At 32.2% G+C, this 113,012-nt stretch overlaps 9 protein-coding genes, 2 non-coding genes and 3 pseudogenes across 17 annotated transcripts; 5 read left to right on the forward strand and 9 right to left on the reverse strand.

The window, feature by feature from the left end:
• Positions 1–7,547: 7,547 nt before the first annotated feature.
• Positions 7,548–15,435, reverse strand: LOC114414606 (protein RCC2-like). The gene is made up of 16 exons (XM_028378917.1): positions 14,995–15,435; positions 14,814–14,875; positions 14,652–14,719; positions 14,081–14,202; positions 12,614–12,719; positions 12,427–12,478; positions 11,070–11,187; positions 10,957–10,987; positions 10,846–10,869; positions 10,587–10,711; positions 9,696–9,777; positions 9,438–9,560; positions 9,273–9,326; positions 8,919–8,988; positions 8,377–8,410; positions 7,548–8,168 (listed from the first exon to the last, which is right to left on the reverse strand). Exons 1-16 carry the CDS (start codon positions 15,194–15,196, stop codon positions 7,810–7,812), a joined length of 1,632 nt encoding a protein of 543 aa, XP_028234718.1. The 5' UTR covers positions 15,197–15,435; the 3' UTR covers positions 7,548–7,809.
• A 7,120-nt stretch (positions 15,436–22,555) lies between these two features.
• Positions 22,556–26,334, reverse strand: LOC114414607 (annotated as a pseudogene).
• Positions 26,335–29,059: 2,725 nt separating this feature from the next.
• LOC114417553 lies at positions 29,060–29,149 on the forward strand. The gene has a single exon (XR_003667815.1). It is a non-coding gene; the product is annotated as a small nucleolar RNA snoR20a (small nucleolar RNA).
• Positions 29,150–29,204: 55 nt separating this feature from the next.
• LOC114417534 lies at positions 29,205–29,286 on the forward strand. Its single transcript, XR_003667797.1, has one exon. It is a non-coding gene; the product is annotated as a small nucleolar RNA R38 (small nucleolar RNA).
• A 1,211-nt stretch (positions 29,287–30,497) lies between these two features.
• LOC114414608 (protein BASIC PENTACYSTEINE6-like) lies at positions 30,498–34,975 on the reverse strand. Of its 7 annotated transcripts, none has more exons than XR_003667233.1 (4): positions 34,821–34,975; positions 32,379–32,757; positions 30,871–32,228; positions 30,498–30,777 (listed from the first exon to the last, which is right to left on the reverse strand). XR_003667233.1 is itself a non-coding variant. In XM_028378922.1 (4 exons), exons 3-4 carry the CDS (start codon positions 32,448–32,450, stop codon positions 31,287–31,289), a joined length of 1,014 nt encoding a protein of 337 aa, XP_028234723.1. In that variant the 5' UTR covers positions 32,451–32,674; positions 33,437–33,523; positions 34,821–34,973; the 3' UTR covers positions 30,842–31,286. The 7 variants fall into 7 exon arrangements, 6 of the variants coding, with proteins under 6 accessions (XP_028234723.1, XP_028234721.1, XP_028234720.1 ...); XM_028378922.1 differs by lacking the exon at positions 30,498–30,777 and adding an exon at positions 33,437–33,523 and having other exon boundaries at positions 30,842–32,228; positions 32,379–32,674; positions 34,821–34,973; XM_028378920.1 differs by lacking the exon at positions 30,498–30,777 and adding an exon at positions 33,437–33,523 and having other exon boundaries at positions 30,842–32,228; positions 34,821–34,973.
• Positions 34,976–39,421: 4,446 nt separating this feature from the next.
• LOC114416558 (aldehyde oxidase GLOX1-like) lies at positions 39,422–40,957 on the reverse strand. The gene has a single exon (XM_028381463.1). It carries the CDS (start codon positions 40,940–40,942, stop codon positions 39,422–39,424), a length of 1,521 nt encoding a protein of 506 aa, XP_028237264.1. The 5' UTR covers positions 40,943–40,957.
• A 7,809-nt stretch (positions 40,958–48,766) lies between these two features.
• On the reverse strand, positions 48,767–50,966 carry LOC114414609 (aldehyde oxidase GLOX-like). The gene has a single exon (XM_028378925.1). The coding sequence runs from the start codon at positions 50,727–50,729 to the stop codon at positions 49,053–49,055; it is 1,677 nt and encodes a 558-aa protein (XP_028234726.1). The 5' UTR covers positions 50,730–50,966; the 3' UTR covers positions 48,767–49,052.
• A 7,761-nt stretch (positions 50,967–58,727) lies between these two features.
• LOC114414610 (protein DECREASED SIZE EXCLUSION LIMIT 1) lies at positions 58,728–65,762 on the reverse strand. The gene is made up of 14 exons (XM_028378927.1): positions 65,421–65,762; positions 64,541–64,844; positions 64,207–64,269; positions 64,037–64,108; positions 63,885–63,941; positions 63,534–63,736; positions 63,374–63,432; positions 63,184–63,271; positions 62,911–62,977; positions 61,036–61,118; positions 60,867–60,958; positions 59,916–60,022; positions 59,157–59,220; positions 58,728–59,059 (listed from the first exon to the last, which is right to left on the reverse strand). Exons 2-14 carry the CDS (start codon positions 64,642–64,644, stop codon positions 58,961–58,963), a joined length of 1,158 nt encoding a protein of 385 aa, XP_028234728.1. The 5' UTR covers positions 64,645–64,844; positions 65,421–65,762; the 3' UTR covers positions 58,728–58,960.
• Positions 65,763–66,143: 381 nt separating this feature from the next.
• Positions 66,144–70,235, forward strand: LOC114414090 (annotated as a pseudogene).
• A 4,640-nt stretch (positions 70,236–74,875) lies between these two features.
• LOC114414611 (probable LRR receptor-like serine/threonine-protein kinase At4g36180) lies at positions 74,876–78,552 on the reverse strand. Its single transcript, XM_028378928.1, has one exon. The coding sequence runs from the start codon at positions 78,375–78,377 to the stop codon at positions 74,976–74,978; it is 3,402 nt and encodes a 1,133-aa protein (XP_028234729.1). The 5' UTR covers positions 78,378–78,552; the 3' UTR covers positions 74,876–74,975.
• A 6,530-nt stretch (positions 78,553–85,082) lies between these two features.
• On the reverse strand, positions 85,083–90,864 carry LOC114414091 (annotated as a pseudogene).
• Positions 90,865–95,754: 4,890 nt separating this feature from the next.
• On the forward strand, positions 95,755–100,827 carry LOC114414106 (transmembrane and coiled-coil domain-containing protein 4-like). The gene is made up of 15 exons (XM_028378458.1): positions 95,755–95,933; positions 96,012–96,096; positions 96,225–96,650; positions 96,904–97,072; positions 97,171–97,320; positions 97,484–97,578; positions 97,803–97,894; positions 98,382–98,452; positions 98,543–98,678; positions 99,238–99,297; positions 99,391–99,476; positions 99,575–99,651; positions 99,736–99,806; positions 100,468–100,525; positions 100,617–100,827. Exons 1-15 carry the CDS (start codon positions 95,755–95,757, stop codon positions 100,752–100,754), a joined length of 1,893 nt encoding a protein of 630 aa, XP_028234259.1. The 3' UTR covers positions 100,755–100,827.
• Positions 100,828–103,607: 2,780 nt separating this feature from the next.
• LOC114414094 (glycine-rich RNA-binding protein 1-like) lies at positions 103,608–104,494 on the forward strand. Its single transcript, XM_028378445.1, has 2 exons — positions 103,608–104,073; positions 104,134–104,494. Exons 1-2 carry the CDS (start codon positions 103,608–103,610, stop codon positions 104,271–104,273), a joined length of 606 nt encoding a protein of 201 aa, XP_028234246.1. The 3' UTR covers positions 104,274–104,494.
• Positions 104,495–110,757: 6,263 nt separating this feature from the next.
• LOC114414612 (B-box zinc finger protein 21-like) lies at positions 110,758–112,142 on the reverse strand. Its single transcript, XM_028378929.1, has 2 exons — positions 111,382–112,142; positions 110,758–111,298 (listed from the first exon to the last, which is right to left on the reverse strand). Exons 1-2 carry the CDS (start codon positions 111,880–111,882, stop codon positions 111,062–111,064), a joined length of 738 nt encoding a protein of 245 aa, XP_028234730.1. The 5' UTR covers positions 111,883–112,142; the 3' UTR covers positions 110,758–111,061.
• Between the last annotated feature and the right edge of the window lie 870 nt (positions 112,143–113,012).

Here is a 113,012-nt window from a genome sequence, read left to right on the forward strand (position 1 = left end):
TTTTGAGTTATCTTGAAAGAAAATGATTTTTACAATGTATTTAAAAAATGAATAATTTTAGAATATTTATCAAATATTACAATATAAAGCTTGTTATACAAAAATTAAACTATATTCTTAATTTTAGAAACTTTTAATAAATAGTCTAACATTCACAATATAATTTTTTTTTACAATATGATATAATTACAAATCATCATAGTAAATTTATTGATTTTTATAGTAACTTTTTAAAAAGTCACGTAATATATAATAAGTTTTTTTTTACGATAACAACATATAAAATTAAACTATACAACTTTTAAAAATTATTATTTTTGTTTTATCCTTTGAATAATTGATGTATGTTTTGCCACATTTACTTTAAGAGGAATAAATGCTTCTCTTTAGTTTTTTTATAACTTTTTAAAAAAATAATAAAATAGATTGAATAAAATATGAACACTTGTGCTTTGTTTGATTGTTAAGAGAAAAATATAGTGAGTGGAAATAAAAGAGAGATAATTAGAGAAAAAGAATATAATGTTGAGTTGTTTGGCTTAAGAGAAAAATGTGAGATATAGAGTGGAAATAAAAAAAAAATTTATCTGGTCAAGAATGTTCCTTTTACCAGCCAAAAGTTCATGCATAAGTTGGAATGTATCTTTTACCCACCCAAGGACACAAAATGTAAGTGACACTTTTTTTCGTACAAGACAAAATTGTAGGATCCACTAACAGTAAAGTTAACTTCATAAAAAATTGGAGTAGTTTGGATAAAAATTGATAAAAAAATATTTAAATTAAAGTAAAATGGAAAATATGTGAATTTCATAAAAATATAAAATTTATCTTCAATATTATTTTTATCCATTCCACTAAATACACCATGAGTGTTATCAAACCTCCCTTTTTAGTCCACTCCCACTAAACAAAGCATTAGACTTTGGAGAGGAGGGGAACACAAACATTAACTGACTATACCCTTCAAATAGAGTCAGTCGTTCCAAAGATCTAAAAAAACAAACAAACAAATCATTCATATAAAACGTATTATATTTTAAATTTGGTTTAATCCTTTTGAAATTAGGTTTTGGTTGTATGTCTTTTTTTTTTAAAAAAAAATAATAAGTTGTTTTTATTTTCATCCAAATAGACCATAATCCATACTGTGTCAATTGAAATATTAACTCACTCTTGTCTTCTATATATCATCAGCATAAGTATATCATCATTCCTCTGTCTTCTATTCAAAAGTTTACATGCCTCTTCAAAAGCCCGAAGGTAGAATTAAAAAATCATATTTTGGCTTCTGAATATTAGCAAGTTTCAGCACTCAAATCTAATCAAAAGGTATGTAAACCATTCATTGTGCCAACGTGGGTCCATTGAGTCCTAATATGATTTTTTTCTCTTTCCAAAGATATTTAAAACTAGAGCTGATAAGGTGGGTTAGCTTATTCTATTTAGTTTCGGTTTATGTGGACTAGGGTTAATGTCTACATAGAAAAAGTTTATGGGTAAAAAATTTATGTGAATTAGGGTTAGACCGTGGGTTTTAAGTTTAAAAAACAACCTATTTTTTAATTATATAAGTTATTTTTTAAAATAAAGGACATATTAAAATACACATTCTAAGGTTAAATTTCTATAAAATTAAATATTTATAAATTACTAATACAATTTTTTTACGAAACGGTGTGAAATATATCACATGGTATTTTGATTTTTTTACCACGTGTATTTTTTATTGCATACAGTTTTGTTTGAGCCAAGCAAAATTATTACAACAACAAAATTTTGTTTTAAAATATTTAATATAACTATATATTTAAAATTTAAATTTAAAATTATTAATTAAATTAAAATAATCTAACATTAATTGATCCAAATGCTGTGATATAACATTTTGATTATATTTTTAATTTCTATCTATTGTCTATATAATAATAGTAGTATATTTTTTTAGAAAACTTGTGTAATATTGGGTAAAATTTACAAAATTACTATCTAAACTAATAAATACCACAAGAAAATAATAAAAATATCAACCTTTAATTGATTTTGTGAAACTTATAACAGAACAAGTAAAAACAAATTAAGTAATTAAAATACTTCTTTTAGTTAAAACAAAACTTAAAACAAGGGAACTTATTCATCTGGCACGAATTCACAATCCCATTGAATCTCGTCTTTAACTTAAAATAAAATAAAATAGTATAATACATGCAATATAAAGAAGCAACAAATCATTGATCGCTATTTTGTCCTTGCCTGCGACGTGGCTTGGACTTTTGAGATACGTAAGAGCACATGGGTGTTGTGCCATACATTTCTAACAAGCATATGCTATTCCAGCTTAACATAAATGCTAATATGCAATTAAAAGTTAGCAATACACTGTATTACAAGTTTTAATGTTTTATTGTAAAAAATCATGAATTTTTTAATTAAATCCACACAACTTGTATTTAATACTATACAAATATATTATATATTTTTAAAATAAAATATCAAAAGCATTTTAATAACTTTGCTATAACCAATATATGCGTGATAACTTATAGGCTTTGTCATTCGCATAACTTACATTCGGAATTTCGGATGACATGCACTTCTCTAACAATATTCTTTAACATTATAATTTTTTAATCATATTAATTTTATTTTAACTATGTAAGTTTGCTCCTTACATTTAAGTTTGTGATATGGAGTATATAATAGTAATGTTTTTCTGTGAGATGAGTGATGAATGAAAGGAAGAGAAAAAATGAAAGAAAAAAAAACATAAAAATAATAATAAATGATGCAATAAAAATATAAATAAACTAATAAAGTAAGAATAAAAAAAATGAAAATTCATCATCGTTACCGTATCTCAATAAAAGCTATTTTTACATGAAAAACAAAAACATTGGTCACATCATCCCATTAAAAACACCCTCTATATATAAAATTTAAGTCCTTATCATCGTAATAAGGACTAAGGAGTAAGGACATACAAACTTTACAGCATGGTCGTGTCGCTGATTCATGGAACTACTCTACTTTCTTTCCCCCATTGTTCCAACCGGAACCTACGCTAAGGCAAGGATGCAACGCTTTTGTTGGAAATTTTGGAGTTAACAAACATTATATTCGATTCATGGGCTTCGTATATTTGGGTCAGAGCTTTTGTTAATTTTTATACTTATTTGTATATTCTTTTGACGGTATAGCTTGTTTTATAAATTGATTTAAACAAACAACTTTTTTTATATATATTCTCTTCTCTTACACTGATCATTAGTTGATGAATAATAATTAAAAAGTATTTTTTCTCTCTCTTCAAAGTTAGAGTGTTTAACTTATGACACTTTCTAACTTCTAAGAAATAGACCCTTCATCTTCTAAAACAAAGTCTCCTCCACCTTATATTAGTTAGTTTTAACATATGTAATTTGTTTTAAGTTTACGTATAATCTTTTTCCGTTTCTTATGTTATGTGTGTGTGTATATATATATAAAATTCAAAATAATAATAAAAACGACTTTTTTGGAAAACAAAATAAAATGATATTTTATAGTTAAAAAAGTATTTTTGAAAAATAAACGCACATATAACGTATATTCTCTACACTCGCCATCTAAATGACATCTATTTAAGGAAATTTAAGTGGAAAGTTTTGATACGGACGTATATGGTTACGTATACTTTTCTAATCAATGAGATAAAAAAAAACATCTGACACAAAAGAATATCTTAAAAAAAATCGGTTTTCAATATTTTATAATAAATTAAATTTCAATATACTTAAATCCATTTTATTTTATTAAAATATGTCCCCGTCTTTCAGTCATTAGGAAGATTTATTCTAACTGGTATTCCAAAAAAAGTTAAAACTCTTAATGAAGGCTTACTCAACTAGTTGCGTCAACTGCTTATTTGCGTTATTTCTGATAAGTTATTGTAATCTTAAAAAAAATTAAAAATTTTTAATTTAAAAATAAAGTCAAATATGAAAACTATTTGTCCTTAAAAATAAATTAAATGAGACCAATCACTTCTAAAAAAATCTCTTAATATATGTCTGAGCAATGTTATTTTCAATAGTATCAGGCCAATTCTTTTAGCCCCTTTTTTTGAAAATAAAATCCATCTCATTAGTTTAGTTTTAAAAAATCAAGAATTTTGACTTTACTAAAAAAATGTTATAGTTTTTTTTTTAAAAAAAAACTTCATACTTTTTTTAACCACCGTAGTTGAGATCTTTGGTTTTCTAGAGGAATCCTGAGATATCTCAAAAACTTTGATCCTTTGGATTAATTAAGACTAATTCTTAATTTGAGATTTAGTTGTACTTAAAGTATGTTGTCACTTCCCAATAACAAGGATTGAATTCAAGTGTGTGTTATCAACTGACATTCATTAAATCCTTTAATCCTATTTTAGATGAATAAGAAGACCTTAAAATATATTAAGTACTTGTTTGATTTGACATTATATAATTGATTTTGAATACATATTCACATGCTTGATTTTACATTAAAAAATAATTTATAATTAATTATGGATTGAAGTAATATTGAATAACTTATATGTTAAATCTGAAATTTTTACGAAATTTTTTACTCTTAACTTAATTTTATAACAAGATATTCAAATATAAAACATATTACTTTAAAATTTAATTTTACAAAATCAATTCAAATCCCACATCCAAATGCACACTAAATCAAACACTACTAGCTTTACGAATGATTTCCTAAGGAACCATTCTCAAAACTATAATATATTTTACGGTTAACGTAATAAAGTATTTTTTTCACAAAAAAAAGAAAAAGCAAACAGAATGATATTTGTCCTTATTTTTTAATTTTCTGACCGATAAAAAAAAAAAAACAGCATGTATCGTGTCTGATCATTTGTGTGCGATATCAGGAATTTACTTGGGCGGCATTCAAAATTATCTTTGAAATATTAATAAACATATTGTTGACAAATGACACCAAAAGAAAAAACGACTAGTCTTTTATTTCTTAATCACTTTTCAAATCTTACTTTTTTTTACTTGACAAATCATAAATAGCTGATCACCGAATGCATAGACAAAGCTGTTTTAGTTTAATTAAGGATTTTGAATTCAAATGTTCAATTACAATTGCGTTGAAAATTGAAAGGTAGAGTCTTGGTTATTAATAATAACTTTATCTAACTTAACCTGAATTAGTTAAATATTTAATGTAGTATCATAACATCAGTAACCTTAAAACAAAAACACCATGATTATTCAATCATATTACTGATTAGTTATAAGTAAGTTGTGAGTCAAACTCCAAGAGAAATTTATATATCAAGGAAAAGTCTATTTAACCACTATCTGTAGTTTGAGAGTTGACGGTACGTACGTTGTCTCATGGCCATACTAGTGAGAATATCCGATCAAAGAGAAAACAAACATGATTAGTTATTCGATATTTGGTCCACAAGTTTTTACCACAAATAGTAGCCGTTATCTCATGTCGTGTATGTTTTGGTATAACCACACACTAATTTAATGGCTTAATTATATGATGACCCTTTTTGGTAGCTAGGAATATCATCATCTCAGTGGTGGAAGCAGAGAGTCCCAATCATCAGAGAGCCACGTAAGATTGCTTTCATTATTAGTAATGGGTTCCTTATTATTCCTACCAGCCGGATTGGAGGGAGAATGAATGAATGTGTGTACCAATACACACACTTGACACTTGAGGTCAACAACAATCAAATGACGTTTAGGTACAACAGCACATGACTAGCCAACTATATAGACCCAATAAATGGTGAGTGCGTAGGTCTGGTGGAGCCCAATGTCACATGGGATCCAACAAAGACAGCCACAACGTTGTTGTTTCGTCAAATATTTCGTCCAAGCAGAGAGCATCAACCGTGCCAAGTGAGTGAGTGAATGAAAATCATAAAACTAAAAGGTTGTGTTGCATGTGCATGGCCTCATCTCGTTTAAAGCTTATCCACCTGACATATTTCACATGCTATCTTTCCTCACTCCCAACTAATCATTAACCCTTCACTTCAGTAAACAAAACAGGTCACAGAATGCTTTTGGAATTTGGATCCCTTCTCATCCCTCACGCTTCCGTTCTGAATCGCTAGTGAGCTTTCACCACTCTGTGCAGTGTCACATGTGCATGTGTTAAGAACGATATACCCAACTACTATTAATAAAATAAAAGCCCAAAGACATGCTCCGACATAGGGCTTGTACATGGGCTAATAGCTTACAAAATGTTCTTGTTTAGCATGTGACTTTCAGACACTGTTGTCAAAATGGACCAGTGGATAAAATAAAGATCGTTGTTGTCAACAGAAATCACCCCCGGGCCTTTCGAAACATAGTTTTCAAATTTTATCATTATATAGTAATTGAACTTCGACTCAACAGGTATTTCTAATTTGTTTACTTAATTTCCAAATTAGCTATGTCACATCAACTTCTATTTAGAATTGTGTTGATTAAGGCCATCCTTGACACCACATTTCGGCTGGTTTTTAACATTTTTTTAGTGTTGATTAGGTTTTACAGCATTTTTTTTTTTATCAAAACAGTTGGATTACACGAAGTCATTGTGGACCGAAACTAGAAACTCAGGTCGCTTTCTCCAAAATGAACTAAATTAAGCTTAAGCACACAAATAAATTGTTAGTTATAGTAATTACTTAAATCATGGATTTCAATTAACTCTAGGAAACCTGAGGATCTTCATCATTTTAGACCCAAAGATTTTAGATATATATTAGCTACAAAAGGAAATACTCAGCAGTAAAAAAATTGTCCAGAAACAGTATTACTCCTGCAGAAGACCGATTATAACACCAATGTATTTATGATCAAGATTTATCATGGGACAAGAATAATAATTAAAAAAAGTTTGAAGTTATAATAATTAAAAAAATAAATGTTAAATTTATCAAGGTAATATTTTCTTTTAGAAAATATTCTCTGGTATTAATTTATATAATATCAATCGAGTGCTTTAAAATGTTTAATTTTTTTTTAGTTATGGATTTTTTTGGGCTTATTAGAAATTGCCTTTAAAATATTTTACACTTCGATCTTTGCTTTGCTTTGCTTTCACTTTCTTTTACAGGCAATCTCATTGTAAATAGTTGAATAAATTAAGATTTCCGAACTTTTAAAAGTGCAACAATGGCTCCACGTAATACTGGTTAGAACTAGAATAAAAAATTGTTTTCTAACAATTTTTTTTACAAAAAAGTAACATTTATATCTTTTAATGTGCTTTAGAGCCGTTTATAATTAATTACATGAGGCTCAACTGGGAAACCCAACTCACTTGAGATGCAACTCAAACGAAGAGGTGAAAGGGTAGATGCCCATATCCACAGCACTGCAATAGGCTCTTTTTAAGAATTGAACTTGTCTATCCGTCCAATGCGCCAAAGCTCACTTGAGCATAATACAAAAATGGATTAAAAGAATTAAAACGACATAATCCGCCTCAAACTTAATCAGCAAGCATCCCACCAAGTTAGCATAACAAAAGATTAAGGTAAAAATAAAAGATAGAGGGGGCAAATCCAGAGGCATTAGGAAAACTGAAGCCATAAAAGCATCCCCTTACAAAAAATTATAACAAGCGGGCAATTCTTGCCATGCGTCTTAAAACAGTCAGCAAATTTAACATGTTTCTAAAAAATTTGCATTAAATAGTTAGCGGGATCAAATTATAATAACACCGAAACACAAGGTATAATTACCGGCCAATGAATTACACGCTGGAATTCTCTAGGCATATAGAGAACAAAATTTCCAACAAAAAACTAAGTTATGACTTACGGGGTCTTCCTCTCTTACCAGTTTTCACCTGAGGAGATTTAGAACTGCTTTTATTTGCAGCAGTCCCACCCCGTCCACGGCCAGAACCTTTTTCCTTAGCGCCTTTTCCCTTGGCCCCCGCCTTTTTCGGAGCCTTACCTCGGCCTTTACCAGAACTACGAGGCCTTTTTGCCTCAACCTCACCATTAATTTCATCCTCACTATCCTCACTTTCTTCAGCATCCTCTTCCTCCTCTGACTCAGATGAATCTTTCAATTGTTTCCTCTTCTTCGAATTGTCAGCAGCTCCTTTTGCACCCTTTTTCGCAGCCTGCTTAGGCACTGGAGTTGTGTTTACGGCCTCATTACCTGCAGCCAGAGAACAATGAAATTAGCACCAGTTCAGACTCCTACCAGACTGTTAAAGCCTTTTGAACAGTCAACTGAAGATGGATCAGGATTCCACCCCACCCCACTCAAAACAGCCACAAAATGATACACACTTGTGCATTTTGCAATTTGTACAGATTGTACAGTATAGCCTAAAACTAATTTGAATTTATAATAAGTAGCATACCTTCACCAACAGCTTTCCCATCATATATATCAAGCTGCAGTTAAAGGAGACATTAGGTATTGCATACATCATATCATAAAATAAAATGCAATAGATAAAGTAAACTACATGGGACATGTGAAGTGAAGAGGACATACGAGTATGACAGATAACATTTTAGAGATACAAATAGGAGTGAAAAAAACAACCTATATATATATATATAGCAAAAAAATAACTAGATGTAAATTTACTACATGAAAATATCTACAAAACTAGACAAAACTCACAGCTTCTCTAAATCTATTCATAATATTCAACAGATAGATATAGAAATTGAGAACAAAAACGAAACCCTATTACAAAGAATCTACTGGTTCCTGTCATATTCAACACATAAATAGCTCAAGACAAAACCCATTGGAATTTGATGATTTTTGCTACAAGAAGCATAAATATAGCCAAAAATATAGCAGACCTTGTTAAATCCTTTTGAGAACTTGATACAATAAACATGAGCTAATGAATTCCTAGGATAATAGTAGGTAAAATTTAAGAGCTACCTGGTCAAGTCGATCAGCAACATTTGCTCTATCAACAATAACCATGGAATGACCCATACCACAAGCAACACTGTTAGAAAATAAGAAAATATTTAGATCATTTCTCATTTTGCTAATTCATATAGATAGCAATATAAAAAAGATATCACATCATTTCTAAAGAACTTTTGTTTATTAATAATATTCATGGCATCAAAGCATAACTTCTTAACCAATGCCAAATTTTGGCTACCAAAAACAAACTGAGACCAAAGAAACTACTTGACATTCAGGGTGGAAAATGGAATACATTGCAACATCCACAAAATGGCAGGCAAGATAAAATGGAAAAAAAGGGTGATGTTTGCTACCTACCTTATTACATGCATACCCTCAAGTAAATCCACCTTCTTGGGTACAGCTGAAGACCTAATGAGCAAGTGCAAACCGGATTAGAAAATAAGAAAATCAAGGCAACACAAATAATTAAAGATTACTCCCCAATCCTATTCACTCCAAAAAAGAGTTGCATACACCTACTTCTGTCCAGTAGGTCCATATCCCAGCTCTCCATTCTGAGCAAGTCCCCAACTTATGCAAGAGGAATCAGCCCCAACAAAATGGTGCATATTGCCTGAATCCATGCATCGTAGATTCCAACCACTATTTACCAAAGTAAACATGGAATACTTTGATCAACATCAAGTAAAAGAGTCGGAGGAAAATATAACTTATCAAGAAATTTTTTATAACCAAGAATTATCATTCAAACCATGGAATAAAGTACAAGTATACAACCTTAAATCCATTAGAGGCTTCGGATACATCCAGTCATCACCAGTGTTCTTTAATTTTCCCCACATATACAACTGCCCTCCACCTGAAATGAAAAAAGAACCAGCACTGAAACTGAAACCAAAATCCATTTTGTGGAAATAAGCAACCAAAATCATAATTTAAATAGGGATTGTTCAGATCAGAGATAAATTATAATATTTTAACTAGAAATACTAAGAAAGGTGTTGAATTGTTGTAACTTGTAAGTCATAAGTCATATAATGATCAATTGAGGCTTGAAAAGAGTGCAGAAATCTTGTACATGGGAAAAGCCAGCAAAGCTAATACTTAACATCATATCCTTGGTCAGTACAACCAGTAGCATAAATTGAATTAACTGTTCCTAAAGTTAATGGGACTTTTGATTCCCTTGTGTAAAGATAAAAAATACATCAATAAAAGGGAGAGCCTTAGCAACAGGTGCAAAGACTCCTGAGGTTGGACTCTTTTAACAAACCATGAACTAACCACTAAAGAAATACTAACAGAAGTTTTCATTTTCATATACATCCCCTTCAAATATTTTTCTTGATTCTTTTTAATATACAGGAAATTGGTAACGTAAGATGTATAGTAAAATACATGCTATCAACATTAGTAACTAACCCATGTTCACATTGCTTGTCCATTTTATTATGCATAAAAAAGGAAGCAATATTAGTAACGTAAGAGCATGGGTTTGACACTTGATAAAAGATCATGCTATCAATATCATCAGTTAATAACAGTATAACACGCATTACCAAAAAGGAAGCAAGCAACATAATAACAGCTATGAAGGAGGTACATAATGTCAGTGTGTAATTTATTTTACTAAAAGAAGGGGTCGGAGAACATGGGTGTGAGGCATACCTGCAGTACATGAAGAATTCACAGAACCAGCTGATATGACTGAATCAGGCGGCAAAACATTTCTATTTTGAAAAACTTCAACACGGCGTGGGACCCACTCATCCTTCTGCTCCCTATGTCCTAGCCTACAGAACCAATTTTGAACACAGGGAGTAGGGACCAGATATTAAAAACCAATTTGAATAAAAATTATCTGATATTTGCAGTCTATTGGGAGTTCACAAAGCATTGCCAACCCAATGTTGAATTAAGCACTGACCTTCCATAACCACCAAAACCCCACCTGCACACCCAACACCCAAGTAATCAACACTTATAACTTTACTCAGGGAAGTAAAACATTGAAGTAGGAGACTAGCGGATTACTCACGTGTAGACAAAGCCATTCTTATCCACAGCCACTAAAAATCCAAAAACAAAAACATTAAGGAAAAATAGTAAATAAGATCATATAACCAAGATCAAGCAAGGAATAACAACCACCTGTGTGATTTGTTCCACATGCCACTTTAACAATTGTTTCCCCAGCAAGAGCAGCAATTGCTCGAGGACGTGGCTGGGGTTCATAAACCAACCTCACAGAGCTGTCTTTGGAATTATACTGCAGGTACATGCAAAATTAGGTAAAGGTAAAGCTTTCTATTCTTCACGACCCCATGCATGTGAATGTATATTACAGCAAGTGGAATCAAATGTAATTGAAAAAAAAAAGTTTGAATTTTCAGGCAGACAAAGCATGGGTTAAAAATTAATAGCATATCCAAACCAAGGTCAATTTTGGAGAACAACTTTTTATTTAGTTATATTATCTGTGACAAAATTAACTTGTTCTTGAAGAAAAATAAAGACCTATTATTATTTCAATCGTTATATAATCCTCATAATTCATATTGGCATGGAGTTTCTTCTCTACAATGCATGAAACTTACTGAGATGATCGAGTAAAACTCCAGCCACAGATGGTAACTGGAGAACAAGTGGGACATGATTCACAAGACAAATAACATTAGTAAAAGTATAATACAGAACTTGATTAATTATTTTACAATTACTAATTAGTTTAAACCTTCATGTCCATTATTCTATAATTCTCATTTGATGTTTCTTAATCTGCAACTATAACAATTTTTAGGCATGCCTATAATCATTGGTAGTTTTTTTTTTCTTCAAAAAAAACAAATGTTAAATAAATTTCTATTCTGTTTTTTCAAAGAAGGAAAGAATATCCAGCACATAAAACAAATTTATTCACTGGTAAGAGATAAACAATTAAGAAAACCAAATCATTAGCAAGGGAGGAAGTAGATATTAAAGATTATTTACACTAGGAGTAAGACTAAGGAATCAAGGCCTTAAAATTCATAAAATCCAGACAACCAACAGCATGCATAAATATCTAGTCTGCTGAAAGTTAAAATATTGAATCCAATAATATTATTTTAAAACTTGCAAATATTTTCTTAAACTGAGTATACTGAAATAATTATTGAAGAAAACATAAGTGGTTAATTTGATGCACTGAAACCAAGGGAAAGATATCAGCACTAAAGAACACTATGTTAAAACATATGCCTGCCATAGCCACAGGCAAATATAAGTCAAAATTCAATCATCATAGTAATAGTAAGATTTGTTAAACCCTGGCAACCATTATGAGCTCAATGGTACCTAAATGGCCCCAAGCACACAGCTTCTGGTCAACTGGCCTTTAAATCTGAAGATAATAGATCATATACAACCACTAGAATACAGTATCCTGCATCCCATGAGTTTAAATTAAAATATGGACACTCACACATCTTGGGACAACAAAGACATGACACATCTTCCTTTAGCATACCTCATTATCTGTTCCATGCCCAAGCTGCCCATACTGTGGAAGCCCAGCAGTCCTGGAAATCAAAGCAAAAGAAAAACTTGAAATTCAGCAACCACAGCATGTCTGCATCCCAAGCAAGAACAAAATATTCATGCCCGTGGACCGAGAATCAAGAAAACTGAATGCAATCTTTATCCAGAAACCATACAGTATAGAAGCTCCTTCAACGGAAGATAACCAGACAGTGAAGTCACCGCCACAAGCAGTATGTTTTACATCAGACACAAGACAGCGAACAGGTGATGACTCAATTTCTGCACAAGACAAAGCATGGAAGAAAATCAAATTGTCATTCTCTATGAGATAAAGCAATCCTTATTGTTCATAAACAAAAGTACGAAATTAAGAGGAGAAACCAATTTATATTCTACAAAATTATATTTTTATCCCTTAATCCCTTTTTCAAGGGATAAAAAACCACGATTTTGATGAGCAAGAAAGAGAGCAAGTGGATGTAGAATGAAAGTGTTAGGCTTCTGTTTTTAAGCTCTACAAGTTCAAGATTTGGTACTGAAGCTTCAGCAGTGCACTCCATCCTTTCCCCCATGTTTCAGTGTGCAATTTGCTACTTTCTTCTAAGCACTTCAAAGTTTGCATTTGCAGTGCACAACTGCTTCCCAACTTGTGACGTGGGTATTTATTTGAAAAAAAGATATATCTATTTTTTGCTTTAGTGATTTCAAATCAGGGAAAATTGGAAGAATAAAATTGGTATATATTAAAAATTTTAATTTTATATGAAAATAACTACATAAAATATATTTGTTACATAAGTAATAATGATAAGCTTTGATGTTGTAGTTAATTTTTTAAAGCATCCATGCAAAATTATTTCATTATCAATTTACGTGACTCCTGTCCGACTATCCCCCGTTTCTATTGCAAATTCCAACTCCTTTATGCCTCCCATGTGACTCTCCTGCAGCACACAAAATTCAATATTTGTGCAAATTAACACACTGGACTGTGTGAAACCACCTTGGACAATGAGCCCAAAAGTCTGATTGGATGAGCTGCAAACTTGACCAGCATGAGTTGTCAAGCATGATTGGACGAGCAAGCATTGGACAACATGCAATTTATTGACAGTGTGAATATCTCAGTTGTTCCAATTCAATTCGGGTCACCGGTTTTAGCTCAGTTTTAACCATGTCAAGCGGGTGGATGCATTTTCAATTCCGAGGGGAGTCCAGACTGGACACATGTCCAGTTTCTGGTCAAACCGATTGGACCAGCCAATCCAGTCCAATATTAATAATGCTAACTGGAATTTCCAAATAGGGGAAGGGAAATGTTTCTCCATTCCATCATCGAATACCCGAATAACAACCAGCTTTACTCCATTTCATCATTGAATACCCGAATAACAACCAGCTTTACTCCATTTCAACTTTGCATACCCGAATAACGACAAGGTTTACTCTGTTCCATCATCAAATACCCGAATAACGACAAGCTTTACTCCATTCAATTCTATACATCTATTAAACTCATAAATATCCAAAAAAGGCCCAAGAAAAAACATGGATCACACTACCATTCAAGCAAACACTGTCATTAAAAATGCATTAGCAGAAATTGCCGATTTTTACAGATACACTGAAAACAAGCATACCATTTCTCACAGAACCAGAACCTAGCTGTCCATGTTTGTTCCATCCAAATGCTAGGGAATTTCCATCCTCCGTAACAACCACCGTATGGCTCCTCCCTGATCCAGCTTTGACAATTTTGTATCTTCAATTTAAATATCAAAGAAATTTAGCGTTACAAGGAACAATGACAGAACAGACTACAAATTCATACAAAATTAACCCTTAAGCTGAAAAAGTTAGAGAAAGACAAACGTCAAAATCAACATCCAATACAAAATCAAAGAGAAAAATTAAAGAGCAAATCTGTTTTATCCATTGGCAAATCACCAAACAGACAATCAACCAAAAGCAACAACTTTTACAATTGTTGCTTCTTCATAATAGACAAACACGCTAAGAACTTTTACAGACCATTGATAACCCCAGAAGCCAAACAGATACCATACACGATAAAAGACTGAGCATATACTCTTGCTGACACACACACACACAAAACACCAAACAAGGAAGCACAATGTTCATGGCCAACAAAGGCAAAAGAAGCTGGTGAAAACCGAAACAGCATACACCCACAACAAATCATTAACTCACTTAGAAAGTTCAGACACAACAGTTGGTCTGTCACGCTGAATGGTATCTCCATGACCCAGTTGCCCTTTCTGCACAACAAATCCCACGAATTAGAGTCAAAACTACAACAATTTAAAACTCAAAAAAATCAGTGTTAAGTGTGTATAAGCTTCACAGTTATACCTCATTTCGTCCCCATGTATAACAACGCCCTTCAACGTCCAATGCCACGCAATGACAAGACACTGCATTCACACCAACGATAACACACTTCAAAACACATAACCCATAACACAACAGAATAACTAAAAAAAAGAAGTGAATATAAAAAACAAATAAACAATTATTTTTTAAAAAAAGTTACCGCAGCCGGAGGCGACGTAGCGAATATCGACGCCGACGAGAGGACGTAGGCGCGAGGGAGAGACGAGGTTACCGTCGACGGCGCCTTTGCGACGACCAATGATATCCCAACACGTGGCACCGCAGAACAAGAGTTCTCCCCCTTTGACCTCTTGGTTCTTCTCTTCCTCCTCGACCTTCTTCTCCGCTTCGGACGCAGACATTTCCCGTTCACTCCGGCGAGAGCAACGGTAAAAAAAATAAAAATGGCAGATCCAACGGCTAGTATTCAAAATCAGGGTAAAGGAAGCGCGGGAAAAGATCAGGAGCAAGGGAGAGGGGGTAAGGGGAGAACTGGGTTTGCGCAGTGACAGTGGGGTGAAGAAGAAGAAAATGAAACCCTAATTCAATTTTACCGAGTGAGAAGAAGTGAGTGCTCCCTAATAAAGAGAGAGTAGCAACAACCCAACTTTTGATTATTCATCTAAATATTATTATTAATGGATATTGGATATTGAAATATTAAAAAGGGAAACAAATCATTATTATTATGTGGCGATTTAGATTTGCCTCTGCTCGCTCTGTCGTTGTCTGCAGATTTTCTTTTTCTTTTACCGTCAGAATTTGTCCCTCTCGCTTTACTCTTTATATTTTTTTTCACTTTTTTAAACTCTGATTGATTTCGAAGGTAGCGTAAATGTTAATTTTTTTCTATTTTATTTCAACTCATTATTAACTATTAATAGAAAAAAAAATCAAATCAAGTACTACTGTCTTGTAGCACGCGCAAAATTAATGCTTTGTTCATGTTAGCAGCCTAATAGATTGACGGAAAACAAGCACTACCTCAGTACCTCTAATCCTTTTTTCAGAAATTTGTTTCTTTTTATAAGATTTATTTTAAATTGTTTTATATTAGTTAATTTTTTTATCAGAATATTATTAATTATTCTATAATATTTTACTAAATAAATTAATAAGGTAATTCTCCTTCTCGTTTGTGAGTACTAAGAAAAATAACTGATGCATGTTAATTAATTGGATAAAAAATTACTAAAATAAATTAGTAATAAGATAAACTCTTTCTCTTTCTTGTGAAGATTAGGATAATTTAGTTATATATTAATTTATAAATAGATGAAAATAATTAGGTAAAATAAATGAGAAGATGAGTCTTAATAATTTTAAGAGTAATTTAGAAAATGTTAATTTAAATATATTGCAAACAAAATTAATTTTATTAACTAAATTGACTTTAAAAAAAAATACGACTCTCTTTATAAGATCTTTTCTATCCAATTCACAGCAAATAACAAATTAACTTTCTTATTTTTCATGAATTGGATAAAAAGAATATTATAAAGAGAGTGGACATTTTGTGTCATATTTAATTGGCTCAATAGGCCTAGTTAGACTCATAAAATTCATGTCCGAACAAAAAGAGAGGCTCGGTTGGTCTAACCCATTTTTTATTTATAAATTTATATATTTCTTTTAGAATTTTGTATGTTAAATATGTTTTATTTTTTTATTAGGACTGAATAGTCTCATCGGCCTACTTGACATAAGGATAATTGGGCCATCAAACTTGCAAATTTGGTGTAACCCAACTGTCTTGTTTCACACTCTAGCCCAACAAAACCAAGCCGAACAACCCAAATTATCAACTATAGTTATATACAGAAAATAGGATTTTGAAATAGGACAGACACTTCGACCTAGCCTAAATCATATCAAGTCAAGCCAGGCTTTTACAAAGACATATTTAATTTAAAAAGTCCAAGCTTTGATCATTCAAAAAGTTTTTTAAACATAATCGACCAACCTATTTAAATAAATATAAATAATATATTTTTGTACGTATTTCATTATATTAATCTTTTATGATTTACTAAAATTACATGTTTGTTTACTTTTAAATAATAAACATATAGACGTATATAAAGTTATGATAGTAAATTTATTGAATGATACATTAATGTCTTATTTTCAAGTTTTATTGTAAAATGAACTTTTAAATAAGTTAGCGTGATAGTCATGTCAAAGTTAATGAGACAGTAGCCCTCGCTAGAAGTAAAGTCCTGCCAAAAACAATGTTATAAATCCCCTAGGTAGATCAAGGAATCCTATGAGCCTGACACTCAACAGCATGTGAACCTAAAAGAAATTAGAGAATGACAAAGTAGACAAGAAGGAGGAATAGCCTCACAAGCTTTCGTCCAAACTAATAGTAGTATAACTCAATAACAACTTCATTAAATTAATGAAATTTAAAATAAATCAAATCATAAAATGAAGAACTATTTTTTTTAATTGCCCGTAATCATAAAAAAATATGTTGAAATCAAAGTTTATTTGAAAAAAAAATATAAAACTAGCCTAATCCCTTTCAAGAACTATCAAAAAAAGATTGCAGGTGGCTTTGAATACCATCCATGAAAAATAGGGGGTAGATTTATCTAGAGGAGTTAGGATTTTAAAAAATGCATAAAATTTATAAATTTTTAATTTTTCTATTACGTAACACTCATTGCTCAAAGTCCCAAAACACACGCCCATTTGGTGATAACAAAGATTGTTATGTGGGCGTAGGAGTATTAGATGATTGGACGCGTGAGTAAGAAAAATAAAAGAATGGAAACTCACCTCTAACTTTAGTTATCAACTTTACAGGGAGGTGGTGAGAAAATGAGGTAAAAATGAGAGAACGAGTAGTTGTTGAAAAGGAGGAGGAAAGGAAAAATTGATGAAGAGAAAGAGATCATAAACTCACTTATAGTGTTTGAATTCGTTAATATTTTGTTCTGATCGGGAAAAAAGGAAAGAAAAAGAAAAGAAAAAAAAAGAAGAAAAAATAGTAGAAAATGTGATGATTTTCAACTTACTTGATAAGTGAAAGAAAAAAATAGCATTAATTCAATATACGATAAAGGATAAACTTACACAAGTATAAATTATACTCACTTTTACACCATTAATAATTTTATATAAAAATATAATTTTTATCAATGTACCCTTAAATTATAATTAAATATTACTCAAATTATTCGTGCCAAATGTTATAAAAAATGAATAATAATAATAATAATAAATTGTATCGATGTGTAAGGTGGTCTCTTTCTATATCTATACATACACACAAGATGGTTACTATTCTTTAATCACTAATAAGCTTTGACTAAATATATAATTTGAAGTGCATTTTTTTAATAACACAAAAGTTTAACAAAAAGAAAAAAATGAACATGATTTGCTTTTCGTTTGGCTCTGAAAAATTAACAATCAAGTGTTACTCTGTTTATTTCCTATGTTCAATATATATATAAAATAGAAAATTTGAACTGTTTTGGCTATCTTTTAACCAATAAAGGTAGTTAGATAACATGCTTCTCTGAACCTCAAAATATATTAGGTCTCAAAATTTACATTATAGGTGTCCACTTTCCCTTGTACGCATCGTTAAAATCTTGAAATGAACACAAGTTTCGGATATATATTGAAATCAGCATTAATCGAAAACTCCATTTGAAATTATGTGAAATTGCTGGTCACATAATAAAAACTATAACACATATGGAGTTTCTAGGGGTAATCCAGGAGACGCAACATGTGGTGGTTTGATCATACAAAGGTTCTAGGATTGAGGGAGTTTGTTTAGCTGATCTGATTCGTAGTGATGTCGGTAAATATTTGTGTTTTAATTTAAAATTTATAAATATATATTAATTCCATCTTATAAAATAAAAATATTTATTTTAGATTTTCTTAAGATTTTGTTTTAATGAGTTAAACTATTTTATTAGATTTGTTTTGACAACTGTATGTTAGTTTCCAACGGTCATATTTTCAACGGTCATGCTTAAGGTGATCTGTGTCTATATATTATCTTTTCTCATTTCTAAAAACATGACAGAACAACAGTCTCATCTTTTTCTCCCAAATTTTTTTATATCTTCTCTTATAAAATAATTTATTTCTTGAGAATAAGAACATTGGTGTTCATAAGGTTCGAGGATCCTTTCGCTGCACAAGATCGGAACCAACGGGTTGTCGTATCTTGGGAGAGGAGCGCAATCAGAATTTCTTACCCGTGCAGTGAGGGCGTTTTCTCTCTAAGGATAGCGTTTACGCGCTTCAACCCAGGCTATTTAATTCTTTCCCTTGATTTAATTTTTTCTTTGTGCTCATTGTATGATATAATGCATTATTTATGTGATGAAAATTAAATTTATTTTGCTACTGTTATTTTGTTATTTAATTCAAGACTATGCATCTTTTTCGTATTTATTTTCTTTCATTTTTTATTTTATTTTCCAACAGTCTTAGAGAGAAAAGTGTTTTAGAGAGAAAAATGTTTTATACTTTCTTCTTACATAGTCTTTTCTGCAATAGCATGATGTTGTATCAAAATATCTATAATGGATATGATTAAGTTCCTTTCTAGTAAGCATGAAAAATTAATGGATGAAAACACAATGCATGATGTTCCATTAAAAATGTTTTTATTATATTATTTATTTCCTGAAATTTTACATTAGTACGTATGAGATTGTTGAAAAATATTTTCTTTGTCAATTGTATTTTTGGTTAAGATAAAATGCTTTTAGAATTAGTTTGTGTGAAAAAAAAAAAACTAAAAGCATCTCACTACTTTCATTCCTGCCTTAGGAAGTTATATTTTACTTAGTCAAATGATCCTGTGAACACAAGTATTTAAAATCAGGACATTTGTTGTTTGGTTTTTAATTTTTATTGTTTAACGTTATTATTACTACTGCAAGTATTTTGTTGTTACATGTTGACTGATTGTCTCTTTATTTATAACTCATTGATAAAAGATAAGCCTGTAAAAATATAACACACAAAAATAATAAAATAAACACTTTGGTGAAACTTTATATTTTGCATGTCGTATTTTTAAAAGAGTACCTTATAAACAAAACAAAAAAATCTTTATGAGCTATAGAGAAAAAGAGAACCAAATTTGAAATATCTTAAAGTGTGGGGGTGTCTAGTAAAGGTTAATATCCCTATTAATAAGAAAAGGAAAATTGAAAAAAAATATTAATTATATTTTGTTGGATATTTTTTACATAATACTACTTATAGATTCTTAGTTATTAATTCAGAAGTATCTGAAATTTCTAATGGTACTATTATGGAGTCTAGAGATGTGACTTTCTTTGAAAATATTTTTTCTTGAAAAATAAATTGTTAAATCTTTGTATGGTTTGAAACAAGCTCCAAAGCATTGACACAAAAGTTTGATTAAGTTATTCTTTTGTATGATTTTCAAATTAATGATAGTGATAAATGTGTGTATGTGAAACAATTTAATAATAATGAACGTGTCATTTTATGTTTGTATGTGGATGACATATTGATATTTGGTAGTAATATGCAATTCATAAATGATGTGGAGTCTTTCTTGTCTAGAAATTTTGATATGAAAAGCCTTGGTTGTGTAGATGTGATTTTGGGTATTAAGCTTATAGAGAAAAATGATGGTATGGTTTTTTTACCCAATCTTATTATGTTGAAAAGCTATATATTAAAGAATTTTAATTATTTTGATGCGAAACATGTTTTTACTCCTTATGACTCATCCATCAAGTTAAAGAAAAATTTGAGTAAAGGATTTTCTTCACATAAATATTCTCAAAGTATGGTTCTTGATTGCATTTGACAAACTTCTCTAGGCTTGTCTGATATTGCATATGCAATTGGTAGATTAGAAAGTAATTGAGGGATTTAGTGATACAAAATTGAAGTTCTGATCTTGATGAAATAAAATTGACGAGTGATTATGTCTTTGCTTTAGATGGTTGTGTAGTATCATGAAAATTTACTAGACAAATTATTATTTTACATGAAAGCAAAAATTATTGCTTTAAATACCGCTACTAGTGAGGCTGAATTTCTTAAAAATGTATTATGTTATTTGTCATTCTTAAATAAGCGTATACCTCCAATTCCAATTCATTGTGATAGTCAAATTGCTATATCTAAAGTGACAAGCAAAATTTTAATGAAAAAATAAGACACTTAAGAGTGAGACATAAGTCTATAAGAAATTTGATTTCTCATGATGTCGTTTCTCTTGACTTTGTCAGGTCAAAAAATAATATTGCGGATCCGCTTACAAAAAGGTTGACATGTCAACAAGTATTTGAGTTGTCGAGGGGAATGAGATTAAAGCCCATTATTTAGTTACAACAATGGACACCCGTCTCCGTGTGATTGGTGATCCCATGAATGGAGTTCAACGGGTAACAACGAAATTGTTTGTTGACTAAAGTACACCAAAATGAAATTTGACGGAGTTGTTCCGTTTCTCATTCCTATGACGAGGTGTATTATAAATTGTGTCAATATTAAGGTTGAGGTATTTATATATGTGTATTTTTGGTAAAAAAAAAAAACAAAATACCTCTTAATGAATCCGATGACAATTATTGTAGGGGTGAGGGTCACAACTCACTCTTTGAGGATTCACCTAGTGAGTGTGGTGGTGGGACCGCCATTGTGAGATATGGACTAATCTCTAAGGGACACTCACGAAACAAGATACAAGCGCAAGACCGTGTAACGCGCTACCACTGATTAGAACCTAATTGAACACCAATATTGTAGGGGTTGTGTACTAAAGTCCGGTTAAAGAATATGTAATTCAAGACAATCAAGTCACTACATTTTTCTCGGATGGAAGTTCATAAACACTAGGTATAAGGCTCAAACCCGGAAGGTTCCTTATACCGAAATACAATATCACATGCTCTTTCTCTTATGTTTTTATACAAATTATCTTTCAAAAAATATATTTTAAAATTTTAAATTATGTGGGGGAATGTTGGTAAATATTTGTGTTTTAGTTTAAAATTTACAAATATATATTAATTCCATCTTATAAAATAAAAATATTTATTTTAGATTTTCTTAAGATTTTGTTTTAATGAGTCAAACTAGTTTGTTAGATTTGTTTTGACAACTGTAGGTTAGTTTCCAACGGTCATATTTTGTTTGTTGCTTAAGGTGATCTGTGCCTATATATTATCTTTTCTCATTTCTAAAAACATGACAGAACAACAGTCTCATCTTTTTCTCCCAAAATTTTCTATATCTTCTCTTATAAAATAATTTATTTCTTGAGAGTAAGAGCATTAGTGTTCATAAGGTTCGGGGATCCTTTCGCTGCACACGATCGGAACCAACAAGTTGTCGTATCTTGGGAGAGGAGCGCAAGCAGTGGAGGCGTTTTCTCTCTAAGGATAGCGTTTACGCGCTTCAACCCAGACTATTTAATTCTTTCCCTTGATTTAATTTTTTCTTTGTGCTCATTGTATGATATAATGCATTATTTATGTGATGACAATTAAATTTATTTTGCTACTGTTATTTTGTTATTTAATTCAAGACTGTGCATCTTCTTCGTATTTATTTTCTTTCATTTTTTATTTTATTTTCCAACAATGATGTATGGCGTTGTTACACCCTTGTTATAGTTTCTCTTTAGTTTTCTTTTGTTTGGGCTTTAGCCCTATTTGTTCACCCATCAACAATAAGAAATAGAGTAACATAGATTATGCAACAACATGGACCCTCTCAATAGAGAAAGGTGGGTTGTATTCATGACAATAAGGTTTACTAACAAGAATAGAATAGTTCGAGTTTATATGCGGGTAAAACAGTCAAAATAACAAATTAAATAAAGATGATGAACAAATCTTATGAAACTACAAGCAAACTAATGCTAGATCACTGCTTATGTACGATTGATTATACTCATACCTCACCAGCTCCACGTCCAAAAGTATTTGATATTGGTTTGAAAAAAAAGGTATTCTGCTTCCACTATTTGGCACCATTAGTAGGCAATAATGCTATGCAATTTAAGGCTGGGGATGCAATGCATTGCGTTGAATCTGCTGTTACTGAATCTGTGCCTGGGGATGCAATTCATTGCCTTGAATCTGTTGTGACCAAGACTGTATCTCTTCCTGATTATGGTGATTTTGCAGTAGAAAATGTTTGTGCTGGCTGGGCTGTTGATGTTGTAACTGGAACATTTGTTGGTTAATAGCAAGTTGTCGATCCATGCAACTCGTGAGGGATTCCCTGCCAAGTTCGGAAACAGCACGCCTCAAACGCCGGACTTCAGCATCCAAAGTCTCATTCAAAGCTGCACAAACAACGACAAAGATTGTCATACAGCTGTTGAATTGCAAGTATGTAATCCTAATAGCATAGGCCATTTGACACTAATATCTCAAAAGATCCTGTCAATTCAAATGTATAAAAGCAAGGGACCCCGCACCTGAATATGTAGAAAATGCAGAAATACAAATGAAATGAACTATTTTGTGCATTACTTTCACTGGTCCCTTAATTTTCAAAATATAAATCAATACTGCCCGTGGCAAATTTACTCCTCCTGATCTTGTGGACGGAAAATCAAGGGAGTAGAGTGCTTTGAAGAAGGGGAAAGAGGAAAATGGAGATATATACTTACAAGGTCAAGCAGCTAAACCGCACTGCCAATGTCTTGAATAGATATAAGTTTAGAGTGTCTATATTTACATGACAGTCATATTGATAGTGCTTACAATCACCAAAACAAAGAAAGAAAGAAAATAAGCCATACTGCGAATTTAGTGGGTAACCACATTCATTCCCCTAATATTTTGACAGAAATTCAACCAAAAGTAACCATAAATGAAGAGAGAGCATTAAAATTTGATAAAATAGTGCCTAACCAACAATAGTCAGCACTTCTAACAAGAGAGAAAAATGGAAACCAGCAATGAAAGACACAGTTGAGAAAGGGTTGGAGGCAATAAAACTTTCCTGAGTCTACCCCCTCCCCCCAATCTTAAGGCTCCTATTAGGTAAAAATATGAAAGAAATTTTAGCCATTTACCATACACACATGCATATTAACAGGAATCCTAAAGTATGCCAATAGTAGTGATCAATTATGAATTTTCGTTAAATATCTAAACATCAAAATATAAATCCTGTACCCTTCATTTTTCTCCTTTTCCCAAAGGGTTCAAGTGGCCACATCTATGGGAAAGACTACAAATAAACCAGATTACAGGCAAGCAATCTTGATATGCAGCAGTCTTGAAGGGGCTATCACAAGCAAACAAGACCATAGGAAAACATAGTATTAGTACAAAATGTGGCTGGGTTTCAAACTTGCAAGTGTTGTTAAGATGAATTAAAATGTTTTGGCCAAGTGGGTAGATTTGAAAGGAGCAGATACGGTAATACCTAATGACACAGTAATATGTGTTAAGAAACATGATTAAGCATAAAAATCACTTGTAGAAGTCATAAAAAAATGATAGTTATTACTAATTACACATACAGTCATACAGATACAGTCCATTCATTAAAAAAAAAAAAATACACAATGACAAGATCATATTTCTATGAAAGAATTCACACAAATGTGCCTACATCAAATAAAGCCATTTCACAAAGATAAAAAGTTAAAGCAAGTTGAGTTAACTGATGCATAAAGTAACACAAAAATGTATACAAACCATCTTTCAATTGAGATTGTTGTTCCATTGCTTGAAGCCTTAATTTGTACTCATTGTTCTCACCTTTAAGCCCAGAGTTATCCCTCTAGACTCAAGCACACATAAAAAAAAGAAAGAAAGAGCAGACAAATGGGTAAATAGTATACCAGACTAAGAAGAAGAGTAAATGTAAGCTTGTCACAAAAGAAAGCCACCTGTAATTTGGTAAACTGAGTAGACAATGTGGTTGTTTCTGTCTGAAGAGTTTGCACCTTGTGTTCCAATTCAGCAATGTATCACATCTTCCTCTCCTTTGAACGAGCAGCTGATTGACGATTAGCCAAAATCCTGATAAGCATACAAGGGACATAATGAATTTTTTTTTTTCAAAAATGAGGGACATAGAAAACAGGAGCAAGAGTAAAAGAACATTACCTTTTTGCACGTTTGGGATCAATCGAAGCAATTTCAGCTAATTTATCACTTTCCATTATTTTCTTTACCTCCTCTGCACTAAATTCGCCATTTCCAAATTCCGTGGAGGTTTCAGACATTTTGCCATCCATTGAATTGCTAGGTGAGTGCTGAGCAATTTGATTTTTGGAAGGAGGAAGCTTAGGCAATCCATCTTCAATGTTAAAGCTCCCTATGGAACTATCCAACGAAAAACTCCTCCGGTGCCGGGAACCCGGTGCAATGTCTCCATTTGAACTCCTCTTGGCTCCTTCCCTCCTTTCCTCCAAGCAGCTTGAACTTGCCCCCTGAGCCCCACTCACCTTCCCATTCACATGACTCTCAACTTCATTATCGCTGCTCTCAATCGTCTTGGAACCACTGTTCCTGCTATCCAAATCCTTATCTTCCATGCCAGGAAAGTTCAGATTATCAAAGCTGTCCAAATTCATGTATTTCCTAAACAAATCATCCGTAGCCTCCTCCTTCCTCCCATTCACAGGCTCATTAGCACGGTCCCCATCCAGGCCGTCCCTAAACGACGCCTTCAAGACCAGCTGAATCGGCTTCTCAAACCCCAAGCTCTCTCCTCCCGAGCTAACCGGAGAAGACTGCATAAAACCAGAGATTCCCAAAGGGGAATCACTGCTAGAGCGCCTGTGTCCCTTCATAGGAGGAAGAAGGGCATGCACTGCATTGAGGGGCACCTGAGAGGAAACATTACTTTCCTCCACGGACATATCAGTTGTTGAGATTGAGTCAAACATGGAGGTAACAGCAGAAGGTGAAGGACTCAATGGGGGCAATGAATCCAACGAGAAAATGGGAGATTGAGACAAAGACCTCGAATGGGAGGAACCCGGAGAACGCAATCGCTGAGAATATCGGGAACAAGGAGTTGCTGAAGGTGAAATATTGATATTAGGGTGAGAGGGTGGTATACCATGTTTCTGGTTTGGTGGTCTTGGAACTGGAACACCAAATGCAGAACTATTTCTTTGATCAACACCTTCCATTGACTCAACTAACTATGCTTCCACTCACCAATCACCACTATCAATCAATTAACCCTCGAATTTGAAAAAACAATCTAATTGACACGATCAAGGGCTATAGCAAAGACAGTAGTACCTGGTGAGAGAGAGAGCAGAGAATAATACTGAAAACCCTATCTCGGCAAAGAAGAAAATCCAGTTGCGTAAGAGTAGCAGAACTGTCTAGAGCAGCAACCTCAACCATGTGTGTTGTGTTTCAGTGTTTGTGATTTCATTTTGGGAATTCAATGTTGTGTTTGTTTTGTGTGTAATAATAATTCTTCTTCTCACCATGGTTCTTACTACTATCATCTCATGGTCTTTGTCTTGTCTGCTTAACTTCTTTGAGACGCTGTTATTTATTGTTGTGTTAATGCCTTACATTTTATTTTTTCATTTTTAAGACAAGATTCCGTCAAATAATTTTGTATATGGCACCTATTAATTTCAAATCCTCCACGTGGATGGATGCAGCAAATAATTGTCAAATTTACTGTAGCGGATTACTTTTAAAAACATTTTACGAAATTGGGTCTCTTTTAAAAGAAATTCTAAGGGGGTCTCTTCTGTAAGTGGGTATCGCCATTAACAATGGCGTGAAGCTTGGAATCGCCAGGGACAATGGCGGGACAGGGGGTGCCGCTATTAACAGCAACGGGACAGGAGAGAGACGAGGGTACCGTCATTGGTACTGGCGGGACATGCCTACGTGGGCAGTCCCGCCATTGGAGCTGGCGGGATAGCGGCACCCCTTGCGATTCCAAGCTTCAACAATGGCGGCACCCATTTAGGAGTATCCCGCCATTTTTGTTGGCGGGTTCAGGAGCAGCTTTCGCTTCTGTTAGTGGCGGCACGTCTATGCCGCTAATTCCGTTGGCGGCACCACCCCAAGAAGAGACCCCCTTCATAAAATGTTAAAGAAGAGATCCCTTTACGTAAATAGTTTGTAAAGGGGACCCCCTACAGTAAATTTACCTAAATAATTCAACACACAATTTTTGGTTCTCTTCGGAGACGCCTTTTTACAATTTATATAGTAAATATAGACAAATAGAGTAATAGAATCTTGAAAATCTCTAAACCGTATTTGGATAAAGCCTTAATACAAAAAAAAAAATACAAAAGACGGAGATTTTAAGACAAAAACTGTTGGCTGAAACTATGGATCGGGAGATTTGGATAGTAGTAAAAACTTTACTTTTCGTTTCAAATTACTTAGGTTTTAAAACAAGAAATTAATACTTATAAGTTATTTAAGAAAAAAAGATTTTTTATTTTTTATTTTTTTCAAGTAAAATTCAAAAACTTAAATTGATTTTTACCACTAAAATAAATAATAATAAAAATTATTAGATCTTACGTGATATCATAAGATTTACAAACAAAAAGGGATCTAATAATTCAAATTAAATTTTTCTACTAAACTCTTAGATTATATAAGATAAAAGTCACGACAAAAGGATTATAAGATAAGAAATATCCTAATATTTTGTACCCTAAAAAATGGCATTGCCTTAATTAATTTGTTGTATTGAACAATTTTTTTGATTTGTAAGAAAAGGAAAAGGCAGCCAAGAAACAACTTAATCATTTGGGTTGTGACACCCATGGCATGACCAAGGTAAGCTTGGTATATGGCCTGGCAGAGTGAATAATCAAGTCCTGTTGAGAGGAGTTTTCCGTCTTTGCAAGCCAATCTGCACATTTGTTCCCTTCACGGTACACGTGCACAAAGGTCACCTCCCAATCCATCTGCTTTGACAAATGGATCAGCGTGATGGTAGGGAAATATTGATGAAACATGTTGATTTCTCCAGTGATTAGCTTCGAATCTGATTCGCAGATCAATCTTCCAATTCCTTTGTCTCTAGCTATCTTCAAACCATGATAGATGGCGAGTAACTCTGCATGAACTGAAGGTTGTTGCAACGATTGAGTAACTTCCTTACAGATAATGTCGTTGAGAGTGTGCCACACCGGTTGAACTTTATCATTGAAAATTTCTTCATTCCTAGATAAACCAGCATATTTCTTTTTGAGAAACAATTGTTAATTACTTCGTAAATGTTTTATACTAAAAGATTTTTAAAAAGTCTGTAACTTTATGATTCCTGAAAATGCTGCAAGTCAATGTTGAATATGCCATCAATCTCATTTTATGAATGGTCAAATATTTGCAGGTTGTGATGTTTGGTATTAAAAGGATGGGTCATGAGTTGGGGGGTAGAATTCTGGTATTTATGCAGCAGAAGCATGCATTTACATCAGCCTCCACAAGCCGTACTGATCTTTACAAGGAGTGAGGTTGTCTTATATAATTTTATAACACATGACTTTGGTTATACAGGGGCCAGGTTTCCTTCTTTATCAGCATTGTATTTGTAGAACTGGTGGTGTCTTGTCTGCTTCTATGTTCTTCCCCTGGGTTAGGCACCCCCTTGTGCCTCTTATATTAAAACTTTAATTTGTTTATAAAAAAAACTTTGTCATATTTATATTTTCAAGGTTTAAATATGATTTTTTTCTTGAATTTTTTTCATTTTTAAGTTTATATATTTTTTTTAATTTTGATATATGTAAGATATTTTATTTATTTTTAATCTATATATATTTGTGTTTTTAAAATTTTGGTCATTATAAACGTGAATTTATAAGAATTATAAATAAAAAATTAAAATATTTTTAAAAAATAAAATTAAAAGACACAAATTTATAAAAATAAAAAAGGCTATAAGTTTACAAAACATTTTTAAACCTATTTTCAAAAATAAAATCGTTAAATTTCTTTTCTGTTTTTATAAAAGTATTTAATTTTAATAAATAAATAAACGATAGCCGCCCGATTAGGTTCAGCAGCATGACATGTATCCCCAAACAGCATCGAGTTGTTGTCCTATAAAAAGAAGGTCCGTAAAACCCTAATTCCTAATTCCTCCTGCTCACTGCTGTTCTGTTCTCCATCACAATCTGCCTCCTCTATATGCATTCAATCACTTTCTTGTAATTGTTCCTGTCGCGGTTCTTGTTTTTACTGTTTAGATGCGAAGTCTTTGATTATGTTTATGGTGTTGTAGCCAATGATGAAAGTCTTCAATTTGGCTGAAATGCAAAATAATTTATTGCATTTCTCTGTTGAATATCTTGATCTAGGACGGTCTGAGGCTACAGTTTGTTTTTCATACTGAATTTGTTAGTGTTGTATTTATATGTCTGCACAGTGCTGTGGGTGATGAGAATAATTATTTTACAGTTATCCCTGGCTGATGTAGCAGCTGCTGAAAATTTGTAATCTGACATGCACTGTTAAGCTGAATACAACCTTGTAAAATCATTTTAGTTTCTTGTAGTTTTCCTTCGCTTAATTCTCAGCAAATTCACAAAATGATTTTATTTTTAAATCAAATTGCATCCAAGTTTTGTCATGATTTCTTTTTGCCTGTGCTTGTAATGTTTTTGATTTGGTTTTCTTTCGAATCAATTTTCACAAAAAACTAAAATATAGATGTCCAGTATAAAGAAGGGTGCAGCATCGCAAATCAATGCGCACTTTGTGAAAGCAAGATTTATTTCAAAGAATCCAACAAGCATTTCTTTGAAAGAAGTTAAAGTGAGCCACTGCTAGCATTCGAGGTGTTGAATTTTCAGCTACTTGTATTGGAAAGACAGGAAAACATGGCAAGTTGGCAACCATTGGAAAGCTCCCCTTATTTTTTGGATAATCATTAGAAATAGGGGTGTAAGTAGCTTGGGTGTTTGTCGGGAGCTTATGATTTGTTTCATTTAAAGGGGACCTGGCTCAACTCATTTAACATAAAAGGTTAAACTCAAGTTTTTTACAAAACCTAGTTACTTAATAAATCAAGTCTTAAGAAAAGTTTATTAAGCTTCATGAGCTAACTTGTTTAGTAAAAAATATTATTATTAATATGATATATAATATTATAATTATTTTATTGTAATTATAAAAATATTTTAATAGTTTGACGATTTAAATTATTTTAATTAATATTTAAAATATATTAATTTATATAAACATAGATAAGTAATAGAAATATAGATTCCTTATGTAAGGCTTAGATAAAATGTCACATAATGGTTGTAACCAAAATTTATTCATATCTCTTATTGTTTTATTTTAAAAGAATTTTATTAAATGAAAATTATTAACTATTACGATATTAATTATTAAAGTTGATAAAAATTAATATTCTAAATAAAAAAATCTTCAATCCAATTTGGGGAATAAATTGGGAACAGACCGGCCACAGTACATTCATCTCAAGTTCTTTTGAATCAGATGCCATACAGAGAGGACAGGTGCTTCTTGCACACCATAAATTACTTCCTGCCCTTTTTTTACATTCTAGAATTTCAGAATTTAAAAAAGTGCAGGAAGCAACTCTGCCTACACAGAGATGTTAATCAAGTCTTGAAAATTTCTTCTTGAACCTACCCTTTCTCCCCACAACGTATCTTACACCTCCTTTATTAATTGTTAATAAGAAAAGAAATAAGATCAAGCATCTTTTATTTTTTTGGTTAAGGAGGCCTACAGATCAGAACCAAAACCCACTAGGAAATAAAACATCAGAAGAAGCAGCCATCAAAGCTAGAGAAAGGAAACTATGGATAAGAAGAAAAAACTATGCCCTTGTAGATAATGCCCGAACTTAGCCAAAATATCAACACTTCGATTTGCTTCAACGTAAGCATGTCTCCAAATTTTAACGCAGAGACGGGTAGTAGCATGGATTTGCTGAACCAAGGGATAGGGTTCATATTCGCCACCTCCTGTAGCAATCACCGATAAAAACTAAACTCAGAGATTGGGTTCCAATGTGGAGGAAAAACAACAAACATGAAACAGGGAAAAAATTAGCATACATAGTTGATTTTACATATTAACGCAGATAGGGTTCCAGGATGACTGAGGACACGAGTCTACAATTATTAGGGTTTAAGTACTAAATGCATTAACCAAGACTATCTAACAGCTATTTATCCATCCATCATGCAGACTTTTTATACATGCCATCGGTGCCATCAGGCTATCTAAGAAAATTAAGTGCGACAAATGCCGAGGATGACTATATAGTCACTTCTTCAACCCCTAAATTTAGCCAGCCTCCACCAGGCTTATGCATCCTAAATATAAGCAAGGGCATACTCTAAATCATTAGCTTTCCCGGATGGCCTTTACACTTAACATTATTTTTCTCATTCGACTTGAGAATCCATAATTGATCACTAAAAGCAGTTTCTATTCGTGTAATGCTGCCCCAGAAACAATGTCTCGCCCTCTACTTTATTGTGATGTATCGGTTCGTTCCATGTTTTGCCCAATGGTCCTTGAGGTCAACAGGGTTTGACAGATCATGACTTTCTGCTGCAAGTCGACTAAGCAGCTTGTTGAAAGCACTCCCACTCATCTTCCGGCCGCCTACCCGAGCATGTCTCTTGTTGGGCACTGCAGGAAGTGGATACATTGACAGAGTAGTTGTGCAACAGGCAGACTGCCAACCCCCATTACCCCATTTGTAACACTGCCTCAGGACACCGGTACAAGAGCATACTGGCGCTGGCATGGTTGACTCATCATACGCCACTTGGTTCAACCCCAAGTCCTGACCTTTCCAATCAGCCTTCGACACTGCTAACTGCTTGTTAAGATCATCACCTCCATTGACCATTTCCTGACCACTCTTCCACTCATGTGCCTTGCCAAACATATTATTCAAGTCTTCACTCTCCTTCTTGACTTTTTTTGAGGGTTTTGAAGTCTTTTTATTAGGTGGAGCTGACTTTGGTTCCTTTGGTCGCTTGGCCCGCCTTGACTTCCCAGTCTCAGAAGGGATGGGGGCTGCAGGGAGGACCTCCGTTGTGTGCATTTCCCTTGTGTTGTAAGAGGCATCACCCATGTTAGGTATATGGTGCACCTGTTGTTGGGGATGATGTACATGCTTGACACCACGTGAAATTTGGCATCCTGGAGGGCATGATGGCATACTGCCACTACTTAAGGAGGTTTCACGATACTGAAGAGTTGCAATTGCATTATCTCGTTCCAACATTGCATTATTACGTTCTGCAATTGCAGCATCTCGCTGCATGTATGCCATGTCACGCTCAGCATATGCTGCTTTTTTCTCGGAAATGGCCAGATTTCTTTCTTGAATGGCTGCATCTCTTTCAGCAATCATTGCCATAATCTGCTTCATGGAAGGCTGATGTTGCATCAACCACTGCAATGCAACATCCAGACAAATATTATCAAAATCAGTATCTTTCTTAGCAGGGAGTACATGCTGCAGTTACAAATTGTTTGTTTGTGCAAAATAGAATAGTAAATTAGTAATGAATTCATCCATGAGCATAAATGTATTTTCATATACCTGACCCTGAGCAGATTTATATTGATCTGCTGCTTTGTGTCTTCCATTCTCACGATGCCCAGCATCATCCATCAGAAACCCACAGATGGTAGCAAAAACTAAATATTGACTCGAGGCTTCCTCAACCAATATGGAAGAACTTGGTTAATCAAACAACAGTATGCTAGAAGTCCTGCATTTATAGAAACTCTTCACAGTTTATATTGGCAAGTTGGGATAGTTAGTTGATCTCTATTGTCCTTCTCTGTCTTGGGGTGTAGAATATTGAGCAGGGATGAATAGCTTTATAACAACTCCTAACAAGAATGGATGTCACAACGTTTAAAAATACTTGCCATGCTTATACATAGGGATAGCAGGTACTAGATCAAAAGTACACCTATACAAGAATGCGACTTAGTAAGTCTACAATATAATAATGAATAAAACTTGCAAACAATGAAAACTATATAAAAGACTAGCATATTAAGCCTCGAATGAAATCTGGGATAAAAATAGCAAAAAACAAATAAGCTTTTAAGTATGTGGGGGTAACTTTGGCAAATTTGAGGGTCGCTCTTCATGTATGATCCAACTACAAGCACATAAGCATTAAAAAAAACAGTTTAAAAGATTCCAGAAAGCTTAAAAGGAAACAATGGCATAAGTGGATATGCAAGGCACACATGGTAGTAATGTAGTAGGCAGAGTTACCACAGCAACAATAATAGAAATATTTAGAAGTTCATGAAATTATCCTGATTTTATGCCAATCATAAATCGTATTTATTTGAAAATTTTCATGGAAACAAGGTAGTACAGTAGTGGTGTAGCAAGCAGTTACCACTGCAATAAAAGTAGAAAGAAAAAAATAAACTAAATTTTCTGAAATCATCACAATATCGTATCAAAGTTATCAGTCATTATTCTTATTTCAAAACTTTCTTGGAAACAATAAAGAAACATAAAGGTAGAAAAATGAAGAAAGATAAAGCCTACCACAGGAAAAAAAAAAGGTGAGATGAGTGGATAGAAAGAATCCTTATTTGATTATAATGTTCTGACCACCTAATGCATACCAGACAAATAATGATGACAAGCAACCATATGAAACCAAGGTCCTCTTCAAGCAGCACTTCCAAGACAGGAAGATCACACTCCCAAATCTGAATATCATTTGACAGGAAAGCAAGTTTCAAATGCATTCTTCTGAAACTTATCATCAATTTTCATCCAAGATCAGTGACTATCCTACGTTGATTGTTAGTCAATGATAGTTGACCTTGCATTTATTATCTGGAGATGAGAAGTGTTGAATTGGAAGATCTAAGATGAAAAAGGAGGGGGAACATAATGACCTCTTACTCCAGCATGAATCAATCAATGACTCCACATAAAAACTTTTTCATCAAAAATCCAATCCAATACTCGTGCTACATGAAAACCGAATAAAAACGGAAAACCACAAGTGAAGTGCACCACAAAAGGAAATAAGGTGAAAGAAGTGGCCATTCTGGAATTCAAATATTTGGACACAATTAAGTTGAGCAAAACTGAAGACTTTTATCTTCCTTTATATATATATAAAGCAGTTATGTTTATGACTTGAAGGATAAGTGAATATCAATAAATAGCTGAGTGAATTATCATCCAATAATTGAATATCAATAAATGGCTGAGAAGATAAAACCATATTCGTGCTCACTCGCTCTTTCTTTTTAATCAAAGAGAAACTACCCAAAACCCTGCTATTAGCTCATTCCAAGTGGCCAGTAGCACCACTTGCCTAACAGTTTATCTAAATTAACTTCTCAACGAGTATTTATAAGAAAATAAAACAAAAAGTTAAAATAAATTAAGCTTCTACCATTAGCTAAAATCAACCTATACACTTCAACTTTTACAGAAGTTCTCACATTTAACTTGTGTAAAAGCTGATTTTAAAGCTAATTTTAAATAATGAGAAAGTTTTAATTCATTCTGCTTTCTTATTTTCTTCTCTCACAAGCGTTGGGAAGTTAATGCAAACAGACCTAAATCTTGTAACAGAAACGAAACGCATTTCCGTACAAATAAACAAAAAGCCACGATGCCTGGATCTCCAAAACGGTTCAATCCACCACTCACGGAGGATCCAGATTTTCAACCAATAACAGATTCCGAGACAGTGAAACGTCGCACCCGAAATAAAGGCTGAAATAGTAAAAATATTTTTAAAAAAAAGTAGCAATTGCAGCGAAAGTGAGCAATTATTGAAGAGAAAGAAACCGAAATCAGAGGATGTACAACGGTTTCAGATGCTCGGAGGTGAGAAGAAGAAAAAAGTCAAAGCAAGTCAAAGACAAAACGAAGCGAGAAATTGAAGGTGGATTGGGTCGGACACACAAAGAACGAAAAAATTAGCAATAAATAGCGCAAGCGAAGTGAAGATTGAGAAAACGAAAAAAAGAAAGAAACCCTAACCTCCGCTGCAGAGAGAAGAGTGAAGGGCTGGGGTCGGAATTTTTTCCAGGTTGTGTCTGTATCTGTATCTGTACCTAAGCGATGCCACTTTCTCTTCTTCCACTTACATTTTTCTTTTTCTTTTCTCCTTTTTATCGTTTCCTTTTAATGCAGAAAAATAAAATAAATGAAAAAATGAAATGCGTGCGTGAGTTATCAAGTCACCGGTTCCTGTCTTTCTTTCCACTTCCAGCCATCCAATTGGAATGCACTTCGATATTTGTGGTACTACTACATTATTATTGTTTTTTATTTTATTTTCCCACCTTTTCTAATTATTTTCAGTTATTTCCCCTTTTTGAACTTCACTTTAAGAAAGTTAAAACCGCCCAAGCTGCAAAATAATTAATAAGGACAAAGAAATTATTCTTTTTATAATTAATAAATTTGTTTTAAAAAAACTGTTTTATTTAAATTGTGTATTTCTTCTTGAGCGACGCGAACATTTTCTCGTTTGTTGATGATCCATTCATTCGATGTATTTTGTATTTATATGCAATATTTTAAAAAAATTCCACCATGTTAAAATTCAATGTGAAAATTGAAATGAAAAGAAAAAATAAACTACTAAAGTTACGAAAATAAGCCGCTATTTTGCAATGTTTTGAATAAATTACAATGAATGTCATACTAGCTGAATAGTAATAGTATAGACAGTAAAAAGTAATATTGAAAATAATATATATATATATATATATATAGAGAGAGAGAGAGAGAGAGAGAGCTTGGCATGCTTACCGAACAAAGTGAGATAGGGCAGGTGCGTTAGGATTTTGATTTGTTGAGTTTGGTTGAAAGTGAGCATAGATGGGTGCTTACGGGTCTTGCTGCTTGCCACGATGTCATCACAACAATTTTCAGTTGATTCTTGGTGGCCGTTACCAGCCACCACTGCCCATTACTACTACTTATCAGTGTTCGTCTCCTCTCCGACTTTCTCTAATGCTTCCTCACTTTTTTAACATTTAGTGAAAATATGTCAAGCAATTTGTCTACATCTATGCTTTAATCAATTATTGGCCCAACTTTGTTTTTTTTTTTTATATATATATATAAAGGCTTAAAACTTTTATTTAAAAATCTGCTCTTAGTTCCACATATTCACTCAGTTGACCCTGTGGTAATCACAAATCAATTTAAATAAGTCGTATGCGTGTAGCCTACAAATCAATTATTCAAAATACATTTAAGTAAATTCGTTTAATTATCTCTGAAACTTCTAATCATTAATTCATGTTAGTGTCTTTGTGAGTAAGACCCTCACCTCACATTTCATTCTTGAAATAAAACATGACACCAAAAAAATAGTTTGTGTAATTTGAAAAAGGGGGTTGGGGTTGTTTTTAGTTAGAGTAAAGTTATTTAATTTATTCCGGGAATTGATATTGGCAGTACCACTTTTGCTGTTGACACTTCCCAAGTGGGTGCCTTGAAGTCGTATTCTCAAATTGCCCCATGGATGGAAACACAACGGAAACATGAAGCCTCGAATGTTCAGATCTGTGGCAGGGGTGGTGGCATGGTGAGGAGATTGTGCATTGCTTGGAGTTAGGGGAGTGGGAAGCGGAGGGATTAGGGGATGGAGGGATTTAGACTCGTGGGCAAAAGAGACATTTTCCATTGGGTAGTGTCAATAGCAAATAATTATATTCTATGATTACTAAATTATTCATAGTTACAATCATTTTATTAGAATCAATTCTTTATAATTCATTAAAAATAATAATGAAATTTTTAACACAAAAAGGATTTATCAAATGTGGTGCCTTATTAATCCTAAAATTTTGAGTACAACTTGATGGGTTGAAAGTTTTTTTTTTTGAAAAACAATCAATCAAGCGATGTGACCCATCCACAAAGTCTATTGTTAGGACAAATCGATAGTGATAGCTAAAAATTCATAAATTTTAAAAAATAATCATTAATAATATTTCACAAGGGAATAGTCATATCAAGCAACAAAATACAATTTAATTATTACCAAATTAAAATAAATCGAAATAATTGAATATTTAAAATACTCATTCTCGTAATTATCCATATTTTTTAATATGAGATAAATATTTTAAAAGTCATTGATAATTTACTCAATTAAAAATATAATTTAAATTAAACTATATTTTAATTTTAAAATAAAGATAAAAATAAACCATACCCAATAACAATAATTTATATAAAATAAGTCTCATAACAGACAATGATTTAAAATTTAAAAAATTATAAAATATTAAAATCAAATTTGATTTTCATAAATAATGCATGAATATTAGTTATTGTGTAATGAGGGAAAAAATAATATTAAAAAGTGAGTAAAACCTACTAGGGTTGTCATAGTGATAGAGGGTTATGATAACTTGTTCAAAGTTTTAGGTTTAAATATTATGTGGAGCACTTGGTATGTCAGAAACTCAAAATACTGATAGGATCTAGAATGTGACTTTGTCCAGATTGTTGAAAGAGCAATGCATATTCTTTCGGATTGGAAGCAAGCTAAAAGGATGATTGAGCCACTTTAGGGTCAGAATCATAAGGTGGTCAAGTGGACAAAGTCAAAGGTTGGAATGTATGAATTCAATGTTGATGTTGCGTTCTTGGAGCCAGGATAACATTACTAGTTGGGGGATGTGTGCTAGAGATCATAGAGGCATTTTTGTGGCTACCAAGACTTTGTTTACTGTTGTTGGTCTCAAGATTACACGAGGTGAAGCATTGGGCGTTCATGCAATTCAATGCTCAGGTTAACAAGGTTTGCCATCTATTACAATTGAAATGGACTGTAAAATTGTTGTTAACATAGTACTTGCTGATGTTGTAAATGTATCTGAGGTGGGTTCGATTGTGTCTGAGTGTAAAACATTACTTCCTTCACAGTTCAACTTTAAGGTTAAGTTTATGAGGTAACAAGTCGATATGGTGGCTCATGAGTTAGCAAGGGACTCCATTGAATATGTTAGTCTCACTTTGTTTAGTTCTATACCATCTTGTATTTCCCATGTAATTATCAATGAGATGAGTTAAGTTTGTCTTCTTCAAAAAAATATATACTTTTGTTGTCTATATACACAAAAAAGTGAGTTGATTGAGAGAGTGATAAAAATGGGAGTCTCACTCTCCAGAATAACTACTCAAATATATAAATAATAAATTTTTATAAACTATATCAATTTAATTATTTTAATTATTAAAATTTGGGATTGTCTATCTTACCCGAAAAAAAAAGGTAGACAGTTCCATTACACTTAATTGGTGCCTATAAGGCTATATCTAATTGTTTTAAATTATATGTAAAATAAATTATCGGTCAAGTACAATGCGCTTATTATTTAACTCGAGTTTTACTTTAGATAAGTTAAAAATCTCTTAAGTTTACCCGTTGAAATTTTTTAATCAACATGTAAATATCTAAAGTGTAGAAGCATACTTAATATGAAGTTTTGATGATGTCACAAAATAAGTGCTTCCCAGATTTAATCAAAGTCAAGAACTCAGAAATTCAAAATAAATGATGAAGTTAGTCCTTAGAGTCTTAAACAGTATTCTCAAGTTTAATCAAAGTTTTTTTAAATTATAAAAATATGATATTTACTCTTAGGTAATCGTTTACAGCTTGTGTGTAATCGATTACCAGAACTTAAAATTCAAAATTTAAGTCTGAAGAGTCACGACTCTTCAGAATAATAACTAGTAATTAATTACATTATTTTGGTAATCGATTAACAGTAAGGAATTTTCAAAAAATAACTCCCAACAGTCTCATCTTCTCAAAATCTAAATTGTCTTATCCTCTAAAATATTCCTTGATCAAGCACTTGCAAATTCAATAAATAATCTTGAGTAATCTTCAATTGTTATATCTTTCTCTTAAAAGAGAAAATTCTTCTTCTTTCTCTTCTTATTCAAAGAGATTGATTAAGGGACCGAGGGTCTCTTAAGTTGCCCGAATCAGTATAAAAATTGAGTTTTCATTTTCTCTTTCCTTAAACTTCTTTTATTTATTGTCATTTATCTTTTGCTTTAAAGAAGTTTACTTTGAATTATTTTTTTGAGTAATTCATATTAATGACAAATTATCAATTAAAGTAGAGAGTTAAAATTTTGATTGGAGAATAACCTTATATCTTAATTCAACCTCTCCCTTCTTAAAACTTTAAAAAATTTAAATGTTATCCCCTTTAAATTTCGTTACATTTTCAGCTTATCTTTTTGTTGGAAATCAATTTAAATATTTTTGAAATTGATAATTTCACATTCTCGCTCTTGCATGTTATTTCCTTCACTAATTTAAAATCATTATTATCTAAAGGTTACACAATTTATTTATTTATAACAATTCATAATTTCAAATCAATACTACACGTTTCATTTAAATATCTCTATGTAGCTCCTACAGTGATGCCATGAATTTCACTCTCTTAACATATATATTCAGTTTTAATTAAAATTTGATTTTTTTAAGAATTAATAATAATTAAAAATAGTAATATATCACAAAACAAATTATTATCATAAATTTAATTATAAATGCACAGCTATTTTCAATGGCAACAAGAAGGATAAAGAAATCATTGAATCTTGATCCAAATTCCTTCGCTGGGAATGTCTTGATGAACCACAAATAACAGATAAAACGTGGGAGGTGCAAGGACAGCCGAACCGGGCGGAGTCACCTCAAATTCACAAGTCCAATTTCCGGTAACATTAACTTGGCCAATCGACAACACCAACAACCTCTGATTCATGGAAAAAGAGTGCGTGTTAAACGGCGGCGCCAACATAGTCACCGACACCAACTCGGGCACAAGCGTCCCATTGACCTCAATACCCATCTTAAATTTCTCACCATATGTGACATTAGCATGAGAACAAGGCTCTACAATCATCGGACGCAAGGGTGAAAACTGAGGGTCCAAATAGTAAGGAGAAAACGCCTCCAAACTCAGGTCCGTAGGGTAAGACACGTTAGAGAAATCGTATTTCTCGTGAGGGTTGCTACCACCCACGAGAACCCTTCCATCACGAACCAAAATCGCCGTCGAGTGATACATCCTAGGAATACTCGAGGCGCTTTGCAAAACAAACCTGGACCCAACCCAACCGTTGGTTTTGTAAATAACTGGTTCAAGAACCGGTTCCATCGCCTTATCCCACCCGGCCGTTCCTAATTGAGCTCCGTTTATGATCAAAATGTCACCGTTGGGGAGCATCACCATGTCGCTCATCACCCTCCCCATGGGCATGCTCTCCACTGTCCACGTGGCATTCGGATCTGTAATCATAATCCTTGCGCAAGAATCCAACGCTTGGAGGAAAACCCCCTGTGGCACCAGCTGAAAAGCCCCCCTTGGGGCCCCACCGCAGATCAAAACCTCTGCCTCAACACTCGGCGCTTCCAAATTCCTCAAGGGAAGCAAAACCGCGGAACCGGTACTAGGATAACTCCTAGGGTCTCCCCCAGGTATCTCCGGATATGTTCTGACAACGATGTCGTTTTGGTAATCAAACAGAATCGCACGGCTGTTGGCGAAAATGAAAAGATTTCCGTCCACGTTTAAAAACACAAACGGATAGAGATTATTCTCCACGCCCTTATCATAAGTCTCAAACAGAAACGGTAACACGTAGGGTTTATCGTACTCTGCTGAATTTATCTTCGGGTAAAACTCGTAATTAAATTGTCTTCTTCCTCCTATTATAATTTGACGTCCGTCTGGTAAATAATGATCGGTGGAGTACCAGCGCTTAACGAGAAGGGCATTATCCGTTTCTTGCCAGTCACACGTTTCGCATGGAGTGAAGGATCTTATTTTGCGTTCGCCGTCGTTGTAGCCGCCGGTTTGGATGAGTGTGCCGTTAGCGACGGTGGTGCCGGAGGAGCACCAGATGTCGGTTTGGACGAAGAGGGGGCGGAAGGTGTCGGATGCGACGTCGTATTCGAGGGAGTGTGCGGTGCAGTCTGTTTGGTTGAGGACCTTTTCGGAGGGGTCGTGGCGGCAGGTGCCGTTGGGGAGGGTTAGGTTGGAGAAGCCGAAGTCGGTGCGGTCGTAGATGATGAGGCGGTCATTGTTGAGGAGCTGCACGTGCATGGCGACTATGCCTATGCTTTTCTGGAGAAGTTGCCACTGGCCGTTGGAATTGGAAGCTTCGGTAACGGAGAGGAGGAGAAGAAGAAGAAGAACAAGTGTGGTCATAATTGGAGAATATTAATGTGTTGGTTGAAGTTGATCAGGTGCAGTGAGTGTTGCTGCATGCTCTCGTACTCTTTAAATACTGTTACACTGCCAGGCACCACTCTATTCTTTTTCTTCTTTATGTGTCTCAACCATTTGCATTATCATTCTTATCGCCAACACGCCCGTATCTGTGTTTACATTTTTTATTTTGCTATCGCATTATTTTTTATTAAAATTCATATATATTTTGTTAGTATCAGCATTATATAACAGATAATGCTATAATAAAAAATAATAATAACTAATAACATATACTTTTTAATTTTATGAAAATTTACCTAGTTTTTTTTTATCATAATAATGTGTCCGTGCATTGGATGTATTGTTTTAAAAAAATTAAAAATATTTCTTGTTCAAATTTTGATTTTAAAATTTTAATATTAAATAAATTAAAATTTAAAGTTATTTTGAAAATTATATTATTTTTCAGCCTTTATATTTTATTGTTGAATATAACTCTTGTGTCATTTTTACATTTTTTTTAAATTCTTTATGTCTAATTTCTTATGCTTTTGTTATTCAAGTGAATTTTTTTTAAAGAAAATCAAATTAAAAATACATTTTTATCTTATTTTAAAAATTTGTTTTCATTTTAGAATTTTATTTAAAATAAACGGTTACTTGGCATAAGTTAACACATATTTAAAATCAGTTTTACTTTTTTTATAAGTAAATTTGTTTCACTTTTAAAATTATCAATTTTACATATAAAACCAAAATGAGTTTTAAAATTATGTGAATGATCATTTATTATGCATTAGTTAATTATTTGGGGTTGGTCAAATTAACGGTATATGTGGCTTGTGTTTTTGTTATTAAGAAAAAAACCATGAAATTGTGAAGCACTTTTGTGTTATTTCATTTGATTTTGTGTTATGTGTGTCCTTTCAACTCATAATATAATATATGTTAGTCTTTTAAAAGTAATTTTATCAAATACATAATACATGATTAATTTTAAAAATACTACACTTATTTGAATTGAAAGTTATTAACTTATTATAAAGAAAGATGTGTTAGGGGTGTAACAAAATTAAAAATCAGTTTTGATAAGTAATTTAGAAGAGGGGTTGATGTAGAATAAAATGGGTAAGGTGGTGTTAGTGTTACGTTATTGAATCAACTTTTATTTTTTGAGAAAAATTTGGATTTTTATTATTTAGAAAAACCTGTGAAATTGTTAGTTACTTGTGTTATTCTATTTTGTTTTACATTACATCTATTATTTTCATTTCAGTGTTATGATTATTTTTAATTTTCAATAAAGAAAATTATAACATCAAACTATGAAGATGTGACAAAATTGTATCTACTAAAATTATAATTAACTATTTTTTAAATTTAAACATAAACCATTCAAATAATTATTTATCAATTGTATAAAAAATTATTATTTGAATTAAAGAAAAAAAATACAAAGTGTTACTTAAGAAAGAATAGTATGTATGATTAATCACTCATACATATAATATACCTGAAATGAATATCTAAAAGTAACAAAAATATAAATAAAATTCATATTGTTTTAAATGTTTTGATACTTGTATCAAATTTTTTATCATGTTAGTTATCAAATAGATGTCAATCTTATCGTACTAGTGTTATTTGTCATGTTAATGATATATTATATTGCTTCTGTTTTTTTATAACTTGTCTTTGTTTTTTTTTTTTCATGATGGTCATTCCCCGCTTTTTATTTCTTGTATTTTTTTCCTTTATGTTTCTCTTTTGTTATTTCTTTTCTTGATTGTTGAGTATTTAAATTATTCATACTTTATATCACTTGTTAAAAAAAGAAAATTTTCATAAATTAATACAAAAAATAATAATATAAATATCAAAAGATAAATAGAAGGTTGACAATATATTTGAAATGAATTATGCAAGCAGTTTAATTATGTCATAGTTACGGGTGGTTTTGTGGTGAATTAATGGGAAAAATAAGATTTAGAGAATAATATAAAATATAAATAAAAAATAAGAGAAAAAAATGTAAGGTTGAGAGAAAAATAATTAAGATTAAAAAAATAGAAATGAATTTCTTAAAAATCAAAATTACCCCAAAATGCAATAACTTCCTTTGAATTTGATTGGTAATGAATTTGCTTAAACAACCTTTTTTGAAGTTATGGAGTTGTGATAAACATGAAATGCACATAAAATATTATAAAAAATTAAAACACATACATAAACAATTAAAAGAAATTGTATCATACTTTTTATGTTCATAGTGAGGATAAATTAAAAATAAATTTAAAGATGAACATAAAAAAAATTGAATATAATTAGATGGAAACTGCATGGAACCATGATAAATAAAATTGCATGTGTTAACCATTCAAAAAGATAAACAAAATTGATTCCTATGACATTAAAAAATGAAAAAAAAAAAGAGTTTTTCTATTCATTTGTTATAGAAAAGGCAGGTTGAAGAATACAGGCCAGTATTGAAGCAAGTTGCTCAAGTGAAAGGATAGGATGATTTCTTACATATAGATGACATACAAAGCATGTTCGAGTCTACAAATTAAGTTAAAGATCAAGTTGGTTGCAAACAATGATACAACTAACAGGCAAATTCAGTATTCAAAGGATAAAGGATAAGTTAGTAGGAAAATTATTTCTAATCGAGAGGGTGCAAAAGTGAAGACAAAATGAAGAAATAAAATTAAGTAAAAGAACTAAGGAAAATATATTCGCAATGCAAGAACAGTTTTATTTCACAACCTAAAACAGTGATAGTTGGTTATATTAGGAGTTGCAATGCAAGAATAATAGGTGATAATTTTGTTATTAAATTAGTGGCAAAAGGATCAAATGAAATGTGTACAGGAAAAGAGAATATTCTCTTATAATTGTTATAGATTATTTTTGTGAATAATGTATTTGGATATATTATTGCTTTTTATTTTCTTAATTAGTATTCCAAAATTTATTTGTCAACATTTTTTTTCATTCAAGGAAATTTTGAATCTTCCTAGTTAGCTAGTACCGTAGTACTGTATTCTATAAGTTTTTAAAAATTACTAAATATTTTTTAATGTTTTTCTATCTAAGAATGATTGTTGATTACTAAGTTTAAAGAAACAAATTTAAAGATTCAAAAATTGATGATATACTAGCATGCTCTGTATTTATACATGGCCTTTTCTTTAAGAAACAAATATTTGATGTTAAAGCTTGTTAAGATATTTTAATTTTTAAAAGATTCTAAATTATGCATTTATTTAAAATAAAATATCATAAAAAAGTAATCAATTAACTTTATCGTCACTTCTGTAATTTTCTATAAAAATAAATTTAGTGGAATTCTCAATTTTTAAAGATATAAATTTAATTTCAATGATAAAAAACATAAAAAGAAATACTAAATTATTAAAAAATACTAAAAAAATATTTGTAAATCCTCTTATAAAAGCTTTCTACTGATTATTCTACTTACTACTATATTAATTGCATTTTTCTTTAAGTTTCCATAAAAAATTAAGTATATTTACTTTCTTTCATTTAATTTTTCTTTCGTAAAATACTAAAAAATTTATAATAAAAAAATTGTAGAATGATATAGCTAGCTTTACTCATATATTAAAATACTTCTAAATTAATGCTCTAGATACACGCGTTAACATGACTAAAATAATATTACGTATTAGGTTTCTTGCTTAAAGGTGAAATGAATTACAAGCCTTCGTAAAACTAGAAACCTTATTCGATGCATGCATTACAAGGCTCAAATATGCACGCATAGCACTTTAATCTCCCTCTCCCCCTCTCTCTCCATGTATATGAAAGAAGCACCGATTTATAAATAATCTTAGGTTTAATTAGTTATTTGATCTTTATACCTTCAACAACTATTGATTGTTATCAATGGATTCAATTGGTTGAATAAAATATATTGTTGTTATAAATTTCAGATACTACAAATAAAAACAACAACTTTTGGTTTTAGTATCCTAGGGGCGGACCCAGAATTGGTAAAAAGGAAGGATCAAGTATGAAAAGTCAAACATAAAATATATTCCTATAACTATGAAAGGTTTTTTCCCTCAATTTTAGTTGTTTTCTTTTAATTTTTTATTTTTTATATAATAATTATATATCAAGAAACATTAATCACGTCAATAATTTATCAAAACATTATTTCTACGTGTTTGAAAATCATCTATCATTATTTTAATAGTAACATTTTTTTCAATAGAAACAAAATATCATTATCTTTACCATAAAAGGGAAACACAATAATAGTTATTTAAAAAATGTCATTATCTTTATAATGAAAAATATAAAAAAAAAAATATATTTTTTATAAAAACAATTAAATATTATTATTTCTAAATTAAAATAGATCCAAAAATACCCTAGTATTAAAATTTCACCTATACTAAAAATTTAAAATTTACAAAAACTTAGGGGCCAAGGTCCCCCTATGCTCTACACAGTTCCGCCACCTATACTAAAATAATTAATTAAAACATATTTTTACTATAGTTTGTTAATAAGATTTTATTATTATGATGATTATTTCTATTAACAATAATTACAATCACTCGGTTTAGAATTTAGTTACATTTAAGATTTATCATTTTTTTCTAAAAGTGTATTTTATAAAAATTGAAGCTAATTTTTTTTTTCCACAAATTCAACCAATACTATCAACTGAGCTTCACTGTTTGAGTTTTATTTTTATTATTTTGCTTCATAGAAATGTAAACTTGTATTGGTAATAATTTAAAGCGGTTGAAATTCAAATTTTATAGTTTTCCCTAGTCCACAGTCGTGAGCTCAAAACAAAAGCCTATGAATCTGAATTGAGACTTCAGACTTGAGATTACGGAACAGTATGATCCGTGAAAGTCACAACCCATAGGCTAACTTGTTTGTTAAAGCGGACGATTGATCCAATCCAATATCAAAACTTGGTTAATCAGTATTCAGTTTCATGTCCTCTTGTAATCTTGGGCAGTGCACTTCACCACTTCACCTAATTAACTATCTAATTCACACGGCATGTTTGAAAATTATTATTTTTAAACTAATATTTTTAACAAATTTCTTTTAAAATAATGATAAAAATAAATGTTTAAAACAAAATGAGTTTTGATATTTATTTATTTTTTAAATAAAATATTTATTTAGAGACATTAAATTATTTATGATTATCATATTATCCCTAAAATATAAACATTTATTTCTCTCCAAAAATGAACGGAAAAGAGAAATAAATGAGTCTTAAAAATATAAACATTAAATTATCATATTATTCCTAAATAAATTTAATATTACAAAAGAAGTAGTTAAATTTTTGGTCCAAATAATTTGATGTAGGTTACTAAAATACTCTAACATGAGAGTAGGTTAGCAATCTTCATATATTAATGCTTTACTTATTAAGTTATTATTGTGTGCCATTTTGTATTTTTCCACTGCATTTCAGTTTGCCTTCTAAGTATCTTACATAATCAGCCTTAAATTATTATTTTTATAATTTATGTTATTATTTAGTTGATAGAAATCAATTATCATGAAATATGTTGTTTCAAATCTTACGTGACAATATTATCCGTCAATTTTGAAACAAACTATGCTATTTTATTTTTAAAATAATATTTTTTTTTATTGAATATCTAATGGTTCGAACCAATTCAACTTGATTTTGAATGGTCGAGTTAAGCAAAAAGAAAAATACTCAAAATTCAAGATTTGAACCGAAGCAAATCAAATCAGTTGGTTCATATTTCATTTTCCCCAAATTCAAACTAAGTTAACTCTAAACACTCATGATTTTTGTCTCAAGAAAAAATTTATTATTATTAATTATTTTTTAAAACTAGCAGTAGATAATGTATCTTTACAAGTTTGACATTTAGATGAGATATCAGAGTATTTCTACAAGCTTTGATCATCTTGGATTGACTATAGAACTAATCTCTAATTTGAGACTCTGACATACTGAACTTGTTTTTACCTCCTTCAAGAATGCGTTTCTTAAAAATGAAATTTGTGTTATCCTCTAAAAACTTAATTAGTATGTGTTGTTGATTGAGTCACTTTTTTTAAAAAAAAATACTTCCGGCTAAAACTACTTAACCAGTTATTTTTACTTTCAAATTACTCTCCTTGTTAATTTTTAACCGTTGCATTTTAGGGAAAAAAAACTTGTTTATGTTTATCTATCATTCATAAAGAATAATATCACATTAATTATTTATTTATTAATTATATATTCTTGCTTATCTCTTAATCTTAATTAATTTATATATGTATTTATCGTGGGATAAAAAGAAAAAAGTAAAATAATAAGAAATTCTATAACTATTTTAGTGAAATCAAAAAAATTAATTACATTCATTAGTTTTTTCAAAAATAACTTTAAACGACAAATAAAAAATAACGAATGAAGTACTTGGAGAGATTAATATGTGAAGAATGAAATGAGTTATTTACTCAATTAAATGAGAAGAATTGGATACCAATTGAAAGCTCGATGTCATCATGGAGCTATCATTAATAGACGAATTTATTTACCATATATAAATCTTTCCCTAGATATATGACAAGTCCAATTAAGAAAATGTACAAAGAAAAGTTAACAAATTTTAATAAAATACTGGTATATAGTTGACTCGTAGCTAAGGGGATTAATAAATAACAATAATAAAAGGAAATGCCTTAGTTATTTTTGTCAATTAGAAGATCTTGATAATATCGATATAAGTAGAAACTTTAACCTATATAGTTAAATTGAAAGGGGAACTAGTTTCCGAAAAGGATGCCATAAAACTTTAACTTTTAGGTATACGAATTTAATTTCATACGGAGCATATTTTTTTTAAAAAAATATATGAAAGGATATTTGTTAAAAAAATGAATTACTTAAGTGGATCTCAAAACTTCGAAGAGTTTTTTTTTTTTCGAACAAAGAATATCATAAGTTTGCTAAAAAAAAAACTATTATTAAGTATAAATTAATAAATTAGTTACATGAAAATGATAATATATACTGTATGTAATTAAATTACATTAATGCATCTTAACTAAATTTCTCAACACATGCATGCTAGAGTAGTAGAGTGTGAAATTTTGCCTTGCTGGCTAGAACTAGCCGAATACCTCTTCATTAATACCCACCAAAAATATTGCTCAAATGGTGCCCGTATACCTGTTGCGAAAGAAGAAACAACTTATCTAGAGTAAGCAAAATAGAAAACAATGTCTTCAGATAAAATCGATCTTGATAAATTTAAATTAAATTGTTAAATATAATTAATTAAATGAATGCTTAAATTAATCTTAACTTTGAAAAAGAGAGAAGAAATAGCTTTTTTAAAATTAAATTAAAACAAACAGCGGATAAATCCCCGTTTGTAGAATTAATTTTTTCATCGTGACATTTATTTTAATATAAAATCACGTCTTCATCTCTTCTAAGTTTTAACAATTTCAAATTATTTTTTTTTTTACAAATTTAAAAACAAACAGGTTTGTTATGGATGGCTGAAACTATTGTGTCGGGTCTTATTTTGTGTTAATGATGTACGTACTAGGTCATATGATTAATTTATTTTTTTTGACATATTATGTCTTACTTAATTGTTGCAGTGACTTATGTAGTTATATGTATTCCTTCATCACTAAGTTGGATCTTGTACTAGTATTTGCTAACCAAACCCAATGTTAAGAATTGCAAAGAAATAGTATCATAAACAATAATTACAAACTCCCTAGGGCATTATTTACATGCCCCGCCAGAAATCACTTTATTTAAATTTGATCTTCCCATATCTTACAGTTAATAAATGCTCACCTACATCGGTTCACTCCCTGAATAAAAAGAACAAAATAAAACATATAGGAAGGAAGTTGAAGAGCTCCTTTGTTATTTTATAGATACTTTGCCTTTCATAAAAAAAATAAAAATGGAATGAAGTTGAAGAGTAGGCAGCGAGGAAAATTGACAGTTTCACACCATCTGGACCCAAATACCCTGGCTTGGAATTTCTTGATGAACCAGAAACAGCAGATAGAAACCCGGTGGCGCAAGAACAGCGGAAACCGGCGCGGTAACTTCAACCTCGTACGTCGATTCCCCAACCTTACTCAAATCGTGTGGCTCCAGCACCAGCATCCTCTGATTCATGGAGAACGAGTGCGTGTTAAATGGCGGCGACAGCATCGTAACCGACACCGAATCCCCAACCAAAGTCGCGCTCATCACCTCAAACCGAAGCCTCAACGTCTGACCGTACTTGAGTTTTGTTTGGGACGCAGGAAACACTATTGTGGGACGCACGCTAGAGAATCCAGGCTCAAGATACCAAGGAGAAAACGCTTCCAACCGTAACTCCGTTGGGAACAAAACATTCGTAAATTTGTAATAAATGTGAGGGTTGCTCCCAGCAACCAGAACGCGACCGTCACGAAGCAAAACGGCACTGGAGTGGTACATTCTCGGAATATCAGACGATGTTTGAACCTCAAATCTCGACCCGACCCGATTATTTGGTTTATAAAGAAACGGACTCAGTAGCGGGTTACGGCCCAATTCCCAGCCCGCAGTCCCTACGGCTGCTCCATTAACAATCAAAACGTCGCCGTTCGGGAGTAAAACCATGTCACTCATGACTCTAGCACCGGGCATTGTTTCCATATCCCATTTCGGGTTCGGGTCGGTTATTTTAATCCGAGCGCACGTTTCCAACGCTGGAACAAACTTACCCGATAAAGCATTCTGGTAAGCTCCTCTCGGGGCTCCACCACAGATTAAAACCTCAGCCTCCACTTTAGGTGCTCGAAGATTCTTCAAAGGAAGCAAAACCGCGGAACCGGTGCTAGGATAACACCGTGGATCTCCACCTGGTATTTGAGGGTACGTTCTCACCACACTGTTCTTATTGTAATCGAATAAGATAGCGCGGTTGTTTGAGAAGATAAAAAGGTTGCCATCCACGTTTAGAAAAACAAACGGGTAGAGGTTGTTTTCAGCGTTAGCGTCGTTGGTTTGAACCAGAAAAGGTAAGCTGTAAGTGTTCTTAGCTTGTGTCTTGGGGTAAAACTCGTAGTTGAATTGTCTTCTTCCGCCGATAATTATTTGTCGCCCATCTGGCAAGATGTGATTGGTGGCGTACCATCTCCGTGCCGCGAGTCCATCGTCAATTTCTTTCCAGTCGCAGGTGCGGCACGGGGTGAAGGTTCTGACGGCGCGGTCGCCGTCGTTGAATCCGCCGGTCTGAACTAGTGTTCCGTCGGGAGAGGCTGAAGCGGAGGAGCACCAGACGTTAGTTTGGACGAAGAGGGCGCGGAATGTGTTGGCTACCACGTCGTATTCGACAGAGTGTGCGGTGCAGTCGGTTTTGACGACCATTTCGTTTGGGTTGTTGCGGCACCTTCCGTCGGGGAGGGTTAGGTTGGAGAGTCCAAAGTCGGTGCGGTCGAAGATGATGACGCGGTCGTTGTGGAGGAGCTGCATGTGCATGGCGACAATGCCGATGTTTTTGTGGAGGAGCTGCCACTGTCCCTTGGCGGCGGCTTCCGCCGCGTGAAAGTGGAGGATAGGAATAATAATAATAATAATTAGGAGGAGGAAGAGTGGTGAAGAGGTCGACATTGGTGTGGTTTGGGAATAACTTAGTGTGGGCATTACCCTGGGGTGGAGAACAGTCAAAGAGAGGTGAGATAAGGTGCAGTGCAATATGGGGTCGCTCTACCGGCTTTAAACACTGCTCAGGTCAGTCACAAAATAGAGAAACTCTCCCACACGCAAGGGAACGCGTGAGATACTCTTGATGTATATGAATACTCCAACAGACAAGCCCCAAGTTAAAATATAGGTAAATAGTTATTTTTGTTCCGTGTTGATAAATTTATTTTGAAAAAATAAAAATTTAAATTTTAGTTTTCAAAAATAAAAATATATGATAAATTTATTCATGCCTTAATTTTTGTTTGTTACTGAAAGAGTATATGTCACACATTTAAGGATAAATTTGTGAACACTCTATATATTCAAGGAGAAAAATAATTATTTACTCAAAACATAATTTAATCTTCATCATCCTCACTTTTTTAATCGTTAGAAACATAATATTATAAAAAAGTAAACATAAGTTAGAACAAACATAATAATAAGTACAATATTGATTAATAAACATAATTTGTCTATGTATATTACTCTAAATTTTTTAATATGATAGTACCTTATCCAAAATATGAAACTCAAACAAAAATATTCAGTAATTAAGTTCATCATTACAAAAAAATGAGACTCAACTTAATTTTATTATTACTTAATGTTGTCATAATAGAAATTTCAAAACCATTGAAAGATTATACTTATTCATCAATATTATGCTTATTATTATGTTTCTTCTAAATTATGTTTTTTTTACTACTTTTTAAGTGTGTGTTATAATGTTATGCTTATAACAATTTAAAAAGAAAATGTAAAGATTAAATTATATTTTAAATAAATGATCATTTTCGTCTCTAGATACGTAAAATACTGACAAATTCGTTCATAAATGTGTCAAGTATACTCTTTCATTAGTGACAGCGAACTCTTTCATTAGTGACAGCGAACGAAAATTAATAGATGAATGAATTTGTCGTATTTTTTTCACTTTCGAAAATTAAAATTAAAATTTCAATCTTTCAAGAATAAATTTATCAACACCGTATATATTCAAATAAAAAATGAGTATTTGCCCATAAAATATTCACATATTTTTGTTACTTGTTGTTACAACGATTTTCTTAATGGTAAAGAAAATGCAAAAGTTGAATTTCTAACTCTTGGACAAAAGGTTCATGAAAAGACAGATAGAGATAGCTGCAGTGCAGCTTGCATGCATAAGCTGATTGGAAGGTTGTTTTTTTGGATAGACGCGTCGAGCTGAAAGTCAAACTCTGAATAAGTATTTTTATTTTAATATGCCTTGTTAACTAAAAAATCTGAGTTATTAAATTAAATTAGTGGAAATTAATATGTATTAGGAGAAAATTTATTTAATTATAATTATTTTTTTTAATTTATTTTAAATTTGGTAACAATTAATGTATTAAAAGTTAATTTATTAAATTAAAATTAGTGATTAATTGATTTTAAATTTGAAAAAAATATTCAAATATAATATGTTTAATTAAAAATATTGACTTAATTGATTTTAAATTTAGTAAAAATTATGTGTTATCTTTTAAACTCCACAATTTAATCATTCTATTTTAAAATAAAGATATTTAATATTCATATTTTTTAAAAATCCACAATGGTCTTCCATTTTAAAATTATGTGTGTGTGGACAGATTCAAGAGGGATAAGAATGGGCTTTGGCCCCCTCCCTTGGAATCTATTATATAAAAGAAAATAAAATAATAATAAATATATTTTTTAGTTGATATTTATTTATTTTTATTTTAATAGTGCATCATATATATTTATACATAAAATTGATAATAAATATTTTTGCTAGACTAATTATTTACATATATATTTATTAAAATTGATAATATTTAAAAGTCATGCTACTTTTTAAATAATAATATTAAATCGTGAGCATAGAATGTTTATATTTAATTTTTGATATGTCATACATATATACATAGGATTGGCTCACAATACTAATTTTTGTGCGACTATGGAAGCATGAGAATGTTATGCAGTTTCTTCACAAAAATTACTTTGTTAAATTTCAAAAGCCACGCATTCACGTACAGTAAGTTTGTTGAGACTGAATTTTTTTCTCGACCCATTCATTGTTTAAATTGAGATTCTATTTAATAGGGAGTTACCTTGTCTTAATTGTGTTCAACGTATGTTTGAGTGTCAAATGAAACTTTAAATGGTGAACAAGATTCTAATGAATTCATCCGCTGTAGCGGCACCTGTTTGTCTCCTCTTATGGTCGAAGTATTATTAAATCAATTCATAAATCAGAATAATTTATGTTCTGGCCTCAATTTTTTAAGCAATATATTTTTTTTATATAACTAAATCATGTTCATTCCTCTAATAGAAACTAATGCATATTGTTGTGTGATGCACGGGAAAATTATTATTAGAAAAGTAATATTGTTTTAAATAAATAAATTTGAAATTTGAAAGAATAATAAGTATATTTCCATATAAAAATTAATATGACAGGACAACTTAATTTTATTTTAATTTATCATAATAAAAAAACCTTTAAGTTATAATTTTATTGAAAAAGCTAACATAATTCCTAAGTTTATCATGCTCATAAAATTATCTTTAACTCGAATTGTCACCATATATAATAAAAGAACAATTGAAATTTTTTTACACTTGAATTTAAAAGATATAACTATGCAGGTTATATGACATTACATAATAATACATAAGTTATACTAATATAATTTATTTTAAAGTCACATAAAAATAAAACCTAATTTCTTAAATAAATTATAATAATCTGGTATAATACGTGTGTATTCTAAATATTTAAATTAACAGCCAAATTATAAAACCAATCTAAGAATGATATATGATTTTTAGGATAAAATTTAAAAAATAAGCGTAGCATCACCCAATGCCGCGCGTATGCCAGAACCATATTTTTTTTTACACGTGCAGGACAGACAGACAGACAGAGTTAAGAATTCAACGTTTTCTTTCTTTCTCATTACATCTGACGAGAGACAATCTACATTCTTCAATCATATTCATATTCTTACATGCCTTTTCTTCCTTCCTTTCTCACTTCAAATGTACTTTTTCGTCGGTGACCCGGTCTTGATCACTTTGTTTTCTTCTCAGAAACAAAACAAAGAATATTTATCCACTTTATTGTTCATCAATGTCAGGCCAAAAAAATTAATGCTGCTATTCCAGTTATTGGTGTGAGAATAAATGATTTGGTAGACGATTTTACTTTTCTTTTGTGTTCTGGGTCTGCATGTACCTTTTTCTTTTTGGTGAAACTGCATGTACTAGTACGAAATCATTTATTCATCGCCTTACATTGAAAGTTAATCGATCTATGATTTCTTTTGTTTACGTGCTGTTAGATTAAATATACATTTATGCATGATTAGTCTAATTCGCTATTTACTCAGGTATTCATAAGCTAATACCCGAATCGGCAATTGCTTTTCTCGACCCGCTTCTAAAATTCTTAATTCTTAAGTTTTTTTATATAGAAATAATTAAAGTTGCATAAAATAAAATGATAAATTCTATCGTGCAACAGTTTTCATGAAAAGCTTTCTGAACATTTAGGTTTTTATCGAAACTTGGTTACCTGCTAATTATGATCTAGTGTAAGGTGAAAAAATTGCACCATCTGAAATTGGGTTTATGGGTAGTGTTTTTTGTAAACAATCTAAAATATATTATTCTTATTTTCATATTATTCATATATTGAATCATACATTTTTAATGGCTTATATGAAATTTACTCATAAACAAATTGATACGCTAAGATAGACGTGTAAGGTAGTAAGTGCTGAATTTAAGTTAAAAGCATATGTTTTTATGCAGTGAAAAAATATTGTCATTGCAAATGGAAATAAGAGTAAGAATAGAAAACAAAGGGATAACCGGAATAACTGTAGTTCTAGTTCCTCAGAATAACAGTGTGAATAATTAATTGTGATTAATTTCTCTCCTATTTTTCAATGATTTTAATTTTGCTTCAGAAATATAATAAGATTTGGAACTCTTCACCTTCATCATTCTAGAAAGAGTTAACCTTTGTTCTTTCACACTTGACATGGCTATATATTTATTTATTTATTCAGAATATTGATCTACACAATGTAAATTTTTTTAAGGAAAAAGTATGGTAACCCAGTTCAGCGCTCATTTTTTATGCTTTGATTGTTTGAGAGATAACTTGTTTCAAAAGTTCTCCCAACTGTCTAGCCCTGAGAATGGTGTAATATTAAAAGGGAAAGAAAAAAAGCGAAAGATGTAAAAGTACTTTATGATTCCATGTACATTTTGAAAATGTAAAGTATGAGGATTGATTTAATTGATAACAAGATCTATAGGATGACAAAAATATTCTTTTATACTTTGTCAGTTATTTTTTATGTGATAAGTTTTAAGTTTGGAATCATGCCGATCTTCCATTAATTTTAGTTTTATTTGAAGAAAAGGTATTTATATCTTTGTTGAGTCTTGAGTATTGGAATAACCAAATGACTCATAAAATTATTTTCGCAAAAATAGTATATTGTAAAATTAGTTACACATTATTAACTTAATTCCAAAAGAATTTTTTTATCGGTAAATATTAGCTGTTGATTGTTAATTTTTTTTTTTAAAAAAAAAACTTACAGATTTTTCCCTTTTTTTCTTCTTTTATCATTAAAATAACCTTACAATTTTCATCCCAAAAGAAACATATATGTATCCTGATTAACAAAGACACCATGAAGATCTGAGTTTGAGATTTGGGTACAAAAGAAAAAAAAATCCAATTAACCACTTCAACACCTAATTAGAAAACGATAAAGTGGTCAATTAAATATGGGCTCAAACAATTTGTTGTCCTGTCTTAATCTTAATCAACTGGATTTGTTAAATGAGAATAATTCCAACATTTTGGATGGCCTTCACATCGATCTTCAATTTGTGGCCATAAATGTTGTCCAGAAAGAAAATTAATCAGAGATGACACCCTTGTACTCTGACGGCATATATAGTAAATGCACGTTCTTGTTTTGTGGCGTGCGTTGCCATTACAAAAGCTGGCTTAATTAGGTCTCTATCCTTCGGTGCCTTAGCTAGCAAAACCATACTGTAAAAGGGTCACATTTCCCACTACCTTCTTCCCAATTTGGTCTAAGCATCTTATATTTGAATTTACGCACGCACCAGCCTGACAAGTTTGTCTTTACAGTAAAGCGTGTTAACCGTTAAACCAAGAAATTAAGCTAGTACGTAGCCAGAGCATTCCTTTGTTTAGAAGTTATCGTGACATGTTTATGGAATCAGTCGCACTCATCTAGTTGTATAATATATATCAAGGGTTTTACTATGGTTAACAAATTAAAAGAGATTTTTTTTTATAGTGGAAATCATATAAAAGAATATTTAATTTTTTACGAAAGTGTATTTTATGCATTTAAATAAAATACTTTTCTCTTTTATTATTTCTTTAAGAGAATTACTAATTAGTATTATTAGTTGATTAAAGATTTTTTTATATTAAAATACATAAAATCATATTATTTATAATTTTTTTTTACATTTTTCTATATACTCCACAATAAATATATTTTTTTTAATTAGTAAGAATTTTATTCTAAGGACACTGATTAGAATCAATGTTTTAATGATACGGGTTAACATCTGGCCTCCCCGTCAAGATATTTGTTAACATAAATGTTTAAGTATGAAAATAAAATAATAGTAATTAATTATTTTCTGTTAAATGTTGTTGGGACCAAATCAATGAAAATTTAATTATAAGGTTATTATTGTCGTTCAAGTTCATTGGCCAACAACTTCAAGTTAAGCAGAAGATAGATGCCTTCCGTTTTAAAATGTATTATTTTTGATCTGTCACATCCGAGAAAAAGAATACCATTTCAGGCAAGTTGATTTGACATCCTTTTCAGATTTGGTCCTACGCATCTGTTTTTTACCCGGCATGTTTCAGGGTGACATGCCAGAGATACAGTTTCAAATTTCAATTGAATCTCATAAATTTTTTTAACTGACAATTGAATCTCATAATAATAATAATAATTAATATGGTAACTGGAATTATTTAATTCACAGTATTCTATCTAATTTAACCTTTTCCGTGACCCTCAAATCCCTCTGGTTTCGTACCGTTGCCTTGTCTCAATTATATGAATATGGATTTACTACTATTTTCACGCATTTATATATTTACAAAAAATTATTTTAACACCCAAAACTAATATATAACTTGAGAGATAGAGATAAGAAAGGCAAATAATGTGATATGATAGGAAAATATAAAAAAATTAAGAAATATTGATTGAGAGTGTGATATTTAGGGATGTGAAAAAATCAAGACTCCTGTAATAATTAGTATTGTAGAATGAAAATAAAACTTTATATATATTTTAAGTTAGATTTATTATGTAAAGTATGAATGAACTGCTTAATTTTTTTTAGACGAACTACTTAATCTTTATCCAACGATTTGAGAGTTATTATAACTAATATTCTTTTGCATATAAAAAAGTATTCAATTAATTTTTTAGTTCTCCAATTATTATTTAGGTTTAATTTAGTTTTTAATATTTTTTCAATTTGATCATTTAATTTTTAAAATTAATTTAATTTGATTTTCTATTTTTTTTTCAGTTTAGTGCTTTAATTTTTAAAATTAATTCTTTTTCTTTAGAATGATACATTTTGTGACGGTTTTGAAATGTCTTATAAAGTATAATTTTTTAACATTTAGACTAAAGAATTAAACTAATTTAAAAAATTAGATGATTAAATTGAATTAAAAAATAAATTAGAAGAGTAAAAAATTAATTTAATATAAAAAACTGTTTCGAAAGTACATGGTTAAACAATACACTTTTTTTAAAAAAAAGAATTACACGTTATTATTTTATTTATCTTTTTAAACTTAAATTCCATTTTTAATTTATCATGCACATTTATTTTATATTTTTAATTTTTAATCTAAAATTAAAAAAAATCGGAATAGTGAATGAGATGATTGCTATTTCTAAATATTTGTCTAGACTCGGACACATGCTCTGATTTTAGAAAAAGGATAATCCTCCATTGTTTACATCAAACGATTTTGGGAATTAAGCTTGCGACCTTGCGTGATCCAGAGGATTTAAAAACATCCGTGCTAATTCTGATTTGGCAAATGATGTCAGGTTTCTAGCTGGCTGGTAGCTATAGTAATCTTCGCTTTTTCTTTCATTTGGTTAGTGCATGCTTACATATGCAACATTTCTTCGAATCATGTGTTAAGAGAAGCGACCAGACTCGCTTTCGGTCTTAGAAGCATGTGTGATTTGCAATTATAAATTTATGTTGGAGGAAAAAGTAATTTTTAAGATCAAATGATAATAATGATCATAATACAATATATAAATTTGAAAAAAAGGAGGAATAATCACTTTTGCACCTAAACTTCACGAGGTGAGAGTGTGAAACATCCAGGGAGAAATAATAAAAAAAACTCAAGAATTTTTTTCCCTTCAATTTTACACTATTTTCTCAATTTAGGTGAGAAATATTATTATTCTATTTTATATTTTTAATTTCTGACACATTTTCACTTGATAGTAAACAATATAACAATACATATATATGAACCAAATTAAACTCAGTATGAATGATATTATTAGGAAGGAAAAAGAATCTTGTGAATTTGAAAAATATAATTTTGAATGAAATTTTCTACAAGAAGATATGTTCATGGGAGAAAAAGAACTCATGCCTATAATGTGTTAAATATAATATAACTTGAATGTGTTAAATATAATATAACTTGAAGTAGAAAGTATAGAGAAGTAGATAAATAGAGAAAAAAATACAAGAATTTAGAGAAAATAATAATAATGTGTTTTGTTTTTTTAGAAAAAAAACTATTTATAGATATAAAAGATAATTGAGGAAATTATAAAAGATAAACATTAAAAATAAAATATCATAAACAATAATATCATATATGATAAAAGATATAGGCATCCACAATTTGATTATTCGTTAGTAGTAATTTCAATAATTTGACATTTTTAACCGCTTATTAGAGCACAAGATTAACACAAATGTTCCAAACCTTATCAATGAAACGATAATGACGTCTCACAAAATATAGGTGTTTTAGGAAACTGATAAATGTGAAAGGAAAATGTGTAATCTACAACTGTGGACATTGAATAATTTCATCAAATTCATTATCATATTCGAGGAGGATACAATTCCCATAGCCCCACGGTTGTGTCCTCCGATGCAGAGGCCATAAGCTTACAATCAGACGAATAAGTTACAGCATTGCACTGCAAGATAAACATGTCAGACAAAAAAACAAGTCAATTAAATTACGAATTGTCACAATAAAAAATTTCGTTTTTCATGTAGAAAACAGTGACTTACTGTGCCATGGTGATACTTTAAAATAGCTAAAGCATTTCCTTTGCGGTAATTATATATCCTCAACCTACCAATGGCATAACAGATATCAAACAACAGCAATTCTACCACCAATGAACAAAATGAAGGTGTTGGCTTTGAAATAGATCTTATGTTCGAACTTGGTTTATAAAAAAAAACGGGGTTCTGACACGACTGCTTCCAATAAAAAATACCAGTGATGTAGAAGAAAAAAAATGCACCTCTCATTGTCATTTATACTAAAAACTTGTTAGTTGTTACCGGGACCTTCTATTTCTATTTAACGGAGTTGAATTAATATCAATTTTAGGATTCAGATCTGGTTCACTTCAAAGCAACAATCATAATCAATCCTCTTATATATATAAATAAGAACCCTCCTAATTTACTCTCATAATATGCGTCACAAGACTTCTTTGTAAACGCATCTTACATTATGTTCTTTACATTTTTCTTCTACTTAAATATTATTGCATAAATTGAATGCTAATTTCTTTTATTTTTTTGGTAAACATGTTATTGATACGGAATATACATAGACTTTGCCAATAATTAATCTCCGTCGAAAAACTTGACTGATCACCTTTAATAAATTTTTCTCCTTCCAACCATGTTTTTTCCACCCACAAGACTCGAATTGACCAATAACTTCATAATTGAATCTCAATTTAAATTTGAACTTTGACGTTTATTTTTTTCCATACTATATTGAATTAATAAACACAGAGGACATTTAAAAACCTGTGGTCCCAGCCAGCAGTTGCAGCAATTTTTCCATCAGGCCGAATTGAGGTGCCTGAGATGCCCGGTCGATCCAAACTGATTTCTTTCTTGACCACACATGTACCCTTTAATCAACATGATTAAATGTAAGAAAAAAAGAAGAAGCTGAAAAAGGGTGTAGAAAACATTAACCTGCAGACTGACAAGCCATCATATAAAAAATTCCATAGAAAATAATCATGCAATACAATTATGCAAACTGTCATTTCCTGTTCCCATACCCTGTTTATAGATACTATGTTGTTAGTCATACCAATTGAGTGCAACAGCAAGTCCATATTTACATATCACTTTTGGAAGACGTGTAAATACTAACTAGGTAGTTAAATTTAAGTACTGAATATATCTTGATCCCCGTTTTTTTTTATTCATACAAATTTAGCATGTTACGAGGAAGACAAACTCTAATCAAATGAATGATTTAACATCCAAGTTGAAGCCAGTAATCACCCTTTTATCTTATATATCTGAAGTCATTGGCCAGTTTGTATAACTCTGACTACATGAGTCCTTCGGATTGAGGTACAAAGATGTACATATTAAATTAACGAATTCATTATATTTTCAGCGGCACATCAATTTAATCCATCTAACAAGCAAATATTAGCAACTGAAAGGGAAAGAGAGAAGAAAACACAGTTGTTTTGGTATTGTTGTACCACGGATAAAAGGCAACCAGAGAGACAGTGCGAATTATACAAACAGAAAATAAACTGAAACTGAAAATCAAATACTAACCCAAGGAAGGATCTACAGATTCTATTAATTAGTAGCAGCATAACAGTATCGATAATTCTTAGGACTGTGCTGCTTATCAACATGAAGATTGAAAATCATAACAATAAAAGAGCAACTTTTAGGAGCAAGATGTTTAAGTGGAAGAAGAAAATAAAAATAAATGGAAGTTACCGAAGAATGATCCAAGCTGTACATTACAATTTTGTCATCTGCAGCTCCTGAGATACCCCCTTTGCAAGACCCATCATTACAGACGCTCAGAACTACAAAACTGATCAGTTATTGACTACCATAAATTTTATTAAAAAATAAAGAATTCTTAGGAAGCTAAATTCCACACCTGGCTCAGAATGGAATTTTACAGAAGTTACTGGAACTCCGGGATTCCGTACATCCCACCAAAGCATGGAACCATCCTCATATCTACATTGGAATATAGGATATGAGATGGTAGTCAATACCTTATAACCTCGGCCTCCTATTTATATTACTAAAAATAGGTTAAGTACCCCCTATAACATATACAAGCTCAAGACCACTAACAATATGCTAAACAAATAAAGTAAAAAAAATTAAGCTAATTTAGATATATGTTATTCTTAATATTCTGTAACATTCCTTCAAGCTGAAGCTTTGTTACAAGTAGCAAACACGAAAACATAAGACAAAGAACACCAGCCCAGCTTGCCAAAGAAAATAGCCAACTAACTCTCCCTGAATCATAAAACCTTCAATTCAGTCAAGAACTCAGCTACCTTCACTACAAACTTAAGACAGAATCCAGACAGTCAGAAAGAAGAAAAGAAACTGCAGCCCATTTTAAAAAGGAAGTGATCACCAAGAGAAGAGAAACTCAACTCCATAAAAGGATAAAGAAAGGCAATGATGGACCACCTAATATTGAAGAGAAACTAGGATGACTCCTGCTCTGAAACATGTAACACCCTAGGTTGCATTGTTCTAGCTGGATAAAACCAAGAGAAACTTGGACAACTGCTCTTGGTGATAGGACCCACAAGAGAAGAATAATAGGGAATAGAGCCAAGTAGTTAAGAGTTGAAAACGGGCAAAGCAGTTAAGAAAATTGATTTATGGGTGAGCTTGAATGGTAGGAAGGGAGAATGGGAATAAAAGGGGAGGCATTCAGAATTGTTGTATTGGAAAACAGAAACAGAGCAGTGTCTCAGTTTGTGAAAACCCTTTGTGAAGGGGAAACACTTGGAAGGACATTTCTCTAGTTTGTTGTTTTGTACCACTAGGTCACACCTTTCTAGTCAACCATGACTCTCTACTTACTAGAAACACCATACACGCTTGTCTTTGCATAGGAGAAAGGAGGGAAGAATGGCATTCACGCAGCACTCCCGCAGACACAACCCAGGGCACCTTTGGCCATGCATAAAGAGAGAGGAGGAGGAACCACACCATTCTTTCAAATCCTCGAAACCACCTAGGCCCAGAGTTTTGTGAGTAAATGTGGGGGAAACTCAAGGCCAGTTAAGTAATGGTTCAAACTCCAAACCAAATCCCAAAAAACTGGAAGTGAAAGGTTTATCCCAGAAGAAATAAAAAAAGGGCAGAGTGGGAAGAGAGTGGACAAATGACACAGAGTGAGGTATTAACTGAGTTTATGAGGGCCTATATTGAGTAATCTTTTTCTTCTTCGGATGACATATAGTAATAGATTCCAACTTTCCTCTGTCATTTGTCTCTAGTACCAAGTCACAAAACCAGAAGTGTAACTTGAAGTATGAAATACATTTTTAATATTCTAAAACAAGTGTATGAACCATTCCAAGTGAGGGTTTTTTAATTACAAGTTGGAGGACAAAATCTTGACCATTGGATTATAACATGAACTGTCAACAAAACATAAAGATTATAGTGATTGTGACCCCTAAGTAACTTGTAATATTGGTCATCAATGTGATATTTAATGGTCAACATTGGTGCGTCTCACTTTTCATAATAAGATCACTTGATATACACTCTATAAGAGACCTGAAGGAACAAATATTGACCAGTCAATCTCAGGAGGATGGCCAATATTAGAAGTTACTTGGGTCACATGATCGTTTAAAAAAAAGAGTCACAAACTTTATGTTCTAACCCTATGCCATACATACTTGAGACACCCCTTTCACTTGATTTGCTCAAAACACACAAACACATGTATGAGAAAGGAGGGTGGGAGGGAAGAGGATTGAAACTATACCCAGCCAAGACATTTAAAAATCCTTGTGATTCAGACGGTAAAAATAATTGAAGTGCCATGCACATCCCTGACAAGAAACAGTTGTATTAATTCAGTTAAGGTATTTTTACAAAAAAAAAATACGCAATAAAATGTTAAAAAAAAGGAGAATGTAGAGGTGCATTAATAAAAAAATGTAAACATCTTGATAGCACCATATAACCTGAGAAATGAGAATGTCAAAAATTGATGGCAGAGGTTGAATCTCAATATAGACCAGAAAAAAATCTCTACCTTTGTTGCAAGGACTTGAAGAGTTACTAGGATTGCTTGAAGGGAGTTGTACAACTTTTTCAGCTGACTTGAGATCCCAAATTTCAACCTTTAAAAATGATAGAACTGATGAGCATAGGGGTTCATAATTTGGCAATGAAATATATTTAAAAGGATAAAGATAACTTTTACATTAGAAAGGTACACCTACCTCAGAGGACTTTTCCCCTGACAAAGCCACATATTGTAGCCCTTCATTATACATATTTTCTGTTAATACGAAGAGATTTTATCAATATCACTTGTATAACATAAAGTACAAACATTGTAAGAACTTCTTAAACATCAATTTTAGACTAGAACTTACAAACCTCCAAAGCTTTCAGAACAACTTTGATTGGTATAAGCCTCTTCTCTTCTATCCTCCAGAATTTCTCTATCAGGCACTCCTCCTAGCTCTGATCTATAGGAATCTTCTGATGCTTTCCCTTCTTTTGACCAAACAGAATGCTTCTTCACCATGGAAAACTTGCAAAAGTGGTAAGTATTTGTCTTGATTGTAAGTACTGGAATCCTGGGTTTGGGGGTGCAGATCAACAGAAAGTAAGATGATAATATAGAACATCTGTGTAGCTTATATAACAGAAACACAAGCTATCCTTTTAAAACTAAAAAAGGACGAGACATTTATAGAAGTAGAAGGAGTAAATATAGGTGTGTACCTGGACAAACCAGCATCACCAAGTTCCCAAACTTTTACAGTTCCATCCCTACCCTGGCTACATGCATACAGAACCAAAATGAATATCAATAAAGCAAAATTATGCTAAGATACTAAAATAGAAAGAGGGAAGATCAGGTAGAAAGGATGCACCTGACAAATTTATTGTTTCCAAGGGAAGAACTACCAGCAACAGCAACAATACCATGTGCGGCACTATGTAACCTGCAGTATAAAATTAATTTGCATCGTAATTCATAATTTCTTAAAATGAACGATGTTCTTCACAAATACGAGCAACAAAAATACGTAGAACTAAGCACCATGCTGATGACACTGTCCGATGCTGAAGTGTATCCCAAATCCGCACTTCACCATCAGCAGAACTGCAAGCAAGAGCATCAAGTGACTCAATATTAAGTGTAACTAATGGTACATGCAACCAACTAAATCAGGGAGTCTCTATGGTAGCCCTGATGGGCATGGTATATCCAGGGCAAGTTGTGAAACATCTATTGAATGCAAATTTTATAGTTAGAGTTAAAAATACTTGATAAAAAAAAAAAAAAAACTAGCAGCCAGTGAAATGCTTGATGGATACCAATCCACAATACCCAGGGGAAAAATGTGTATCAGAGTAACATTAGCAGTGAATACCCGGAGAATAATATTGGCTTAGAGGGATGAAAAGAAATGTCTGTGACCGAAGCTCGATGGCCACGTAACACTGCCACAGGATCAGGTGGTGGCCTTCTGCTCATTCTTTGTTCTTCTTTATGTTCCACCTGCAACTGAACTGACAAAATAGGCTTCCAAGCTCACCTATATTGACTCTCAAGTCAATTTTTTTAACTTCCTTGGCTGTCACTCAACTATTTGTTTTAGACTGTTCTAAATTGGGACTTGATAGAATTCATATACTCGCCTCTTCCTTCGTTCTTTGCTCTTTCAATTGAATAAACTGGAATTGGTTGAACCACATAAATTCAAAACATTTCACTTTCAAAAATTATATTTCCCAAGTACAAATTACAAATAAACAATAAATTGACATTTAAAGCACAAATTAACAAGTTCAAAATAGATATAATCAACAAAAGCTGGATCAATTTTTCCCTACTATTCTTTATGGGAGATGAACTTTGAGTCGATGCATCATCTATTGGTGTTTGAGCAGAAGATTACATTCAACTCTTTGAGCAAAATAAAAACAGCAAAACAATAATAAGATGACAATGGGCACACTGATATAATAACTCTAAATTCTAAAATCAATTAGTCTTTCTTATTCCTAGAGCTAAAATGAATCCAAAATGAGTTTGAAATGAAAACAATTGGAATATGAAAAATAAAGCATCAGTATGACATCATTTTTTTTTTATTGATATAGATTTTAATCCTTCAATAACCACACCAAACAGAGAACAGAAAAGCTTCAATCATCACCTCATGGAAACCCATGAGACCGCAAACAAAGAACAGTTCTCAAAACATGAATTTGCAATTGTCAAAAGGAAAAAAAAAAAGCCGAAGCTACCTGGTTGGTTGGACAGTTGGGGATTGGAAGAACCAAAGCAGCAAGTGTCCAGAACTTCAATTCAATTAAAAGCTGCAAGTCGTGCTTGAAATTGCACTAACAAGCCACGAAATCAACGAACAGCAGACCCACGAACTTGAACTCAAAAAGTCATGAAATTTAAGCGGAACAATGGGAATGTCACGTGCTCAGGCTCATCGCAACGATCGTCACGTGTTTTTTTGCGGAGATGGTCGGTTTGGGAAATTTTTAAAATTGTTTTTTTTTTGTCGGGTTAGACGGAGAGGACGCCGGCGATGCTGCTACGGTGGTGAGGCGGACGGAAACGGAAGGAGTAAGAGAGGAGGAAGTGGGTTAAATGGCCAACTATTACAATATGGGCCATGGCCCAAAAGCCTACAAGGTCACGTGGGTTAGGGGCAGCCATTACGATTCAAAGGCAAAAAAACAAAAAAGACACAAATGTAATTAAAACAAAATTCTTATACATTAAATAATAAATACATACAATTATTTAAATATTTTATATACCTTTTCATTTTAATGATTTATACAAATTAATTATATTTTTCATCCCTGCTATATATTATTTTAACTATTGAGTGAAATTTTGAGTTGAGAAATTTAATTTAAGCAATTGAAAATTGATAATTAAAATGTAAAAATATTAAAATAGAATGGAATAAAATTACTTTATAAGTGTGAAAATATTCATCAATAAAGATGACACACAAAACTAAAAAGGTATAAAATAAATATAATAAAATTATCACAATTATGACTTTATGATTTTGATAAGTTATTTTAGTTGGTTTTTAATTTTTTTATTAGTTAAAAAATTATTTTACATTCATTAAATAAGTTTTTATAAAATAATTTTTAATATTTTTTGAATTGTCAATAGTTTTGTGTTTCTAATTTTTTATATTTTATTTTATTTTCTTAAAATATTTATTTTATTTTTTTATTTTTTTTAAAATATACTATTTCTATTATTTTATATTTTTTAGCTACTTTAACCATTAATTATATCAAACAATTATAATTTAATAAACTAATTTTTTAGTTAGGGACTCAGCTCTCATTTAATCTTTAATTAATTAATTAAACTAATTTTGCCTAAGATAATCTATATATTAAAGTTGAAACCTCATTGTTAAATCTCATGAAATCACATCATAGTTCATAGTCTGGAAAAGTTATCTGCTATTGGCTATTAATTTGTGATGGTTATGAATTGTTGTTTGGGTTTGGCAGGACTGGTTATGTTCAAGAGCATGTTAACATTGGCTCTGATCCTCCTGGCTCCAAAGTGAGATGGTTCCGTTCATCCAAAGTGTGATGGTTTATTAACACCGTCACATTTGACAGTAAACCCGATTCTCCAAATGCTTGTCATGATTGATGGTTATGCTGCTTCCCAGGGTTTCTTTTTTCACATTTTTGATGCGCTTGCCTCTCGTTTTATAGTCATTGCTGTTGATCAACATGGATGGGGTGGATCAAGCAGACCTGATTTCACATGCAAAAGCACAGGCATGGTTCATTGATTCTTTTGATGAATGGAGAAAAGCCAAAAACTTGAGCAATTTTATACTACTTGGACATTCTTTTGGTGGTTATGTTGCTGCCAAATATGCGCTCAAGGTGAATCTCTTCCCACATTGCACTAAAATGCTACGTACTGTGACTTATTTATTTTCTTCTATTAATCGTTCTGATGTCTATTTTGATCATTTTAATATAGCACCCTCAGCATGTACAACACTTGATTCTGGTTGGATCTGCTGGATTTTCATCAGAATCAGATGCAAAGTCTGAGTGGATTACAAGGTTTTCAACAACATGGAAGGGAACAGTTTTGAACCATCTACGGGAATCAAATTTCACACCTCAGAAACTTGTCAGGTAAAACTGCTCTGTCCCATTTCTGTTATCGTATATGTTCAGATTAATATTGTCTGACTTACTTCCTTTAATATCTTTAGTAATAGTAATTTTGCTGTCACTGAAGTAGACTAGCATATTGACTTGCATTCATATGATCTATTTATTGTTGGATGATCAGTTCTGTATATTGCAAATCATTTGCTATTGATACCATTCAAACAATATATGAGATGGATGGATGGTAGGTTGTGGTGATGAGGGGTTGATTCTAAAATGGAACGATCATTCCCTATATGAAATTTGTTTGTTTTTGAAATGAAATAACTTTCCTAGCCATATTGAATTGTTGTACATGGAAAAAAATGCAGGATTGAATATCCAAATGGCATAAATACACTTAATAGAAAAAAAGGAATCAGGATTAACTATGCTAATGTATAATGTTCAAATTCATTTTTTTTAAATAAAAAATGATGTTGCCAGAAAATAGAGAAAATGCTTGTTTGTAGAAAAATGATCGAGTATATACACATGTTTTGGATAAAATACTTCATTAACTTTTTATGACATTTTCTTGATAAAACTTTGGATCACTATAGCATTCCTGCAACGTTGTCATATATTTTATTTTTCACATATTTACATAACTTTTATTCTTTAAATACTTTACATTAATATTTAAAATTAATTTACTACATGAAAGTTAGGTTAAAAATAAAATGAGATTTTATAAAAAATAACTTTAATAAAGGGTTATAATTGTCGTTCTTGAAAATAAATGAGGATGTGTAAGAAAAAAGAAATTAAATCTCATTCCATGAAGTATAGAATCACCAATCCCAACTCTTTGGGAAGGAATGACGATTCATAGTTCTATGGAATGAGGCATATGCTGTTTTTTGTCAACAAGCATGAGAATGCACATTCCATTGAATAAAGCATTGCAACAGAATCATAAGACATATCAGATTCAGGGCATCCCAATCAAATTAAATGGAATGACAGTTTCTCATTCAAAATCTGTACAATAATTTTTTTTTATCAAATTGTAGTACCAAACATACCATTAGTTGTTGTTATGTTGAACATTTGATTTTATTAAATTGTTTTTGTTTAATATTTTTCTTATATATATATTATGTGGCAGGGGTTTAGGTCCTTGGGGTCCCAACATTGTCCCCAAGTATACAAGTACTAGGTTTGGTACACATTCAACTGGGGAAATACTGACTGAAGAGGAATCAGCATTGCTGATTGATATATGGGATAAATGTAAGTACATTCTAATTTTAGTCTTCTGTTTATTAAAGACGATGTTTACCACACATTGGCCGCCAAAGCTACTGGAGAGCTGTGCTTAAAATATATTTTTTCATTTGGAGCATTTGCTAGGATGCCCCTTCTTCTCAGGTTTGGTGATCATTCTCTTCCTATTGCTGAATTTCAATTTGTCTTCAACTGATTAGTTGTTATCCTAAAAAAATGTATTCAGATTTCAAATGTCGTGTCTTCTGGAATCCGAGTTCAACAATCACATGCATAATTAGAATAATTTCTATTTATGATACAAAATCAGCATATACATTACACTGTTTCTTGAACATGTTTTTGGTTAAAAAACACTGCCGAGTCATCTTGAAGTCAGTTTGGTCCAAGTATGGGTGGGACTCCTGTTTGAAAAATGTTTTGAAATTCCTGTTTTACTGATTGCTTTCTTAGTAAAAAAATTTATACAAAAGATGGTAGACTTCTGGACCTATAACCTCATAAAAAATACCTAAGCCTCTCACCTCTTGCCTAGTAGCTTAATTATTATTGTTTTCGTGTAGTCAAATACTAATCTTGATATAATTTGAAACTGTTAGATAAAAACAATACGATAGACTTTGTTTACAAACGAAAAAGTAGCTCGCTGCTGGCAATGTCAAAACTGCATCTGATGATTTGTATATATCCTATCCTGTATCATCAAGCAAACCATATATGCTTCTTGAGAGGATCAAAGGGGAGAAAAGAGTAAAGGAAGGAGTAAAAAACAGATTTTTTTTATTGACATTATCAAGATAACTGTTGCACCTTGTATCAATATATGCTTGGTGACCTTGGATTTGTAGTGTGGTTTATTTCTAACCAATGAACATCGAAGCCTGTAGTGTAGGAAAGAGGCATACTTGGAATGTAAAACTAGCATTCAGCCAAAAAAAATATATACTAGAAACATACCTAAAAAATTTGTTCATAAAGAGACCATGAGGAAATTTTAGGTAAACTTAAACTTTCTTTGCTTTACAGATTTTAGGTAAATATCCTAAATTCTATGGTTAATGCCATATGTGGGCTTTAGTCGAAGTCTTGTTAAACTTTGCCTCTCAATTTAAAAAAATCGGATTCCTCCTTTACTGGTCTTCATGCACTACTATTCTTGATTTTGTGTGCAATGTTTTATCATCCATCACTTTGGTGTTGCGGTGCCTCTGAGTGGAAGGTGCCCACCACTTTCATATATGGTTTCCAAGACTGGATGAATTATCAAGGTGCCCAAGAAGCTCGCAAGCATATGAAGGTTCCATGCGAAATCATCAGGGTTCCTCAGGTATATCTTTTCCCATTTCCCCTAATATGAAGTTATTTTATAATATTATTAGAACTAAAAAATAGTTACTTGTTGCAGGGTGGGCACTTTGCGTTCTTGACAATCCAACTGCCTTCCATTCAGCTGTTTTTTATGCTTGTGGAAGGTTTCTTACACCTGATCCAGACAATGAATCTCTTCCTCAAAGGGCTAACCTCTGCATAGGTTAGGTCTTAATTTTGTGCCAATCCTGTCTAGATGTATTGTTTCAGTCAAGTGGAATTTTCAAAATATCTGTAATAGCAATTTCAACAACAACAACAAAAAAAAAGATTTGTAGGAGAAATTTCTTTACTGGAAATTGTTCTATTTAAAGCTTGTTGCTCATACGATATTATATATCTTTGTTGTGAAGGCTTTATTATTGTAATTTACGCGAGTATTTGTTAGGAGCATAGGGGAGGGGAAGAAAACTACACTATTTGGTTTCGAGGACCAACACCTCCTTACAAACTAATTTTCTAAATTCTTCTCTTTCTGCCTTATTCATTGATTCTTAGAGCTTTTATACACAATTTCATGTCTACATTTCCACTACAATAACCGCTATAATAACCACTACAATAACCGCACCCCCACTACAATAACTGCTACTAGAATTATAACTACCCCTATGACAGGTTTTCATGGCAGAGCATCTACTTCCTAACATTCCCTAGCCCATAAAAAAGACCTTGTCCTCAAGGTGTTGGGTGTAGAAAACAGAACCTGGATCCCAAATGAAAACGGGTGTAAGAATTAGTGCCTGAAGATAATTGTGGAGACAGAGCCCTTTGGCAGCGACGAGAATGACGAAGATGAGGAGGAGGAAGGGGTGGTTGAGATTTGTGTCCCTGACCGTGGCAACACACACAACAGAAAGGGAGAAGTGGGTGTCAGAGGGAAGGATGCCACGACTAGAAGACTTTGTGTGGGACCGATGACTGACGATCGGGAGGGATTTGAAGGAGAGTGCGTGGTGCTTGTTAACGGGAAGGTGGGAAGTTGTCATGGGAAGGGGAGGCAACGTGGTTTCTGCTGTTGGTGGAGGCGGCGTGGTTTCTGCTGTTGGTGGTGGCTTAGCAGAGGAAGAAGTTGGGTTGTTTGTCTTGGGAAGCAGAGGCGGCATGGGTGGTGACTTCGCTGAGGCAGAAGATGGAGAGCGTTGTTTAGGTACCATGGTATTCAATATCCGAATAATGGTATCAAGTTTGGAAGTAATGGAAGTTTGGTCTGCAGCAATGGAAGTTTGGTCTGCAGCAATGGAAGTTTGAATTGCAGCAAGTTTGGCCATGACGACCTTGAGACGATCAACACAGGCGATGGAAAGTTCGATGTCCGCCATTGAAGAGTGGCAGGTCGGACCAATTGTTAGGAGCAGAGGGGAGGGGAAGAAAACTACACTACTTGGTTTCGAGGACCAAGACCTCCTTACAAACTAATTTTCTAAATTTTTCTCTTTCTGCCTTATTCATTGATTCTTAGAGCTTTTATACACAATTTCATGTCTACATTCCCACTACAATAACCGCAACAATAACCATTACAATAACCACTATAATAACCACTATAATAACCACTACAATAACCGCACCCCCACTACAATAATAATCGCTACTAGAATGATAACTACCCCTATGACAGGTTTCCATGGTAGAACATCTACTTCCTAACAGTATTTTTCTCGAGAAATATCTTCTGATTTATTGGAGGCCCTCACAGTCACTTACTGCTTAATAAGTTACAAATTTTTACCATTTCCCCCCAACTCCGGTTGCAATGGAAAAATGTCCCAATCAAGAAAAGATTGGTACTGCGGCAATGCTTTCAGGTGAGAAAAGATCTACACAAGTTTAAGCAGCCAACAACACTGAGTACTTACTTGTCTTAACCGATGGGTAAATGGATTTATTATATACTCCTAGTCTACTCACAGACAGCACAACTCACTAGTTCGAGTGAGTTCATTAGAAAAAAATGTAAAAAACAATGACAGGCAGCTGCTTTCACTGTACTTTTCACCCTTTTCTCTCCTCTCCCGTGGACTGTCATTGAAGGGAAAAATGAAAACGACCCATCGTTTACTGCACTAAATACGCCGAGTGGCTGAGTCTGCCAAGGTGCAGAAGTTCATGAGCTATTAAATTCCTGGTTGTGGGCCATTAGACGTTGGGACTATCTCACAACTAACTTCAAAGAATTCATATCATAGGAATACATTAATGCAGGCTTTTGTCTTCGGCCATGCAATGCAATCCAAACCTATACCAACGTATTTATTTTATCACACAAACAACATTATAACATCTTCCCGTGTTTTCCAATTCAACTGTCAGTGCCTGGTAATTGGATTCTTTTTATTGTTGGGACCCATGACATACATAACATTTTTCGTGCCAATACATAATTGCATCTCAAAATTTGTGAGGGTGCGACAACGCACTAGGGTCCAAGTTCCTGCTCAAAATACCCAGAACCCAGCCACGTCCTTCATCAAAATCGAATGTACTGTACTATTGCTAGTCTATTTTTCACCAAGATATAAAATCATGGTGAAGTTAAAAATGTACTCCGTTTGGGGGTTTACCCATGGACCCCAGTTGGCAGTTATCATCGTCAAAGAGAGATTCACCTTGAATATTAGTTAGTGGTTTCTTTCTGGATTTCTTCTCAACGGAGATGCACTTCAAAAGATAAATTATAACTGTAACTTCTCTGATTACAACATTTAATAATTCAGAATATAAAAAAAATGCATACTTATTTAATGAACTATCAAGTTTTTTTATAAAAAAAGTACATAACATAGTGCGTGATTAAATTGGCATCCCTGGTTCAAGTTTGATCAAATTTTTAGATCAAAATGTACTAAAGTTGCTTTTGTGATCCACAATTAAGTTGTGAGGATGAGAATCCAAACATGTTAATAAAATACAAAAAAATCTAATAAAATCGATTTAATGGAGAGGAGGGACACTTGAATTACTTGATATCTTAAGTTTTAGTCTCATTGTAGCCATTATTCAACAAAATAATAATATAGGAAGCAGTTTAGCACACTTGTAAAATTATTGGGTCTCATTTAGGTCTGTGTAACTCAAATCATCAAAATATTTTAGTTCAAATGATTCTTTTGACAAAAAAAAAATAAAAAATCTATTGCCCATGAAGAGTGAAGCTCGAAAATGAACTATTCAGTCCCAGTAACCACCTTGAAGCACTAGGTGGTGTGGGCGTGAGACCACTGGGGGATGCACCTTATCTGTTGTGGGGACAATTGTTCTCACCAAATTTTATTTACTCGTTAATGTAAATAAATAAAAAATTATCCCCATAAAAAATTATATATTATTTTCATTAATTTTTTTTAACCCAGAGTCCAAATAAACAAAAGACATTTAATATAAAAATTACATGCTGAAGTTCAAACTATTTAATCTAATTTTCATTAGTGTTATAGTAACAAAAAAAAAATACACCAAACACTATTGATTTATGTAACATCCTAAAAATAATTAAATAATTATTTAGATAAAAATGATCTGAATATATCTTTTAGTAAAAGAAAAAATATATTAAATTGTTTTAATATATTACATTATTATATTTTTTTGAAAAGATATTAGTATAATAATATAATAGATTGGATAAAGATAATAAAAATAAGATAAATAAAAATTGGTTAAATAAATTTCAAAAAGATATAATTTTAAATACAATACTTATATAAGGATAAATTGTTCATTTTCTAGAACCACATAAATAAACAATCTCTCTTACTTTAGTGGATTGTTCAAGGATGGAGAAGAATGAAGAAAACAGAGAAATTTTATTAAGATAAAGATAACAAAGAAATCCAATTACGTGTTTTAGGATGTGAGTAAAATATGTATATTTTTAAAACTTTCATGGTATAATTATTTTAGAAATGTTTTTTTTTATTGTGTTTTTTATATAAAGAAATCGTGATTAATAGTATTTTAGTGTTGATTATTTTAATGAAAAATATTATATTTCACATACTAAATTAGTATTGATAATGAAAAAATTATAAAATATTTCAAAGCATGAAAATGTGTAAAGAATCATTATAATTTCTACATACTTAAATATTTTAAATTTTTTTATCATGATATTATATATTTTATAATACTTTTTAATATATTGTTTGTGAAAATATTAAAAATTGTTTTTTGTCCTCACTATTTTTTTTTTGAATCCGCAATTATGTAGGACTTGCTTCTAAATCAGTGGTATCCGAGGTTGCGCGAATCAAATGCTCAAAAACAAATTTTAGTTCACAGATAAGTTTTTTTTTAGTATTCCAAGAGATTGTATGAGCTGTTCTGACCTCTATGCCATTATTTCATTAGAGAAATATATAACAAAACAAACATCAAAATTCAGAAATAAAACCATTGCACTTATGCTGTTGCCTTATTTATAAAATCTTTTCATTCACCAACCCTCTTCGTTTTCTATTCAAAAAATAAATCCTATTAGGAATCCTGTTGTGGTTACCTTTTCTATAATTATAAAACAAAATCCTAGAATCAAAGGAACAAAAAAAATGTGAAAGGCGACAAATTCAGACGTCCCATTCCCCTTTTTCAATGCTTTTGTCTGATCCATTTCAAGCTCCAAGTCATAATAACGGTAACTTTCCGCGGTGTTCCTGACTCGACACGTGGCTACATTGCTTTGTGCGAGCGCCATCATATTCATGGACCTCCTCCTTTTGGCGGGAATCATTTCGTCGTTCGTTGTCTCGCACAAGCATTTTCGTAAGCGTTAATTTGACCACATGAAAACGGCGTCGTTCGGTCAAAGCCACATGAATTCTTCTTTTGGCGCAGCAGTAATAGATTATAGAGCCAACAAAATAAAAGCTCCATCATGGACACCCCTCCACTCCAAAAAAATATGATAATTTAATTCAATTCGGTAGAAATTACAAAACAATTTCTTTTTTTTTTTGTACAAATTTAAAAGTGAACATTAACAACAAAAAAACTTGCTAGAATAATTATTTTCTTTGTCAAATATTTTTGTTATCAAGCAGGGGAAGGTAGAGTTGTGGGATCAGCTGAAGATGGAATTTCTGGTCCAACCCGGCAACCTTGGAGCATGAAAGCAACGTCAGACATGGATGGTCGATCAAGAGGATCCGTCGCTGTGCATAGGAGACCAACTTTCACACCCAACAAAAACTCTTCCCATTCCGAAGACTCTGGGTCAAGCTCAAGCAACCCTGGCTCCAACAACTCCGAAATTTGTCCCCTTTGTAACTGCTTCTTCACCCACTTCACTATGTCCTCATCCTCCGTGAACATCACCGGCTTCTTCCCCGTTAGTATCTCCAACAACACAATCCCAAAGCTATACACATCACCCTCCTTTGTGGCCATCCCACTCGATGCAGCTTCCGGTGAAACATACCCTAAAGACCCAACTGCGGTGGAGGACGACGATGCTTCTGCTGGTGCTGCTAATGTCAACCGCTCCAACCCAAATTCAGACAAATGGGCCTCAAAATCTGCATCAAAGAGAACATTTTGAGGCTTCACGTCACCATGAACTATTGGCATCGAATGCAAGAAAGCTAGACCCCGAGCAATTCCTAGCGCGATAAGATGACGCATTGGCCAATTCAACACATGGCCATCTTGCTGAGACGCCTCTTGAAGTAGTGTTCCTAAGTTCCCGTTGGGCATGTAGTCGTACACAAGAAGTCTCATATCGGGTGGGCCTGCATAGTAACCACGTAGAACTGTTAAATTTCGATGCTTCACTTTGCCTAGTGATTCTGCTTCCTTGCGGAAGGTGGCTTCATCTGTGAACCCATCAACAAAACGACGAATAGAGAGAACCATTCCGTCCTGGTAGGAAGCTTTGAACACGAGGCCGTATCTTCCCCTGCTCAACACGTTCTCTTCATCGAAGTTTCTCGTTGCCTCCAATGTCTCCGCTAACGTGATCTTGTTGTTGAACATCACTAGTTTTGGTCCCCCGTTTTCCCCACTCCCTCTGCTGCCTCTCTCTCCTCCACTACTTGTTGTGGGGCTCCGTTTCTTCTCACCGGTCACCCTTTCACGAAGCTTCTTGCGCCACCTCAAGAGGCTGTATACATAACCACAACAACACAGCGCCAGGAGGCATAAACCGGCCACGGCCACGCCTATGAAGATTATCAGCCTTCTCCTCTTTCTCCTTTTTTCATTCGCACATTCTCTGTGCAAGGGCTTCCCGCATAACCCTTGGTTCATTGCAAACACAGAAGGGTCATTGAATGTAGCACCTAGCATGTGAGGAATCTCACCCTCAAGGTTATTACTAGACACATTTAAATACTCCAAACCAGAAATGCTTGATAGTTCAACCGGAATTTTCCCTGTCAATTGATTCGAAGAAAGGTTCAACACCGTCAAATTTGACAATTTTGACAATGAACCTGGTATATGACCCGTGAAGTGATTACTATCCAACAAGAGTGAACTCAAAGAAGGACACTCTGATATTTCATCTGGGATATCACCTTTCAACCTATTGTGCCCCAAATTAAGCTCCTTTAAACGAGAGAGACGAGAGATATCACCCAGAATGTTACCCTCTAGAAAATTTGACCGCAGCTGCAAAACTTGAAGTTGCGAACAACCACCAATCTCAGGAGGTATTTCACCAGAAACACCATTGTGAGACAAAGAGAGAACCGTCAAGGAACTAAGGAACCCATAAGTTATTGGAATGTTACCAACAAATTCATTTGAACTGAGATTAAGATACCGCAGACTAACTATGCTGCTGAAACCCTCAGGAACATCACCACTCAAATGGTTCTCTTGAAGCGCCACAACTTGAAGACTCGGTAACCCGAAAACCTCAAGGGGCAACTCACCCGAGAGGTTCTGCTTGCTCAAATCCAACACCGTTAGTCTCATCAAACTCCCCAACGAACTAGGAACCCTACCTGAAAACCCACACTGACTCAAATTAAGAACCTGCAAACCCGTCATATCTCCAATATTGGCCCAAACTTGACCTGAAAATTTGTTATTACTCAAATTCAAAGCGCTCACGTTCCCCAATTGCATGATCTCCTTAGGCACCACACCGGTTAACTTATTATCACTTAAATTCAGCGTCTCAAGCGCAGAAAGCGTTCCATAACTAGAAGGCACCGAACCGGTAAATTTGTTACCGGCAAGAGACAACTCCTTCAGGTTCCTCAGTTCCCCAAGAAACTCAGGAATTAACCCAGAGAACCGGTTACCCTCAAGATCAAGAACCGTTAAACCCCTACATCTCACAATGCTACGCGGAACTCCACCGGATAACAAATTATTCTTCACTCTCAACTCTTCCAACGCAGAAAGATTCCCAATGTCCACCGGCAGAGAACCGGTAAAGAAGTTTCCAGAAAGATCGAGGGCCTTCAACGACGTCGTCGCCGCGTGGGTCAACCACGAGGGAAACGGCGCGTGAGCAATGCGATTCTCTTTCACATCCAAAACCTCCAAAACGCTGTCGCATTCCACGTTTTGCGGCGTGTAAAATCCCGTGAGGGAATTAAACCCGAGCTTCACGCTTCGTAGGTGCGCGTTGCAGAACACAGACGCGGGGACCGAACCGGAAAGCTGGTTCCGCGAAAGCGAAAGCACTTGAAGCTTCGGCATGGTTCCGAGGGTGGGAGGAAGAAGTCCAGTGAGAGCGTTATCCTCTGCGGTCAGGTGCACCAGAGAGGAACAGTTCGCGAGAGCAGAAGGTAGGGTTCCGTGAATGTGGTTTGAGTCTAACCATAGGTACTGAAGAAATTGCAGCGTTCCGATGGAGGCTGGTATTCCTCCGGTGAAGCTGTTGTAAGAGAGGTTGATGAGCTGGAGCTGAGAGGATTTGGAGCTGAAGTTCGCCGGAATGTCGCCAGAGAAGGCGTTGTCGGAGAGGTCGAGGAAACGGAGGGAGGCGGAGAGGTGGCCGGGGACTTTTCCAGTGAGGAGGTTGCCGGCGAGGTTAAGGATTTGGAGGTTGGTGAGGTTTAGGAGCGGCGGAGGAAGGTGGCCGGAGAGTTTGTTGTTGTGGAGGTAAACGGCGCGCAGAAAGACGCAGCGCGTGAGAGAAAGGGGGATGGAGGAGTTGAGGTTGTTGGAGTGGAGACTGAGTTTGCGGAGTTGAAGAAGATTGGAAAGAGAATTCGGAGCGAGTTGACCGGCGAGTTGGAGACGCGGTAAGCGGAGCTGGTGGACTCGGTTGTTGTGGCAGACAATGCCGCGCCAGTCGCAGGGTGCTGATGGCGTGGATGGGTCCCAAGTGTCCAAGGAACCGAGAGGGTCGTGGAGGTTGCGCTTGAAAGAGGTTAAGGCTTGAATCTCTAACGCAGTGTTGTTGTGGGCGAAGGTTATGTTTAGGGTAGCGAAGAATGCGACGAGGGTTAAGCTGAAGAATATAACCGTTGTTGCCATTTGGGAGAAGAAAAACGTTGGTGGTGGTGAGAGCTTAAAAGAGGGATTTTAGCGTTCTGGGATTGACAGCATTTGGTTTTGTTTGTTTGTGTGTACTTGGGAGAATAGAGGGGGAGCGTTTCTGTGTTCCCCGCAAATGCAATAACAAGAGGTTATGTTATGGTATTCATATTCCCCAAATGGAGAGAGAGAGGAAAATATTGTCTCGTGGCTTTGGAATCTTGGCATGATTGAGGTCTGGTTCTGGTCTTTGTGGTCCACACTCTAACTTACTCTTACCTCACCAGTCACCATGTTACTGTTTGTTAGCTGTTTTTCTGCACTTGAGTTTAACCTCATTGGTCCTATTGCTTATTCAAGGGGGAAGGGAAATTGACATCACAAATATTTTCATTATGGAAAAAATAATTAATAAAGTATCTGGACAATATCATAAAGCAAATGTAAACATAATAAATTAAAATATACTAGTTTATCAATTTTAAAAAATCATTTTCTTGAAACAGATGGATTATATACATAAGTTGTGATGGTTTCGTGAATATATGAATTAACATTTAATATTATGAATGACAATGTTTGCTGCCAAAAAAAATAAAGAATGACAATGGGGAGTAGATATGGTTTCGTGTGAAGATAAGAATTAAAATTTAATATCATGAATGACTATGTTTATAGTATAGGGTAGATGGAGGGTGGTAATAACTTGATTAGCTTCCATGACTCCGGTTCGTGAAGGAATGTGGTTTTCATATTATAAGTTTTATTTTTAAATGAAATTAATTTTAGATTTTTTTATTAAAATACGTGACTTTTACTCTGTTATTTATTTTATTCATAAAAAAATATTTCTACTAATTTTTCTTATCATTGATAAATGTTACTATTGCTTGAATTTAATTTATCTCAACTTAAATATAGATTAAAATTAAAAGTTTTAACTTTTACATATTACTATTAAACTTGAACTTAGTCGATCACATTTGAATTTATTTTCAAAATTCAAACACTAGTTCTCATTAATTTATTGTTCTCAAATATAATTATTTAAATTTTCCTAACCTTAATTTAAATTCAATTTTAAAATTTTAAATTTTGATATATCTTATTGAATTAATAAATATAGAAATGATGTGTAGTGACTCAAATAAATTATTTTCATAATTTCTTTATTAATTTTATTTTTTTATCTCTTTAACTTACCAATGTATTATAAAATAGTGATTTTTAATAGTTTCCCTTTTAATAATTCTGATTGGTTGCATATAATCATGCTCGGTTCACAATATAACAGCCTTACGCCCTCTTCAAAATATGAACTTCATGGAAATATTTAGGTTAAAAGATGCCCATGAAGAATCCGTGTTCCGTTTGAACTTTACCATTATTATGCAGGGTTAGCAAAAAGATTTATAATGCTCTAATTTGGGGCAGTGTATAAACAAAAGGAAGGAGAGTAAAGATAAAAGTATCTCCTTATAGAGAATATTAAGGAGAAGAAAGAGAATGCATATATTACATTATCCATTTTGATTGATTTAAGGAGAAATGATCAACTCCACTTTGTCAAAGATTAAATCCAGCAAATCAAGTGCGTCAATCCATAAAAAGTACCCTTTATAAGAAGAAAAAACAATCCATTCAGAGTACGCGAAAAGGTATATGTAACATAATTTATTCCTGCTGCTACTCTTTCTTTCTGTAAGGTAATTAAAAAGTACATGATCACATGCAGTTTAAAATCAACTGCAAGACCCCTGCATTTCAAATCCTAACCATTCAACATTTTTTAGGTTATATTTATTCTCTGCTATTTAATGCATAATCTGTTTTTCAAATGGTGAAAAAATATGCAGTTGAAAATTTTATAAAAAAATTCGGATACTATATTTTTTTCATAAAAAAGAGAGTGAATTTTTGTGACAAGTTTGTGAATTGACTTTGTTAACCTCTCCTCAAAATAAGGAAAAAATATAACAAGAACTCACGTTCACTTAGATATATCAAATAGCATTTACAGTACAGCCGTTATAATTTAATGAGCCAATGTATGTTTGCATTGAATAATGTTTGGACCACATCTCTTCTTTTAGTATAACATGTACTCCTTATTTTACTTTGTTATTATATATAAGATTTAATTATTTAATTTATTATTAAGATTTAGTTGGTTAAGTAAGGTATGTGCATATTGTGTTCAATTCTTATTGATAATTTTTTTTACCTAATTTATTAAAATTAAAAAAAAATATTTAATTTAATTGATAGTATTAAATTTGTCTTGAATTTATAAATTTTTTTAAAACTATTATTGTCATTAATACTTCTCTCTTCTAATAATTTATCAATAGAGTATCTTTCTTCTTTTAATAAGGAATCTTTATAATATAAAAATAATTAATATAATAAACATTATATATTGAGTCTTATAAAAAAATATAATTTTAAATTTGAATTTTATATATAAGAACAAATAAATTGTCTTGTATTTCCTATATTCATAACATAATAAAGTTGGGGGACTATTTTTGTTAACACTGTTTTCACATCTTTTGTAATATAGCAAATTATTTGGAAAAAAAATAGTTACAAAGAATATTTTATAAAAATAATAAAAGGATACCCATATATATTATAAAACTACAATTGTTAAAAAGGGTTGAATTTGTCTACCTCACAAAAATGAGAGACAAAATTAGGTCACTCAATTCATCAGCTTATGTTGCTAACTAGACAGATTGAAGGCAAGATAAATTAATCTATTTAATCCATTCAATCTAACCATCAATGTTTAAAACATGTCAATATACTTGTTTATAATCAAGAAAGATAAAATATATATCTCTATCTAAAAATAAAATGTTATAGTTAAAAAATTAATATTTTTAATATATTTTTCTAGCAAATCAACATGCCCAACCTATTATTTTGTGTTTTTTTATATGTTAACCTCTCAACCCACGCTTAAATAGAGTGGATTATATTTCTCAACTCACTTCAGTTTAGTACGAATTAGGGAGTTATTGGCTCCTTGACAAGTATAACAAGTTCAACAGGTAATATAAAATGGTAACACCAAGTATCAAATTCCATGTGGACTATCCTTGTACTCAGAGTTATATGTATATCTAATTATTAAGCAATTAATGAATGAAAAAAAGTTTTGTACATAAGAATCAGTATTAACAGAAATAAATTAAGAATTAACAACGCTTAGAATGTGTGGTTGGTGATTAGTGGGAAACGTTTTGGGGGCTCTGCTACCAGAAGTTTTCTTGATGTAATCTTTTATTGATATTTCTTTTTAAATATTAATATGATTATTACTCGCATATTCTATTTTATTCTAATCAAAATCACTCGAGTTAAATAACCTAAATCACCTAATATAGATCTCAATCCACAGGCGATTGATTACTAAATGATTTGCATTAAGAGCATATACGTATGAACAGGCTAAAGAACACCGCTCTATCCCTAGATATAACTCACTTTAGATGTTCTTCCCAAATTTTTAGCATAGAAACATTTTCCAATATTTATATCCTAAAACAGTACACAAAGATGGATCAAACCATAAATATGTGAATCAGCACAGACATAAACAATAATAACAACATTATATTAAAAGATTGTTCAGAATCATTACATCATAAAGAGTTTTGGATTACAGAGCACCAAATACAATGAAGTTTTAGCCTCTTATTGTCATAAGGGGCTTACAGATAAGTGGAGTAAATTATAGGAGATTTAATAGAAACAAAATAGAGTGAAACGGATCGGTCAAAGCTCCGAAAAATGAATTTTCCTTGCACCGGCCGGTAATGGAGTTCCTCTCCTTTTTACCTTGCTTTGTTGTGAAGTATATCCTTTTTGAATGAATGTTGCTTTTTATATATAAAAATCACTTTTTGCAAATATCTTCCCACTTAATGACATTAACCACCACCACTACCACTGTGCGCTAAGCCTACATGTGTGAGCTAAGCGCACATGCAAAATCCAAACAAACATAAGTGATCGTGGGCTCGACTGCTAGATCCATGTGTGCTAAGCTGCCATATGCGGGCTAAGCGTCACATGTGTGCTAAGCTGCCATATGCACTCTATAGTTAGCCTCCAGGTTGGCTCCTTGCGCTAAGTGGACGTCTTGGACTGAGCGATCTTGATGCACTAAGCAAGGATGTCACGTTGAAGGCGACATTTCAATTCTTCCATCTTCTTCCATACCTTTACATCTATATACAAAATAAAACCAAAATTACTATAAAATCATTAACTTTAGTATATTCTGTATAAAAACTCATAAGAAACTAAGTTTTGTTGTTTTAACACAAAAGAAACAATAAAAAAAAGAAAAAATTAGATAAAAACTGTGATTTCAGTATACAAATGACGTGTGCATAACACTTACCAGGAATCAACTTTTTCTTGTGGTAAAGTGGGTTGAAAGTAAATTATTGTTATAAATATTTATTTGTTACTCTTTATTTTTCTTTGTCTCTTTCTTTTTATATGATCTCATATATATTTTTCTCACTGTTAAGATATCAAAATATAAAATAATATAGATGTCCATGTTATTCTATTTTATAGTAGGTGTCTAGGAAAATATAGATAAATTATTGTGAAACAATCACGCTCTCTTGCATTTGGTGGTTCAAAATATAAACGAACGGAGCTGCAGGGTTCACCCACCCAAGACAGGGAGTTGGTTCTATGCTTCTTTCATAAATGGGTGTGTAGGTTAGCCAACATTGAAATCAATGTACGACATCAATTCATGGATCAATCAACCCATTTTAATTGTGAACACAATAAGTAGGGTTGTTATATCAGTGGGTCATATTAATATATTTAGTGGGTTTCGTGGCTTGACCTACATGACCGAGGTTAAAATTAATGGCTTGACATAAATAGCGTATTTCTTTTTCTATGTTCAGGTTTAATTGTTTAAATGAAAGCATAACTCCTAATTTAATGTTATTTATACTTAAATCAAAATCAGAATTTATTTTTTGACAGTCATCTGCTCATGTTTCTCTCATCTTTAATAGTATTAACTTTTATCACTTATGTTGTTAAAATGAAATTTGAAAATAGGAAAGTACCTCTAAAGCAATATTAATTATTAAATTTTATCTTATCAGCAATCAATAATTCAATTTAACTGTATTAAAAAAATATTCGCGTGAGATATTTGATTTTTCTAGCATGAGATGTATATTTTATAAGATAAATGATAAATTTATAAAAATTTAAAATAATCAAAATAAACAATAATTTTATTATTTAGTATATTTAAATATATATTTTTTCCTTTCATTATTTTTCATTTGCATCAACAAAAATCCCTCTATCCTCTTGTATATATAAAGGTCTAAGGTTATTTACTTTCTCAACCTCTCAGTCGGATCTCTCCACTTTCTTTCATTTAAATACTTTCATCTCATAGTCATGAATCTCACTCTCCTAGCAGCAATGCAACATTTCTAGTAACACTCTCTTAGGTTTTCAAATTTTAATATCATTTAGTGGTTTTATTTAATTTATTGTCTATTTCAATCTATGATCAGCGATCAATCTTATTAACCTATTCTTACTCTCTTTCTTAATTTTTATAAATATATAATTAAATATTCAAAGACAATAACATTTATTTGGAGGGAAATTAAAATAAAATTTTAATGTTTTGTTGAAAAGTAAAAATGTCAATATATAAAAAACGAATGTTAAAATGAAAATCATATAATGAAACCGAAGATTTTATAAAAGGCTTAAGAATAATTCAATATTTATACAATAAATTAAACAATAATTTATATAACTACACAAAGTATAACAATTTATACAACACTTTTTTTTCTTCTTTTTTACCTCTTTCCATTATATCACTTATCTCATTTTACATATTTCTTCCTTCCGTTCCCGTCTCTCTTTTGTATAAATTATTCTATATATTTGTTGTGATAATTCAGTTTCTCACGGTGGAGCGAGATATCATATCTGGATTTCTTCGCACAAATTGTCTTTCTTTTATTTTCTGTTTCCCCCCTACTACTGTGGTTTTTCTTAGATAGCAAAAAACAGCCTGCATCCAAAGTTATTAAGTTGTTAAAAAAGAAGAAAGAAAGAAATCCGTAGAAAAAAAAACCCAATAATCTTATTCACGCCGAACAAATGAGGATGAATTGAGATATAAAGCATTTACTTTTAATGGATTAATTATGTTTTTTACTCTTAAACTTTTTAAGAATTTTTTTTAGTCTTTAAATAATTTTTTTACATAAGAGTAGATATCAAAATTGATAACAGAAAAAAGAACTAAAAAGTAAAAATAAAAAAATTAATATACTTTTAATCCTTATAATTTAAAATATTATTTTTGTTTTTCGTAACAAATTATGTTTTTTTAAAATACTCGAGATAATGATTTAAATAATAAAAAATATTATTTAAAATATTTTAAGAATGAAAATTAAAATAAATATAATTTTTAAGGATTATTTTTTTTTTTCAAAAACAAAAAATAATATAATACTAAATTATAAGAATTAAAAATATATTTAAAACTTAAAAATTTATTAAAAGATAAAAGTGAAATTTATAATAATACTAAAAACATAATTAACCCACTTTAAATTAATCACTGTCAGTGTTATCTTACATTTATTTTCAATACAGAGATACTGACAATCCATAAGTAAAAAGTGGGAGAAGATCGAAACACTAATTGAAGCGACCTGAATTAGAAGTGAGTGAGTGAGTGTGTAACTGCGAAAATGAAATGTCCGTGTCCTTCCAAGTATCGGTCTTTACTTACGACGGACTAAGAAGCCAAACCCAAATATTTTCTTTGGGGCCTCACCCGAGTTTATAAAACCAACCAGCTTCGCAACAAGTGCTGCACTTTCCCTTACGTGGTTCAAGTCTTTTGTATTCGTCCATAACCGCCACGCCAACTGCACACTTCTGTGTTTTGACTTCAAATCAATACCCCACTTCACGTAAAGTTCCTCTCTTTCCTTCATCGAGAACTTCTTATGCACTTGCTTGCTTAGCATTTTCCTCTCACGATTCAGTGACATCAAGCTGTTCAATGAAAAATGTGTGAAAATTAATCAATATAACATGATTGATGATCATGTTTGCAAATGTAAATGTGAATTGCATGTTGAAACTCTATTCATGAAACAAGAAGATTTTACCTTGAATTAGGTGTGACATCCGAACCATGTCCTGCAATGTTTGTTGCGCTAAAAAAAGTGTCCTTAAGGAAGGACAAACGCCTGAGCTCTACATCAAAGTACACAGAATCCGCAAGTTCACCTTTGATGAGAAGGAAAAAATAGGATCTGTGTACCAACGGTATATTACATGCATCCCAAAGTTGGATTGTATCTCTCTGCTGCCTCTCAAAATTATAAGGCGTCAACGTCCTCGGACCTCCATGGAAACTGACCCCTTTTACTTTGCTCACACGTTTATTGATTCCAGATGTCCTTGCACGTACCTGATAAATAAGTAAAATTATGAATAATGAGGAATAGCGCAAGAAAGATAGACAGCATCCGAGTATGTGTTGGTAAGTGGGTCTGGTGCATACCATAATATCATCCATGTCCTTGTTGAATGGCTTTTGCTTAGCCCTTTCATTCATTTTTCCAACAAAATTGAGGACGCTGGCAGTATCCTCCACATCAGAATCCCAAAGGGATTCTACATCTTCAACTGAAGCATCCCTATAGTGAATATATTTTTTGGAAGAGTTTCTTTTTGGAGCTTGTAACTTCGATTCAGGTAGCTTGTCCTCAAAGCAAACCAAACTAGTAGAATCCGGCTTATCAAGTTGAGGATGTAACGTAGTTTTATGCTCAACTGAAGCATCCCTATAGTGAATTGGAGAATATTTTCTGGAAGAGTTTCTTTTTGTAGCTTGTAAATTCGATTCAGGTAGCTTGTCCTCAAAGGAAACCAAACTAGCAGAATATGGCTTATCAAGTTGAGGAGGTAACGTAGTTTTAAGCTCTTGCACATCGCACTGAGGAGGTGAGGTGGATTCCTGGTCCAACTTATTAAACTGAGGTGACTCATTCTGCTCCAAATTACTAGTGATCTGAGGAAGTATTGAAGTTTCCTTATCTATTTGAGGAGGAGACATGGCATTCGAGATATGTGATTCGGATTCAGAGGACCCATTGGATTTCTTAGAGATGTCCACAATAAGATCTTTGGTATTTTGTAGGCTCTCATCGGTTTTTCCCTCCAGAGCATTTTGACTATTATCTACGGCAACAAGACTCAACTCTCTAAGCTCATTTCTTGAGGATGATTTAGCAATTACATTCACAACTTGTATCATGGGTGTATTTCCTCCAGTTTCTTCAAAAACAGGAATGGGAGGCGTATTATTAACATCTGTTTTGTGTTCTGTCTCGACTTCTTTTATTTCAAAGTATGGAACTTCCTTGCAGTTTTCTTCAGATTCTCTGCTGCTTGTCATCTCCTCCCAACCATGACATGGGTCAGGCCCAGCAAACGTGGGAGAATTGCCATCCAAGAGAAAGTTGTCTTCAGAATTCTCAGTGTGCTGTAAACTGGTTGTTGTTCTGTCAAGACTCTCAGATGCGCTGTCTGTCCTGCAAAGAAGATTCTTAGCAACAGCACCTGAAGATTCCGAGGCCGAATCTTTGTCTACTCTTAAAAGCCGATCTTTCCCAGCAGGTTGGACCATATTTTCAGCACGAGATTGAAAGAGATCACGTTGCCGAGTCAATTCTTTGATCTCTTTTTCCATCTGCATGTTTTCGAATTAGACAGAGAGAAAAGGACAAGCTGAATAAAAATGATCAAAAATAAAATGCACTACACCAAATTTGTCTCCTTTCTATATTCCCATTTTGTAAATATTTTATCTGTGCTTGTTAAATGGCTTTTGGCAATGAATGAAAGAAATGATCACTTCTTTAACCAAGAGTACTATTTAAAAGCATTTGTCATAAATTAAAACAAAAGAACCCAATTTATTGAGTCTGCCCTCACCTGTTGAATCTGAAGTTCTCTCTCCTTAAGTAACATGGTATTTGGGGTGAAGCTCCTCAACTCATTCTCCAATCTAGCCAATTCATTTTGTAGTTGCTTTACCAAAACCTTGTCCGACATTACTAGATTGACCCGAGCATTAGTAGTCACCTGTTTTGCGCAACCAGCAAAAAGCAGAGTATTTCTTGATTGCTCACTCTGGCTCCTTGCAGGGCTAATGGTACAAATGATCGCTGTTCTGGCATTACCACCTAAAGAGTTCTGCAGAATGCGAGTAAGCTTAGAGTCTCTGTAAGGTATGTGTTCATTTCTTCCCTTGCTGCATGCAATAATTGTGGTTTAGAATTTAGAGTTTTATTCTGTATATGTAATTGATGAAGTAACGAAGTGAAGAAGAAAATAGAAGGAACTATAAAATAAAATTAAAAAAAGAGAACTTTTATTGATGACTAGCATGGAGCGCGCTTGGATTAAATTCCCCAAAAATGTCTCTTTATAATTGCTAGTTCTTATTTCTTATATCTATACAAATTTAAATAGGACTTGCATGACTACCAAACAAACTGGGATCAGGATCTTCAAATGGAGTATCTAGTGTCAGCAAAACATCATCGACCACCCCTAAATTTCTGGGGAGCTAAAGTGATGGGTTGGATTAAATTTAGCTTCACCTCCACCCATTTTTCTAATTTTGAAAAAATATTTTGTGATTTTTTATTTTTACTTTAGGAACTAAATTGGGTTGAATAGTTTTTTCAGAGACTGAATTAAAATTAAGGAATGTTTAAAAATGTATTTTTCAAAAATAAATTATACTAATATAAATATATTAACATGTTGTATGAAAAGTATTAATTTACGTCAAGACATTTTTTGTTACTTGTTATGAAAATAATTACAAGTTTTTTTTAAATATTTATGTGGCACTGGTCGATTGAGAAAAACCTGAAGTATCAAAACCTACCCCCGTCAAAGTTTAATTTCTAGAACCCAAATTCGTTTCAATTGGTCTTTAGCATATTAGGATTCCTTTCTTCGGAGAATGCAGCAAGCATGGCTGTGTAGTGACTTAGCGAGTTAGTGCGTGAGGTTTCAAATCTTCTTGATCCCAATTTACGAGTGGTCATTGTTTGGAACAAAGAAGAAACTAGTGAGTTGTAATATCGTTCGTAGCTAATAAGTCACCAAAAAAAATGTCCTACCTAAGAAACATTAATGTTATACAAGAAAGATAATATCAGCAACAATGAACGAATCCTGTTGTTTCAGATTTCTTAATCTACCAAAACTACTACACCCACCCATAAGCAGAACATTCAAGCAGCAGTTTCAGACTCTCAATGAACTACATCAATATCCTGTCATTGCAGGGTGAGCAAACTTAAATAAGAGGCAACTAGATATAAAATTTAAGGGTAATTATATGTGAACATCTAAACAACACAAACACTCCGTTAATACATGTCATTTATCTCCATCTTTCTTTACCAATCAGGTTGTATCACTTATCATATTTACACTTTTCTCCTTTCTCTCCAAGTCAATTAGCATGGTGGTGTCCATACATAATTTTTCACCTATCTATGATAGGTGATATAATGTGATACAAAAAGAGATAAAAAAATGATAACTGTCATTATAGTGTTTGTGATGTAACTTAAACCCATAATCATCCAAAATTTAACTTAGTACATGGGATGGAATTCTACCTTAGTTTCCGAATTACAGTTCCAAGGCTCAGTAAACTGCGATTTATGTGGCTACCTTCTCTCAATCTTGAGCCTGCTGACATTGTTTGAGAAGCACGCTCACTTCCTGCTAGATCAACAAAATTCTGTACAACGAAACCAACTCTTGTTCATTTCATGTACTAGTCAATTAATACACGCAGAAACACTCCTGCATAGGATAAAAAGCAGAAAAGATCATACCACACTGGCGAAGAGAGCTCCGGATCTTGCGGTGTCTGCATAATCACAAGGATTACTTTCAACCGTCTGCAGGAATCATCATTTTGAGAAAATTTGGAAATAAAATGAGAAGAATTATCTCAATTACTAAGTAATTTAATGATAAAATAAATACCAATCTAAGAATTTGGTGAGATCTAGAGCTAGTTTCATTCATGGCCGTCTCTTCCGTTGTCCTTTCAGCTGCAAGATACACAAACAACAAAATTTCAAATCAAGATCTAAATACAACAGGAAAGCATAAAAAGCCTTGTGCGCTTCTAATGCATAATAATGTGCAATTAAGGGCAAACTTTCTGCACACGACAATAACATTAGAGCTAAGTTTGGATATAGAATCGAAAGGACTAATGTCAGATCCAAAATAATCTAATTTTGCAGATATGGCTTGAAATCATATAAAGCTGTAAAATAGTAAAATACTATAATAGAACACCCAATACCTGCACATATTGAAAGTAGTTGCTGCAACTGTCTCCTCTCTGTCAGTGTCTTTTCTGTGAGTTTCTCAACAACAGCCCCTTTCTGTTTGAGGTGCACATATGCTCAACCATTCAAAACAACTAAGAAAGAAATTCTTTAACAGAACAGGGAAATTATGTCACTAAATTTACCTCTGGATCATCTAGAATTCTTAGTGAAGTAGCACCTGCATTGAGAAGGTCTCTGACAGCTTCATTATAGATCTCCATGGCAGAGAACTTGACAACAAATTCTCTGTCTTTGTGCTGAAAGCAACAACAAAATGTCAACGTTTGACCACAATCAAAGAACATCATCATCCATTTCACTGTAAGGTGAAACCAGGATTTGAATTGTCTTGTACCTTCTCTATATATTCATAGATATCCCTCACAGCATATTCAGTAATGCCAGACATGGTGTGTGTCTTTCCACTGCTTGTTTGCCCGTAAGCAAAAATGCTAGCTGAGATTATGTTTCAGTTTCACCAATGAGAAAGAGAAACCCCTCAAAGCCAACACAGAAATATACATATTACACAATCAGGAATAAGGAATTATAGAAAAAGAAGATTACTCACAGTTAATACCCCTAACTACTGAAAGGGCAACTTCCTTAATCCCTTGTTCATAAACCTGCTTTGTATTGCACCTTTCCCCAAACACCCTATCTGTTTCGAATAAAACAGGAATTGTGATATAAATTTAAAAAATCCATAAAAATACGTTAAAGAGAGAAAACATTGATCATGAATATAATTAACAATTGTTACCAAAGGCGTAGGTATCCATTGAGAGTGGTCGCGGTTCCGCATGGCCGTTGTTCTTGTATCTGATGGTGTTGCCAGAAATGCATTCCCAATCGGGAACATCGTGCCTGGCTTTTTCTCTATCGTTCAAAGGTCTTACTCTGATGGAAACGAAGATTCTCTCTTCCAGAGGATTTGACAGAGCCATGTTTCCCTGCTCCTCTTTGACGTCTGCCATGGACGCTGTATCTCCGGTCTTCACCATCACTTAGCGCATTATTTACCTTACAGGCACGATTGAGATTGTCGCAACAACACAATCCGTTTTTCTCTGCCGCATTATTTATGTAACACGACGGACAAAAAATGAAGGGAATAAGATGAGGTGATGAAATGAGTAGAAAACTGTGGAACCGTTCTGTGTCTCTCTGTCACCGGCGGGTGACCGGAGAAAGAGAGAACGGAGTGGAGAATGAGATGTTATTAGGGAATGAAAGGCAAAACCGTTGTTCTTCTTCTGGATTCCGCACCCACCTGCCAGACATAAAACCGTTAACCCCGCTAAAAATTTCAAGTTCAATCACTATTTTGACCCTTGTTTTTCCTCCACGTGCCCTATTTCTCTCAACTTTACTGCCCCAATCCTGTTACTTTACTGTGTATAACAAATAAACACTTAATTTAAAAGAATAACAAAAAAATATAGTTAAAATAATTTATTTTAACTAATATTTTCACATATTTAAATTTTATCCAAAAAAAGATTTATAAAATTAAATAGTTTAAGAGATAATTATATTTAATGACACTCCTTATAATTTAAAGAATATTTTTTTAACCAATAAGAATGGTTTATGTTGTTAATAGTACAATAAATATATATACTTTGATGAAAAATGAGTTAAAATCCTCAATAATAGACTTTATAATATGTTTAAAAAATAAATTTATAATAAATTAAAAGTATAAAAAAAATTAACACTAATACATTTGAAAGCCGTACATGTTTCATATAATTAAGATAAAAAAAGTGATCTAATTTGTTTGTTATATAAAATATTGGAAGTAGTATTTTAGATTCTATAAGTTATTAATTTTAGGTTTAATTATTTATTTAATTCGTATATTTGCACAATATTTATGTTTTTAGTTATTAGACTTATTATTTGTTTGTTTTAGTCTTTACACATATTTTTTTTACTTGCTTTAATCTATATGCATACACTTTTAAGTTTGTTTTAGTCCCTTTGATATCTAATAGAACGAAATAAGTTTTGTTGTGCTCAAGGTTGGATTATGGATTTTCACTAAATTTTGGGATTAACTTGAATGAGGTGTGTCTTTTTGCTTATCAAGATTTGAAGCATATGACTGAAAGTACTTCTCTTCATTACAGCATGTGAATTTGTGATGCTGTGGACGAGAGGTGAATTTCTACAAAAGAATAAAAGATATTTCGATACTAAGTCAGTAGAAATACGTACTTAACATTGTTAACATTAACCATATTTATAAGAGTCAAAGATAAACTAAATTATTTTATACAAGGCTCAAAATCTCTAAAGGACGATATAAACCTGTTATACAATAGGATATATAAATTTATTTTAGGTCTAATTACATTTCTTAGTTGCTAAATTAGCATCTAAATGACTCCCAACATTTTATGGTAAAATGAGACAACATACTGATCATTACATTTGCACCTTACTGATTAACATGCTATGTTATAAATATCAAATTCCTCTACATATTTTCACCTATGTGATTTTATGATTATTGTTAAACTGAACACGCAAAGAACATGAGAATAATGTATTCATGGACAACATAAAGATTTTTTATATTGTGAAACAGTAAAAGATTGTCATATATATATATGATGCTGACTTCTACAATTATTAATTTAAAATTCACCTTTTTGTAAGGTATAAAATTCACCCTTAACATGATTTATTTTTAGTTAACTACGTAGAAATTTTATAATGTTAATATATAACTTTTTAAGTTCATATAATTATATCACCTAAATTTATAACTCCTATTTTTCATTATACTCAAATTCACACTTATTAATACATCTAACAACCACAATATTTAAATTAATGCAAATTCCAATATTAATATACTCTCTATAAAGTTTAAGTCATTTAAATATTTATGGAATTACTAACTAATGGTTATTTTAGTTTGGTTTTGTTGAAATGGTTAATAATTGACTGCATCTTCTTAGCAAAATAAATAATAATAATTTATTGCATCTCTACAATTTCATGTAGTATTAACTCGAACGCCAATTATTTCCACCCACCCCATCTACCAAATTATTAGATTTATTTACTGAGACTATTGGACTAACTTTTCAATTTTGACGTGCCTAATTAATTAATAACAACATGGTAAACTAGCGCTAATATGGCGTAAATCCTTTCCATTTAATGTTTGCACCTAGATGATTGCTATGCAGAACATGCAACGAACATGATATATGTCATTCGTTCGGTGCGAGCAAAGAAAGAAATTCCACAAAAACTCTAATTATTCTCATTCAAATGGTATTTTATAAGTAAGTTAATAATGATATTTTGGCATGAAATTTTTTATATCAAATTGTAAAAAAGTATCTCGTAACCAAATATTATTCGCAAGAAATAACAACTAAAATTTGGAATATTATTCTCAAGAATTAATAATTTTTTTTTTTTTGCAAAGGAGTGAGAGAAATGACTAGAAAAGAGTACTATAAAAATGAGTAGAAAAAAATAAAATCATTCAAACGAGTAACAAGAAAACCGTGCAAATAGGTGAGAGAAATTATTCGAATGAATAAATGAGGATTTTTTTTATAAAATCGAGCGTAAAATGTGTGAAAAATCATGCAAGCAAGCAAAATAATAATAATGGAGTAAATCATTTAAATGGGCAGAAAAAATACACAAATAAATGAGAAAATAAAAAGGAAAGCCATTGACGTGGGCAGAAAATATATAGATAAGAAAATGACAGAAAAATAATAGAAATAAGTAATAAAAATGAACAAAAAATAAGGTGTTAAATGATCCGTCACTTTGAATATGTACAAAAAATAATAAAAATATTATTAATTTAATTTTTTAATCTTTTAGACGTAAATACTATAATATTATTTATTATAATGATATATATATATATATATATATATATTATGTATATAATTATATTGTTATAGTATTTTATATATATATATATATATATATATATATATATATATATATATATATATATATATATGATACAATAATATATACGATATATATTACAATACTAATTTTAAGAAGAAGAAATAAAGTAGAAATCCTCAATTATAGTGAAGATAGTTAATTAGAAAATAATAGTATAATTTCATTCAAATACAAGATTTTCTAAGAGTCACGCAAAGACTACTTTGAACTGTTAAATAAAAGACTCGAATTATGGGATGCAAAATTATCATTGAAATCAAAATCATGACCTCGACAATGTGGAAGTTAAGTAAGATGGCAGTGGTTATGACGATCACAATATATGCAATATCTACATTGGATACATTGATACCACCATTCTCAACACAGATGCATGATCAAGTTAACGGAGGTGATGAACTTTATCATGCAGATGATTATGGCATTTGGAACCCTTCTCCTGGTAATTGGAGAAGAGGCAGGGGCGCTCCCATTCCTCATCAACAAGAGAAATTAAATCATCATCAGTAATGTATGCTTTTTAATTAAATTTCTGATCACCGCTGATTATCATGATAATGTTTTTGTTGTACTTGCATGGCTCAAAATAAATTATTATTATACAAATAATGTACCATATGACATTTGTTAGATCTCCAAATAATCACGCTCTTTCCATTACCGGGGTGCACTTTCTCTCTCTCTCTCTCTTTTTTTTTTCTTTCTATCTCGTGAAAAACTAATTCCAGTTTGTAAGATGCACAACGTTGCATGATCACATAGATCCATACCACTTCCGATAAAAAAAAAAAAAAAAATCCATACCACTTTGATATTACCAAGCATTTCACCCTGGATATTTAGAACTCCATTCTAAATTCGCATATGCTGAAAAAAAAAAGTGAGTAACAAGCTATTTGGGCCGGCAGCTTTTTTTTCTGCAAAATTGATAAAGCTACACAGGCAAGTTATATATATATATATGATTTGATCCACTTAACTCTTTTAAAATTATTTTTCATTCTCAACTATTCATTTTTATTTTTTTAATAATTATAATAAGTAATTAATTTGAATCATTAGAAAGAAAATAAATGATAAAAAGTTAAAATAACTCTAAAAGAAGAACTCTGAGTAAGTTGGTGCATATCTATCTATAAATGAAGGTGCGCATAATGGAACTCCAAATTAAATGTTGGTTTGGCTAAGTTTGAGTTTGAATTCTTATTAATGCTGTTGCATCGAGAGAGAAAATTTGACTATATATAATGCTATTGCATATATAATTTGATTCGAATTATTCAAAACCAAATAAATAGAAAAAAAAAACTAAGAACTGAAAGACTACTTTTCTTTAAAAAAAATATTGGATTGGATTATATTTTAGATTCTATGTTGAAAATCAATTAAATTCAAATTGTATGGAATTTTTGTTGTGTATTCAAAATCATTCAGTAGATAATTATATATATGAACATGTATTCAAGAATTTAAATGAACTAAAAAAATGTTTTCTATTGTGCATATGTTTTTTGATATATTGTAAAATTATTTTTAACTTACAGTTTAAATACAGACTTTGAATTATGTTACGAGTTTGACATTAAATTGATTTGTGTATTTCATAAGAGAAAAAAAGTGTTTTTAGTTCTACATTTTTTATATAACAATTTGTTAGTAGTACGGCTATTCGTGACAAAGGTCCTTCCTTCACGTGGTGATCGCATGTTCTAGTTGCATGGTTTCCCGCTAGCGCGAGAGGAAATAGGAAATAGCCATTTTCATTCGTCAAAGTCGGAAGCGAATTTGAAGTTTGAAAAAGTAAAGCCGTTTTACATTCTGATCTGACCCCATACTTGTTCTTCTTCCTCGGAACAACATTTTTGCGTTTCGATTATTGCATTCAATTTTCATTTCAATAAATGTCTTTGTTGCTTTTGGTTTTAAATTAAGCGATGGAGGAAAGCTCCTCAACCTTGTCGCGTACTCATAGACACGCTGCGGCTTCTCTGTTTGCTCTCGCATTTCACCGCTCTCAAATTCATCAAATTCGCATCTCTGGAATTGCTTCTGTTTCAAATAACCCCGAGCTTTGGATTAAGCACAATTCTGATTTGCTTTGCCCAATTTTTAGGTGTTCAATTTAACGCAACAAAATTAATTCTTTTAAGACTGCATTCTAATAATATAATTTGTTGATAAAAATTGACAGGTTCCTTGGAGTGGATGATCAGTCCTGGCATGGCCTAGAGGCAACTGCCACTTCCTCTTCCCAACTCGGGCATCACCTTGGATCTGTATGTTGTTCATTCCCTTCATTTTTATTTTCTATATTGTGGGTTAAAATTGATTCACAGCTTGCAAGTCACTTATTTTTTTTTTCTTGTTAAAATATAAGACTGAAAGGATGTTTGTTTCATTCCAGTTCTTGCAATTGCTGTCAGAGGAAGGTGATGCTACTACTCCTGAAGGATTGGATAAAGAATCCGCGTTGACCAAAGCCATTGATGCCTCGGCTATGAGCATGAACGATACTACTCCTATTGCCGATTCTCCAAGTGGTGACCATGGACTCAACACTAGAAGCCAAGATGATGTATGTGAAATTATGGAGACCTCAGCTTTGCTGCCTCTAAAGAAACAACCTTCTAATACACTAGAAATTGCAAGGTTTGAACAACCTTTGGCGGAGGCGAACCTTATCGGTTACGAGAAGAAAATGGCAGTTCTTTACGCACTTGTTGCAGCTTGTGTAGCAGATACTGACAAGTCAAGGCAGGGCTATGATGCTCGTCACCGTGTGGCTCTGCGGTTGCTTGCTGTATGGCTTGATGTCAAATGGAATGAAATGGTCCGTGTGCTTGGAACACTAGCATGCATTTCAAACACCATATGGTATTATATGTTGCGTTTGTGATGTGTGAATCTTATTTGTTACGTTTTTTATGTGTGAATCTTCATAGAAAAAAGTTTTCTCTCCTTAATGATGTGGTGCAGATAGTTTGTGATGTATTTATGTGTCTATGGTTTGGTGGTTTTAACAAACTGGGTTTTTGGGAAGCTCTCCGTTGCTGAAAGTTTACCTTCATTGTGATATTTTGCAGGAAGCAATGGAGTCTATGGTTGCTTTTTCTGTAATGAATTCTGTGAATAAAAAAGGTGCCAAGGAAGAAGAATCTGTAGGTTCAGAAACCAGCTGGGATAAATGGAAGCGTGGAGGTATCATAGGAGCAGCTGCTGTAACTGGAGGAACCTTAATGGCTATAACTGGTGGTATGTATCTGCTGCTTCATCTCTAACTCACAGGTAGATTTATCTAACCCAAGGGTGAGATAATATCAATATCTTAAAGTATTGAAATGCTTTGACAGGCTTGGCTGCCCCGGCAATTGCTCATGGATTGGGTGCTTTGGCTCCTACACTAGGCGGCATTGTTCCTGCCATTGGTGGTGGATTTGCTGCTGCAGCAACCGCTACAGGATCTGCTGTTGGATCTGTGGCTGTTGCTGCATCATTTGGAGGTGTGGAGGAGTAATTTGGTTAATACATGTTGTGAAAGCATTCATCTTCAATAGAACAACTAGAAATTTACATACAACCTATATATATTTGTGGCGAGAGGGACTTGGACAGTTATTCAATGTATGGGTTAATGCTCAGTTACCTGCTTCTTTTGTAATTCAGCTGCTGGAGCTGGCCTTACTGGGAGTAAGATGGCTACAAGAATTGGAAGTCTTGAGGAATTTGAGTTAAAAGGTGTTGGAGGCATTAATGAAGGCGTAAGTTCCAAAATGTAATTACATTATACTTATTTCTTTGGACTATTAGGAGTTTCGGGGTTTGGGTGAAGCAAGGACACTTGCACTTGGCAGGTTCACTAGGAGGCACTGTGTATTGTACATGACTTGATGATGAACTCAGAAGGATCTTATTATACTTACTTGTGACCTACCCTAGTATGATTTTTGAAATTTGAAGTGAAACCTTCCTTTTAATTTTTCAGCACCTAGCAGTTAGAATCTCCATTTCTGGGCTTGCATTTAAGGAGAAAGATTTTATAGAACCTTGGGAAGGTCTCAATGATAACATGGAGAGGTATGAAAAAAATATCCACTACAACTAGAATTTAGTTGCTGTAATGTACAGTACATATGTGCTCTTCTGTGATAAAAATGAAGTTTTAATTGTATCTTTGGATTCCTCTTTGTGGCAGTAGTTTTCTTGAGATACATTTTAATACATGTTTTTTATTTGCTAGATCGAGCAGAAGTCAATGACTCCAAAATTTCTTACACACTATCTAATAATTTAGTCGACTTGTTTTTTCATTAGTTTCTATTTTTATCTGAAATTTTATTCCTCATCTTTAATTGGTTATTTTCAGAAAACCACCTATGCTAATATGGAAGATTATGTAAATGCTCACAAGTCTTAAAGCTTATGGTGTCCTTCTATAGTAAATAACTTTTTCATAATGAATTACTAATTTCACTAAATGTTATATAATATCTGACAGAGTCAAACCTAGTCTTCTTGAAAGTTACATTAGCATTTCTTTTATACTAACAACCTGTGTGTATAGGTACGTGCTCCAATACGAGTCTAAAAATTTGATTGCACTGAGCACAGCCATCCAGGACTGGCTTACTTCACGTAGTTTCTTTGAACCCCTTATGTATGCTTGAGTAATGATAATAGATTTGACATATTCAAACTGAAGATATTTGGTGGTTAATATTGTAGTAATTGCAATCCAGTTGATGAAAGACGGTGCCATGCTGACAGTATTAAGCTCACTTCTGACAGCTCTAGCATGGCCAGCAACTTTAGTTGCTTCATTCGATATTATTGACAGTAAATGGGCAATTGCAGTGGACAGGTAAGTGCTTTTCTTGATTGTAGTATCCATGTAATGCAACTATGATAGTTATTTGAAGCAGCAAACACTTTGAGACCAAAATTTATTTTAAACACAGACACGATAGGTTGCTCTGAATTTCGGGTTATAGGCTTCCAAAGTACTCATGCTCTTCAGGATATATTATTTTTATTATTACTATTATGGACGTAATAAATGGTCTGTATCCTCTGATTCTGATAATCTGATCCATTCCATTTCCTTTGATTTAACCCACATGATCATTTAACTTAAACTAAAAGCAAAGATTCCAAATCTACATACATATTGATACATATGAATTCCAAATTCAAATCCGTTGATTGGGATGTGGATATCAAAGTTTGGGTAGTTGTTATGCTGTTAAATTTATCTTCACCTTGGAAAAGTATTAATAATTTTAAGGTGTGGTTTCTCTTGAATATTTGTTTTTGAAGGGGACAAAACTATGGTGCTTAGTATCCTGTTGTATGTCGTCTATTTATGACCATTTAATTTTTTTACATTATATTTAGCTTGGTTGTCCTCTTTGTTGAAGCAGATCAGACAGGGCTGGTAAGGTGCTTGCTGAAGTGTTGTTGCACGGCTTGCAAGGAAACAGGTGACACCAACTAGTATTATTGCAAAAGTTTGACAATAATGTTGCCTCATTGTATAATCTAATATATTTGGCAGCTTTCTATTTATGATCCAGGCCTGTGACACTAGTAGGTTTTTCATTGGGAGCCCGTGTTATTTTCAAGTGTCTCCAATGTTTGTCTGAATCCAAAGGAGACAATGGTAATCTAGAATCATCACCTCTTGCTTTCCTGTGTATTGGAATTTTGTTTTTGTATTGTTTGCTTTATAAATTCTTCATATTAAGCTGTCTTATTCAGCTGGAATAGTGGAAAGGGTTGTTTTCCTTGGAGCTCCCATCTCAATTGGAGAGGAAAATTGGGAGGCAGCTAGAAAGGTATTTGAAACTTCTCTGCATTTTTATTAATACTCCATCCATCAACTTTTTTCGTAAGTATTTAATGATCCTGTCACCATGCAGATGGTGGCTGGAAGGTTTGTGAATGCTTACTCTTCCAATGATTGGACGTTAGGCATAACTTTCCGTGCCAGGTATGTGTTATCTATATGATCTATGTAAGTTACACTAGCAAGATGTTGAACATTTAACTAATTCCTATGAGTCCACACAATTTTTTCATAACAATTCTTATAATCTATAAGACATAGGCAGGAAGAGAAGAGAAGAGAGAAAAATGATCGATAATTAAAATGAGTAATGTGATAGAGATAAGTGAAAAAATGAATTGTAACAAATATTTGAGAATGTCCTGTAAGTGTAATATAACTCAAATCTTATATAGAGCAAGGATAATAATCTATTTCACTGAAAGGTGGTAATAGATTCTTATGATGTGGCTGTCAATATTTACTATTTACTAAGATGCCCAGTCAGAATTTATCTACTAACATCGATCGTAGTCTGATATTCTAATTTCACGTCATTAGTTTACTTTGTTGAGCTGAAAATAAGCAAGTGGGAAATTAGATGAATAATCTGAAATGAATAACTTATATTTGTTTGTTACATCAATGTAATGAAAATATTGTTAGTATAACTCATTCTCACTCTAGCCCCCTTATCCGAGGGCATGAAATTGGAAGGAAATGAACGACTTTTCATCCATTTTTCACTTTCTAGTTTCTACAAATCATACTCATTACAGAGACCATAAGCTCGTAAATTTATTTTCAAATATTTTCACATGCACAGTTTACTCTCTCATGGATTAGCTGGAATCCAACCTGTTGATGTTCCTGGGGTTGAGAATGTAAGCTGTTTTCCCTCCTATGCTCAATGCAACGGTTTATTTAGCAACCATTTATTGCTTGAAGGTGCCATCTTTTTTTGTTGCTTTGCAGGTTGATGTGACACAACTTATAGAAGGTCACTCTTCCTACTTGCGGATGACACAAAAAATACTGGAGCAGCTTGAATTGGACAACTGTTGTGCTGTTTTCAAAAGTGGACAAGAAAATCCACAGGAAGAAAAGAGTTAGATTAAAGTAGTTATGAATTGTAACTGTCATAACAACATATTCGATAGGCTGCCATGTGAAGGGTAGTTAACAATAAACCATATAAATACAAGGGTCATAGTGTTTTGTAAATGACTCTCAATTAGTGAATAAAAGAGTTATCAGTTTTTTATTTTTGATTTTCTGTTTCTCTCATTCTACCAAAAGATGACTAAGACATGGAGAGGGAGTTTTGAAGATCTTCATGCTGTCTTCATTTTAATTTTTTTTTCCTCCTTCGAAAACCAAATGGAATTTTAGAAAAAAGGAGCTAAAAAAATTGTTGTTTTAATAAAGAAAACTTAAAGGAAGGAACTTTTAAAAAAACCAATTTAGGAGTTGACATGAAGATAGTGAAGCATTATATACAAGTTAAAAAAAAAGAATGATTAGTTGTAATTACATAACCAACTTACTACATTAGTGTGACATGATTCACACATAATCTAGTTCTTTAAGCATGTAATTGGAGTTCAATCTTAAATCCTTACATAAGGAATAACATTGCCGAGAAATCCCTTAAATTTATCTGAGTATTTTGATTAATTAGTTTTTGCCTTATAGGCAAATAATATCTTGGGTTTACCCAAAAAAAACAACTCGTTGCCTCTCTCTTGGCTGTCTAACTAACTTCTATATACAAAAATACACATAAGTTATGGATGCTCTAATAGGTGTTTTTGACTGAGAGTACTAATAACACACTTCTCCTAACACACTTTATTATTAATTAGAATTGATTGAAAATTAAAAAATCATGAAAATCATTTAATAAGATGTGAGATTCATGATTTTTTGTAATTTTTCATAAATTTCAATCGATAAGAGAGGATGTGTTCAACAGAGTATGTTGACATTTCTCTTTTACAAGATTTAAGAATTTTATGTTACTCAATAAATTTAAATTAAAAACTATTTTTGAATTTAGAATTTTATTAGATAACTTGAAAGCTAAGAATGCTAATTTTAATTTAAACTTTAAAGTAATTCTTAAATTAAAAAAAGGTCAAGCGATATAAAAAGACGACTTTAGATGTACCTTTCGTTAGCAGAGGAAGTTTGTGTTAATTTCTGTATGCTGCGGTGAAAAGGAAGATCCATATCTGACATGAAAATGGACAATAAGGGCAGGAAGCAAACTTATAGAGCTTTGTTTAAATGATTGGTGAAAATGGAAACTAGTAGGCTACCAGTTGAGTTGACAAATTTGTGTAAATGACCCAAGATGGAGCGCAGTGTGTGGCATGTGTCCATTGGCCACCGGCTTTTTCGGGTTGAATGCTAAAAACCAAAATGCCTCACGGGAAGTTACCAAAAGAAAACAGTTCAGAAAAGCTGAACATTATTAGGTATTTCATGGTCCAAATTAATATTCTTATAGCACATTCAAATTTTATAATTTATAATTAAGAAAAAATTAATAGCACTATTATGTATTATTTGTCTGCTGCCTCGACTAGTAAGATTACTTAATTAATAGCATAAATCAACAAAATTTCACATTGGGACTGGCGTATGATACCTGAATACTAGCTAGCTATAAGGTGCTTATTATGGACTATAGTACTGTTTTTTTTTTTTTAATTGGTTAGTTTATGCGTTATGGTTGGTTAGCTTGATATTGGGTTTCACGTGGATGGTGGAAGGTATGTGGGTATTTTTAAGTGACTAAGTTGCCTATCTGGTGTGGATGGTTTACGTACGCAGCAACCCAACTTTCCCACTACGCTACTATGTATTAATTAAGCATTCTTTCTCTGAAATCGTAGGCTTAAAGGCCAAGCAATCGTAACCCATACGACGTATATAATACCAGGTTGATGCGGGTAGTCAACTACCAACCAGTGCACTGATGATGCATTCTAATTAAGCCAATCATAAGGGTCCATCCTTAATTAGGGATGTAACTTTGTTGATTAACTTTAGGCATCTATCATTTTGTTTTTGTTTCTAAATATCTCTTGCTTCCTTCTGTTTATTAATTTATCCAAGTCCAACCCATTTTTAGGATTTACGTTTGTTATTTTCCATTATGATATATTGATATAACCATATAGGGATGCTAATATACAAAGACCCTGTTTCATGTAGCGGCATGTAATTAGGCTCTACGAGAATCTAACATTACCTTATACTGACATGGTGACATATATAAATGGTTAAAATGGACACAGACACTGTATAAGTAGCAATAACAAAAAAAAAAAAAAAACCACTGTATGAGTAGAATTAGATAAAGGTAAGGTACTCCAGGTATGTGAGTTGACTGACAAAGCACATATATAATTTGTGAGTTGGATCTTAGAAGTGTATGACTCATTTAAATGTAAGCTTATAGTAAGAGTTGGTTTGTATATTAATCCATGAGTTAAGTTTGCAAATTAATTTTTTGGTCATTCATATAAACTTATTTTTGATGATAAAAAACACGATTCAATACAGAGCACCTTAACCTAACTATAATAGTAGTATCATGGATGGCACTCCATTATTAGAAACCAACAAGGGGGGCCGGTTTGCAGTGTTAGTGGGAGACGTTTGGGGACAACCGGGGTTGTACTGCTTTCTAAGTACTAAAACATATATATTGCAAGTGGCTCGAGTGGGGACAAAGTGAGTACGAAGCCATCCTATAGCGTCCAACTTAACTGCTATATATCTTATACATTTCATTAGGTGGGAATGGACAATGTTGAGTTGTTGATCCGACATAGTAATAAAATTGTCACAACTACTACTACTGCATGTGTATATATCTTATGCCTTAAAGGACCGATGCAAGTAGGGGTGAGTATAGTACAAAATTTCGTTTTCTGTGGTGTGCCAAATTGAAGGATGGAGACGGCTTTGAGAAGAAGTTCAAGGGTCCTCTGTCTAATCCTTGCAATTGTTGGGCTTATTAGATGTGACAATGAGGTGATAAATGGCAACGCTTCTTCTAGTTCTAGTCCTAGTCAAGGCAACAATGCAACATTTGTAACTTTCCCAAGTCAAGGCGTAAATGAAGAAGTAGTAAAAGAAAAACACAACAGCTATTACAACAATAATAATAAAGTCCACGTCAAGAGTACTAGTTGGTATTATGGAGGAAGTGGAGGCGGTGGCGGAGGAGGAGGAGGTGGAGGTGGTTATGGATGGGGATGGGGTGGTGGTGGAGGAGGAGGAGGAGGAGGAGGAGGAGGAGGAGGAGGTGGAGGTGGAGGGGGAGGGGGAGGTGGAGGAGGAGGAGGCGGTGGTGGAGGAGGAGGAGGAGGCGGTGGTGGAGGAGAAGGAGGGTGGAAATGTGTTAAAAGGAAAGGAGGTGGAAGAGGAGCACATAATCATAATCATTATAATAAGAAAGGGATGTTAGATGAGAAAGAATATAGGGTGGGGGAGTATGCTGAATGCATGGCAAAAACCCGATGCCGGGGAATGAGGTTGGAATGCCCTCTTCATTGTGGTGGACCTTGTTACTACGATTGTCACCATATGTGTAAGGCCCATTGTCGCAGACCTTGAAAATCAATGCTGGCTCAAACCACCAATTCTCAAAATTTGCACCGATCACTCATCTACGTTTTGTTTCTGTAGGTACCAAAGTCTTTACAAGTTGATAATGATTTCAAAATTTTAGCACATGTGGTACTAATTACTAGTTAACCATTTTGTATAAGTTGACATTCCTTTTTTGTTTTTATCTTATATCATTTGCTATATATATACACACATTTTTTTCTGGATATTGATGAGCATTTGGTGTCTAAGGATATTTTTGACACTTTTTTATATTGATTGCATGTGTTTCGTTTTCTTACCAATATTTAGGACAATTTTTTAACAAGGATTTTTTTAAGTTTGGTTTTTAAATTCAAGGAACGTTTACGAAAAATAATTGTAATAGTGAATCCTATCAAGCTTGTACTTAATAGATGTTATTCGCTAAACAATAGCATCGTTGTCAGATGTTATAGATGCTGATAAACTCTTGCCACTGCATATATTCAAGCTAATTAATCTCATACTACATTCGTCTATTATAAAGTAGATTGGTATATATATCTTAGAGATTGAGTTTTGTACCTACAACTATGTTAAATTAATTAATATTTAAAAAATATTTTTTTTATATTGTTAACGTTATTCATGATAATTTTATTCGATTCAAATGAATTATTTCAATAAAAAATAACTATAATCTAAAAAAAAATATCTTTAATCGCAATTTTATTCCTAAATTAAAAATCAAACCTCGTGCTTTAGTCAAGACAAATATGGAATCATATTGTTTAATTGATTAGTGTGTGAGCTGGCCATCCACTACGTAAAATTAATTAAGACAAAACAAAGTCCGCAACCATATATGTTAGAACTTAGAACATTAGGACTGCAGAATATGCGGAGAATGCAGCAAAGGGTTCTCCTCTATTAGAGAATTTTGCAGAGTATATACATAGCACGTGATTCACCACACTCCGCATGCGGAATCTTTACCTTTTGTCCGGAAAAAAAAAATGTAAGGGTAATTATATTTGAATATCCATAAATTCTAAACACCCTGTCAAGAAATGATTCTTTAATTTTCTTACAAATTCTTCTACTATCTTTTATATTAAGTTTTAAATATGTGTTATGAGTAATGTTATAACTTTTTATTAATTTTTCCTATAAATCCTTTCACTACCTTTAATATAATAAGTATTGAATAAAAAATAAAATGTCTTGGAAATATAAAACACATTCCTTACTCACCATAATAGGATAATAGGAGGATTTGTAAGAATATTTAAAATTATTCATGTTTTATAATTTCAATCTCTAAAACAATAAATATTTTTACTTTTCAATTAATATTTACTACGCGCGACAGGTAGTAGCAGGATATAACATTATTCATCAAATTAATCATTTATTTTTTTCTCTCTATCTTTCTCTTTCAAGATAAGGAGTGTCTAACAAATATTTTTTAAATAATTAACCTTTTTTAAGATAAGATACATTCATTCACCAATGTTAAACAAAATATCAATATTTTTTTTACCGAACCAATATATTATTTTATAAATAAAATATTTTTTTTAACGTAACAATAAATAAAGAAGGAATAAGTGTATGTAAATGCCTTTTAACATTATTATTTGGCTTAAATATGAATATGGTTTATGTAAGTTAACGTTGTTCTATTATAAAAATCTTAATGTATAATATATTTATTAATTTTTATAATAATTATTTTAAAAACATATAAAATAATATTTAAGACTCATTGACTGTGTAAAAAAAAAATTGACCCTGGGAGCCTATTAAATTCAATAGAATCATGTGCCTAAATTTTTTGGTTATTTCATGGGAATACGAGAAGAATAAAAATCAAATAAAGATCTTTGTCACCACAAACAAATTATATATATACAAATTAATGTACATGCCATTCAATCCAAAACATGATGACATTAGATTTTAGGAATTTTCTCCGTTATATGTTATTTAACTTTTTTATTTTTATTTCATGCTAATCTTTACACTGAATTCCAATATTATTAAATTTCATATTTAATCAAAATATAATTAAATCTATTTTTTTAAAAATAATGTGCTTAGACAATTACTAAAATAACTTGCTCGTACTTTTACTAATTACATATTCCATTAGGAAATTCACCAAGCTATTCGTTATAACGTAATCTCAAATTATTGATAGAGTTAACATAATTGAAATTAACTAGCAACTTTTTGGGAGTAAAAACGAGTTGGATAATGTTAAGCTTTAAAAGATTTAAGTCAAGCCTTTTTTCAAATTTTATTTACTCGATATATGTATGCACTTATTTTAAGGTTTGATCTTTAAAACATTTAACTGAAAAATTATTTAAAAAGTTAGTTTATAATAAGATCTTCTACTTTTAAGTAAGTCAAAATAATGTATAACTAATTAATAAACTTATACTTTTAAATAAATATATAATTTCAAATATTGAAGTAAAATATTTAATCTATAAATATTATAAGTTGATTAAGTGAATTTAAATTAGATATTAACTTTTAACCTAACCTATATAAAGGACAAGATGATCTTTTTTTGGTAGCAAGGACAAGATGATCTATTTTCATTACTATCATTTATTTGTGAATCCAATCATCACGAGCACTTTTCGATAAATCAACTCCGTTAATTAAGCATAGAGATTACAATAATTAATGTCAATAATCGTCAGCATTTATGTGTAACATTGTGAATGTAAAAAGTAAAGGAATCTTTGAATCAGCCAACTCCGAAAATTTCACAAATCACAAGTACTGATTTTTTTTTTTACAGAAAAATAAAATAAAACGAAAAAGGTGTTGCCATTTACCCTCGCAACAGACTTTGCCTTACATTAGTCTATGTGGTGATTCTAATGCTCTTTGGTAATGGTAAAGATGAAAGAAATAAGATAGATGAAAAAAAAGTAAAAATATGTAAACAAAATAAAGTGAAAAAGTAAAGATATTTCATTCAAGAAAAATAAAAAACAAATGAAGAAAAAAAAATAAAAGAGGTAAAAAATAATATAGTGAATTCAATCGATTTTAAAATTATTTCTTCTCTAATTCTCATCTATCAAACACTGACACTTATTTTCGTCTCTTCAAAATTATTTCTCTTTTTCAAATCAAAGAAATTATAAGAGTTTCATATCAGTTAATTTTCTAGTTTGTTGAACTCTGTTTAACAAATTTCTAATCTCTTAATATTTTTGAAAATAATGTAAAAGTTTTTAAACATTTTTAATTTTTTAATTGAACCTTAGATTTCTTTAGTTAATATTGAATAAGTATAATGTATTATTTGTAAATCAAACATGTTTGATTCTAAAATGCATATTTAAAAATAAAAAAACTGAAAACTTTGTAAGATTGATCCGAATAGAACAAGAATTATAATCTCATCATGTGAAGGAGTGGAAGACAAAGTAGCCGTTTCTGACTTTTTAGAGTTTCTTAACCCATTGACATTATAGACCTGTTTGGGTAAGTTTTTTTAGAAACATTTCTAAAAGAAGAAAAAAGATGAGATGAATTTTTCTATAAACAAGAATAAGTTCTCCAGTTAATTTTTAGAAGCTCACCAATATAATTTCTCTAAAAGATGAGATGACCTCTACAAATTAGTTAATGGAAAATTCATTTTAATTAATGGAGAATCTCATTTCATCTTTTTCTTCTTATTTTCTTATTCTAGAAGTACTTCTAGAAAAGCTTACACTCAAACAGGTCCTATATTGCTGGATAACTGGAAAAGTTACTTTCACTGTTACCGACTTTAAGCTGTTGGTAAGAACACACACGCACGGGCAAACTTCAACACACAAATTTGACGTTCTGCTATTGAGACGCCACCGCCACTACCATGTTACATATGATGATATGAAGAATTGAAAAATCGATTAACTCTCTCCATGAAGATTCTTTAGTGTTTATAACAAAAGGAAAACAAAATGACAAGGCTAAAAAGAAGGAAAATTATACATTTGACAGTGCAATTTTGTACACTTTCCTGTCGATAATTTATTCTAGTTTTATATTTTCCTTTGTCAGCATCAGTGTTTTTCCTTTTGTGAGAGCTAGATTTGACAAGATTTGATACTTTTCTGGCCAATCAAATATCAACAATAATTGTTGACAACGTGATGGTCAATAGTAGCCTAGTGCTTGATTTAACTAATCCTGTATTTTCATCCGGAACCCGGTCTTACAAACTATTTTACCTGCTCATGTCGTTTATTGCCGAAGCTCTGAACAATCCTTGCCAAAACCAAGTTTAACACTATCATTTTTCACTAATAAACAGCCAATTTTGAAACGCAAAAAAAAAGAAAAAAAATGAGGATATGGTTGCAGTCGACCAAGTTCCTAGTTCCTACGTTAAATCAAATCCATTTGCATGTATGCAAATTTTTTATAATTAGAACATTTGACTTTCTATAATATTTTTATTTTTTTAATCTAAAATTTTATAAATAAAAAAAGTGATTGAAATGAGAAATTTTTGCGAGATATCCCATTCCCATGACCAAAAAGGAATGTCAAGTTAATAGTTTAATGTCAGGTTAATAGTTTAATTCTATTGATGAACGTTATTATATTAAATTGTAGGCACGAATTTTTTTACGGTAACTTATGCACACCCAGGCTTTTGGCGGATTTTCGTTTCATTCTTTAACTTTTTAAGTTATTTAATTTATTTATTAACCAGTACAAAATTACTACTTTGAATTTATACAAATTCGCGAATAAAATATTCATTGCTCTACTATAAATAAAAAAGAATCACTAATGATCTCCCCAAAAAATAATAAGACATACCTTAAGGTTACTTTTGTTTACTTCTCATTTTTTGGTTTAAAATCTGTTTTCTGAAACAAGTATTTTAAAAAATAAAAAATAAAAATAGTTAATAAATATTTTCTCATCTTGTTCAATTATTTAGTTACATTTTGAACACTAATCTGCTTTTAAAAATAGAAATCAACATTTGTTTTTGCAACATTTGTTTTTGCATTTCTCTGGCTAAGATTTGAGTTTTAATTTAACAATTAATCTTAGAATATGGATTTTTAATTTTATAAAATTAACTTGCAAAGTAATTTTTATCCTTACTATTGTAAATTAATTATATCACTAGAATTTTCAACAGAACCACCTCATGTCCATATTGGACATGTTGAGTATGAAGGTTGTAGGATTGATCATCTACTAATAGTTCAATAATGATAACAAATAATGAGATAGGTTCAACAAATTGTTAAGAAATATTCTCTAATTTCATTTTAAAATATGAATTTGAATTTAGCTTAATCTTCTTATAAAATTAATTTATAAGGAAAGAATTATTTCTTATTTATACATTTTAATTTAGACATATTAGTAATGAATGAGAAATATTCAACAACTAAAGCATTGAAATTTCGTTCTCATAAAAAAAATAAGTAAGTTCTTGGATTTTTTTTTTCCATACATACAACAATTTTTTTTTACCAAAATATACAACTCTCCCCATTATTTACATAAATATGCATATTTATTATTTACACTGTAATTTTGAAAAAAAATTGGTTTTTTATGTTGAGAATTCAGGTCTCCCAACCCAAATTCTGGACGTTCTTTTTCATTTCTTTTAATCTTAAAAAAAATATTTTTTAAAAATATAAATAAAGGAAATTAGTGAAATTAGAGAAGATTATGATATAATTTTATAGTTATAATATAAGTATTTTTTAGTTAAATATATGTGTCGTTGGCGGTTTTGTTTTCTTATGTATGTTAATTAAAAAAATGAGAAAATTAGTTAGTAGTATTGAAACAAATTAAAAAAATACAATGAATAAATAATTGATACATCTTTCTTATATAATACACATAAATAAATAGTGCGGTGGTTTAGATGATAAACGAGAATAACAAACTATACTAAAAATATAATTGTTCAATATCCAAACTAGTTGATTATTCAAAAAGTAAGTGACCATATCCTTCCAGAAGTTCAAGTTAAGCAAGTTAATTTTTTTTACTATCAATATATTTCATTTTACATCATTTATAAATTAATAAAACATTCTTCAACTATATAATTTTTAACTAATATAGATCTTCAAAACTAAGTTACACTGTATTATCTTTAACTAATTTTGTTTAACTTCATAATCTTCTCTAATTTTATTAATTTCCTTAATTTATATTTTTTTAAAATTATTTTTAAATTAAATAAAGCACATTAACGTAAAAAAATCAAATTTTTTTCAAAATTATAGTGTAAATTCAGATCTCCCAATCCCAAATTTATACAATGAATAGTAAACATGTATACTTGTGTAAATAATGGAGGGAATTGTATGTTTTGGTAAAAAAAAAAAAAATTGTTGTATATATGGGAAAAAAATCACCTTGTTCATGTAATACTCCCAAAGATGGGATCAAGGCAAAGCTAAGATAATGTGATCTAACCCAGCTTGAAAGTGCAAAATGGTGAAGATATCGCCTAAGTCTTCTTCCGGTTCATTTATGCAATGTTAATTAAGACTTGAGTCATCTTTTAACATGTAGCAGAAACAATTAATCTGAACCCAGAGAGCTCTTAAAACATAGACATTTACAATTTGGAAGAGATACATCAACTTATCGAGAACGCAAGAGGGAATTAAGTAGCTAGAAGAGTAGTGTAGTACTCAGGAAGGAGGAGAGGGACAAAAAAACAAAGAAAACCAAATTAAGAATAGAGTGAAATTAAAAGCCACATAAGGTGGTTAGCTTGATAGCTAGCTGTAACTGTTTTACCATAGAAGCCTGGATCTCTTATTATTAAACACATTGCTGGGAGGAGTCATCTGTGGAACTAATAAACTATCATCCCCAAAACTTGATCTAATGCTAGTTTCCCATGTGTCTTTGTACCCACTCTGCTGATCCATTTGTACTGAAGATGGTGCTTGAGGAACCCAGATCCCTCCGGCTGAGAACGAAACCATGTTTCCCTCACCAAACATCGACAACATCATGTCATCACTATTCTGTAATTCATCATCAATGTATTAGTCTCAGATCCAATCAATAATTGCTGGAAGGCGTTGTATTAGAGTTTGACTAAACTAACCTTGGAGCAAGCAAAGGGAAGAGAATGTGAATCGAGGAAATCTTCGAACTCCATGCCTGGGATAGTGTTTATCAAGTATTCTGATATGCTGCTACCTGTGAAACCAGTTTGTTGTTGTGGTTGTTGATTTGTTAGGGAGTTTCCACCTGCAGGCTTAGGAGGTGTTGAAGGAGAATCGAGGGCAGAAAACTTAATCCCAGTGAGAAGAAACCTGTTATGGTTCTTGGTGAGGTCGTTGGCAGAATGAACGGGCACGTCACACTCTTTGCACAGAATCGCTCTATCTTGCTGACAAAACACAAAGGCTCTTCTCTCCTGGCAAACATCGCAGAGAGGAAAATGTTTTGCAGAGGGGTGGCTGAGGGAGAAGCGTTGGTGTTTGGAGGCGAGCTTGTTGGCGTGGTGGACGCGGTGGTCGCAGCCGTCGCATAGGGCGGCTTCGTCGGCGGTGCAGAACAACGATGCCTGCTGTTTGTTACACACGTCGCACTGGATCTTCATGACTAATAACTTGTTTCAGATTAATAGAAAGGAGGATTTGAATTGGTTGAGAATGAGAGATTCTAATAATCACTCACCCACGGTTAAATTAAATACAATACACTCGAGACGAGTCTAATCACTCGAGTAAGAAACGCGAGTTAGGGTGTCATGTTTCACCTTCTTACAAAACTTAATGTGACTTCCAGAGATTAAATATCTGTCTTCAGTCTTCACCCAAACAGAATCAGCTCTTATTGCCCTTTTATAATTTAATCACACTATTCTCCCTCCATCCAAACAACTTTTTCTTTCCCTTTATGTTGCTACAATACACCAGTTTATTAGTACTAGTTGTTATCGCTATAAATACATGTCTAAGAATAATAAATGTACTATATTTTTAAATTATAATTTTCTTAAAAGGAAATAATATCTTACTTATAGTTTATAGAATTTCTAAAATGATCTGTATAAAAAATATTTACATATGAGCTCATATGAGCTAAATGAGCTAAATATTCATAGACTTCATCATCAATAGAATTAGATCGTTTTCGTTTTTCTGTTATAATCCACACAAATTTACATGTTTTTTATTAACAACTATAGTGACAAAGTGTCTAGCCTAAGTATTTGATAAATATATATATATATATATATTAATTAATTAATAAAATACGGAACTTTGGTTTGAGTATACTAGAAAGATGCTGTATATTTTTTATAATTCCTTTTCACGAGTTAGCGATTACACCATGTATTTAATCATATCATATTAATTATTAACAAGTCATGATTAGATACATAACTGTAGTTAACATAAAAGTAAATCTACACAAATTCACGTGATTCGCATGTTTTTAAGTTTTTAACGATCACAATGACGAAGTCTCTTGCGTAAGCATTTGTTATTAATATATATAAAGGGTTAATGATTAATGTCTTAAAAATGTCCTAACCTTATTTTAGTTCCCTACTTTTAAAAGGGAAAAGATTGGTAAACACTTTAACATTAATTAACATATAAAATGAAAAGTTATAAAAGAAGGAAAATATAAATATAATAAGTGATATGAATTAATATTTGATAATAACATATATAATGAAATAAAAAGAGTCAAATATGTGTTTATAATATAGTGTTCTCA

Source organism: Glycine soja, chromosome 6 (genome assembly GCF_004193775.1).
Source record: "Glycine soja cultivar W05 chromosome 6, ASM419377v2, whole genome shotgun sequence".
In the NCBI taxonomy this organism is placed as follows: Eukaryota; Viridiplantae; Streptophyta; class Magnoliopsida; order Fabales; family Fabaceae; genus Glycine; species Glycine soja.

Coding starts and splice junctions, on each gene's coding strand:
- LOC114414610 (XM_028378927.1), bottom strand. CDS start 64,644: ATGAGCAGAAGGCCACCACCTGATCCTGTGGCAGTGTTACGTGGCCAT. Junction 62,978..63,183: donor TTCAAGTCCTTGCAACAAAG/GTAGAGATTTTT, acceptor GTTTCTTGTCAG/GGATGTGCATGGCACTTCAA. Junction 59,060..59,156: donor TAAAGTATCACCATGGCACA/GTAAGTCACTGT, acceptor TTTATCTTGCAG/TGCAATGCTGTAACTTATTC.
- LOC114414608 (XM_028378919.1), bottom strand. CDS start 32,450: ATGGATGATGCTGGGCATCGTGAGAATGGAAGACACAAAGCAGCAGAT. Junction 32,229..32,378: donor ATAAATCTGCTCAGGGTCAG/GTATATGAAAAT, acceptor GTTGCATTGCAG/TGGTTGATGCAACATCAGCC.
- LOC114414611 (XM_028378928.1), bottom strand. CDS start 78,377: ATGGCAACAACGGTTATATTCTTCAGCTTAACCCTCGTCGCATTCTTC.
- LOC114414094 (XM_028378445.1), top strand. CDS start 103,608: ATGGAGACGGCTTTGAGAAGAAGTTCAAGGGTCCTCTGTCTAATCCTT. Junction 104,074..104,133: donor ATGTGTTAAAAGGAAAGGAG/GTGGAAGAGGAG, acceptor TAGATGAGAAAG/AATATAGGGTGGGGGAGTAT.
- LOC114414609 (XM_028378925.1), bottom strand. CDS start 50,729: ATGCCCACACTAAGTTATTCCCAAACCACACCAATGTCGACCTCTTCA.
- LOC114414612 (XM_028378929.1), bottom strand. CDS start 111,882: ATGAAGATCCAGTGCGACGTGTGTAACAAACAGCAGGCATCGTTGTTC. Junction 111,299..111,381: donor TTCCCTTTGCTTGCTCCAAG/GTTAGTTTAGTC, acceptor GATGAATTACAG/AATAGTGATGACATGATGTT.
- LOC114414106 (XM_028378458.1), top strand. CDS start 95,755: ATGGAGGAAAGCTCCTCAACCTTGTCGCGTACTCATAGACACGCTGCG. Junction 97,321..97,483: donor TGTTGCTGCATCATTTGGAG/GTGTGGAGGAGT, acceptor TTTGTAATTCAG/CTGCTGGAGCTGGCCTTACT. Junction 98,453..98,542: donor CCAGGACTGGCTTACTTCAC/GTAGTTTCTTTG, acceptor TTAATATTGTAG/TAATTGCAATCCAGTTGATG.
- LOC114414606 (XM_028378917.1), bottom strand. CDS start 15,196: ATGTCTGCGTCCGAAGCGGAGAAGAAGGTCGAGGAGGAAGAGAAGAAC. Junction 14,203..14,651: donor GTTGTGTCTGAACTTTCTAA/GTGAGTTAATGA, acceptor TTTAAATTGAAG/ATACAAAATTGTCAAAGCTG. Junction 12,479..12,613: donor GTTGAAGGAGCTTCTATACT/GTATGGTTTCTG, acceptor TTTGATTTCCAG/GACTGCTGGGCTTCCACAGT.
- LOC114416558 (XM_028381463.1), bottom strand. CDS start 40,942: ATGCACGTGCAGCTCCTCAACAATGACCGCCTCATCATCTACGACCGC.